We start from the raw sequence: 141,304 nt of genomic DNA on the forward strand, positions 1-141,304 counted from the left end.
CTCTAGTTGTGGTGTGCGGGCTGCAGTAGTTGTGACATGAAGTCTCTCTAGTCATGGCCTGTGGACTCCGGACTGTGCTGGCTCGGCAGTTGCGGAACTTAGGCTTAGCTGCTCTAACGCCATGTCGGATTTTAGTTCCCCAACCAGGGATCGAACCCTTGTCCCCTGCATTGCAGGTGGATTCTTAACCACTGGACCAGCAGGGAAGTCCCTAAAGCCTTTATTGAATTTGCTACAATATTGCTTCTGTCTTACCTTTTGGTTTCTCCATCAGGAGGCCTGGGATCCCAGCTCCCTGACCAGGGATCGAACCCGCACCCCCTGCGCTGAAAGGCGAAATCTTACCCACAGGACCGCCAGCAAAGCTTCTACACTTCAATTTTTTAAAGAAATTGTAAACGGTATTATAATAATTTTATTACTCATATGGTCATTACTAGTACCTAGACATACAATTGATTTTTGTGTGTTCATCTGTGATCTTATAAACTCACTTATTGGCTCCAGAAGTCCCTTTTGTAGCTTTCTTGGCTTTTTTTTTTTGGATAGACAATCACTTCTCTACAAACAGAGACAGGTTTAACCCTTCCTTTTTCATCTGCATGCCTTTTATTTCCACTTCTTGCCTTTGTTGCACTGACTGGAACGTTGGGCTCTATCCTGACAAACAGTGGTGAGAGCAGACATTCTTGCCGTGTTTGTCTTTAGACCCATTTTGTCATTGTTCAGTTGCTCAGTTGTGTCCGACTATGACCCCGTGGACTGCAGCACGCCAGGCTTCCCTGTCCTTCACCATCTCCCGGAGCTTGCTCAAACTCATGTCCATTGAGTCGGTGATGCCATCCAACCATCTCATCCTCTGTCATCCTCTTCTCCTCCTGCTTTCTATCTTTCCCAGCAACAGGGTCTTTTCCAGTGAGTCAGCTCTTCTCATCAGGTGGCCAAAGTTTTGAAGCTTCAGTAAATTAAATCCATTTACTGAGTTCTTAATTTCGGTAATTATACTTTTACTTCTAAGATTTCTAATTGGCTCTTTTAAAAAACTTCCTATATAATATTTTTATAATATAAAAATGATACGATATAAAATATTTATATATTTTATGCATCTGGTTTTCAGTTTTTAGACATAATTTTATGTGGTTTGAGTATTTTTTTGTTGTTGTTTAGTCGCTGAGTCATATCCGACTCTTTGCAACCCCATGGACTGTAGCCCATCAGGCTCCTCTGTCCATGGGATTCTCCAGGCAAGAACACTGCAGCGGGTTGTCATCTTGAGCTTATTAAGTGCAGTTGTTTTGGAGCCTCTGCAGGCCTCTCCTGTGATCTGTTTCTGCTGTTTCTTATGCATATTGCTGCATCCTGTGCCTGGCTACCTCTGAGGGTGTAGAGACTTGATAAATGGTTTGCAGAAATATTTTGAAGCCTGGGAGGATGATATCCCTCTGGGGGAAGATCAGTGTTCACTGCTATCAGTTACGTGGGCATGCTAGCAATCTGGGATCCCCTTAAAGTGATTTCAGGATTTGGGTGTCTCTGGGCCCCCAGGGGAAGCAGAACTGAGCTGCAGGGGCTCATCCTTATTCTCCTGATGCAGCCTTCGGGGTCCCCATCAGAAACGGGGGCTGCACATCCCTCCCTCCCGCGGTCCTGGACTCCCACGCCTCCCCCCAGCCTGGCTCATCCTCTCAGCCCCTTTCAGAATCAGTAAGTTCCCAGGGAAAAAGCAACCCAAGCCACCTCCTCTTTCTGAGCTTGTTTTCTTTCAGATCTTGAAGTCAAAATTCTCTGCTACCTTGTCAGCTCTCTAGGGCCCTCAGGTAGCTTTAAAAAATACATGTGGCCTACGGCTTCCAGCTGCTCTCACGGGCTGGGCAGGGGGTTGGGCGCAGTCTGATCGCTGGAGGTGCGTGGTGGGGTGTGCCTTTCAGACGGGTGAAACGAAGGCCTATTTGAATGCTTGCGGTACTGAGCCAGCAGAGGGGGAGACCCCCGATACGAGATTGAAGGGGGTGTTGTCACAGGCAACGGGGATGGGATCCTGAGACAGGACTCAGCGTGGACAGAGCCTGGCTGCTTCGTTTTGTGGAGGCTCGGGGCCGAGGTGGCGTGAGGACAACCATCCCGCCAGGACCCCTTGGCCTGCTCCCGGGGTGGAGGCAGGTGGCCCTACTTCCTGCAGACATCTCCCTCGGGGAGGAAGTAGTGTCTGTCCAGTATGGACCACGGCTCTTCTTCCTCGCTCAGGAAGCGCCCGTCGGCTGTGCCCCATGGCTCAGGGGCCGAGCAGGAGAGCAAGGGGGTACAGAGAAGCGGGCGGGACCCAGCACTGCTCAGCTTCTCCACCGTCGTCGCTGACAGCCTCCAGCCTATGAAGTCCTGCCAGAGAGCATCGTTTCCATGCCCAGACCCTACTGTCCCCCAGGACAGATTGATCTTGTCTCTCCTGTGCCCCTGGCCTGACCACAGCTCCCCGCTGCCCATGGGATCAAGTTTGAGACATCCAACTGGGCACCTGAGATCCTGAGGCCTCTGGAGCTACCACTGTACTCTCTCATGTTGGCACCCCTGTCGGCAGCTGGGGCTGGAGCTGACCCTGATGTGGGGGAAGGGACCACTGGGAGACAGAAGGCAGCTTTCCAGCAGAATCTTTATTCAAACGGTTATTCTGTCCCCTCCCCAGCACCAAGGCAGGGAGGGTGTGTGTGTGTGTGTGTGACAGTGTGCATGTGTGGGCATGAGGCTGCATCCTGGCCTGGCTCTCCTTGCCTGAAAACAGGGGCATGAAAGACCCTCCCCACAGCCTCTCCAAAGATCCTCAATGTGCCCCGAGGACGTGCCTGCAGCAGCAAAACAGTGACGTCAACCCAGTCCATCCCCCAACCTTCGCCTGGTCCTTTTGTCTGCTCTAGCCAGGGAGCTGGGTGGGGGTGCAGAGGGGGGCTTTGGGGAGGAGGAGGGTGTATGCTGAGAGTCTGGACCTTGGAGTGGGGCTCAAGTCGGGTGGGCTGGCAGGAGAGTTTGTCTAGCACCTGAGCCGGAAACTCCCGAGCAGAGCTGGACCCGGCCAGAGGGCTGCCACTGCTCTGGGCCAGTTGGGAATGATGCGATTGAAGACTGGGGGAAAGAGGCTCCAGCATGGCCCCCCCTTGTATTGGAGGCACAGAACCCTATTTGCCCAGAAAGCATGTCTGTCCCTGCTGGAGCACGGAGGCTGGTCCTCCTCCGTGAACCCGAGCGGGGCCCGGAAACCCACATACCAGCAGAGCCGCCCTCTGCCTGCGTCGTCCTCAGGCACGGGTGGGGACGGTGCTGAGTCCTGAGCAACTGTCGCTGACCCGCCCGCCACCCGCCAGTGCGCCCCTGGGCGACTCTGTCCACTTTCCCAGCTGGTTCTTGCCCTCTGAGAGGCGGTCATCATCTGCCCTCTCGATCTGTCCTTGGCTCTGGACCCTCTGAAGCTTTCTGGTGGGACCCTGTGTGACCGGCTGCTCCTAACGCCACCCTTGGCAGCTCCTCAGCTGAGACCCCCCAGGCCCTGGGGGTCCACCCTCCCTGACAACAGATGTGAGTGCAGCTGTCCCCGGGGACATGGTGGAACACGAAATTTCAGGACAGGGAAGAGTTGATGTGACACTCCTTTATTAAAACCTAAGGACATCTTTATAAAAACTACAGTATATAAAGACAAAAGCAGTGCAACAGCGGTCCGTGTAAAACACATTATTGTTATTACATTATATTTTATTATTATTAGGAATATTATTGGTTTTTGGTTTTCCCGGTTATCAGCTCTCAGAAAGACCCCATGCCTGTGCATGTGAAACGGGGGTTTACAGGAGAGAGACCAGTCTGTCTGTGCCCTTGTCTGGCTGGGGGCAAGGGGGTCCCGCCTGATCAGGGGGACTGGGCCCCTCACTCTCGCAGTCCCCTCTTAGTTACTGTCCATCACCTAGACTCTAACTGGTTAGCTGACCGTGACATAGCCCACTAGCTTTAACCCAGAAGATGGGGAAGAGACAGGAAGGAACTGAGGTGAGAACCCGAGGTGAGGTTCCAAGAAGAGATTCTCTCGGGGTCACCAGTTTGGGTCCAGTTGCGGCCACGCTGGATGCCCGCAGAGGCCACAGCATCTGCAACTTATGGTCACATGCGTGGTGACCCTCCAGGGGGTTCTCTGGCTTCGATGGGATCCTGCACATTTCAGAGAGCAGTTTAGGGCAATTCACAGGGCAGCTCACTGCACCAACCCAGGGGCGGCTGTTCACAGCGCCGTCTATAGAAATGGGGCCCCCTGGAGGTGGGCACTGCAGCAGCCCTGAATTTCCATCTGTCAAGGGCACATGGGCCAGGGCTTTGATGGGAAGATAGGAGTTTTAGGTACAGTGTAACCGATAGTCAAAGCCGCTGACTCACCAAGCATCTATCTAGCACCAACTATCTGGCGGCATCTTGGGCTGGAGGCTTGGAGGCGGGGCAAAGGGGGGGAAACAATGTCACCTCCAAGGTCACTTATTCTCCCTGTGGATTTGAGCATTCCTAACCATCAGGCACAGCACGTCATTTCACAGGGGGTCCCAGCCTCTCCCTCGCACACGGCGGGTTCCCCTGACTTCTCCATCTGCAGCCGGAACAGTTCCCAGAGGGGCGCTGGGTAAGTTTTTGTTGAACAGATGAATGAATGCATGTATGAGCAAAATGGATTTTCTAGAATCTTCTGTCTCACCTGATTGCTTAACTCAACTCTTGAGTTTTCAGGCCACGGGCCCCAAAGCTGCCTACAGTCACGTAAGTACCATCTGGCGCTGCATTTACACCCTCAGGAGGAGCTGGGGAGCTTGGAGTCAGCCACACGGCGTGGTGTGGATTTTCCAGAGGGGACAGGACATCACCCCAGCCTGGTGGTGAGTTCTGGGGCTGCAGGTGGCAGTGAGCAGGGCGTCATCCAGTCACTGGGTGGGTGGCTGCCCTGCTGACCTTTCAGAAGGCCACTGAGAACAGGCAGACACTACTCCCCCAAAGTTGCCGCAGAGAGGAGGGCCCACCCAGATGTCTCTGCAATGACACGGCTGCCCTCAACATTGAGAAGCAACGCCGCCAGCATCTCTGCTTGAGGCTGTAGCGTCAACTGGGGTCACTGCTGAATCTGCAAATTCACCTCTCAGGACCACCTAGGGCAAGACTCCTCCTACTGGTGGGGGCCAACCAGCCAAGCTGAAGAAATGAAAATAAACCAAAAAACAATTTTTAAAAGCCTGAGACTCTGGGAAACTTGTCTTCTTTCACGGCATGACCTCCAGTCGACACACTAAATGGGGTGTCAGAGGAGCCAGGAGACAGGGCTTGAGCAGGGATTGTGGTCTGGAGAGATAGCCAAGGGCTGGGACCCCAGCCTGGTGTGGGCAGGGTTCTGGGCATCTGCTGGGTGCGGGGAGATAGTGCCAGTTCTGGCCACACCCATAATCTCGGTGGAATGGCCTCAAGGGAGCCAGGAAGCTTTTCTTAAGAAGACTGCCAACCCCACACTTGGTCGTGTTTTCCCTGATACCCCCAGGTCCTTTCCAGCCCGGGGTCTGAACTTGCCTGAAGGTTTTGGATGAAGAAGGGAAATGCCACCACCCCAGGAACACTAGCTGCCTACCTGCTATTTCGCTATAAAGCATCAGAGAGACAGGCTCTACCTGCAGATTCATGTGTGTGTGCACGTGTGTGTGTGTGTGCATGTGTGTGTGTGTGTGTGTTTTTTCAGTTAAGGCCTGTTTCCTATAGGTCCCGGTCAGCATCAGATGTTGGGCTGGCATCTGGCAGTCCCGGGCCCTCCTGTATAGCAGGTTGCTCCTCGAGTTGTGGGGGGATCTCTGAGGTTCAGGCAAGGGCAAAGAGACCCACAGATGCTACCAGGTATTGGTTCTGCGTAGAGATTCCAAAACGCACAATTACACTGAACACAGACAAAAAGGAAAGCATAAAACTGCTTGTGATAACACACAGTTCCCAGTGGGAAAAAGTCCTTATGAATACAAGGGGTTAAGGACAGATTCCTCAGCGGATATATTGCCATTCTTCTTTCTCTTCTTTTTTGCTTTTCTTTCCATGGTATTATTATTATTGTTGTTGTTATTTTTGCAAAGTACGTGATAATAGCCAGAAGCTCACAGTAAAAAGTAAAAGTAGGCAGCTTGAAAAAACAGGTTTGGGAGTCACTAAAAAACACTAAGTCCGTAAATCTCTACTTGAACCTGTCACTACCCTGAGCATCATCTCAGGGGTCTTCTACTTACTGGCACATCTATGTGCCATGGTAGGATGGGACAGGTTTTTGCCAGGCCCTTCTCCTGGGGGCTTTGAGGACCTCTGGACACTGGGAGGGACTGAACCGCATGCCTGCCTTTCAGATGGGCATTCACACCACCCACACGGCCCTCACACCTCGATCACTCCAGCCATGGCCCCCACCCCACACACTGGACAGGTGAACCTCAGAGAGGTGAAGTGACTTGCCCAAGAGCGCCCAGTGGAGAAGGGGCAGGGCTGCGGGTCCCCACACTCTGTCCTCTGCATCCCAGGCTGTCCCGTTGCTATGCTAAGTCTGTGATGGTTTATGAGCTGCATGGTGAGGGGCCACCTGCTTACAACAGGGTGTTCTGATCCCTCACCGGCTGCAACCGTAAACACCCAAAGGGTCATCAGTCCCTCCTGGAGAGACCTCTGTGGGGCCAGGAGCAGCATCCTGCAAGTTCTCAGGCTGGGCGACACAATCAGGGGACCGTAGCCCTTGCTGGTCTCCGTGACCGTGGCCCTGGGCCCAGCGTTCATGGCAGGCAGGCAGGGCCACCAGCTCCCTCTTGGCAGAGGAAGGATCTCTGTGTGAACAGTTGCATGAGCTCCATCTGGAACTTCAGGAAGCTGGAGATGCAAGCCCCTTAAATACCTGGGCCAACTCCTTCCTTTTAGAGATGGGGCAACGGACAGTAGAGAAGGCACAGGACTTGCCCGAGGTCACCCTGATCTTCCTACAGAGCTGAAGTCAGACTCTGGGCCTGTGCCCGACCCCCTCTCCCAGGCTGGGGTTTCTCTGACCCCCAAAGTTCTGTCCATGGGATGCAGGCGTGGGCTGATCCAGCTGTGCCGAATGGCTGCTGAGCAACCCTCTGTGGCAACAGCTGCTCCGCTTGGACAAGTCCCTAGGGCAGGTCCCGGGATGACTCAGTATCCAGGGTGAAGGAAGCAGTGCTGATCCCTAAGCAAGACCCCATACAGAGATTCTCCAGCATGGCCTACGCCAAACGGTATCCCTGGGTTCTGGCAGCACTGTCTGAGGAGACCAGACTCAAGCCATAGGTCTGGGTCTTCCTCAGCTTGCCCTTGTGACCTTGGGCCAGCCACCTGACACATCTGAGTCTCAGTGTCCTAGTCCATGGAATGGGAGGAGTCCCTTCTCCATGGGGCTGATGAGCCAGGCTGGATGCGGAATGCTTGATGCCCTTAAAATGTCCTTCTGCTTTATCAGACGGTGGGTGTTGTCTGCCCAGCTTCAGGCGTCTCTCAGTGAACCACAGTGTCTGGGCTCTCACTTGCCTCTCTTCCCACCTTTCTTCTGCATCCCTGCCAACCTGACTTTCTTTTGGTTCCTTGAGATCATCAAGCCAATTGCTGCCTCGGGGTCTTTGCACTAGCTGTTCCCTCTACCTGGAAAGCTCTCCTATCCTCAGTGTCCATGCCGGCTCTTGCTTATCACTCAGGTCTGGGCTGAATCTGCTCAGCAAGGCCTTCCCAGACTGGTCTAACTTAACAGGACCCTCATGAACATGGTTTTGATTGAATTCTTGGCTTAGGGCTCACTGCTATTACTACCTTCCTATTCACTGGTCATTTCTTCGCTGTCCTCTCCCCCAGCTAGGACACCAGTACCACGAGGCTGCCTGCTCTCTGCCACATCTGATGGATAGAGGGTCCATTGGAGACACTGTGTCTAGCTGAGTAAAGGTACTTGAGCAGAGGAGCAGGGACCCACCCAGCTGGGTGCTGGGGGAGATTCTGGCATCGCTAATAGCAGTGGAATGAGGGTGTCTACACTGCCAGGGTGGCCTTCAGGGATTTATGTGATCATTTCGCAGATCATGCTCTTCTATGCGTGCGCCCAGGGGCAGTGGGGTAGATGGCGGTGGTGGTGAGCTCAGTGGACAGATATTATGAACATCCAGGTTTGCATGGAAGTCTTGCCTTAAATGGGAAGGGCTTCTAGAACTTTCCCTCCTCAGTTTCCAGAGTGCTCATCACTCTGTCCAGCAAAGATCTGTGTGTCTGTTTCTTCCCTCTGGGGGCAAGGAGGAGGCCTCTCTGACTCATCTCCTTTCCAGGTTGCTGCCCAGCAAGGGGCCTGGTATACAGTAGATGCTTAAACAGAATGTGCCGTAAGAGGGTCCTGGGGCAGCAGTGGTGGAAAGCTTGGGACAGTGGCCCACCCACCGAGAAGTCACTGGGGAGATGTTCCAGGGACTGTACTGGGGGCCCTGGGCTGGGGAGCTTTGACTTTGGGTTCTCAGACCTCTGAGGTCAAGCCGAGCACTGGTCTCCTCCTGGCTGTGAGACCCAGACCATTTCTGCAGGGCGTTCATCCTACTCACTTCCCAAGTGATGAGAGTGGGTGTGTGTGAAGATAGTCAATCTACTGCCTGCCCCGTAGATGGCCTGAGACGTGTCTCTCGTTATCACCGTCATGACCAGGAAAAACTTCCATTCGAACGCATCCCCACTGGCGTTTCTGCATCCCAACCACCCCAGGAGGGTGTGCCGCACAGCACACCCAGTGGGGCTGCACCCCACGCTTGCCAACTCCATCTGGCTCACAGCTGCCAGCAGGAGCTGGCCGGGACTCCCACCACCAGGGGACCCAGGCCCAACAGAGAACTTGGGGGACCCCGATAAAACCAATCGAACAAAAAGACACCCCTAATCATACACACGCACACACACTCACGCACACTCACATTCAAAATTCTGACACGGATAGGCCCACAGGCCACGACTGGAGGGAGCAAGGGGAAGGGAACCATGGCTGGGATGCACAGGCGTGAATCCTTCTGCTTGACCTGGCCTGAGCAGCCATGTCGGTCATCCTGAGTCCGCAATGGTGCCACCTTTCGGAAGCCACCAGCCCAAAGTGGGACTATTGCTCGCAGACCAGTGGCTCAGAAGCCCCTTCCTGCACCCTGGCCTCCCACCGATGCTCGCTCCTAGTCTTAGAAGTCCAAGGAAGGGGGTTCGGGCACAGGTAGCATTTTCTCCTCCACCACCGCCACGGCCGTCTTGGCTCTCCCTGGCGTCTTGAAGTTGTTCTTCTTGGAGGCTGAGCCAGGTGCTTTGGGTCTCACCTCCCCCATCCTGAGGCACGGCAAAAGGGTTTTCTAGGAAAGCAGAAGGGAACAAAATATCACATGGTGTCTGCCTCATGGGGACATTTCTGTCTGACCTCAGTGACAGGAGAAGACGGGTTTTTCTCTGCACACATGCCATCTTTGTCTCCTAGACTCTGAGGACTGTTTGACTTTAAGGCTGGAAGCAAGGAAAGCAAGTCTGCCATCACTATGGTTCCATACAGCACTACACCCTCTGAGTGAGTGAAGTTGCTCAGTCGTGTCCGACTCTTTGCGACCCCATGGACTGTAGCCTCCAGGCTCCTCTGTCCGTGGAATTTTCCTGGCAAGGATACTGGAGTAGGTTGCCATTGCCTTCTCCAGGGCATCTTCCCCATCTAGCAATTGAACCCAGGTCTCCCACACTGCAGGCAGACTCTTTACCATCTGAATCACCAGGGAAGCCTCTGGCCTAAGCAATAAGATAAGAAAAAAGCATAAACAGTCAAGAATGAAACAGAAAAATCCTAATTACCATTATCAGCAAATCATGTACATAAAAAACCCAAGAGAATCAACAAGCTAATTATTAGAACACAGGTGCAGATAAAAAGATACAACTTTCAGTCTGTAAGACATCAGATCAACTTACAAAAACCAACAGTGTTTTTCTGCCTCAGTGATTACCAGGGTTATTATAATGTCTTGGCTTACGACAGACCCAGTTAATACTTATAATTTTCAATACTGTCCCCCTTTCACCCTCAGAAGTACTCTACTTTGGATATTAAACCATATGGCCACCCTTGATATAACAAATAGAAGATATTAAGAACAGATCCCGATAATACCCATAATAAAAATAAAACACTATGAATCTTGGAATCACACCACTGAATATGACCATATCATACAAAGCCATGAAGAGGAAACCAGAACACTTCTGGCACATGGATGGGTCAACAGATCATGGGATAAGATCAGGAGTGTAAACATCAGCCCATGGGAGCACTTACAGCTTTGATCGGCAGAGTTGAATTGCCGTTGTCCTTTCTCTCATGGAGATCACCTCCAAATAAGGATAACGAGGAACAAAAACACAAACTCCGTCTGTGGCAGACACAGTAAACCCCCAGTCCTATATCCATGTATAGGAGCAATGACCCAGTCACAAATATTCACCTTCCCACACTCCCTTGCAGACAAGGGTTGTCACATGAGCCACTCTGGCCAATGCCATGTAAGCTGTAGGCTATCGGGAAGGCAACATGGATTCAGAGAAGAGCACAAGAATGAAAGACCTTCACTAATGTGGGCGGAGTGGGAAGGGAAGCAGGGAGAAAGCTGGTTCTGGTGACAGTTCCAGACGGTCTACCACCACACCACTATAAATGGGTTTCTGCTACGTGCATCTGATTGGACAGCAAGGAGATCAAACCAGTCCATCCTAAAGGAAATCAACCCTGAATATTCACTGGAAGGCCTGATACTGAAGCTGAAGCTCTATTACTTTGGCCACTTAATGTGAGAACTGACTCACTGGGAAAGAACCCGACGCTGGGGAAGACTGACAGCAGGAGGAGAAGAGGGCGACAGAGGATGAGATGGTTAGATAGCATCATCAACTCAATAGACATGAGTTTGAGCAAAATCCAGGAGATACTGAAGGACAGGGAAGCCTGGCGAGCTGCAGTTCATGGGGTCACAAAGTTTCGGATATGACTTAGCAAGTGAACAACAGATAAACCATTTTCAATCAAGCTCTAGTGTGTGTTCCAGGGTCAAGGGTGTGGAGCTGATGGAAGGGCTCTGACTGAGCCAGTAAAGCCCATGTTTCCAGAGTGAGTGATGCTCGGAAGGGCAGAGCCAACACCCCAGCATGCATTACTGGGCTCTGGGTGAGAAAGTCTGTGGAGTTGTCTCTTCTACTTCACAAAACCGAGCCAGGTCCCCCATCGCCTGCTTTATCTTTCTCCCTAGACTTCTCTCAATCCAGCACACCAGATATTTCACTTACTGGTCTAGCTCATCACTTGTCTCTCCCAACTAGATAATAAGCTACATGAGGGTCATGGCAGTGCCGTTCTGTGTTCATTTTTGTACTGCCAGGATCTGAAACAGTAACTGGCACACTTTGCTGAATGAATGAATGAATGAAGAAAGAATTTTAGGCCCAGATGAACCAGATTTTAAATATAAAGTCAGCAGAAAAACGTTTAAAACACATTTTTTAAAATTGTAGCTCACACGAGCCCTTCTTGCATAAATTAATAGAGGATACTCATAGGATTTCACAGGCTAGCAAGGTAATGCTCAAAATCCTTCAAGCTAGGCTTTGATAGTATGTGAACCAAGAACTTCCAGATGTACAAGCTGGGTTTAGAAAAGGTAGAAGAACCAAAGATCAAATTACCAAATTCCACTGGATCATAGAAAAAGCAAGGGAATTCCAGAAAAATATCTACTGCTTCATTGACTACGCCAAAGCCTTTGACTGTGTGGATCACAACAATCTGTGGAAAATTCTTAAAAATATGGGACCAGACCACCTTACTTGCCTCCTGAGAAACCTGTATGCAGGTCAAGAAGCGACAGTTAGAACTGAACATGGAACAACAAACTGGTTCAAAATGGGAAAGGGAGTAGGTTAAGGCTGTATATTGTCACCCTGCTTACATAACTTTGATGCAGAGTATATCAAGCAAAATGCCGGGCTGGACGAAGCTCAAACTGGAATCAAGACTGCTAAGAGAAATACCATTAACTTCAAATATGCAGATCACGCCACCCTAATGACAGAAAGGGAAGAGGAACTAAAGAGTCTCTTGATAAAGTTGAAAGAGGAGAGTGAAAAAGCTGGCTTGAAACTCAACATTCAAAAGATTAAGATCAAGGCATCCTGTCCCATCGCTTCATGGCAAATAGATGGGGAAACAATGGAAACAGTGACAGACTTTATTTTCTTGGGCTTCAAAATCATTGTGGATGGTGACTGCAGCCACGAAATTAAAAGATGCTTGCTCCTTGCAGGAAAAGCTATGACAAACATAGACAGCATGTTAAAAAAAAAAGCAGAGACATCACTTTGCCGACAAAGGTCTATATAGTCAAAGCTATGGTTTTTCCAGTAGTCATGTACGGATGTGAGAAAGAAAGTGAAGTTGCTCAGTCATGTCCTACTCTTTTCGACCCCATGGACTGTAACCTACCAGGCTCCTCTGTCCATGGCATTCTCCAGGCAAGAATATTAGAGCGGGTTGCCATTTCCTTCTCCAGGGGATCTCCCTGACCCAGGGACTGAACCTGGGTCTCCCACATTGCAGGTAGATTCTTTACCATCTGAGCCATCAGGGAAGCCTGATGTGAGGGTGGACCATAACGAAGGCTGAGCACTGAAGAACTGATGCTTTTGAACTGTGGTGCTGGAGAAGACTCTCAAGAGTCCCTCGGACTGCAAGGAGATCCAACCAGTCCATCCTAAAGGGAATCAACACTGAATATTCATTGGAAGGACTGATGCTGAAACTGAAGCTCCAATACATTGGCCACCTGATGTGAAGAACCCCTGATGCTGGGAAAGGTTGAGGGTAGGAGGAGAAGGGAGCGACAGAGGATGAGATGGTTGGATGGCATCACCGACTCAATGGACATGAGTTTGAGCAAGCTCCAGGAGATAATGAAGCACAGGGAAGCCTTGTGTGATGCAGTCCATGGGGTTGAAAAGAGCTGGACATGACTGAGTGACTGAATAACAATGCTTAGGATAACCAAGAGTAAGCAGAGTAACTCTGGCAAGAGGACTGGCAAGGACAATCTAATTAGCTGTAGGACCATGTCTGAAACTAATGTATTGTGACTGTTATAAAAAAAGAATAAAAGAGATAACAGAGAACTGATATAAACTATAGGAGGGAGGGTGGAGGTCAGGAGGAGGGAGGTAATATATGTAAACTGTCCTCTGTGTTTATAGCTAGAAGTCCAGAAAATCGTTTAGAGATGGAAATAATATTAGAGGTACAAAGGCAAATGGAAAAACTAATATAATCAGCTAAAATCATTTGATGGAAGAGGGAGAAGGAGAGGGGAAAGTAGAAATATTCTAATTTGGGCATCACTCATAGTAGGGAGAAAATAAACATTGTCTAAAGAAACAGAGGATTAAGGGTATCATATGACAGCATAATTATGAAGATAACTATGGGATGAAAAACACAGTCTTCCAAATTGTCAGAAGACATATACACAAAAAATAAAACAAAGAAAACAGAGAGCATATGGTGAAAATTGACAACCCCCACAAAAGCTATAAAAGCAGAAAGCATATCATAAAATGATGACAGAACTAAGACTAAATGTAGCTGCCATATTAGTAAATGTTAATGAGCCACACACACTTGCTAAGAAAAAAAGACTGAGGCTGGATTACGAACAAAATTCACTGCAGGTAGAGTGATTCGGAAAGGTTTCCTATAATAGGATGGGTAGATGATGAAAAGGTTTGGGAGATGGATGGTTGTGATGGTTGTACAACAGTGTGAATGTACTCAAAGCCTGTGAAAAGTACAGTGGTTAAAATGGTAAATTTTGTTGTGTGTTTTGCCATAATTACACAAAAAACAGTGGGCAGAAAGAAAGCAAATGCAAACCAAGAATGACCACTGGATTCCCAGAGCACCTTGGGCCCCTCTTGCTCTCTCACATCCACAGCCAGTCCATCAGTAAAGCCTGCATGTGCAGCCATCAACCTCGCCTTCCTGCCTCCTCTGTCGCTCCTGCCGTGGTCTCCTCACGAGTCCAGCCCTTCTGTCTTCCCTCCATACAGCAGCCAGAGGGATCCTGTGCAAATCTACGGCATGTCGTGTCATGGCGCTCCCTTGTTCAAAGCCTTCACTGGCTCCCATCTCACTCAGAGTAGAAGCCGAAGACTTTCTCCTCTGTCCTCTCTGGTAACGCCGCTCGTCTTCCCTCTTCTGTTCGCTCTGCTGCAGCCCTGACGGCTCATTCTACGTGTCAACCTGGCTGTGCCATGGGGTTGTTGCTGTTGTTCAGTTGCTTAGTTGGGTCTGACTCTTTGTGACCCCATGGACTGCAGCAAGTCAGGCTTCCCTGTCCTTCACTATCTCCCGGAGCTTGCTCAAATTCATGTCCATTGAGTAGGTGATGCCATCCAACCATCTCATCCTCTGTTGCCCCCTTCTCCTCCTGCCCTCAATCTTTGCCAGCATCAGGGTCTTTTCCAATGAGTTGGCTCTTCCCATCAGGTGGCCAAAGTACTGGAGCTTCAGTTTCAGCATCAGTCCTTCCAGTGAATTTTCAGGGTTGATTTTCTTTAGGATTGACTGGCTTGAACTCCTTGCTGTCCATGGGACTCTCAAGAGTCTTCTCCAGCACCACAGTTTGAAAGAATCAGTTCTTCAGTGCTCAGCCTTCTTTATGGTCCAACTCTCACATCAGTATATGACTACTGGAAAAACCATAGCTTTAACTGGGCTATCCCATCACTTCATGGCAAATAGATGGGGAAACAGTGGAAATAGTGGCCGACTTCATTTTGGAGGGGGGCTCCAAAATCACTGCAGATGGTTATTGCAGCCATGAAATTAAAAGACGCTTACTCCTTGGAAGGAAAGTTATGACCAATCTAGACAGCATATTAAAAAGCAGAGACATTACTTTGTCAACAAAGGTCCATCTTATCAAGGCTATCCTTTTTCCAGTAGTCATGTATGGATGTGAGAGTTGGACTATAAAGAAAGCTGAGTGCTGAAGAATTGATGCTTTTGAACTGTGGTGTTGGATAAGACTCTTGAGAGTCCCTCAGATTGCAAGGAGATCTAACCAGTTAATCCTAAAGGAGATCAGTCCTGGATGTTCATTGGAAGGACTGATGTTGAAGCTGAAACGCCAATCCCTCGGCCACCTGATGCGAAGAGCTGACTCATTGGAAAAGACCCTGATGCTGGGAGGGATTGGGGGCAGGAGGAGAAGGGGACAACAGAGGATGAGATGGTTGGATGGCATCACCAACTCGGTGGACATGGGTTTGGGTAAACTCTGGGAGTTGGTGATGGACAGGGAGGCCTGGCATGCTGTGGCTCATGGGGTCACAAAGAGTAGGACACGACTGAGCAACTGAACTGAACTGAACTATCTGGGCCATGGGGGTGGTGCCCAGATGTTGATCAAACACAGTTCTGTGTGTGTCTGTGAAGGTGTTTCTGGATGAACTTCCCCTTTGAATCCGTAGACTGAGTCAAGTGGATCACCCTCCACAAGGCAGGTAAGCCTCTTACAATCTACTGAAGGTCAAAGAACAGCCAGGGGAAGGGAGGGTTCCCTTTCTGCCTGCCCGTTTTTGAGCCGGTCATCAGTCTTTTCCTGCCATCAGACTTGGGACTGGCATTTGCATCACTGGCTCTTGTGGTTCTCAGGCCTTGCAGACTTGGACCATACTGGGCCATCAGCTCTGCTGGCTCTCCAGCTTGCCACCTACAGATCTTGGAACTTTTGCATCTCCAAATCTGCAGAAGCCAATTCCTTAGAGTAAATCTCTTTATATATATATCTCTATGTAGATCTTATATATTTTATCTATATTATAGAGATATCTGTTTATATAGAGCTATGTATCTATATCTAGATTTAAATATAGAAAACTACATCTGCATCTTCACTCTATCTATATCTATCCTGTTGGTTGCATTTCTCCAAGAACTTAGACCAATATAGCACCTGCACCAGCACTCTGCCATCTCTTCTCCCAGATAAACACATGGCTATTGAAGCTTTCAAATTGTGGTGTTGGAAAAGACTCTTGAGAGTCCCTTGGACTGCAAGGAGATCAAACCAGTCAATCGTAAGGGAAATCAATCCTGAATATTCATTGGAAGGGCTGTCGCTGAAGCTGAAGTTCCAGTACTTTGGCTATCTGATGCAAAGAACTGACTCATTGGAAAAGACTCTGATGCTGGGAAAGATTGAGGGCAAAAGGAGAAGGGGGCAGCAGAGGGTGAGATGGTTGGATGGCATCATCGACTCCATGGACATGAGTTTGAGTAAACTCCGGGAGTTGGTGATGGACGGGGAGGCCTGGTGTGCTGCAGTCCATGGGGTCACAAACAGTCAGATGCAACCTAGCGACCGAAAAATAATATTCCCTTATGTCCTTCAAGTCACCCATTACTGAGACCCTCTCTGACCACCCCATCAAAAGCTGGACTCCACAGTCAACTCCCTCCCTGTTCCCATGGGGTTTTCCTCCCTAACACTTATCACCATCTGACACTCCATGTATTTTATGGATGCATTTTAAATCGTCTTTAGGATTTTATATATATATATATATGTAGGACTTTTCAGTGGCTCCGGCCCACTACCCTACCTCCAGGACCAACGACACTTGGTACAGAGCAGGTACTCCATAAAGATAGAGGGGACAGACAAATAACAAAAGAAAGAGGGGGCCTACCCACTCAACTCTGTCCAACGAAGTCAGAAAACTCTGATGAGATGGGTGAGTTTCCAAGAAAATAGAAATTACCCAAAGAATCTCAGAAGAGAGAATCTAAACAAACCAATTGCCAAGAAGAAAGAAACTGTCCAATCGCAAAACCAAAGTTTAAAATGAGAGACATGCAAATGAAAGCCATAATGGGAAAGCATTCCACAGCATAGACCAAAGGAAACTTCCACATTCCTCCACTCAAGCAAGTCCAGCAAAGATCAGAGGTTGCGAGAGCACCACGTGTTTGCTAGTTGGGGGGTGGGGGCAGGGAGCCTTTGCTTTCCGTGCGGGTGGGAGGGACACCATCAGTTCACTTCTGGAAAGCAGCTCGGCACATACCAAAGTCACAGATGCACATGCCCTCTGAGCCAGTAATTCCACTTAGCCATCATCCAACAAACACGCCCACAAGGGCAAAATTCTTACAGGCTCATTTACTGCGGCAGTGTGGGTAAAAGTTGAAGATTAGGATCAAAGACTTGTCCATCATTCGAGAACTGGTTCAAAAACAAGGGCTTCCCATGCAAGGGAGACCAAAGCAGGACGATGGCGTCCGGCAGCCCCTGCTGGTGGCCTCTTCTGCCAGGCCTGGGCTGGGTGCTGGGGTGCAGACCTGCCGGGCATGGGCCCAGCCCTCCAGGACTCAGAGCTAGCGGGGAGCCACACTGGGACCCCCAGAACAAAAGCCACAGATCCATATCAAGTCAGTGCCGAGTGCCTGGGGGCGTGGCCCAGGTGGGGGCGTGGCCCGGGTGGGGCGTGGCCTGGGTGGGGCGTGGCCTGGGTGGGGGCGGGGACTCAGGGGAAAACTCACCGCGGGAAGCCCGGGAGGGCACTCCAGGAAAGGGAGCCGCCTTAGCAGGAGCCAAGCAGAGGGTCACAGCGGGTGACATGGGATCTTCCAGGCGGTGTGAGTCTGGGATCAGCCCATGCGTGACCCCAGGGCTCAGGGGCACAGACAACATCCTTCTTAATTCCAGGCAAGGCTGGCGTCAGGGCTGCCGTGTTGGGGGATTTCTCCTGGACTGGGCACTGTTCCAGCACTTTCCCCGCCTCATCTCACTTTGCTCTCCCAACAACCCTAGAAAGTGGGACTTTTACTTCCCCCATTTACAGATGAGGAAACCGAGACACAGGGAGGTATCACAATTTGCCCAGAGTCACCTATGCAGCTCTTTTGGAGCCAGGAGTCCAGCTTGCGCTGCCAGCTGCTGGGCTGCATGGTCACCCCTCCTGGACGGGCTGGGTACGGGAGGCTGGGCTGGGCAGCAGGTCTGAAGAGAGAGGTGTGGGGCCTGGGACCTGGGTGGGGATGAGGAGGGTCTCCAACTGGCGACTGCAAAGGTACTGGGGACAGAAGACGGAGCACCGGGCAATTTGAATAAAAATGAACACTTCCAGAAGGCTGAGATTCCGGAATAATAACGGCTCCGGGTAAATCCGGGTAAAAGCAGAGGAGTCAGATGTGCAACAGGACTAACTGCCAGGTGAGCTGCAGATAATGCGCCCTCAGCACTGATAACAGCTCCCCCGGAGACCAGGAGCCAGGAGCTGGGGACTGAAGTTTTCAGCTCAATTTCTAGTGGCTTCTCACAGTACCTTGAGAGGTTACCATACTCACACTGTTACCACATCTCAAAGAAGAGAACAGTGCAGGACCATTGCAGGGGTAAGACGGTAGTTCCCCACCCCCACCCCAGCGCAGTGCTCTTAGAAGCAAAAGGTGTGGTCATGGGGGGCTGCATGGAGGAGGTGTGCTCGTGGAATGATGATAGAAACTGAAACGCAAGCATGGAGAAAAGGCAACGTAAAACTACAGGGGGCTGCCCTCCACGCCCCTGAAATAAAGGGCTAAGATGACAAAGATGTGAGGAGGTGGGGCAGGAGGAACTCTAACCCAGGACCTGGGGAGGACAAAGAGGTTCAGCTGCTTTGGGAAACTGAGAGACCACACGTGCTGAGTCTGAACACATCCCTCGTCCCATGAGGCTGCATGTGCCCCTGTGTAGGCACAGCTCAGGCCCCCACAGAGGTCCCTGTCCTAATCCCCAGAAGCTGATTCGTGCTAAACTGGGTCAACCTGGAACCTGGGAATGTGGCCGTGTGATGGGGAGACTGGTTACCCAAGTGGGCTCAGGGTCATCCCAAGGGTCCTTGAAGAGGGGGGTGCAGGAGGGTCAGAGTCAGAGGAGGTGTGAGGATGGAAGCAGAGGTCACAGTGATGCCACCGGAGGAAGGGTCTATGAGCTGGGGAACATAGGCTGCCCCCGGGAACAGATTCTGCCTGGAGCCTCCAAGGGACAAGCTCTACCAATACCTAGACATCAGGTATTCATAAGGCTCCTTGGAAACCTCTGCCCATCAGAATTATAGGAGGATACATCTGTGCTGTTCTAAGCCACTAAGTCTATGGTCATTGTTTACAGCAGCCGTCAGACACTCCTAAGCACCCGGGAGAACTGTGTCTACCTCTTCGCCAGAGCATGTGGCCATGGATGTTCAGAGCAGCCTTATGGATAATCACCCCAAAGTGGAAACAACCCAGATGTCCTCAACAGGTAAAAGGATAAACAGAAGGTGGTATGCCCATATAGTGGAGTACTATACAGCAGTGAAAAAGAACAGACTCTTGATATGTGCAACATCATGGAGGAATTCATTTCATAGAAAAAAATGTGTGAGAGATGCTGACCCTAGGGTCCATACCATCCAATTCCAGCCCAGGGAGAGCCTATAGTTGGGCAAAATGATTTAGGGGCTGAGTGTCAGAGAAGTGGTATTCAGGGGTCAGGAGGAAGTCTTCTGCATGTTAGAATGTTCACCATCTCAGACTGAAGTTCACCAAACGGTACTGTTAAGATGGGCACTTCACGTACTTTAACTGGGAAAGAGTGAACAACCTCCAGAAATGAATTTCTGGTCTCAGCTTGCACAACCCAGTGATGGGGAGCTCACTACCCAGTGATCAGAGAGGCTCTGCTGTGAAGGAAGGCTGCCTGGGAAGAGGTTCCTCCTTTTCTGACTCCACGACCTGCCTCTGGCGCCAGCTCGGCCTCGGGATCCCTCCCTCTAGTCCTGCAGACACAGCCAGGCTCCACGACCCCCAGAGCGATCGGGCTTCTCTGCTTCAGGGCTTCCTTTCATCCTTCCCTGCTTCCGGCAAGAGCTGTCAGGAGCAAGGCAGGGCCCAGGCCCCGGGGGTCCCTGCAGACCCTTGGCGAGTGTCCGTGTGCACTCCCACCACCAGCCAGCAGCCCCCTGCCTCCAGGGGCTTCAGTTTACATTTCTGCTAAGTGAGGACTTTGCCAAGGTCACGGGAGGCAGAGTGTAAATAAGTACCACACACAGTGAGTGCTCAGGGCATGGCTGTCTTAAGTGGGGAGAAAAGGTATTCCCAAAGGGGGTTTAGAGACCCTCTAGGCCATTTTTATTTTGCCTTTAGCAAGACATCTTGTTGGTCCTTTAGACGGTGAAGATGGGCAGCTCTGGGTCACTGGGTCTCCCGGAAAAACGAGAGACCATCAAGCACGGGTCTTGTTTGTGGACAAATTAGAATGATTTGGGGTCTTACAAAGCACTGCTTCATTTTGAAGTATCTAACATGAAACCTCACTTCCTTCTCCAAAGGGAGAAGCCTGCTGCCACCCTGGGATCATAAGAGGCCTGGTGGATAGGGGTGGTGATGGCGTGTTTGGGGGAGCCTGCTGACTGTATCTCTGCATCAGGCACGGGGCATCATAGGAGCAACGGGCAGAGGGCGGAGCCTTGGGTCCTGGCATTTGAGGCCGGGTCCCCACAGCCCTTCCGCCAGACCCTGCTCCTGCAGGATCACCCCCCTTCAGGCCTCCTGGGTCCCTTCTGCCTTGGGACTGCTCCTCCCACACTTCCTTGCTGGCATCCCTGGTTCCTTTCCCCACACTCCATCCTCACTCCAGGTGACCTCCCGCCCCGGCATGATTCTGTGACAGGCCCCTCAGCCAAATCCAAGCTGGGATTCAGCCCGTGTTCCCCACCCCCGCTCCCCGCCCCAAGCTCCTCCCTGACTTGTCTGCCGCATCACCCCACTCCAGCATCACAGGCACCTCAGACTCCAGATGTCTGATCCCCGAAGCCAGGCCTGGGTCCCCATCTCAGGAAATCCCACCAGCATCACCCCAGTGGCTCAGGTCAGAGTCTGGGGCATGGTCTTTGGAGCCTCTCATTTCCCCACCACCCCCTCCCCAATCCACAGCCAGTTCTGTGGGCCGTCTGACCCCACCTCCTCTGCTCTGGCCACAGCCCAGTCTGTGAGCTAGTGCCGGCCTCTGCTGGACTCCCTGCCAGGGCCCCTGACCTCTCCTGGAGGGCTCCCCCCACCCCTGGATCAGGAAGCCTCCTCCTCACCATGGCCCTGCACCTCAGACCCCCCCCCCCGTGTCTCCCACCCCTCCCCTCCTGTGCTCCCCTTCTCTCTGCACACTCCCGCACCCTGATTTTGCTTCTGATGCATGAATACACTGCATCTGTCTGCTGCAGTGCCTTTGTACAGGCCACTCCCAGTGCCTGGAATATCCCCCGATCCCACCTCCATCTCCTCCAACCTCAGCAGCTCACTCCTTTCATCCTATGGGACTCAGCTGCCCAGAGAAGCAGGAGCCGGATCACAGAGGGCCATAGAGGCTGAGCCGAGGGCCTGTTCATATCCTGCAGGTCACGGGAGCCTCAGAAAGGCTTATGGCCGAGGAGGGCCGCCTGCGTGCCTCTGCAGACGTGGGGCTGGAGGCCGCTCTGGCAGGGGGCGTAGAGGAGGGGTCCGTGGGAAGCAGTGCCGAGTTCTGGGGGCATCATTGCTCAAGCCCTACACACACCCTCTCGCCCATCATTTCACCCTCCTGCCTTGTGGCATTTCGCAGGAAGCTCGGGGTCTTTAAACCTCTGCATCCTAAAGGTGAATTTTTAATGCTGCTTTGGTAAATATTTGATGCCGTTGCTTTCCCGGGCGCTCTGCATTCTACATTAAATGCCACAAAGTGCTCCGGACGCGGTCCTTTTCATCTGCGGCTCTGTCCACAGCGCTCCCTCCTCCCGCCCCACAAAAGGAAAGCCTCTCTCCTGCTATGAATTTTTCAAAGCGCTTTCCACGTCTCTTCTTGTCCCCATCCGCGTCTCCGTTAGCCAGGTAGAAGGTCGGGGAGGTTTTAAGTTGAAAGGCACCGCGGAAGCATTCTGTCCCTTCCCTCGACTGATATGGTGGGGACAGTAAGGCTTGGAGGGACGGGGCTGCCCAAGGTTAACCAGCAGTCAGCGGTGTGCTGGGGGGACGAGCCGCCGTGACTCCCAGCCCAGGGCTCTGCTCCGGGCCCTGGGATCCCCAGCAGGACTCAGACTGTCCTTGCTCTTGCCCAGTCCACTGGGCACAGAGGGGACTAGAGACCACGTGGTCCTGCCTGTGATGGGAGCGGGGAACAGGGACAGAAGTCCTCCAGGGGCTGGAGGAGAGCAACCCGAGTAAGGTTTTGAGGGTAGGTAGGAGCCCACGGGGAGCTGGGAAGGGAAGCCAGGGAGGCCAGGCTTGGGTGAGGGTCTCACGGGGTCTGAGACAGGGGTCTGTTTCATTCCGTGTCTGTAGCCTGGCCCGGGGCTCAGGGTTTGGTCCACTCTTTTGTAAATCCCTGGGAAACGAAGGTGCCTCCTCGGAGCGTTTGCACCTTACCCCAGGCTGTCCGTGGCTCCTGGCCCCTGGCCCTGGCGCCGCTCACACCTCTGTGCTCCCGCAGGCTGGGTGCTGACCTGCCTCGTTTCTGTCTTCCTTCACCCCTAGCTGCTCAGATGCCCTGGCCCCTCCTCCATGCCCCTTGCCCATGGCTCTTGGGTCAGGACCAAGGCGGCAGGAGGGGGCAGAGGGGGCAGAGATGAGTGTGCACACTACACACACATCTACACACACACACACACACACACACGCACACACACACACACAATACACACACACGCACACCACGCCCAAACCACACCCCTGCACTTCGCACGCACACATACCCACACACTATACGCTATGCATGTACCCGGCACACACACCCGCCTGGCAGCGGGGCCCTGGGCATAGCGGCACCACAGGACTAAGCCCCGGCTCTGGGTCAGGCTCCTAACAGGCACCCGCTCCGTCCTGTTGGTGCCCTGTTTTCACAGACAAGCAAACAGGCTTGGAGGAATGAGTGATTTACCCACGATCACAGGGCCCACGGATCTTGTTGGCCGGACCCAAAGCCCTCACTCACGCACCTCGCTGAGCTGCATCCTGGGCCCAGACAGACTGGGTCTAGTTTACTCTGGAAGTGCACTTTCAGGACTTTTTTCCCCCAAACCCTCCCTGAGGTATATTCGCCCCGAGGCTGAATACCTTGATCTTCCGGGCAGCACAAACGGGAGGGCCAGGATCGATTTCCGGCCCAGAAGCGGCCAGCGTTCCCTGCAGGCAGGACTGAACCCATGTCATCTTTCCACCCCCAGCACTCAGCGCCGGCCATGACCTAGTGCCGACCTTGGATAAAGCGCTGCTGGAATGAATCAGGGAGTTCAGGGTGTCTGCTGCAGACTCTCTCAGAGAAGGAAGGGCAGATGGAAGCGGAGGGTTTGCAAAGGGATGCCCGAGAGGTCTCCTCGGGGACTGAGAGCCAGATGTGTGGCCAGAGGCCCGGCCAGGCCCTCTGTCTTCTCGCCCCACCCACTCCCTTATTCTCTGCACCTGGAAGGACCAGGGTCTGGGAAGGGTGGATGAATCTCCCCCCAGAACCACCTTGTTTGTTATCCGGGCTACTGCTGCCAGGATGTCCCCGGGAATGCCAGGACCCTGCCTTCACCTAAGAAAACGTCTGCTTCTCCACAGTAAGGGGCACAGACCACTGGGGCAGGCAGACCCTCGGAGGTGCCAGCATCTGAGCTGTTACGTACAGCGGTGAGCTGGTAAACATTTAACGGCCAGTCCTGCAGGGGCAAGGAAGCCCTGATTTGTAGCATTTACTGCCCATTTCTATGGTGTAAACATAAACACCAACATGATGTTGCTGAGTGCGGAGCCCTGGAGGGGTGGGCGGTGGTCACCATCCTGCCTGCTTCCACCACATAGATAAGCAGACCTCAAGAGCATAGGAAGGAGCAGATGCAGCAAAACAATCGGGAAGTGAAGAGTTCGAGTATCTATTACCTTTGCGTTTAATATGATCTATTGAATTGGAAGTTTCTGTCGCTGAATTTTTACAGTGGCTGTGTTTAACAACAGGCTCCGGAAATGTCTCTAGGTTTAACTGCCAGTTCTGTTGGGCTTCCCTCGTGGCTCAGCTGGTAAAGAGCCCACCTGCAATGCGGGAGACCTGGGTTCGATCCCTGGGTTGGGAAGATGCCCTGGAGAAGGGAAAGGCTCCCCACTCCAGTATTCTGGCCTGGAGAATTCCATGGACCGTATAGTCCATGGGGTCACAAAGAGTTGGACACGACTGAGTGACTTTCACTTTCTGTTGAGGTGCCCCCCCCAACTCTTGGATATGTTTATGGGTTTGTTTTATATGTATCAGGAAAAATGTAACTTAAAAAAAAACTGAAGTATAGTTTTACTTATAAAGTATAGATCTACTGTTAGTGATGTTGTACTGATTTACTGTTAGTTAAGTTGTGTTGGTTTCTGGGGTATAGCAAAGTGTTTCAGTTATATGTATATAAACATATATAATGTTTTTCATATTCTTTTCCACTATGGCTTATTACAGGATATTGAATATAGCTCCCCGCGCTCTGCAGCAGGACCCTATTGCTTGTTTTATACATACTGGTGCGTATCTGCTAATCTCAGCTTCTAATTTACCCCTCCCCACACCTTTTCCTTTCGGTGACTGTAAGTTTGTTTTCTGTGTCTGTGAGTCCGCTTCTGTTTTGTAAATAAGTTCATTGTATCACGTTTTAGATTCCACATATAAGTGAAGAAAGTGGAAGTCACTCAGTCATGTCCGAATCTTCTTGACTCCATGGGCTATACGGTCCATGGAGTTCTCCAGGCCAGACTACTGAAGTGGGGAGCCTTTCCCTTCTCCAGGGGATCTTCCCGATCCAGGGATGGAACCCAGGTCTCCTGCACTGCAGACGGATTCTTTACCAGCTGAGCCATAAGGGAAGCCCAAGAATACTGGAGTGGGTAGCTTATCCCTTCTCCAGAGGATCTTTCCAACCCAGGAATCAAACTGAGGTCTGCTGCATTGCAGGTGAATTATTTATTAACTGAATTACCAGGGAAGGGATATCATGTGCCATTTGTCTTTGTCTGATACTTCACTTAGTATGATAAGACCCATCTCTCGGTCCATCCATGTTGCCGCAAATGGCACTATTTCATTCTTTTTTATTGCTACATAGCATTCCATTGTATATATGTACCACATTTTCTTTATCCATTCATTTGTTGATAGACACAGGTTGTTTCCATGTCTTGACTATTATAAATAATGCTGTTATGAACATTGGGGTGCATGTATCTTTTTAAATTAGAGTTTTAGTCTTTTCTGGATATATGCCCAGGAGCAGAATTGCTGGATTGTATGATAGTTCTAATTTTACATTTTTAAGGAACCTCCATACTGTACTCCAGAGTGGCTGCACCAATTTATATTCCCTCCCATCACATAGGAGAGTTTCCTGGGGAAAAAAGTAACCCTTAAACCAAAGATATGAGTGCTTAGAGCAAGTCTGGGTTTTCTTTAAAAAATGGCTTGATTTAAGATCAATTAAAAATGTAGTAAGTAAATAGTACAAGGGAGAGAGGTGCACAGGCAAGAGGAAAACCCAGGAGCTGAACTTTAGGAAACAAATGTTGTTGATGGAAATGGCTTCAATTATGTCCTATTTTGGGGTCACCGTAAAATATGTGGGCACCCCACAGGAGAGGAGGCTTCCTAGGTGGCCCTAGTGGTCAAGAATCCTCACAATGCAGGAGACGTAAGAGACATGGGTTTGATGCCTGGGTCAGGAAGATCCCCTGGAGAAGGGCATGGCAACCCACTCCAGTATTCTTGCCTGGAGAATCCTATGGATAGCAGCGGCTGGCAGGCTACAGTCCATAGGGTCTCACAGAGTCGGACATGACTGAAGTGACTTAGCACACACATACACCGCAGGAAACGAAATACAATTAATTAACAGATGAAAGGCAAGGTGTTCTGCCCCATTAATAAAATAATTTTTAAAAAGGCAAACCTCAGGCTGGAGTGGGGGCTGCATCCTCAGAAGCTGCGGGTGGGTGACAGTCTGTTTGGGAATGAGGCTGATGCTAATACAAAGAGCCATAAATCTGTCACACCCCTAGACTCAATAATCCGCTGGCCTGGAATCTATGCAGAGGACATACTTCAAAAAAGGGAAAACCATAGACACGTAAAAGAGTTTGTTGCCATTCCTAACTTGCCAGAGTATGTTCCTCCCCCTTGCAATGTTTTCGTCATAGTAAAAAAAAAAAATTTGTTAAGTTGTGTAAACGCCTTGCAGTGGGGAAATGGTTGATTTAATGCCAGCATGTGGAATCTGAACTACTGGGGAGCTGCTACAATGATATTTAGAAAAATTAAGTCAAACCCGCAGGGTAACAGCTAATTTAATGTTAGGTGAAGAAAATTAGAATGCAGAACTGTGAGTACAGTCATCCCCCCATAACTATGGAGGGGGGTACATCCCAAGACCCCTGTGGGTACTTGAAACCACAGAGAGAACCAAACCCTATGCAGACCATGTTTTCTTGTATACATATGTGCCTATGATAAAGTTTAATTTACAAACTAGGCACAATTTAAGGTTAACAATAACAACTAATATTAAAATAGAACAATTATAACAATACACTGTAATAAGTTATGTGAGTGTGGTCTCTCTCTAAGTATCTCATCGTACAAATTTAATGCCTTTTCCGTCTATAGTAAGCAGTTAGGAGGCCCTGTGGCTGTTACTTTTGCAGTTTGAGACATGACAGCAAAACTAGCAAAATTTCTTTTTTCTTTTTCACAATTTCCCGGGTAGAAGATTCATTCATATCATAGATCTTAGCAAGATCTTAGCTGTTTTTTTCTTTCCCTATTGAGAACTTCTGTCCTTTCACTCAAAGGAACCACGTACGGCTTCCCTTTGGCACAGCCAACCCACCAGCATCACTGTTGTTGCCCCGAGAGCCCATTATTAAGTACGTGAGGGTCACGTGAATGCGAGCCCTGTGATAATCGAGAGGGCTAAGTGACGGATGGGCGGAGCACCCCGCACAAAGGGGTTTCACATCCAGGGCGGGATGGCGTGAGATTTGATCACGCTATTCAGAATGGTGTGCAAATGGAAAGTTATGAATTGTTCATTTCTGGAATTTTCCAGTTAATGTTTTTTAAACCAAGGTTAACCACAGGCAACTGAAACTGGGTAAAGTGAAACTTTGGATAAGGGGGCCTACTGTACATCATTCTTGGAAGCGTGTAAAAGCACGTGCATAAGAAAGCAGAAAATGCAAAACACCTGTGTACATGTGTGGCGAAGGGGGTGGGATTCTGTGGCTTTTCTTCTCCACTTTCATCCTAGCACTAATAACACGCCAGTAATTACAATGAGCGTTTATGGAGGCTCCCGTCACAGGCCAGGCCCTGTTCTAATCCTCACAGTCACCCAGCAGGGTCAGTCTCCTGAGGCTCAGAGAACTGAGATAATTTGCCTGAGTTCCCCCACTGGCAAGTAGAGGCACGGTCTGAACCAGCTCTGACTCCAAGACCACGCAGCTGGGCTCTCTGCAAGGTTGCTGGCAGTGGCCGTGAGATTCTTGAGGCAACGTTTTCTATAAACCAGCCTGTGCTGCTTTGCTTCTGTGTAGCCAGGACCTCCTCGGATGGGGCAGGGTGCCTAGGGAAGGAGGCAGGTGGTGAGCAGTCAGGTGGAGGCGTGGGGGCCCCTGGCTGCTTCAGCCCCTCTTTGGGTCTCCAGAAAGATTCTGGGGCTGAAAGAGACCCTCACAATGGTGCAAGGGCAAGCAGGAAGACCCCAAAACCAAACCAAGCCAAACCAACCATGCAAACCGACCACGTGCATGCGGCAGCCTTGACGGAGCTGGTGCGGAACCCATATGGTTTCCAGTCGATACTGCGTCCAGGCCAGAGAGGGCTTGGTGGGCTGGTGCCTGGAGCCCCTGACCTCATACCCTCTGGGGGACCCTCGAGGTCCTGCTCCAGGGGTGGGTAAGGCCTGACTTACACAGGGAACCCATCATCGGGTTCAGCACGGGGCTGGGCACTTCGTGAGCACCATCTCAGGGTGCTGCTCCCACAGTGGGAGAGGTACCGGTGAGACCCCGCTTCCCAGTCCAGGGAAGCCCACTGCTCATGCACGAGCAGGGGACTTTGGAGTCAGCTAGACCTGGGCGTGAACGCCGGCTCAGGCGCTGTGCAGCTCTGGGCAAACTGCTGACTCTCTCTGAGCCTCAGTTTCCTCCTCTGTGCATGGAGCCCAGGGTGGCCAGCTTCGCTCACCGGTTCCTCAATAGATGGGAGCTGCTGTGGTTAACAGTAATGGCGCCATTCACTCATCCCATTTACCAGTGCCTGCTGTGTGTGCCCGGCTCCGGGCAGACAAAGATGCAGCCACTCAACACTTGGTTATTGAGCACCTCCTTCCGGGTGCTGGGGGCATGGCCAGGCACAGGGCAGACCAACCCCATCTCCCTCAGGATTCCTGACAGCAAAGGAGACAGCAGACAAGAAATCAGCTCAACAGAGGTGGTGAGCTCCACGTAGAAACCAAAAGAGAAAAGGGGGGAGGAGAGGGGGGTGGTGGGTGGGGTGGGGGGCTGTTGCTATTTATAAACCTTGGCCAGGGAAGGCGTCTTGGAGCAGGTGACATCCGAGCAGGTGTCGGGTGGAAGGAAAGGAGCGAGTCCCACGGGTGTCTGGGAGGAGAGCGCTTCAGGCAGAGGGAGCAGCAGGTGCAAAGGCCCTGGGGTGGGGGTGGACTTGGCCAGCTGAGGAGCCAGGAGGCCAATGTGGCTGGGGCAACTGGGAGAGGAGGGCAGAGTCACTGGGGAGACGGGTCTCAGGTCAAGCTGTGTGGCCAGTGGGAGGCTGCCGGATTCACACCCTAGTGAGAGAGGTGTCGGTGGGTGTTGAGTCATGTTTGAAAAGGATCTCTCTGCTGCTGCTGGGTGTTCGGGGCGGGTGGGAGGCAGAGGAGAGAAGCAGAGAGGTTGAGGAGGTGAGAAGACGGACTGGAACCGCTGGTCTGGGGAGAAGGACGTGGAGGGAGGGTTCTGGGCTCGAGCAGGTAAATGGTTGACGACAGGACATGTGAAGTGGGACAGGAGGGCGCGCTCCGGCTGGCTCCAAGATTCTGTCCCAAGGAGACGGCAGGAGGGGGCAGGGGTCCCCGGGTGTGCTTGTCCACCGTGTCTACTGAACATCCGGGTGAGCTGGAGTCAGGGGAGATGGGAGACGGGGGTGGAGACGGAGTCAGGGGTCTGGTGCAGCTGGACAAGACCAGAAACATGGAGCCGGTGGATTTCCCGGGGTGGTGAAGGTGGGGAGAAGGGGGTCAAAGAAGAGCCCTCTGGCATCTAAGGTTGGGGAGATGAGGACGGAGCAGTGAAGTGGACTGTGGTGCGGTCAATGAGGGCCTGGGAGCCACGAGACGCAGTGCCCAGGACCTGGGGCTCCCTGGGGCTCCCTGCTTTTCCTCAGCATTCTCCCTCCTCCGGCACACAGCCAAGCTGCTCTCTCTGCCCTTTCTCTACTTCCAGAAAACTCCTACTCATTCACTGAAACGCTTTCTCGTGCTGATTGCTCTCTGGTACTCGGCCGAGAGGGCTGTGGACCCTCGGGACAGCTGACTGCTATCTTCAACATCCTAGAAAGCCTGCCACACCCCGATGAGATGCTGGGGAGAGATGGAAAACATATGCACAGCCATTTCTATATGTCAGGCTCTTCCCATGTCTTGTTTAGGCAGATAGCACCCTAGCGAGGCTGATTTCAGCACCTGCTTTCCAGCTGAGGGCACTTTGGCTGAGTCACCTGCTGAAGTCCTCCAGCCATCAAGAAATGGGAGAGCAAGATTTGAACCCAGGTCTGTTAAGCCTCCAGGTCTGCCCCTCACCACGCTGCTTCCTGCCTACAAAGAACCAGCAGGCGGCTGGCTTTGGAGGGGTGAGCACTCCATCACCGGGGGACCCGTGTCTGGGCAGGGATGAGGAGGGGGTTCCGGAAACCCTCTCATCCTGGAGGCTGAGGGAGGCGGGGCACGAGCAGAGCAGTGCTCTGAGAGGGGAAGAGAAGCATCGCCGGGCGGGAGGTCAGAAGCCCCCAGGTGGCCCAAGACACGGAAGCAGGTCAAGGAGCAATGGACCACCGCCTCTCGAGGCACGACGAACACAGCCATTAAAGCAGCGCTTATGAAAACTTCTCAATAATGCAGGCAGCGCTCCGTGACATAAAGCTGAGCTAAAAACCCAAGACACACAGTCTTATGTGCGAAGGCAGCAACCATAAAAGTGAAACAAGGCACTGACGACCCGCGAGGGCTGGAGGGGAGAAGGGGCCGCGTTAGGTGGGGAGCCCATTGGCCTACTCCTCGCCTGCTCTCCATCGGGCAGGGGCGACTTTACGATGGAAAATTTGGCATGAAGAGAAAGGAAACTGTCACGGTGACTTGGTGGAGGGCTGAGGGAGAGGAAACAGCTTACACAGGGAAGTGATAACCAAGAGCAGAAAGAAGGGGCCTGGCTCCCTGCAGCCCTGCCTCCCCAGGCGTCTCATCACCCCTCCTCCCGATGACCCTGAGCCTTGGGGCGGGGGTGGGGGCGGGCGGGGAGGGGGCCAGACATGCGGGAACTGCCCAGGTCACAGGATTCAAGAGGGCAGCCGGGGATTCGAAATCTGGGTTGCCCGTGGCTTTCCCTCCAAACCACTTCATCCACCCGCTTCCCTTTTGCTCCAGTATCACAGTTTACTTGTTGGTATGAGTGGGGAAAATCCCCCAGCAGAGCCCCAGGTCTCTTTGGACATGGCCTGCTCCTTTCTTCTGGACCTCAGGGGCTCGAGTGTCTTGAGAACCCAGCTATTTCTTTCGAGGGTTGGGTTGGGGCTCTCTGCGCAGGGAAAGAGCAGAAAGAGAAGGCTGAGAACCCCAGAAGACTCTCTGGGGGGCATTTCTGGCCTCTTGTGGAATATTGTCAGTGAAGGGGGTTTCACCAGAAAAAGAATCTGCTTATCTGATTATTCTAACAGAGAAAAGATCTCTGAGATCCGCTGTGTGCCGGGACAGCTGCTTCCTTTGCGGGCTCTGCGGGCCTGACCCCTCACTGCAGCCTGTGAACATTCTGTCTTTCCTACTAGAATACCCTCCCTGCTGTGTTTTTATTTTTGCCTAACTCCTACTCATCCTTAAAGGCCATTTCGGCCATCACCTCCTCCGGGAAGCTCTCCCTGATGCCCAGGATGGGCAGGTGTCTCCTCTGGGCTCCCTCCAATCAGATCTGATCGCTCACTGCCACGGTCTGCATCTGAGTCAGTTTCACTGTGTGTCCAGGTGCCTGACCCAGGGCAGGAGTGCAGGCGATCAGCTCCTATCCCTGCCCCTCTCTGGACCAGAATTGGATGCCACACACCCCCTCTTCCTCCCTGTCCCTTCCCCTGCCCTCCGTCCTGCCCTGGCTGGACTCTGCCGCAAGGAGCCAGTTCCTGCCCAAGGCTCCAGGGGGATGTGGAGGCCCTCAGGCTCTGTATCCTGACTTCAGTCTGCTCCTCCCATCCAGCTCCCTGGACAAAGGGACCAGGCTGGAGACCTGGCCCTGACAGCCTGGAGCAGATGGCCTGGGTTCAAACACTGAGTCTGCGATGACCAGCTAGGTGACCCTGGACCAATTACCTAAACTCTCTGTGCCTTGGTTTTCTTGTCCTTAAGATGAGGATTCATCGAATAAGTATTTGAGAGCTAGGAGTGAGGCATGGAATCAGGCAGACAAAACCCTCACTCACTCTTACGTTCTAGCGGGGTTGGGGCAGGAACACGGGGCGCCCGACATGAATGCTGGAGCAGCGCCCGTCTACACCTGCGCTCCTTTTATTTTACATTCGCTCCCCAGAACCAGACCCGAGTGTTCCCTCTTAGCCCCCACCCCCACGCTGATTTTCTCCACGGAGAAGTCCGGTTCTCTGCCCTCCCCAGGGTAAGGAGGGACAGGCCACTGCTGAGGGGAGAGGGAGTGCTCCCTAGGAATAGCATCTGTGCTCCCTGCAGTCCTACTGTGTGCTGAGCTCTGGGTTGGGCCCTTCCGTGTGCCCGCCTTCACCTCTCGTCATCACTGTTCAGAGCATGTACGGAGACTCAGAGAGGGCCAGCAACGCATCCGAGGACACACAGCAAGTGAGGCCTCCGGGCTGGGCTTTCCGTCACCACCACCCCCCTCCCTCAGGTATCCCCCCATCCCAGTCATCGAGCCATGCTGATGAACAAACACCCTCCTGGACTTTCACCAACAGCCATGCGAACAGATGAAAACCGGGAGAGCTGGCAGAGGGTGGTTTCCCGTGTCAACCAGGCTGGGTAGGGGGAAGGCAGGGCCCAGCCAGGAAGGACGGGATCAGAGCGGACAGGGCTGGAGTGTCCTGACCCAGCTGGAAGCCCCGAGCACTGAAACTCCAGCCCGACTCTGAATCCACTGCCTTCTGAATCCCAGTCACGGAGGCCTCCTCGGTGTCTGATGTGACGCCAAGGAAAGAGGATATCTCGTCCTCTCCCTTTGTCTCCTAATTTTCTGGAATTTCTCGCTGTTGGCTGGTATCCCTGCAGAAACCACATACCAGAGACTCTGGTCGCAGAGCCGGGAAGAAAGCAATGGCTGCACTCTTCCCAGAGTGGGGGGCGGCTCTGGAGTTAGGCGAACTCCAAGGACCCCACAGGGGAGGCAAGGATGAGTTCTGCAACGGGCGGGATGGGTTCTAGGTGAGGGAGGGGGAGGCGGAAGGAGGCTCTGAGATCGACAGGGGTTGCGGCGGTTGGCTCATGACTGGACTTTGTTCTGGGAGACTTTGGACTAGAGAGACCCTGGCTGAGGTCCGTGGACTTACTAGTGTGGCTGCAGGTCACTTAGCCTCGCTGGGCCTGTGTTTGCTCATCTGTAAAAGGGGATGAAAAAGCTACACAGCTCAGTTCTCAGGGCGGAAGTTATCAGGGAAATAATGATAGGGGTGGGTCTAAACAGCAGGTGTCACCAAGGTTTCCAGGGCTCGACTTGCTCCCCTGTGTCTTAGAGAGAAGAGGGCAGAGCCTGAGGCTTTATAGAGAGTGAGGTAGGCTGGGGAGGGCCTTGGGGGCCAGAATACGAGCTGAAGCCCCTTACCTGGGGGGGATGGGGAGGTGAGATGAATCAGAGGGAACCAGGCAGGGACCGTGGGGCGGGGCTGGGATCCTGGAGGGCAGCCAGAACGTCATCGGGTCCCAAGACCTCACTGTGAGGTCAGGCTGCGACTGTCCCCATTTTACAGATGAGGAAAACGAGGCTCAGACAGGTCCAGAGGGGTCAAGGTGGGATTCAAAGCCAGGAGCGTCTGGCCGCGATCCCCAGTGACAAGGACTCACAGGAATACGGCGATACAGCAGCAGGGGGATAACACCGAAAAAAAAAACAGCGTGTCACGTGCACAAGGGAGAGGTGTGAGTCACCCGCTCGTGCCTGACTCTTGGCGACCCCGTGGACTGCAGCCCACCGGCCCCTCTGTTCATGGGATTCTCCAGGCGAGGGCACTGGAGTTCTGAGTGATGAGCAAATATCGGGGGCACCGTGTCACCACTTTTCAGAAGGAAATGAGGCAGGGGAGACTGAGCCTGCAGGGGATCTCAGCAGGAGACGTTGCAGCCTGAGGTTGTTATCTTGTAAATGAAGGGAAAGCTGGCTTCTTCCTGAAATGAACCGAAGGCAGCTGCCCTTGATCCCCTGGGAATGTCCCCAATCCCGATCCAGGCCAAAAGTTCCATAACTCAGGGGCCAGGGGGTCCCTGCTCTGGACAATGGTGATGAGAGGTGGCCTTGGTTGCCCCAAGGCCATCCTGAGAGGTGAAACAGACGGTGAGGATACGGCATTTCCGGTGAAGGAGATGGAGGCAGTGTGCGTCCGCCGGGACCTCAGAGGCACGTGATGCTCTGAGATGTGCAGCCCCTGATGCTCAGTCTCTGAAACTGCTTTTTAAGGGGCGACCTGGGGCCACTTCAGCCCGCGCACGGCTGGAGGACTTTCTGATGAAGAGGCTCCTCCCTGCTTCCGCAGAAGAGGCCACCCCTCTAGAGGCTCTGCGAGGCCCCAGCAGAGAGGCCACTGGCCCTGGGCTGGGGCCTGCTCAGTATCCCCTTTCCTGGCTGACCTGGGCAGGTCAACGAACTCCTTCTGGCTCCCCACCCCCCAGCTTCCGTATCTGAAAATGGGGCTCAACACCCCTACAAGACAAGTGGCGTGTGGCTGGCCCATTCGGGGTGAAGACTGCTTCTGCCCTCCCTGTCAATCCTGGCAGGGCAGGACCCATACCATGTTTATTTACCCAAATGTGAAATGACCTCGAGAATCACCAGCACTTGGGGATCAGGCACCAGGCTGAGTCCTGTACCAGGATCGGCCCGTTTACTTCTCAGGGTGATTACGACCCCTGCCTGGCATTTACATGGGGACACCGAGGCACTGGCCAGTGGAGCGGCCTGTCTGAGGTCGCAGAGCCCACATGTGGCACAGGTGGGCCTTGAATCCGAGCCATCTGACTCCTGCCCCAAGAGATGAGCTGCTTCCAGCAACGCCAACAGAGATGATGACACTAACATAATCTACTTACATAGGATGATGGCATTATGATTGACAGGTGCCAACCCCACTGATGGAGCCGGTGACGGGTGTCTGGGACGCAGTCAGCACTCAGCAGTGGCTACTTCCTTCTCTCTCCTGCCTCTGATCTGGTTCCCGTCTGTGTCTCTGTGTCCTGATCACCTGACACTGAGTCGATGCCTGCTAGCCATCTGCAGGAGGGTGGGGGGCAGCGTCCATGGCCTCCTCCGTGGGTTTCTGAGCATTCACTGAGCCCTGCCCCACACAGGACTCGGCTGGAGCGCCAAGGGTCAACTCAGTCCACTGCTGCATGTCCAGGCCCAGCCCTCCTCCCAGCCACTGGACCGGGCAGCCCCCTTGGGCCTCCCCTCCAGGGTGCCTACGATAAGCCTCCTGCCTCAGTCTCCCCTGGAGTTGTCCAGAGCTGGATCTTGACTCCAGAGTCCTCCATCCCCAAATAAGGGCCAGATCGGGCATGTGAGGCCCCCAGAAGAGGGATGCACCTCATGATGGAGACTCCGGGAACCAAAGAAGACCCCTTTCCTCCCCCGCCCCTCTTGCAAGAGGAAAACCCCTGGTCCTGCTTCCCGTGTGGGGAGAAGCTGGGCTGTGGGCCAGGAATGGAGGTGCCTCCAGGAGCTGGAGAAGCTGGGATCACCCATGTAGTACAGGACTGGGAAGGGGGAAGGGAGAGAGAGAGAGAGGCCATGAAGAGTTCTGGAGGTGAACGTCGAAAGAGAGAGAATGAGACAGACTGAGGGAGCAGCTGATGGGCTCCGTGCTTGAGGAGACGCGTCTCCGCGATGCCCCGGGGAAGCACTCACAACGGCTGCAACGTGGGTGTTTGGAAGACGCAGGTGACAATTCGGAGTAAAGCGGCACAGACTCGAGCTCTTGTTCCGGGAGAAACACTGATGACAGCACCCCGTCCCACTCTCCAGCCACCCCGGCCCCCAGGCTGACAGCAGCCGTGAGCACGCCACAGCCCTCCCCTGCCTGGCCCCCACTCACAAGGAGAGGCTCATTGACCTCGGCCAGCTCAGCCCCGCAGCCCGGCTGCGCCCTCCTGGCTGGGATGGCTGCTCTCAACTTGACCTTCGTTTGCCCCGCTTGCGTCTGCGTCCCCAGCTCCCACACAGAGTCAGGGAGGGAAGGGGCTGTTTGAGAACTTTAGCCAAACCGAGACAGGTCCACACTGGGAGGGGGCAGGGATTCCTGGCAGCCCAGAGGGCGGGGAGCCGCCGGCCAGCAGCAGGAGGGCAGGGGCTGGAGCCAGACTGCTCACCTGCCCGCCGCCCCCATCACGCGTTCATCCTGCTGACTGGGGACCTTGGGACGGGTGCCCGTGCCCTGGGCACTTAGCCCACGGGATCCTGGTGAGGAGGAAAGGAGGCGAACAGTGTGCAGAACACAGCAAGGCCTCAGTAGACGTTGCTGGAGCCAAGGGCGCCCACTCCTTGAACCAAGGAGGCCCCGCAACACGAAGGTCTGCCCCGCTCTCCAAGTCCATCCCTTCTCCCCTCGGCTGGCAAACCACCAGTCCAAGCAGAAAGCCCTGGTCCAAGGTCACACAGAGCGTGGAGGGCAGAACGGGAGGCGGGCAGCACCCTGGGGACCCCCTGCCCCCCATTAGGTCTTTGCAGGTTCCTGGCGCTTGTTCTCGAAGGAAGGCTCACGTAGTGATGGAAACTCCGTTCTGAGTCTGACTGTGTGACCCAGGAGAGTACACAGAGGCCCTGAGCTGCAAAATGGAACGTCTCCCCCTGCAGACAGCAGACCCTGTGGGCCGTGACCCCAGCCTCTCCTACAGTTGCCGTGAACTCAGACGTCACGGACCACCCCCCAAAGCTTGCACGCTCTTTCCCCTCCACAGCCGGTTGCCTCGAACCTTATCTGGATTGCACGGAACAGGGCCTGGCGCACAGGAGGCACGTGATGTGTACCATGTGGAAAGGAGTAGACCTTGGAGACAGGCAAGGGTTAGCAGCCAGGGAGGGACCGAGCACTGTCAGGACCAGAGGCAGCAACTCAGAAACGGACCAACGCGGCCCCTCACGGTCCCTCGTGCAGCGACGCCATCCCGGGTCCTGCGGAGCGTGTGTGCGTGCTAAGTCACTTCAGCCGCGCCCGACTCTCTGCGACCCTGTGGACTGTAGCCTGTCCGGGTCCTCTGTCCGTGGGACTCTCCAGGCAAGGATACTGGAGTGGGCTCCCCGCAGGCAGAGTGGCCTCTCCCCAGAAGGACGGGCTCACATTGTGGTCTTGTCAAGTTCACGGGGAGGGATGGAGGGATGGGGCAGAAGTACCTTCGTCTACACAGCAGATTCTCAGCTCTCAGAACACTTGGTTCCTGGGAATGACACTTTCCAGTGGTTCTCAAACTGTCATGCCTCAAACTGGAGGCATCACCTCCAGAGAGTTCTGATCAGGAGGCTCTGGCTGAGACCCAGGCATTGATTTTGACAAACACCCCAGGTGGGTCTGCAGTGAGAGACCCACATTTCAGGAAACCCCACCTCTGGGGTTGAGCCAACAGCTGTTTCATGGTCTGTGGCTTTGGGTGGGCTTGTGCGTCCCCTCCCCGCTCCTCAAAGTGAAGAGCGGCCCCTTCTCCACCCACCACCTCCACATCTCCGTGAGCCTGGCTCGGGTACCCTGCCCAGAAGACCCACCCAGCCCACATTTGTCCAACTGAGCTGAGCAAGCCTGCTTCTTTGTCTCCTGTGTGACAGATGGGGCAATTACTCGATCAATAAGCACAAGCTGATTTAAGTGTATCTTATTAATTATTTAAGTCATCCATTATTGAAAAGGTCACAATCTGTTAGCTACTTAAGCGATCATGAACTAGCTGGGCTGCGTCTCCGACAAAGAAGCGGCAACGGTTCACTGAGCACCTACTATGCGCCGGGCATTTTGTTTGATCCTCAGGATGACCCTGGGGTGGCGGGAGGTGGAGACGGGCAGTGTACGTCCTTACACTCTGCTCCTTCACAAGGATGGGCAGGTTAAGAGGGTGAAGGGGCTTGCCTAAAGTTACAGAGCTGGTAACTGGCAGACCTGGGGCTGGGTTGCCTGTCAAGCTCATGGACTTGGCAGGGATCACCGTGTTGTAGGTTTCTGCACCGGGATCTTCCGGGCTGACTCAGTCCTGTTATGTCCTGGGATGACATACCCCGCGCCCTGTATGCCCATGGCTGCAGCTCTGCCCCCGCAGAGTACCTGAGCCCCACACCTGACCCTGAGCTTGAGCATCTCTGCTCAGCCTGGATCCTCCAGGGGCTGCTGCCTGTCGTTGGTGCTGGCCGGCCACACAGTGGGGTCCTCTGCTCCAAAATGCACACGTCCCCTCCCCTTTCCCTCCAACCCTGCACTGCCCAGGGACCCCCAGGTTAGGTTATTCCCCATCCCCCACCAGACTGGAGATGAATAGATGTGAGAACTGCAGTGACCATGAACACGCTCCTGGGGCAGGATAATGGGGGGTCTGCTGGGGTAGCCACCCTATAAAGCCAACCGAGATCCCACGTCCCTTGCCGACTTTCTTCCCTTCCCCTGAGCCATCACTGAGCAGCCTGATTGCATCACCCTCAGATGCCTTTCTGTGACTCAGCATACATGCACGATGGAACTCAGTAATATGCTTATTTTCAAACTTGATGCTGGAAAAAAAGCTTCTCCCTCAGCCCCTAGCAGATCAATTTGTGTCCTCTGACCAGACTGTGAAAACTTGGAAAGCCATCCAATTTCCCCATTTGCCTGGGCAGCCAGGAAAGCCATCATCCAATTTCCCCTTTTGCCTTGGCAGCCAGGAAACTCGCAACTCCATTTCACGCTCAGCGCCAATAGCTCTCACACCAGAATCTGAGTAAAACAAACTTGCACGCTTTGGTCCTAAGCTCCATTTCAACCTTTCCAATATAGACACGTTATTACCAGAAGCCACTTCAAACTTTTCTTGGTGAATAAGCAAATAGTCCAGTAATCGACGAGCCAGACCCAGCAGCAATAACGATCTGGCATTTTCCAAGCTCGTCAAAGACAAGTGATGGTGGCCACTCACCAGGCGGACGAGCTCTGGAAGGTCATCAGTGGCGGGCTGTGGCTGTCTCTCCGCAGCATGTGTACAGCCTGGGGGGCTTGCGGCAGGGGGCCTGGGGGAGGCTGGGGCTGCGGGGCCGGCTGCCCTGGCCGGGGGGCCCGGGCAGGGTTCCCCCACCGCCGGGGGTCCTGTTTCATCCACCGTCCGTGGATGCCCCACCGCGCCAGGTAAACCTTGCAGATGTCGTAGTTCATCGCCGAGTAATACAAAAGATCCAGAACCAGCAGCATCAACACGAAGAAGCCGTAGATCCACACTCCCAGCAAGGCGGTGTAGTTGCTGCGGGCAAACAGAGAGAGGCTGAGAGATGCCGGGACCACCGCCCCGCGGGGGGCTGCAGCTAAGCCGCGGAGTCGATTAGAAGACGTGGTATGGAGGCTGCTTCGGGGGTCTCAGAGAGGGTGGTGGGCCCCTCTGGGGGGACAAGGAATCTTGGCTCCCTCTTCTCATGCCCACCCCCCACCACTTCCTCTCCTCCACCTGCCCTGCTGGCTGCCTCTCAGATCCCACTGCCCTGGGCCCTGTCCCACCCAAGCACCCCCTCCAAGACCCCACATCCTTGGGTAGAAACCCCGGTGGGGGAGCCCCACACTGTTAGAGCCTCTGGAAGGAATTCTCAGCTGGACATCTGGGGCTCTCATGGTGTGGGAGCCCCTACTTTCAGCCTCCTTCTCTCGCCCAATTTGGGTGCTACGCCCAGACTGGCCAGCTGTCTCCTGCAGGTGGCCCCCGCTTGCCCACCCTCCTAGCCCTTGCTGAAGCTGTTCCCACCACCTAGGAGGCTCTCAGCAGCCCCTCTCTCACCACCCCCTCCCTCTCCCTCCAGCTCTTCCCATCTTTCCGAGCCCAGGGCAAATGTAGGAAGTTCATTGTCTTAGGACGCACTGACCCAAGCTCCTCCCTCGAAGCATCCACCTGGGGCCACGGAGCACCCTGTTCGAAGTTCATGGAATCCAGCCAGGCATCCTCACCCCGGGGCCAGCTCCGTCCCAGCCTGCTCCATTGCAGCCCCCCACCCCCTCTCTCAGAAGCCCAGGAATCAGGGCGTGGGCTCAGCTGCCCTCACCCCACCCTATAGAGCAGACACCAGTCCATCTGCCCCACCGGCCACGTGCCTTTCCAGCCCACCCCGCGGCCGCTCCCTGACTCAGTGCTCCCCATCGGGCACTCCAGACTGCACAGCCAGGGGTCTCAGGGCCCCTGACATCAGTTCTCTTATTCTTCACCCGGCACTTCCATGCTGAGGTATAGTCTGTCCTCCAGAAGCAGAGATGATGGGGGTTCTGAGCCGTAGATGCCCCTCCGTGAAGGGGCGCTGGCTTCCTGCCACGGTGTCTCTACCCTCGAGGAGCTTTCGGGAACACTGGGCCTTCACAGGGGCTGTACCTTCTGCCCAGCCAACCCTTTCAATGCCCCCAGCCCCTTTCTTCCTCCCCTGCTTGACTCCAACCATGGCCTCTTGGAGATTGCCTCCCCCAGGAAGCCTCCCGGATACACTGCTCCTTCTACACAGCTGGGTCAGGCCTTCCCTCTGGCCTGAGTGCCCTTCAGACCCTCTCCCACCACCCGGGGCCATGCTAGGTGGGTCCACGTGTTTCCTCCCGCCCAGGCCAGGGTCTGAGTCTCCCCCGGGTGCCCAGGTGGTGGGGGAGGCTGCTTCCTGGCCTCACCATGGCAGCTGGGGTAGCTGAGCTCCAAACAGTGCCCACCCGGGACTGCGGCTGTTTAAAGGGACCGACTTATTAATCACTCAAATGCCTCCTCCATCTGCTGCCTGCTGCGGGCATCTGTGCAGGTGGGTGTGCGCAGGCGGGTGGCGGAGAGGAGGCACTCCCAGGAGGCAGAGCCGGCGTCCAGCCCCGCTGCCCCACATTCCACGGGGTGAGATGCACCCCGGCTCCCAGCAGACAGGCTCCCTGGGTGTCCTGAGTCCCCCACAGCAGGGCCCCCTAGATGCTGTCTGAAGCACGCTCCTGGAGCCCAGAGGCCCGGTTCTGGCCTCTTCTCGGCCTGGCTTTGCTGTGAGGCCTGAGAGGACATGGGTGTGTCTCTGGTTCTGGAGGAGGCGGAGTGGAGCTCCTCCCAGTCTCGGTTTCCAGATTCTGGATCTTTCCCTCTTGGTTCACCCGTGCTCAGCCTCGGCCTCTGCAGTGAGACGGGGGCTGCTCCCCTCCGAGTCCTCCAGCCCCTCCCCGGGCTGGGCCCCGGTGCTGACTTTCACTCACAAACACACACACACACATACACACACACACACACACACACACGCGCGCGCGTGCAAGCCCTCGGCCTGGAACGCCTTCCCTCCCCACACGTGGGGTGGGGGGCTCCTCGAGGGGAGGCGCTGCGTGTCCTGAGCACCGCGCGGGCAGCAGGTACCTGGGGCTTCCGGCCTGCTTGAGGAATGAGTAACCCCACAACTCTGCCTCAGAGCACCTTGCATCCCTCCCGTGGCCCCACCTCCAGCCGCCACCTCCCTGAGGCCTGCCGCTGTCCCAGGGGCTTGTTCTTGCTAAGGTGTGAATGGCTGAGCGGCAGTCTTCCCCACCACACCCCCTGCAGCCTGATTTCAAGGGGAAGGCAGCTCCACCTGCAGACATGTGGATGTGCATTGCTGCCAGGAAGCAGGGGCTGGCAGTGTGGTCCGGCAAGCTGAGACAGGAGTCCGCGTGGACGTGGGGAGGAACTGGCTCCAGCCCCTGGCACCCACGCTTTCCCCAGCACCCCTCTGCACCGTCCCCTGGAGCCCCCACAGGGTTGCTCGAAGTGCCAGGCTCTTCCTGGGTGGTTCCCATGGCAGCAGCCGCGGGGGCTGGGGGAGGGGGGTGGGGAGGGAGAGGCAGAGCCAGCTGTGGGCAGAGGCTGCCCCACAGAGAGGGAGTCCACGACGCCCGCGGGGGCTGGGAGCGGGACCACGGCTAGGCCTAAACCACCAGGGCTAGGAAACAGCAACAGCAATCAAAGCAGCAGCTGGTGGGCATCGCTCTAAACACGTTACACATCCTAGCCCGTCCGACCCTCACGGCGTACAAGGGAGGAACCCCTGCTGCCGTCATCCTCAGCCCAGAGATGCAAACGGAGGCTCAGAGGAATTAAAAGAGTGTCTGAGATCTCACAGCCATGAAGCGGCAGAGCCAGGATTTAAGCCCAGCCGTCCAGCTCCAGAGCACACATCCCTAACCACTGTACCACACTGCCTAAGTAAGGCAGGTGCCTCCCACGCTCTCTGGGCAGACAGGCTCCCCTCAGGCTTGTATCCATGCTGCTTCTCTGCCTGGAACTTGCCCCCTACCTCCTGTGCATGCAGCTGGCCCCACCTCCCTGTCTTCTTCCTGCAGCTATCACCTCCTTCAGGAAGTCTTCCTTGATGTCCTGTGTTAAGTCCAATCCCTCTCCTTGGGCCCCCCAGACCACTGGATTTGCCAGAACACACTCTGCTGTCTTTGCTGTCTTGTAGGACTATTTGCATCTCGAGATCAGATCTCCCTGAGGCTAAGGTCAGGGTCTAACTTATCTTTGTGTGCCCAGCGCTCAGCCTGGGGCTGCTTCAGACAGCCCTTATGCTGACACATCCTGAGCCCTCATAGCAAGCTGCGACAATGGCAGCCTTGATATTCATCAACCTCTTCACTAGATTTCACTTCTCTGTACATATTCTCTAGTGCGTGCATGCGTGCTAAGTCGCTTCACGCCTGTCGGTCTCTGAGACTCTATGGACTGTAGCCTGCCAGGCTCCCCTCTCCATGGGATTCTCCAGGTTGCCACGCTCTCCTCCAGGGGATCTTCCCAATCCAGGGCTCGAACCCTTGTCTCCGGCATCTCCTGCACTGGCTAAGGCAGGTTCTTTGCTACTAGCGCCACCTGGGAAGCCCATATTCTCTAGTAGTTAATAGTAATACTAGCAATCACCACGCCCTGTGTTTCTGAATCTTTGCAACAATACTGTGAGTTAGGAGACGGTCTCCCCATTTTACAGATGAGGAAATGAGGCCCAGAGAGGCAAAGTCATCGCCAAAGCCTGCACAGCTGGGGAGGGGCCGTGCTGGGATTTAGACACAGGGCCATGTGACCTCAGAGTGTGCGGAATTGGGGGGAAATCCCAAGGTCGAGTCTAAGACAGATGTCCAGGCAGGAATTCCCCGCATCCGCTTGGCCCACGCGTCCTGGCTCACCCTCCACCGGGAACTGAGGACAGGGTCCCACCTCCCCCGCAGCAGCATCCTGCATCTCAGCGTGTCAGCGCCATGGCACGCGCAGGCGCCGCTGGGCCACAGGCCTCCGCAGCCAGCTCAGTCTAACCGGCCCGGGGCGTTGGGGTGACAGCGCGGTCTCACAGCCCCCCTCCAGTCCAGAGAAAGGAGAGGGGCACGGGAAGGAGGTGCCACCTGTGCTGACTCCCTCTTACCTGCAAGGGAGGCCACCCTAGAGGTGGCAGCTGGCAGAGAAACCTGGGTCACAGACACTGTCCCCAGACAGCTCCCTGGCCTCTCCATGGTTGGCTGGCTGTGAGCATTCTGTTTTTTTTTAATTTAATTTAAAAATGCAATCTGGAAATTAATTTCATCCAGATGCAGGGGCCTTTGTTGAGCATGTGTGTGTGTGTGTGTGTGTGTGTGTGTTATAAAGGTCAGAAGATAAAACAGAGGCTGTTTTATGAGGCAAGATAAGAAGCCAGCCAAAACCATAGATACCAATTTTTCAGTATCTTTCAGGATATTTACTGATTCAAATTCTTTTGGTGCTTTTCAAACAATAAACCAAGCCTTCTCTGATGGAGAAATCTCGCTGAATACCTTCCCGGACAGGAGCAGGTATGTCAGCCAGCTGAGGCCAGGTGGTGGTCCCACCACCACCCATGGGCAGTCCCGGGTGAGGATGGAGGAGGTATGTGCCTGAGGCCATCGTGTCTGCATGGCTGGAGCACCTCTGGGTTTGGGGAAAGGAAAGCTTTTGGAGGAAAGAGGTTTCACTGCAGCCAAGGGAAAACTGACAACCCATCACTTCCCATGGTGAGGCCTTGAGGACTCTGCTGTCTTCTGAGAATTCCCGTTCCAGGCTCCCTCCTGTAGCGGCCCATCTGCCTCGTGAAGGAATACCCATGCGCTGCACAAGGACTCCAGTCCATGACCGGCTGCCAGAGGGACGACCTCTGCCCTCAGAGAGCACTGATCACTGACTGCACATGCCCCGTCCCACCCCACGCCCTGAACAGATGCTGCTGTTGCTTGCTCAGGGCCCTGCGTGGTCACTGCTGCTAGCGCCCTGCCCAGAACCTGGCATGGGAGGGTGTGCACACACTCCTGAACACCGGGGCCACTGCCCGAGTGGCTAGAAGTGGCATCTCCCTGACGTGGTGGGCTTGGCGAGGTTGCTTGCCTCGCTCTGCCTGCTTTTCTACCAGGCAGCCAGAACCAAAACAGACCGTTCTGTTCCTCCAAAAAAAACACAAGTAAATAAGTCATCAGAAGCACTCTCCTTTTGCCTGCCACCAGCCCCACCTCCCGGCTGATTCACTGGGTGGGGCGGGCGAGTGTCAGGTGGCCCTTGCATCTTCATAAAGCCCTAACGGGGGTCACAGCTGCACTGGTCCATCTAGATGGGTATTAACCTTCATCTGGCCTCTGGGCTGAGGTTCTGAGATGCTCACTCCCCAGCATCAGACAAGCCCTGGATTTCTAGAAGCACTCAGGGGTGGCAGAGCCCACTGGTGGAACAAGGGCCTGAGCATCCCTTGGCCTCAACTGTGGCTGCAACAGGTGACTTGACCAGCCTGGGCCCAGCCCCTTTTTCCTTCCTCTCAGAGTAGCTGTGAGGACTAACGAGGCAACACGGGTGTCCTGCCCAGAGGGATCAGAGCCCCAAAGGGCAGGACGGTCCTAAAGGCGGACTTTACCCGGCTCCCCTCACACCCTGGAGCACTTAGGACCTCTCGGCCAGGCAGGCCTGTCCCACCCCGTTCACCACTGACCTATCCTCCCACTCCCACTGGCCCATCTTCCAGCCGTCTCCTCTCTGACACAAGCTCTGGCTGGACAAAGGGCCCTGGGCCAGCTCCCTCGGCTCAGGCCTCCTCCCCAGGGTCCCTCGGCTCAGACAGCTAAGCAGGAGTCCTGCCAAGGCCTCTTCTCTGAGCTCTGATCAGCTGTCTACTGGGTGACCCCGGCCCCTTCCCTCTGTGGGGTCCCCGTCTTGTCCAGGTCACCATCATGGCTTCTGCCATGTCCTAGGTCCTTGTCCCCGCACCATCCATGAGTACAAACCCAGCCTGAAGCCCTCAGGGCCCCGTGCTTCCCTCAAGAGGAAGCCAAACACCACCCCCTCTGCCCCAGCCCAGGGGCCCCCCGCCCACCATGCCAGCCCCTGCTGCCCCTCTGCACTCTTCGCCTGGCATTTCATACTCAGGCTGCAGGGAACTCTGCCCAGAAACGCTCCTTCCTCTGGACTGTGTGACTCCCACCTCCTCCTACACTTTTGGATGCGGGAGACCAAGGACCACGCCTCCCTGTGAGGCCCAGGAGAGCTGAACACCCTGGCTGAGGAGTGCAGCCCAGCTCTTCTGGGCTTCTCTCCACATCTGTGGGAAGGGAGGTGACAGGAAGCTCGGTGGAGTGACGAGGAGGCATTCCTCCAGAGCGGTGCCCTCAACCAGAAGAGTCCCGCCCGCCTCCTGTGCTCCGCATTATCAGGAGACGCGGTTGGGGATCACAGCCCATCAGTGGGGAGGGGGTGCTCCCCGCCTCTAGTGAGTGGTGGCCAGTGTCTTACAATGCACAGTGACCCCCCAAAGGAGGATGAGGCCCATGTGTCCACAGGGTCGTGGCAGGGGTCCCTGCTCTGGGGCTCGCCATCGACGGAAGTCTCGGATTTACTAAAGCAACTCTAGATCCAGGTCGGCTCTAGGCTCCACCCCCACTGGCTGCCTCAGTCAGGCAAGCTATCCAGCCTCTCCACGCCTCACCTTCCTGCACGTCAAGGGGAATAAGGGTGGACTTCCAGGTGACTTCAGAAGGTTGACAAAGAGCCGGCCCCATGCTGCCTGCTCCAAAAATGCTTGCTGAGGTTCCAGAATAAAAACCAAGCTAAACGTTCTCAATGTGGCCATGCTTCCCCAGGAAAGGGCTTTGTTTTGTGGTTCGACACTTTATTATCTGCAGCCGGGACCCACCGTGCTGAGACAGTGGAGAATTCCGCGTGCATCCTGTGTGAACGTGCAGACCACAGAAACCTGTGGGTTCAAAACGAAGATCCCAGACGCCAGTCGTCAGGGCCTTGGAGAAGTCTGGCCACCCTGCCAAGCCTCTGTCTTCTGTCTGGCTTTCAGCCGGCAACTGCAACACTTTGGGGTCCTAACCTCAGTCCTGGCACCGCCCTCCTGGCTTAGGAAATTAGTCTTTGGTCTTATAAAAAGGCTTGGGTCAAGTTCCAGGCTTGATTCCAGCCCTCGTGACAGAAGAGGCTTGCTGAACTACTTCACATAGAATTATTCTAAGGTCTGAGCAGATGGCAAGATATTCAAGGGAAGCACCCATGCATCTGAGGAAGGCAGGCTGGGGAGCTGGCCTTGGTGGGAGGAGGAGAGATTTAGATGATAGTCAAGGAATTTGCATCTCCTGCCTGATCAGAGGAAAGAGGCAGCTTTCCCCAAGCGAGCATGGCGTGGTGGCAAAACATCCAAGCCCCAACATCAGAGACTGAGGCTCAGAACTTCCCCACCACCACCCCTCCCAGGGGTGATACTGATCCCCCAGTAGTCACTCAACAAACCCACTCTTTCCAAGTAGATTTTTTTTCTTACCATGAAAAAATATATCTACCCCAGGAGTCATCCTCAGCCTTATTGGGAAAATATCTGAAACATCCCCATTAAAGTCAGGAGGGAGATCAGACTGCCTGACAATGCTAAAGATGGTTTTAGAGGTACTAGCCAACATGATTGGACAAGAAAAAGGAGTGAGGCACAAAAATTGGAAAGAAGGAGATGAAATCATCACTATTTGCAAACGGCATAATTGGACATGTAAGAGGGTCAACTGAAAAAGTATTACAAATACAAATTTCAGTAAGGAGGCGGAGTAGAAAAATTTATATTTAGAAATCATTAGGTTTTAGCATTTAAACAACAGTTGGCCAGAAGATTTAGTAGAAGAAAGTGAAAGTGACTCAGTTGTGTCCCACTCTTTGTGGCCCCATGGACTATCCAGTCCATAGAATTCTCCCGGGCAGAATACTGGAGTGGGTAACTGTTCCCTTCTCCAGGGGGATTGAACTCAGTTCTCCTGCATTGCAGGCGGCTTCTTTACCAGCTGAGCTACCAGTAGAAAAAAAGACCTCGTTATAAAATAGCAGCATGAAAAGAAATAAATACAAATAAATGAAAAGATATGTACAATATCTATATGAAGAAAACTCTAAAATACTATGAAAGAAAAACTGAACAAATGGAAAGGCACCCTGTATTCTTGGAAAGGGATATGCAACATCATGAAAAGTCCATTCTCCTTGAATTAATCTATAAATCCAACACAATCTCCATAAAAAAATACTAACTAGATGTTTTTTTGGCAGAGAGACTAGAAAAGCTAATTATAAAGTTTATATGACAAAAAATCTGGGGGAATAGACTAAGAAGACATTAAAACATGTCAGAAGCAACAGAAGTTAACACAGTGAGGTACTAGCAAACATAAACAGACCAACGAAAGCCACCATAACCTACCCACTCACACTTAGTATACTGTAGTATACAATAAGTTGGCATTTCACGTCAGTGAGGAAAAGACGGACAATTCAATAATTCCCGTTGGGATAACTGTCTACCCATTTAGGAAAAAAGTAAAGCTAGATTCTTAATAAACATCCACATGAACTACTTGCATGCAAATTAAAAAAAAGAAATCTTACATCCAAATAAATTCCTGACAGATCAAAGACCTGAAGGCAAGAAGATAAACATACAAGAGTAAAAGAACACATGGGGGGATTTTTTTATGATCTCAGAGTAGGAAAAGCCTGTCTAGGTATGATATAAACCCCACCAGACATAAAAGACAAAAATGTGGGTACAATTTGACTGTATAATAATTAAAAACTAAGCATGAAGAAAAAAGCAGCACAAACTCAAAGACACACTGGGAAAACATTTGAAATGCATCCCATTTCCTTCATATATAAAGAGTTCCTACGAGTAAACAGGAAAAAGGCCGAAAATTAAATAGGTAAAGGCAGAGGACATAAACAGCTAGCTCACAGTGGCTCTTTAAAATGTGAAATATGCTCATTCGTAATAAGGTAAATAAGTAGGTACTGCTTGGATACCATATGCCTTTACTTAGCACATTCTCACTGCTTTTCTACCAGCAAACTGTTCCTTTCTCTCTCCATTCAGATCCCGTCCATCAGGGCCCTGGTCTCACGTGCTCTGATCACCTTAGGGAAAGGCGCTGCATGGGAATAATTTCTGAGTCAGGAACGTCAACCAATATTTGTTGAACAAATAATGAGTGAAAAAGGAACTTGGGTCTCGTGGGTTCCAGCTCTAAGCACAGAAAGTCTTCCACATTCTTGACCTCATTTCACTTTCCCATCAGTCCTGAGTGGTAGGTATCGTGTCATGTGCCCATTTCTCAGATGAGAAGGCTAAAGTCCAGAGGACAGAACAGCCCAGAAAACCTGTCACCTGAAGACTTGCATAAACTCCTGCCAGCCCACCCATCCTCACACTGATAACTCGACAGCTGGCTGGGAGGCTGGGTGTTCTGGCAGCACCCTGGCCTGACTGGGGCCCAAGGCAGCAGGACTGGGGCCCCAGCGTGGTACTTACTTGTGCATGTAGCCCTCGGAGCCGGCCGTGAGGTTCGCCTGCATCACCGCCTGGAACTCTGTCTCGTTGCAGCAGTATTTGAAAACCGTGTTGTTATGGTGACAGCAGAGGATGAAGGTTTTGTTGTCCGAGAGCCGGGGGCAGTGGAAGCCGAAGTGGTAGCGGCCTTTGTGGTCCGTGTACGGCTCACAGACCCGGAAATGCGCGGACAAGACTGGAAAACAGAGTCACCAGGCTTGGTGGGGGTCCCTCACCAGGCCCAGCTGGCCCAAGACACCCGTCAGTCCGTGAGGATCGTGGGCAGAGCCTGGTTGGCCTATTTTAGGGTCTTGCTGCCTCTTCCCTTGCCAGGAGGCCTCTGTGGCCCAGTGTGAGCCTCCCCTCTTCCAGGAAGCCTGCTCCTGTCATCCCCTGGGCTACCATCCTGCTTATACGAGTCACTCAGACCAGGCGCTCCTTGCAGGCAGGGCTAATCTTAGCCTCAAGGGATCCTCTCCAAGGCTTTAACATACAGCAGGAACCCAGTTAAGAAACAACACGAACTGAGCACCTACTATGTGCTTCACCAGTTCTATCAGATTTAATCCACTTGGCCATCTTAAGAGGCAGGTCTGGGATCCCACTTTACATAGGGAGAAACCGAGCCTCAGAGGCCTACAGTGACCTGTCTGAGCCGGTTAGAGGTGGCGGAGGGGGAATCCAATCCAGGCCTGCCTGGATCCAAGGTCCAGGACCCTCGCCACTCCTCCGTCACTGGGCAGACGTGGTGGTGGGCTCACCAGTCCAGGCTGGCCTGGGTGGTGAGTGACAGGTGTGCAAGAACCAGGTCCTGCTTGTGGAGAAAGCGGCATCCCCTTGTGTCTTAGTCTCAACTACACTGACGCCCTAGAACCAGAAGCCCCCAGGGGGCTGCCTCAGGGGCCCCAGCTCTTATCATAAATAATTCAGCCCCCTAGACCATTGAATTTAAACACAATTTCTACCTCTTTATCTTTCAACACGTAAAAGACCATCAAAGACTCCATCAACAATCGGTGGCAAAGCTTCCCTGGCCTCGGACCCTCATTCCCCTGACTCAAGGCCAGAGATCGGTGTTCAGCCCCTGGTGACGCCGTCTAAGCCCAGGACAGTATTTACTAGTCGTGCCGATGGTGATAAACAGGAGCGAAAGCGTGAACAAATATAACAATGGAAAAAAACCTGGAGCCCGCTGTCTCCAGCTTAATTAGTGTCTTCATAAAAGGGACTGCTGTATCTAATTTGTATCGCTCAAAAGGGGCTTCGTAGGCTGAATACATTTCTCCAACCACAAAGGCTCCGGTTCTGCAGAAGCGCCTCAGTTAGTTGAAAGCTCTGTCTCTGCTGAGAGGTTATTAGACTCCAGCCCACACAGCTCCTAGTGCCCGGGGCTGGCGTGGGGATCCCAGCGGGGCGGTGCTGGCCAGTGGGTGGGCGGGTCTCATGTACTGGGGCGCCGAGGCTGGCTTGGGCGGCTTCGTGAAATCCCGGGCCCCTTCCTCAAAGTACAGCATCCTCCTCTGTGGGGATGGGCAGGACCACTGCAAGAGAAGGGTCCCAACCTTTCAGGAGTCAGGGGAGCTCTCCAGAACCCCTTCTGAGCCTTAGAAAAAAAGAAGACCGTCTTAAGGACACAGAGGTCACTAAGGAAGCCTTAGGTGAATTCACCATCTCACTTGATCTCGTGCATTCCCGGGTACAGAGGAGAAAACGGAGGCTGAGCACATCGGTCTCGAGGTGTGGTCCCTGACCTACCACGTCCTTGTCCCCCAGGGGCTCGTTACAGACGCAGCGCCTCGAGCCCCGCATTCCGAGACAGAAAGCAGGGGGTGGGGAGGTGGGGGGAGTGACAGTCTGAGTCTTAGCGAGACCCGCAGGGGATGCAAAGAGACTTGGTTTGGGACCCACTGGCCTGGAGCAACAACCCACCAGAGGCTGGAGGCAAGGGGCGGAGGCAGGAGGTGAATCCTAGCCACTGTTCTGGGCCGAGTTCTGGTCAATGAAAAAGCCCCATCTCTGGGGGAGTCGGCTCACACTCAGCTTAGCTCACAGGGGCTGGGTGTGTCAGCAACTCCCGGTGGGGAGTCAGGAAGACCAGCTGGGGCCCTGAGGCTGGGCTGAGGGGCTGCAGCTGCAGGACCAGGGGAGGGAAGGCCCAGAACTGGGAAGGGGCCTTTGTGCCGAGTTTTGGAGGAGCGGGAAGTGCCGCCATGCAGGTGGGAAGGGGATACGGACAGGTCCCCAGAGGCTCACCCTGGCCACCCCTGGCGCCACCTGCTTTGACCATCTGACAGAGGCCAGAAGGCCACTGCTGCCTCCTGAGGAAGAATGAGGGAGCCCGAGATGCCCTGGGCCCCGAGCCGGGACACTGGTCTCACCCCTGGAACACGCAGGACCACCTGAGCCTCAGGGCCTCTCTGCACCTCCTTGCCCCTGGTGATGGAAGACCAGCGCCTCTCGGGGACTGGGGGCCCCAAGGAGCACCCATGAGCAGCACACAGGGCCCGCTTAGAGCAGGGAGGGGGTGAGCAACAGAGTGGGCGATAAAAGACCGTGCTTCTGGCCTCAGGCACGGGCGCAGCAGGGCCCTGGGGCCCAAGAGTGGAGGGACGGTGGTCAGGAGGCCTGCGCATCCTAAGTCACCAGGAAAACAGGCCCAAGCAGAGAGGGAACACCAAGGGGACAGCCACTCTCTCGGGGACTGGGGTCTCAAAGCCCCCAAGAGGGGACCATGATTCCCCCTGTTTGCAAAGTTCAGGGTATGCAGGGCCATCACTCAACAGCCAGGTGACTGGTTCTCTGACTGTGTGGCCTGGGGCTGGTCTCTTTCCTGGCCTGAGCCTCAGTTTCCTCTGTAAATGGGTGAGGAGTCCCTCTCCTCCAGGGGACAAGAAGAGCTAACACTCAGGAAAGCGGGGAAGGAGTTCTGTGCACGGTGGTCACCCCCAGACCCCGGGCCTTGGTCCAGCTTGGGCTCTGCCATCCCTGGGCCCTTCACGGCCTCCTTCTGAGCCACAATGGCCAGCAAAGGGGCAAGGGCCCCGAGGCAGCAGGCTGGCATCCACAACCCTGTCAGAGCAAGAGGCGAGCAGGGGTTATGTGCACACGTGCCTGAGAAAGAGAGACAGGGACAAGGACGAAGGGGGAGGGACAGGATGGGGAGAGGCGCACAGACAGAGGGAGAAACGCAGAGCCAGCAGGCGCCTTGCTGAGAGCAGGGCCAGCCCTGCCGGCAGGAGGCGGGTGCCCCTTCTCCAGGTGGCCAGCGTCCCCCTGCAGCAACCGAAGGGCACGGCTCATGTCCACCTTGGTGAGGGGGCGCGTGAGAGCCCCCCTGCTGGGATCGGGGAGGGGTGGGCCTCCGGAGACTGGTCGGGTGCTGGGAGCCAGGGACCTGGCATGATGCTGCCTGGGTTGGAATCCAGCCCCTACACCAGCTGTGCCATCTCAGGCTGGCCGGTCCCCTCTCCAAGCCTCAGTCTCCTCCTCTGCTCAATGGGGTGATTATGACATTGCCTGACTTTGACTTGTCAGACTTGGGACAGAACTCACTGCACATAAGGGCTTCTCCTAGGGCTTGATGGCAGCCAGCGATACCCCCACAGCATCCTCGAGAATCTTCCGGGGAGCGCCCCGAGACAGGCACACATGGGGCCTCGCGAACGTTAGCTCCTCATGAGGGTGACTTCCGTCAGCACCCATAACCCTGGCTGGGCTAGCAGTGACCCTGGGAAGGACCGGCCTGTCCCTGCCCCCGCCGCCCACCTTCCGCCAAGCATCCCGGGGGTCCTACCTGCGGAAATCAGCAACGAGAGGACGGCGAGCACGTTCAGGGGCTGCTGGCCACAACTGGTCATCGTTCGGCTTGCATCGATCTGTCGAGCTCTGCCTGTAGCAGGAAAGCCGGAGAGGCCAGCTGCAGGCCGTCCCGCCTGCGGAGCGGACCACTGGCTCTGCTGCCCGCGGCGGGGCGAGCAGGCGCGGGCGGAGACGCAAGTGTGCCGGGAGCAGGGGCCAGGACGCGGATGGTGGCAATGCCGCCATCCAATTTCCTTTCCGGAATGGATGAGTTCCCCAACCAGTCAGCTGTTGCCTCCCTTTCTTTTCACGGCAAAACCAGACTTCATCAAAGGGGTGCGGATGGCTCAGGTGGTGGAAATAACCAGCAGACTGAGGGTGGTGGGCAGGGGAATGAGAATGGGGGTGAGCGAGGGGACTAGGGGTGATCTCGTGCACCTGCAAGGGGCTGGCAGGACCCAGGTCTCCCTCCTGCGTCCTAACGGGGACTTCCCTTCACCGCCCCCGCTCTGACCCCCTCCCCGCCCCCGCCCTCCCCACTGCGAGCATGCATCCAGCCAGCACCTTCCAGGCATTAGGGACCCAGCAATGAGCCAAACACACTCCAGACGGGACGCATAGAAGTTGCTCTTGTCCCGGCTTGCGTTCCAGCAAGCAGAGCTGACAGGGCACAGACAAATGGATGAGGAGTCCAAAGGCTACGAGCCCCCTGGGGTCACACCCCAAACACCCAAAGCAGAGACTCAGACTGATACGTGTCCACCCACGTCCACAGCAGCACAGTTCACAATAGTGAAAGGAAGGGACAACCTGAGCACCCATCGGTGGGTGAGGGGCAGACGCCACGTGGCATGTACTGACCATGGAATATTACTCAGCCCTCAAAAGGGGGGAAACGCTGCCCCAGGCGACAACACGGATGAGCCTTGAGGACGTTCCACTCGGTGAAACAAACCAGAAGCAAAAACGACAAACACTGCAAGTGCATCTGCAAGGGGCCGGCAGGACCCAGGTCTCCCTGCTGTGTCCTCCTGGGGACTTCCCTTCACAGCCCCCGCCCTGACCCTGTCAAAAAAGACAAATACCGCGGTCCCTAAAGGAGTCAAGTTCATAGAGACAGGAAGTAGGATGGTGGGGTGGGGGTCTGGGGGAGGCGGAGAGAGTGTTCCTTGGGGACAGAGTTCCCATTTGGGACGATGACAGAGTTCTGGAGGCGGGTGGTGGGGGTGGAGGAAGTGTTGCAGCCCGAGGGAGCAGCAGGTGCAGAGGCCCTGAGGTGGGAGCCCCAGGGAGCCAGGGGAGGATGCGGGAGGGGCGGGTACCTGCAAGCCCCCTAAGGCAGGGCCTTGGCCCTCGTGGCTACTTTACATCAGACTGTTGAGGCCTCAGGATAAACCTGAGGGACAGGTTCCCTGACTATCATCACCCCCGTCGCTCCCCAGGGGTCTGAGAGCTCAAGCTGGGGAGGAGGCCCAAGCGTCCCCTGTGTAGTCGGCGTGGACTGCTAGAGCCCCGCCGGGGTTGTAGCTGCACGTGACTCGGGATGGGTTTGCTGAGCACCTACTATGTGCCAGGCTCTGGGCCAAGCGAGGTCCTCTGCCCTCACAGCTCTCCCGATCAGGGAGCGCTCAGGGACCCAGCATGGGTCCAGGGCAGCTCTGAATCTTGAGTGGAGGCAGGAAGCTACGGGGGGAGGGCGGGGAGGGAGCAACCCAGAGGCTGGACGTGTCAGACCGGGAGGGGGATCAGACTCTCCACCAAACACGGGGCGCTCCCTGGCAGGTCCCTGCCCCTGCTCTGCGGCCCCTCTTCGGGGGTCTCATCTGCAGCAGGGGCGGCAGGGAGGCACCAGCGGATCAGGGCGGCTCTGAAGTGTGGTGAGCCAGAATAGGAAGAGGGTGGCAGGGCCAAGAGCTGGAGCCGGAACGCCTTAACAGGGTGCTTACTCACGGTGACGTTGGCACCAGCCCCTGGGGAGGGCCCCCGCCCACCCCTCCACCCAGGCCTCTCTGCTCCCCCCACCACGAGCAGCCCGGCCCCCACGGGCATCCAGCTTCTTAATTGCTCTGAGTCTGGGCCTCCTCCAGGCCTCCCTCAGGGCACTCCTGGGAGGATGAAGGAGATTAAAGCATTTGAAAATGCTTAGGAAAGGATTTCGTACTGGGGAGATCTAAGGATCAGCCCTGGAAAAGGTCCTGTGAGGGGGTGGGGCGTGACAAGTCCTGAGCCCCCATTCTGCAGACAGGAAAGCCGAAGGTTCCCTGAGGGCCAAGACGGGCCTCCAGACTCTGGGCTCCTGTAGGGTGGGGCCACCCACATTTTGAACCGGGGCTGCAATCTGAGAGCTGGTGGGTTCACTGAACAAATGCTAGGGTGGGGGTCTGCCTCCGCCACGGGACCGGCCCTCCCTCCTGCTGCTCCTACTCCCTACAAAGCCCTGCACCTATGGAGGGGGCTGTCACTCACACCTGGGGTGCCCTCCTCTCTTTCCTGTGAGACCAAATCCTGCACGGCCTTAGAAGCTGGTCTAATGCCACCTCCTCCAGGAAGCCTGCCTCGATTCCATCAGCTGGAGGCAGCTTGTCCCTCCATTGAGGCTTATCATATTCCATCTCGTCTCCCATTAACGTGTTCATTCAATGATTTATCTATGTATTCTCTCGACATCCACTCACTGACTCCCCAACTCTGGGCCAAAGCCTGGGCTGGTTTCTAGGGACTCAGGGTGTGCTGGATGAGGGCGCCCATCAGTTCTACCTTATGGGACTGTTCCTCACGCCCTGTTCTATCAGACCGTCAAAGTCCCGGGTCAGGGGTTGGCATAGCCTGGGTGACAGCCCCCTGCCTGGCTGACTCCGGCTCTTGGCTTCTTGGGGGCACTGAAGCGATAGTGGCCTCAGGGCCCGCTGTGGGTGTGAGGGTCCCGCCCAGCACAGGGGATGTCCCCACCACGGGGATGCGCTGTGCCTGCCGCATCCATCCTGCCGTCCAACAGAGCGAGCCTGCCTGTGATCTGCTCAGCCCCCTCCCCCCATTCATGTCTCCAACCCCCCCCACATCCCCCCACGTGGCCGCCTAAGGATGAGTCAATGGGTGACGGACACCACAGCCCTGCTGGTGGGACAAGGGTTGGGGTGGGGGCTGCCCACCTCCACCTCCATCCTGGGCAGCTCCGGTGCCAGCACCGAAGGCTGAATTTGTGGTGGAAAGAAAACCCCACAGAGAGTCACTGGGAACTTACATAAAAACTCCATTTGTCACGACCTGAGACAGCAAAGCTCAAAGCCAGCCAGTGTCTCTTTTCCCGGCCGGGCCGGAACAGAGCGGCTTCGGAAACTCCATGGATGCCAGCCCCGTGGGGTTCCCACGAGAGGGCCAGCCCAGAGGGCATGCCGTCTGCTCACCCACATTCACCTCGGCCCCTCCCCGGAGCCTGCAGAGGGGGACCTGGGTGTGTCAGGCTGTCAGGTGCCAGCACGTGGGATCCCCCCCCACTGGTGACATTTGGGGGCAGCCCCCCAGCAGAGGCAGGAGTTGGGACTGAGAGTGAGCAGCCCCGCTCCCGCCCCGCAGGGCTGGCCCTGCTTCTGGGGCTGCGCCCTGGAGCTGGCTCAAACCAGCCAGCTTCTCCATGAAATTATGCTGGCTTTTTGCCACGTTTTCTCAGATGATCCCTAAGAGCCCGATCAAGCAGCTATCAAATGCCCATCTGGTAAAGGATACCAAGGCTCAGAGAGGTGAAGCGACTTGCCTGTGGTCACACAGCCGCCCTGCGGCTCCTCCAGGAAGCAAGCCCAGTCTGCAAGCAGGCAGTCCCTCCAGGCACTTAGGAGTTTCCAGGGCCTCCAGAAACCCCAACCCCCAGAAGGCACATCTACTACAGACATATTCAGTTTATCATGGTGGTTTAGTCGCTCAGTTGTGTCCGACTCTTGTGACCCCGTGAACTGTAGCCCGTCAGGCTCCTCTGTCCATGGGATTCTCCAGGCAAGGATACTGGAGTGGGCTACCATTTCCTTCTCCAGGGGATCTTCCAGACCCAGGGATCGAACCCGGGTCTCCTGCACTGCAGGCAGATTCTTTACCAACTGAGCTACGAGAGAAGCCCTAATTGATCGCCCCGGGTTCTATTCCTCTGAGAACCAGTAAACTGTCCACGGTGGGAGCTGGTGGCCGACGGTAAAAGCTCCCATCGCGGGGAGAATGTTCTGGGTGAGCGGGACTCCCTGAGTGGACAGCCTCCAGAAGCATGCATCAGGCGCGCATCGCCCCGTCTGCCCCTCGGGTCAGCTGGGGACTGCTGTTCCCAGATCCGAAGAGTATTTTTAAACACCGAATTTGGCAAGGCCTGAGAAGGAAGGAAGGAGGGCATGTGAAGAGAAACAGAGCCGGCGAAGATGAATTAAACCCCACCAGCAACAACAACAGATCGGTTCTCAAGTCAGCCAGGCCAGGCAGGGCTGGGACAGGGGCAGCGGTGGGGAGGGGCGCTGGGCCCTGGGCGCTGGGCAGGGGGCTGCTGCCCCAGAGCCCCGCCCCCCAGGACCCCATATGCCTGGCGGCCACTGGCCCAACACCTAGAGTTTCCTCATCCTCTCCCAGCTTCTCCCAGACCCCTGCTCAGCCTACCACGAGCTCCCCTGGGTGTGGCCAAGGGCATCAGTTCTTGCCTGGACCGGGTCAAGGGCAGGGCTCGGAGGGCGGACCTTGCACTTGGGCCACGCTGCCTGGCTCCACCTTTTGTAACCACACCCTGTGTGTCCTGGGACAAGTCTCCTTGGCCCTAAAGTGAGGATAAAAATAGCAGCTAATTCACAGAGTCCTTGGGATGATTGGACGAAGTGACGCATCCGAGGGCCTGGAAACGGGCTCTTTGGAGCTGAAAAGTGTCCGTGGGGAGCGCTGCTCCTCACCGGTTGCCAGCTGCCTCTGCCCCAGCCTCGCCCACCAGGCCGGGTCCTGCGGGCCCAGGGCCATCTTCCCAAAGTGCCCATATGACCACCTGCCCACCTCCTCGGGTTCAAGTCCATGCTCTGGGGCCTGGGTGGTCTGGCCCTTGCTGCCACTCTGGGGTTCAGCCCTCCAGGATCTGCATCTCCTCTGGGCCTTTGCACACTCTGTTCCCCGTGCTGGGGGACACCCTTCCGCTCTCCTGCAGGTGGGCAGCCTGGAACCGGCTTTCGAGGTTCAGCTGGGGGTGCCCATCTCTCAGTGAAGCTTCCCTCCCTCTAATTCTCTCACTCTCCCGGGTGGGCTCCAGAGGCTGGCATGGATGAGAGCATGCTGCCTGCTTGGTTTGTCCTGACTTGAGAGCAAACTGATTGGAGAAAAACAAGTGGCAGGTGGTGGGTGGGGAACCCAGACCCCTTGCCGAGGGGGCGCCTGGCCTCTATAGACCCGGCCACCTGAGCCCTGTATTTATTTCACAGCATCGAGGACGAAGAAGGGCCTGTGACTAGTTACACACCTGTCACCCAAACATGTCCCACCTAGACCCATCCCTGCAGGGCTGCAACTCTGCAGGGTGAGGACAGGTCCCACGCCAGCCTCCTGGGTGCCAGGCACAGGTGACAGAGTTATAAGAGTCAGGCCCTCTGCTCAGGCTGGCCCTTCCCGCCAGCTCACATGTCCACATCGGACCTACCACATGGTCAGGCTCAAACGCCACCTGGTCCAGGATGCCGCCTCGGCGGCTCACCCTCTCGACCCCTACTGTCCAGGGAACGGGTTCTCTTTTGCACGCCCAATGCAACAGGTCTCTGCTAGGGGCCAAACCCAGGGCTGGGTCGGGGTGGGGCTCAGCCACAGACAAGAAAGACCAGGTCTGGCTGCCGCAGGACGACACGGGGACTGTGGGGGACAGTCAGGAAGCAAGTGATCCCATGATGAGCTAGTAACTGAGCCTGGGTGTTCTTCTTATTATTAACAATAGTATGAGCTCTGTGAATTAATAATGAAACAAGGGCAGAGCCCTCTGGGGGCTCACGTAACAGTCCTGCAGGCAGAACAGGTGCCCACAAGATGGGTATCGGTACTAACCCTGGGCCGGGAGGCGAGGACTCTGACAAGCTCACTTACTTCTTGACGCCCTGAGGGCTGCTCCCCTGCCCTCCCTGGGGTGCGGATGGAGGGGCGGGCGGGGCAGAGCCAGGATTCAGAGCGCGCGCTCTGCAGTGCCCGGTCCCCGTGGGCAGGTGGGTGTGTCACGCTCCAGGCAGCACACATGTGCACACACACGGGCACAGGCGTGCCCCCTCCCCGCCACCACCCCCACACCGGGGACCGGCACACGCAGCATCAGCAGTGAGTTTACCCCCAGCAGTCCTCAAGTGTCCAGGCCCTTCCATGACCCTGAGTTTGTGAACCTTTGTGTTAAGGACAACGCCCACTTCGAGGTTATGAAATCTCAGTCCAAACGTGAAGCCCAGGAATAGATGCCGGTGTGAAGCAAGATCAGAGCGTGTCCTCCTGACCCTGGGGGCCTGTGGAGGGCAGGCGGGAAGCCAGGAAGCGGGCCGGACATGGGCCAGACAGTGACACGCTCGCGAGCAGCCGGACTCCGGGCTGCACAGCCAGCAGTCACGGCCACGGCCTGTGGAGGGTCCCCATCCCCATATTCTCAACCTCACGTGGGCCCTGAGGGCCACGCTGTGCCCACCTCAATGGCCTGCACCCCCTCCGTGAATCAGTCAAGCAGATAGGGCCTCCCAGCACCCCTGTGCCTAAAACCCACCCTCCCTTCAAAGTCAGAGAGCTGCCTTTCAAGATGCAAATCCCATTGCACCACCCCTGATTAAAACCTTCCAAGGAGGGCCTTCCCTGGGGTCCAGCGGTTAAGATTTCGCCTTTCCTGGTGGCTCAGCTGGTAAAGAATCCACCTGCAATGCGGGAGACCTGGGTTCAATCCCTGGGTTGGGAAGATCCCTTGGAGAAAGGAAAAGCTACCCACTCCAGTGTTCTGGCCCAGAGAATTCCATGATCTGTATAGTCCATGGGGTCGCAAAGAGTCGGACACGACTGAGCAACTTTCACTCACTCCCAATGCAGGGGCTGGGGTTTGATCCCTGGTCAGGGAACTAAATCCCACATGCTGCAACTGAGACCCAGCGCAGCTGAATAAAACACATACACACAGACACACACAAAACACAAAAAAACCTTCCAAGCGCCTCCCACAGCACTGGAGTAAAGGCCAGGTTCCTGCCAGGGCCCTGACCCCTCCCTGGCCAGGGGGCCCACCTTCCAGCCACCCCGGCTGCCTGGCAGCCCCTTCACCATGGCTCCCACCCCAAACTGTGCCCACCTCTCACCTGGCAGATTCAGATGCATCCCCCGGAACCTGTGTCCTCCAAGAGGGGTCCCCCCAACCCAGGGACGAGGTCGAGAACCCTGCTATGCGCTCACAGCCTGTCTACCTCTCCGCATACAGATGGTGGTTTATAGTTGCATGCTGGGTACAGTGGCTCTGTCTGAGTCATGCCTGTCTGCTCCCCTAGACTGCAAACTGTAAACTGGATAAGGGCTGGGACCCAGGACCGGCGGCATCATTTGCAGGGCCCAACGCGAAATGAAAAATGCAGAGAACCGTCTTCATTCAAGAATCACCAAGCATTTCTAAGACAGCCAAGGCAGAGCATTAAACCCAGTGTGGACCCTCTGAGCACGGACTGCACGCTGTGAAGCTGGTCCGGCTGACACCGCTCGGTCTTGTCACGATGTAGCATAGAGCCCGGCACACGGCCGCGTCAGTCGCTCGGTCGTGTCCGACTCTTTGTGACCCCATGGGCCGTAGCCCGCCAGGCTCCTCTGTCCATGGGATTCTCCAGGCAAGAATACTGGAATGGGTTGCCACCCCCTTTTCCAGAGAATTTTCCTGACCCAGGGTTCAAACCCAGGTCTCCTGTACTGCCTGCAGATGGAAAGGACCAGAATTGCTAGCAGGGCACCCAGCGCATCTTGTAAACCAGCAAATGCTTCATTAATGGCACATAAGTAGGCCCTTTATAAACACTTGTTGGACTGGTTCAATGAATGCAGATATTACCGTTTCTGTTTTTCAAACAAACTGAGCTCAGAGAGCCTAAGTGGCTTGCGGAGAATTGGAGGGTGGCAGGGCTGGGATTCGAACTCAGGTTTGTCTGAGTCCAAGCAGGGGCACACAGTGAGTGTCAGGGGAGATGGCACAGGTTTTGCAGTTGGTCTCCCCTGGCCTAGAATCTGAGTCCTGCCGTTAAGCAGCTGAGTCTTCTGGGCTTCCTCATCTGTACAATGGGAACCGTGACCGTGCCCCTCGCTGGGGTACTGAGAAAGACGGGAAGCCCCACAACTGCTAGCAGGGCACCCAGCACACCTAGTGAATTAGCAAACGCTCCGTAACCGGCTCTTTCTGGTGCTACCTTCTGTTAGAAGCTGATGGTCTAGGAACCCGAGAGGTTGCTGTGTGCCCTCAAGCAAAGCAAAGTGTGTCTGAAGTCTTCAAGACTAGTGCCCTTAGTTAGCACTGACTCCCTTCCAGCTTCCCAGGTGGCGCAGTGGTAAAGAATCCATCTGCCAACGCAGGAGACGCGGGTCCAACCCCTGAGTCGGGAAGATACCCTGGAGGAGGAAACGGCAACCCACTCCAAGGTGCTTCCTGCCTGGAAAATCCTACAGATAGAGGAGCCTGGCGGGCTGCAGTCTATGCGGTCGCAAAGAGCCGGACATGACTGAGTGACGGATGGCACGTGCATGACTTCCTTCCGCCTTGCCTGCTTGTTAATTGCTTCACTATGGGGCACAAGCTCCTGGGGTGGGGGTGTTCTGTGCCTCTCTACCCCCACAGAGGAGGCACTGCACACAGTAGGTGCTGAGTACATGTTTGCTGCCCAAAGAGCAGGAACTCTGTCAACACTCATGGACCTGAATGCCAGGTTGGCTGTATTGCAAAGAGCGCATTCCCATGGGAACAGGTGAGATGCAGTCCGGGGCCTGAGCGTGACTCTCCCTGAGACAGGAGGGCAACTTTCACTGCCGACACCACGAGTGACCTCGGGGGGTCAGCCCTGGGTGGATGCCACGCAGCCAAGCCAAGAACCCAACTCCAGAGTCTCGGGGAGCCCAGGTGGGACAGCGCAGACGCCTGGATCTACATTCCCTGACCCCACCCACCGTCCCCGTGTCAGGCAGGCTTGACAGTGCTTGCTCTACAAGGCCAGTTTAGGGTCAGCTCAGGGGGGGAGCGGCAAGCTCTGCGAGGCGCCCTGTGGGGTCTCAGCGCGGGCGTGACCACAGGACAGCGTGCAGGTCACCAGCAACTTGGCAACCACCTGCTCGCCAAGTCCCTCCCTCAAGAGAGCATTCTCGTTGATCCCTGGAAGGGCATCCTCCCCACCCTCACCAACCCGGCTGTGGGTTCAAGTTCTAAACCTGACTAGTTACCATCCCCTTCTTGGGCTCTCACCAGGTCCTCCAGGCAGGTCCCTCCCTTGAATGTTTGAGGCGGGCACTGCTGTGCTCCCATTCCACAGGTGGGGAAACCGAGGCCGAGCCAGGGGAGCGATCTATCCGAAGTCATGCAGCTGAGGCTGGGCCAGAAACCCGAGTTCCACGGGAGGCCTGGATGCTCTGCTCCCTGCTTGGGGCCACGGCCAAAGGCACATTGCTCCCCCCAGGTTAAGGGGAGGGCTTCGTCAAGAGCTCGGGAAGCCCTCTGCCTCTATCTGTTCTCTTGAGTTATTTGGCTACACCATGGAGATAAAACAACCAACCCCTGGAAATCCCAGCGGTATTTTTTCCCCCAGTGGAGAAACACAAAAATATCACATGAAGAATGAATCACTTAAAAGTGTCAGGCCAGGGAGAGGAAAGACAGACCCACAGACTGTCAGAGGGCGCCCCGATTTCTCTCCCCACCCTGGGGGCTCCTTTCCCGCTCCCTCTGTGGGAGGGGGCTCTGGCCCCAGGGGCCCTTCTTCACTGAGGAGAAGAGCCTCAGTTTCTCGTCTGTAAGTGGGGATAACATGCCCCCCTTGAAGGGCTGTTGGGAACGGCCAAGGAGGTGGTGGAGGCATCCATCCAGCGGCACTGGGCTAGGGACCACAGACACGGCGGCGGGCGGAACAGACCCATCCCGTCCCCCGTGGAGCCAACCACATTCCCCTGTGCAGAGACTCGGGGCCCCTGAGCACAGAGGCGGGCCCTGACCTGGTCTGGGTCGAGGCTGTGCCCAAGGAACACAAGACCGGTGAGGTTAGCAGGCTCGTCCGGACCGAGGGAGGTGAGCCTGGCAAGGGAGCACGCCAGCAGGGAGCTGGGCGTGTGCAAAGGCCAAGGGGTGGGACCGGGCTCACAGAGGGGCGGCTGCCGTGGGAGCAGGAGGCAGGGCCTTGTGAGCACTCCCAGCACACAGTAGGTGTGATGTACTCCTCGCACACAGTAGGTGTGATGGGATTCTGCGGGGGGGCCCATCCCCAAGGCTCATAAACCAGGGGTTTGGCCCTTTCAGGGGAGGAAGGGGCGGGAAGCAGGGATGAAGACTGAACCCGATGGGTGAGGGGAGGCAGGGAAGTGCTGGCCCACACTCATGGTGGGTCAGCAAACCATGGCCCTGGGGTCTGCCTACCCCGTCCTCTGCCTGGGCATGCCAGGCTGGCCAGCTGGGCGCATGCACAGGAAGAGACCATCAGGGGAGCTGGGTGTGAAGGACAGATGAGAAAGGGCACGAGGGCACCAGGGCCGGGGCCCCAAAGGCATCCGGCTTTGGGGAGGAGCTTAAAGGGGAGGTGGGGGGTTGGGGGAAGGGGCTGGAGCTGCCCTAGGTCAGAGCCTCCTGCTTCTTCCCCCACCCTGAATTCCCTGCCATCCCGGCTTCCTCGCTGGTCCATAAAGCACGAGCCTGTCTGGGCGTTTGGCCCTCTATTCACCCGCCCGCTGGGCTAGGCTCTTGACACAGAGACACCAAAGCACAGAGATGGTCTGCAACTTGCCTGAGGTCACACAGCCTGCAGGCAGAGGACCCGAGCTGACGGTCTGCGACCAGCTTCTGTGCACCCCACGTGGGGCGCCTAGCCTCTCTGCCCAGAGCCTGCCCTGCCCCGACCTGCCCCACACAGCCTTCTGGGACTGAGAGTCACTCCATGGCCTGGCCTGGCTCTTCCCGTCGGCGAGGCGCTTGTCCAGGGCAGGGACCCTGGCTCATGGCTGGGCTCAGGGGGGTTTGCTCCGAAGGAAGTCATATCTGTGCACGGCGTGGGTCTGGGAACACCCAGGAGCCCTGTCCCTTGCAGCCCCGGCCTTCCGTACTTCCAACCACGATCAAGCCTACACCCCAATAAATGAGAGCGACTGGTTGGGCCTTGTTCAGGCCAAGGAGCATGGCTGCCGGCCTGTGTGGCCAGGAGCTCCCTTCTGGGGCGGGAGGAGACTGGGCAGCTGGAGAGAGCCTCAGCCCTGCCTCAGTGGCGGGGGTCCAGCTCAGGCCCAGGTCCTGGCGTGCTGCCTGGGACTGTCCCCAGGGCCAGGCTCAGGTCTCCTTACCTTTCTGTCTACATAACACCCCACAAAGAGTCCCATTTTACAGGTGAGCAAACTGAGGCTGGTCCTCATGAGGTCTCACTGCTCGGAAGCAGCTGAACCGGGGCTGCAGAGGCGCATCTGGGCTAACATACCACACGGTGAGAGAGACTGTCAAGGTCTTGGCCAGATGCTGGCCAGTGATGTCACTTCTGGAGGCTGTCCTCCGTGCCGGGCACTGCCCCGGCGAGATGCACTGGTGAATGCATTCAGCCTGCTGCGCTCTGGGAAAGGACCCCCAGACATGCAGAGCCTGTGGAGGGGTATGTCCACCTGCCTCCACGGCTAGGCTGGCTTCCCGCCTACCCCCTTCCACACACACCCCCACCCCACCCCAGTGCGTCCGCAGCTGGCAGCAAGAGCCCTGTCTGCCAGGGAGAGCTGCCTGCATCGGCTGCTGTTGGAAACACATCATGTGACCTTGACATAGTCAAAGGGCCCGCGGGCCTCTTCAGCCGGGTCTGCCCTGCTCCGGGCACCGGCGCCACACCCAGGGCACTTTGGGTCTCGTCCCACCGCCCCGTCTGTAGCTGGCGTTTCTGTCGTGACTGGTGCCACAGTGGCCTTTAAAGCCAGGCCGCAACGGAGGCCGGTTCCCTCTCCCTCCCTCCCATCGCGGGACCCCGCCTGTCCTGAGTGTGGCCGGAGATAAACCTTCCTTGTGCCCTGGAGTCACAGGTGCCCTGCTTACAGCAGACAGCACGCCGGGTCCAGACGGGCCTGGGTGCCCCTCATCCAGTCGCCGTCCAGGGGGACAGTGGCAGCCCAGGGTGACCGGTGCTGTGAGGATGAAGCCAGGGGACTGTGGGAGCCCAGAAGTGCCCGAGCCAGCCCGACGGGTGGGCGGGTGGGCGTTAATTTAATCCTCACAATCAGGAGGTGCTGAGTTTACCCTCAGTTTACAGATGAGGAAACCAAGGCACAGAGAGTTTAAGTGACTCACCCTGGGTCACCCAGCTAGCTGGGGGGAAGCTGAAACCCAACTCACACCAGAGCGTCCGGCTGTGGGGACGGGTAAGAGAGGAGGCGGAGAGGCTCACACACATGGGAGAGAGGGTCCGTTCAGCGCAATAAACACAGGACTGGGTGGGGGGAGCAGCCACCCCGGAACACGGCTTCCCCTGACTCTGGTCTGAGCTGCAGCACTGCAGCGGAGGACCAGATGGCAGGGATCCGGCCTTGGGCTCTGCCGCAGCTCGGCTGCGTGACCCTGAGCCGGTGCCTTCACCTCTCTGAGCTGGGCTGCCTCAGCCAGATGCTGGGCGCCTGTCATACGTCATCGTATGAAAGTACGGTGGCATCGTGGCATTTACCCCGGGTGACGACCCCACACAGCAGGAGCTCATTCGCGCCTCTTTAAAAGAGGCTGTAATCACAGCACACGCCGGTCTGCCTGGTGGGCTGGCAGGGGTCCCTGGAGGGAGCAGGACCCCACAGCAAGCTCAGGGCAGCCTCCTGCACATGGCGGGTCCTCGGAGACCCTGCGATGAGCAGTACTAACGCCCCCACCCCGGGCTCAGCGAAGGCCCTGCTGGCCGCGGGTGCGAGGTGCGAGAACCTTCTCGGCCGCCCAGTGTACGGGATGGAAACCCTGGAGAGAGTCCAGCTGGAGGGACGGGAGAAGGATTGCAGGATGTCCAAACACCGAACAGCAGCCTGCAGCCGCTCAAACGAACGTCACGGGGCGTTCTAGCAACCCTGGGCCGAGGGAGGAACTTCCGTCCCCGTCACACCCTGCACGGTCGAAAGGACTATGAAAAATGTGCTGTTGAAGAATGCCGACAGCTGTGACAGGGGCCCAGAGGGGAGTGGGGGTGATGGGGGTGGCCCCAGGGGGCGTGGGGCTCCTCTTCCAGCTGTCATGCTGGCTGGCGGGGTCAAGGGTGTTTATCCCTGCTGCCGGGATGTTCCGATTCCCGTAAGGATGTGCCTCTGTGTGATTCCCCCTCCTCCTGGGGGAGTCCCAGACACTCTGCCCCTTCAGGACTTTCCCGGTCATGAATCTGGGTAACTCGGCCTCCCTGTCCGTAAACTGGGGACACTGGTCACGACCGATTCTCCTAAGCTCAGCAATGTGGCCCCAAAGCCGGTGTGTCCATGTGATGTAACCCAGGCTCAGAACCCCACCGCCACCTCCTCCGCCTCCTCGGACAGATAGCCCAGCCTCAGTAAGGGGTGTCCTGCACCTCCCCACCCCTCCCAGGTCACGGGAAGGTGACGGGTGAAGAGGGTGCTGGGTGTGAGGCACCCTCGATCATCCTCAGAGTGACGGCAGGTGACTGGGTGGGTGGCGGCAGGGTGTCCACCCCGGCGGGCAGATGACACCCATCGGACGTTGGGGTCCTAGCGCAGGCGTCGGGGGAGGGGGAGGCAGCCCAGCCCCCACGAGGCGCCCTTGGCACCCTGATTTCCTGCGAGCAGGCTCCCCCACCCCAAGGAAGACTGACATGCTCACTTGGCGAGGACTTAGTGTTACTAAGGGCAGACCCCAGTGTAGAACCCAGACAGGGAACCGGCCAAGCCGGGTGAGCCAGCTGGGGGCCTGGGGTACCCTGGGGTATGCTGCATCTGGGGAGAGGTGTCTGGGTCAAGGGCATAGCACGTGGTGGGGAAGAGCCAGAGTTCATCAGCTCAGGACTGTGCAGAAGCCAGGGACCCCTCGGACCCTTGGTCTCCTCTTCTGTCTGATGAGGACGGTGTTCAGAGTGGGACGAGGTGGATGCAAACGGCCGTGAGGGACCCTGCAGGTGGCTGGACCAGTGCGGCCTGGAGTGCGGGCCTGGGAGCTGGTTAGAAATGCTGGCTGCGGGCCCCCTTGGGACCTGGTGGACTAGAACCAGGGTGGGGACAAAGAATTTGTATTTTACCAGCTTTCTGAGGGATTCTGATGCATGCTCAAGTATGAGAACCTCTGGGCTGGGTCACAGGAGGGGAAATTTTTCTGTGAGGGGCCAGGCTATAGATATTAAGGGCTCTGTGGGTCAGGAGGTCTCATCACAATGACTCAACACTGCCATCAGAGCAAGAAAGCCCTAGACAATATGGGCTGCACGGTGGAGGCCGTGTGCCAAGAAAACTTTATTAACAAAACCGGGCAGCCCAGCTTTCGCACCCCCGCACTGGAGCCCCAGTTCCCAAAGCACAGCCCACAGCCCAGCGTGGCAGCATCTCCCGGGAGCTGGCAGGGCCCCACAGCTGCATCCTGGGCTGCGTGCTAGCCTGTCCACACACAGGGAGCAGGAGGCCGTTCCCCAGGCAGCTACAGGCCCCGCGGGTTCCTTCTGGGCCTGATGAGGGGGGCTGGGAAGTGCAGGGCTGGCTGGGAGAGGGGCTGCTGGGAGAGTCTAGCAAACCACGGCACCAACACGGCTAATTGGAAGCAGCTGCCGTTGCAACGAGAGACTTGTCAGCTGTGATTAAGCGAAGTTGCCTTCAGGCCAATCAACTTCAAAATTATGCAAATAGGGCCGCAGCAGAGACCACAGGGGTGGTGCGGAGCCGGCTCCCCCACCCAGCCCGGCCGGCCGGGAAGGGCCCCCCCATCCACGCGTCTCCCCTGAAGTGGCTTCACTTCTGGGGGTTAACGAGCCTCCCTCCCACACTCTTTGTAAATTGGCACCAAAGCTGCTGAGCGGAGCCGGAGGTGAACCTGCAGCCAGCCGCCCAGAGCCAGGCCAGGCCCAGAGCCCTCTCTCCAAAGCTTGGCTGCCCCCACTGGCCTGGGAGGTCACCAGCCTGGCTGGCCACGCTGGCCCTCAGTGACCCAGGCAGGGTCTGAGGCTGCAGGCCAGCAGGGCTCTCTGGTGGCCACGGTTGAGCGCAGAGATAAAAGAGGACGCTCCCAAAGGTGGCAGGAGGTGGCTTTAGGCTACCCGCCCTATCGCTGCTAACACTTGCTCACCCCTACCAGCTCTCCTGGGCCCTGACCTGAACTGACAGTGACCTCCTGCTCATCTCCACTCCTGGGCCCCCCGGCACCCCACATGTGTTGCACCCCGAACTCAACTCCTCAGCCATCCCATCTCCCAGAAGATCAAGTGATCAGTCATCAGGCGGGGGGCGGGAGGGAAGACCCCGCTCATGCACACCCCTTCAGATGCATTCCCTGAGTTCTCATCCTGGTCTCCGAGGGTGGCAGCGTCATGTCTCTTCGGAGACGGGAGGGGAGGCCAGCTCTTAGGCCTGAGGTCATCATGTCCAGGTGCCAGCAGGTGTCTGGGTAGCGTCTGGCTTCTGGAATCAGACCAGGCCCTCTGAGCCATTGCATTGGCATTTATCTCTTCCTGTCTGCTCTCACACCTTCCCAGCCTAGAGGCACCTCCCCAGCAAAGCCAGGACCAGCCAGCAGTCCTCTGTTTAAACCTGTCCACCCCCGACTCGTGATCCATTCTGAGTTTGCACTCTGGAAATAAAAGAATTCATAATAAATGTGTCTGCAGGCGTTCAGAGTGGCCGGAGCCCCCCTGACATCCCCTAGGTTGGCTCTGACCCTGGGGCCTTGACACCGAAGATGCTTAAGAAGGACCTGGAGAGCAAGGGGTGGAGTACAGACCCCGGCTGGATGAAGACCCCACCCTCAGGCTGACAGCGACCTGCACCCCCAGGGGAGGTCCCTGCTCCACTGGGCAGAGCCTGGGGCCAGGATGAGCCTTCCTCCCAGGGGTCCTCCAGGGGCTGAACACAACTCCTGGACCCTTCGTGGCAGGCTTCCTCCTTTTCAAAACCAAGCATTGTTTACAGTGCAGAAAAAAAAATTGCAAAATTTTATAGCATACGTTGACATCTAGGTAAACAGTGTTATGGAGGTCTAATTAGTGCGCTGCGGTGGGGAAAACGCTGGCTCCGAAACTTCTGGGGAATGGAGAGGTAACATCAAAAAGCATTGATGAGAGAGCCGTCGACAGGAAACCGGATCTGAACTGGGGCGTGAGGACGGGACTTCCCGGGGAGGCGGGTGCCGGGCCCACGCCTGGCAGAGGGCAGCCAGGGAGAGGCTGGAGAGGTGGGGGGGGAGGGGGGGACACGGTTACCCTGTGACCCTGGACACGCCCCTCTGCCTCTCTGGGCCTCTCCCCATAAAGTGGGGTGCTAACCCCCAGCCTCACATGGGCAGGTGAGATTACACGAGACAGGATATGTGACACCCACCCGAGCTGGGCGCTCAGGACGTGGGTGCGGACAGAACCCAAACAAGAGTTAAGCTGTGTCTCAGGGCTGGCCCTCCACACGTGGAAACGAGAGGAGAGACGATTCTCGAGGACTTACTCTGTGCTGTCCGGCCCCCGTGACGGACAGTTGACAAAGACCCTCTCCTTTTAATGTTTTTTTAAAGGGCACTACTGCTCACAGTCTGCAGGTGAGGAAACTAAGACTCAGAGAGGTTGTGTCACCTGCCCAAGATCACACAGCAGCAGAGCTACTGGGACTTGGGTCCAAGTTGGTCTTGTTTCCAGGTCAAGGTTCTTCCTTGCCTTGGACTTTGGCTCTTGGTCTTGGTATTTGGGGAGGAAACAGCGGGTGGAGGAGGGAGTTGCCACACCCTCAAACAGAACCACTGGGTATTTCCCCCTGTCCCAGCGCCTGGGGGAAAAGAGAAGAGACCATGCTCTGGGGACTGGAGTCAGCTGGCCCCATTTCCCACTGGGCTGGAGCCCTCCCCAGCCCTCCACACTCAGGACTTCCCAGGGAGCCAGCCCCTGGTTGCACTCCCCCAGAACTCAGCGCACCGCCACCCCTGGGCACAGACTGGAAAGTGGGGAGGCGGGACCTGCCCTCCTGCCTCTGCACAGCACCGCTTGCCTGCTCTGGTCTGGCCCCACACCGACCCGTGGGCACTTGGCCCCAGCGGTGAAAGACCCCGTCCGGGAGCTGTGTCTGCAGAAAGGAAAGCACCCGTGGTGGGGGAAGCCCTCGGTGTCTCAGACCTGCTCCTGGCCCCAGGGATGGAAAGGGGACATCCGGGTCTTGGGGTCACAGCTCGGGTTCCAACCCCACCTCCACCACCGACAAACACAGACCATGAGCGGGTCACTTCATTCAAAGCCTCTGTTCCTTCCTGTCTCCCTCCCTCCCCTCCATCCATCACTCAGGCAGGAAACCTGCCAGTTGTCAATCCCAGCTCTAGACCCTGAGGATATAGGAGTGAGGAGAGAGACACAGCTGGCCCTTGGCATGGAGACGCCTTGTCTGCCTGTCCCGTGCATCCGTGTGGGTCCCCTGCAGACTGCTGGCTCCCCAAGGCTGCCGCCAGGGAGGATGCCCCTCTGAGACCCCTGCTGCCCAGCCCAGCAGTGGGCACGGAGGAGGTGGCGGCAGTGGGGCGTGGGGGTAGGAGTGGGCCTCGGCCGTGACGGAACAGGCAGCGAGGGGGTGAGAGGCCCTGGCCACGGCCTCGGACAGTCCACAAATAAACTCCAGCTCGTCGCTCTTCCCCACTGAGAGAGAAAATAGCTTTCACACTATATTTTCTGATTTTTTTTTCACTTCACTGCTTCTAAATCGATCCAGAACAGATTGTCCAATTGTCTGAATTTCAGGAGAAAAGCCTCCTAATCTTCCCCAGACTTCTGCCAGGCCCCGACCCCCTCCCCCGAAGACCCCACTCCTCGGCCAGACCCCAGCGGGACATCCAGGGGCTGCCTGGGCTTGCCTGCTAGCCTGAGAACCTGCAGGAGATGGACGGCGGCCCCCCCAGGATAGGTGGGCGTGCACCCCCAGAAGGGCACTTGTGCCCGGACCCACTGGACAGAAAGACTTTGTTTTTGCAGGAAGGATGGAACTTACCCCACACTGTGGGACCACATGGGAGCCTGGGGGCCCGGGGTGGAACTGGAGGCTGCCACCTGCCTCCTCCAATCAGGAAAGGACTCTGGGTGCTGGGTGAGCCACACACCATAAGCAGCTATGCAGGACTGTCATGATTCCCGTTGACAATGGCAGTGGGGCAAACAGGTGTCATCGAGTGTGCCTACAGGATCGACTGGTCAGGACTGTGGGGGCAGGGAGACTGGGCCAGAGCACGTCCAGACTCCATGCTGTGATGGATTGACTAGCCATGTCTGCCCTGGGTGCAGCAGTGGCCGGTAGGGGTACTCAAACCACATATCTGCCATCCCGAGTCTATAAAGTCCAAACTCCTTAACTAGCCAGTGTCCTTGGAGACCAAGCCACTGCCAACTTCTATGGCCTCGCCTCGACAACTTTCCAAAAATACCACGGGACAGCCACGTTGTCCAGACGTTTCCCAAACTTCTTCCTCTGAGCTCCGTATGCACTGTTCCCTCTTCCTCAAGATCCCCCGACCCCTTGCTCAGCCGCCTGGCCAGCTCATCCTCCATTTCCTTGGGTGCCACCTCCTCTGGTGAGGCCTCCTTGATGTTTGGCCCTTTTCCCCCAGGCAGAGTCGCTACCCTGCCCTCTGGTCTCACCCCCATCAGGGCAGTCCCTTGTGCAGGACTTGGACGCGGGCAGAACAGTCTTTCTGGGAACCCGGAGTCCCAGCAGGACGAGCCCCGAGTGCAGGCTTGGGAGTGAATAGTCACACGACACACATCAGGTAGATGCTTGGCCGCTCCTGGCTGACAACCGGCCCCTCCAGAGAAGGACCCAGGGGCAGCAGAAACCAGGCTCCAGGCGTTAAGGACCCACTGGCCTCGAGCTCCGGAGGGTGCAGACCCTGACCGGCTCCTGCCAGGTCCCACCCGTCCCCAAGGACTTGCTCCCCCATGTCTCTCTGCCAAAGAGAAGGAATGCAAATAACAGTGACAAATGGGTGGGTCCTGTGGAGGCCTCCCTCCTGGAGCGCTTTGCCTCCGTGACCCTCTTTCAGACACACTGCAGGAGGGTCTGCTGTGGACCCCGCTCTGCAGAGGAGGAAACTGAGGCAGAGAGGATGGAGGTGGCAGGGCAAGGCCACCCAGATATAAGGGGGCACACAGGAGCGTGGTGACCCACACCTCCAGGCCAGCACCTCTCCTGACCACAGAGGGTACCCTGCCTTCTCTCCATCCCCCATGGGAAGATCTGAATCCTGGCTTCCCTACTTAGCAGCTGGGGAAGCCACAGCCCTTCTCTGAGCCTCAGGTGAGAATGGCGATCCATCCTTGTTTGGGTGTGTAACAAGAATTGAATCAGGTAGTATTTGCAAAGCACTCAGGACAGGGCTAGGCAAAGTTGGGGGACCTCCCAGCAGGTCACGGCTCCAGGGCCCAGAGTCTTGGGCCCAGCACCCCATCTATGGGGCCATTCTGTGGCCTCAGCAGGTTGGCGATGCCCTCCCCCTTCACTCTTTTCCAGAACCCATGTCTGGTGCCCTCTTTGGAAGGAATCAGATGGTCCACAGGCTGGTGGTCCACACTGCGTGCACCATGCCTCCCCCAGCTTCAGAACCTTCCTGCAACCTTTTGTCCACTGTGTGGAGTCCAAACACCTCCTCTGACTTGCCACGCACCTTCACAAACCACACACTATGCTCAACGTGTGATCTTCGTGCATCACCACGCCCCCAAAGGAAACAGCATTCCCCCATGTTATGGAGGAGGAGACAGAGGTTCTGGGAAGCAGCAGGACTTCCCTGCCATAAAGAGGAGGAAGCCACAGTCTAAACACAGCTCTGTCCAGCTCCCAAACCAAACTGTCAGGGACACCAAGCAACCTGGGTCTTCAGATTTGGCCCCTCACCCCCGGTTCCTGGAAGGTGAACAAATGTTCATGCAGAGAAGAGAGATCATATCCAGCTATAAAACTCATTCTATCCCATCACTCATAGCCCTCAAAGAGAAGACTGCCCCAGTCCTTGCGCCCCTTCCCAAGCTTCCCCGATCTTACGCTTTCAATGTTTCCTGACAGCCATCATTCACTCCTTCATTCTTTCATTTACCCACTCATCCATCCACCTGTCCATCCATCCACCCACTGATCCATCTATCCATCCATCCACCCATTCATTCATCCCTCCACCCATCCATCCATCTACCCATCGATCCATCTATCCACCCATCCATCTATCCATTCATTCATCCATCCACCTTTTCTGGTGGCTCAGATGGGAAAGAATCTGCCGGCAATGCTGGAGACTAGGGTTTGATCTCTGGGTTGGGAAGATCCCCTGGAGAAGGAAATGCCTACCCACTCCAGTATTCTTGCCTGGAGAATTCCATCAAGAGAAGCTACAGTCCATAGGGTTGCAAAGACTTTGACACAACTGAGCGACTAACAAACACATCCATCCAGAAGTACATCCCTTTGTTCACAGACCCACCCAGAGCATGCCTGAGCTAGAAGCTGTCTACACAGCTAAGTCAGGAACAAGCTGGTCTCCACCCTTCACGGACAGAGAGAAAGTCCACTGCTTCTGTGCTCTCTGGGTGTTCCTGTTATTAAACGTAGTGGTGGTGACAATGATAACAGCATTATTTACTCAGTACTTATTATGTACTCGGCTCTGTACCGGACATGTTCCTTGAATCAACTCTTCTCATTCTTTGCCAGAACTTTGCTAGGTGAGGGCTTCTCCGCTTTTAGAGGAAGCTCGGAGAGGTTTTATAACTTGCCTAAGGTCACATAGCTATTCGGGCTTGAAACTGGGATTCAAATCTTGACGGCCCCTTCCAGAGCTTGGGGATCATAAATAATAGCTATCAGTGTAATTGATCCAGGAGCCTGGAATGTCACAGGCCTCACCTTGAATCCTCAAAACCACCCTTGTAAGGTATTATTAGGACTATCCTCAACATTATCAAGCTTATTTTTAAAATGAGGACACTGAGGCCCAGAGAGGGGAATAAGCAGTCCAGCACTGGCTGCAGGGAGGGGATGTGAACCCAGGCAGCTGAGCCCCAGAGCTGGCTATCTCGTCACCCTGCTCTGCGGTTGCCATGGCACCGGGCAGGCAGCAGCGCAGTCTAAGGGGCCACTAGATTCACTTCTTCACTGAACAACCACAGTCTTGGAATGCCCTGCCCTGGGGGTTCCCGGATGATCAGGTTTGGGTCCCTCCCAGCTGCTTCATCGAAAGACTGGAGCAGTGCTCACAGAGTAACAGGTAATAAAGTGAGATTACAGAGAGCTGGCGTCTCTTTGAATACACACGATGCGCAAAGCTGCAAATCTATCTTATCTGATTCATGCAACAACCCATTTCACAGATGAGGAAACTGAGGCTCACAAGCTATATAACCTGCCCAGGGTCATAGAGTTAGGAACAAGCAGAGGGGGGACTGGTCCACGGTGGCGCCCCAAGTGCAGCCTCGGCGATCCAGGCTGCTCCCCTGGGATTGGAGTCAGGAGCTTCCCTGCAGATCTGCCTGTCACCCTAACAATGGGCCTCAGCTCAGAGGCCCTGCTTATTCCCCAAAGGCCTCAAGGTCTCAGAGATCAGATTCCGAGCAGTGGCAGCTAGATGATGCCAAGTTCCCCATCTGCTCCCAGAAAAATCTAAACAACAGGGCCCTTTAGAGGCAAGCCCATGGGAGGGTGTGTTAGGCTCCTCCTGAGCTGAAGGCTGAACTCCACTGACTGGGCCTCTTTGGCCAGGCCTCTGGGGCTCAGTGATGATCCCAGGCTTTCCACAAACAGGCAGGGAGAGGCTCCATCTTCCCATTTTCTGGATGTACAGACTGAGGCTCAGAGTCCCTAGGTCTGGCATGGACATCCTGTCCTAAAGCCAAGCCTGGGCTGGAGCCGAGGAGGAGGAGCAGAAAGAGGATCTTGTAGACTTTGGTATTAGTAATTCTGTTATTCTTTGACTTAATGTTTAGAATGTCCATTTAGCAGGGTACGATATGTTCTGCTGGCCCCACAGAGCCCATCTAACCCAGAACCTCAGGTTTCAGAGCTCGGACTCTCTGCTATTGCTTCTCCTCTCTGGCCTCTGTTCTCCTTAGGGAAAAGGAACCTAGGAAGTTGGCCCTGGGGTTGTCTGAGGGTGCTGGAATATAATGGACAAAAAAGGGCTTTGTAATAAAGGAATCTGCAAACATTAAAATCCAATGATCCAAAGATGTCTGAGACCCATTTTAAGACTTTCTTCAGGCGCTCCTCTGCCTCCTGAATGCCCTCGGCCCCCTTGTGCTGGCACACTCCTATCCACCCTTTAAGACCCAGGCCAAAAGTTACCGCCACCAGGAAGCCCTCCCTGACCCCTCAGGTATAGTGGGACCTCATAGGTGTCTGTTGTTTTTTTTTATTTCTGTTCTTCTGCCTCCAAAAGACACACCACAAAACCCATCAGGGCAAGGTCCTGTTTTAACCATCTCTTGTTCCCTGGGTCTGGGACTGTGTCTGGCACAGGGTAGGTGTCCTGGAAAGGTGGAATGAGCCAGAGCTTAAATGCGTATTCTGTTAGTCTATAAACCCAGCTGTGCGTGGACGGTTCTCCTGACAAAGACGAGGAGCCTGAAGTGAAAGCAAATCACCATCATTTCAGGAACCCGCTCAGGGAGCCGTGGAAGAAATTCTTGAGCTGGATTATGGAAGGAATTTGCCTTTATTTTTAATTTGTGCCGATATCTAAGAAAGCGGCACTTTCTTTTCAACCCATCATGCGCCGGGGAGCTTCCAATCTGGCACAGGAGACAAACTTTCCCCATTTCCCGATGCAAATCTCGCAGCCTCGGCAAAGCGGCCGTCTCCGCCCTCCGCCGGGCATTTCTCAGATGCTTGCCAGCAAGGAATAATCAGATTATGTAGCTGGGTTTTAAAAGATCACGGTTTGTCTCATTTTCCAGGGAAGTGTGAACAAAAAAAAAAAATTCTTTTCTTCCTCCCAGGGCTCTGTTAAAAGCTTCCAGAACTTACTTAATTCAGTGTTAAATGGGTGTAATTTGGGAAACTCATGCATTATTTCTTAATTTCTTGAAGGCGAGTTTGCACTCATCTGCTGGGGTAGGTGTGCATGTGGACAGATGGGCAGTGATGGGAGTGTGTGTCCCAGACTGGTGAGGAAAGGGGGCAGCCGGCCCACAACACGCCAAGGGAACGCTCCATTCATGGCTGGTGGCTGGAAACATGGAACGGGAGGCATCTGCATTTCATCTCACGGCTTCTGCTTCTCCGCTTGCATGGCCAGGGAGGGCGAGATTCTGAGGCCTTTCCCTGATGGGAGAGCCTCAGGGTTTTGGGGGCAAATTTCACGTCTGCACCCCCCTCTCCCACGCCAAGCAGAGGCCTCAGATGCCCCTGAACGATGCCAACAGGGCCAGTATCATATCGTGAACATCCTTGACCTTCCAGGATGCCCAATTCACTGCGACCTTGAGCACGCCGCCAGTCTGCCCTGGGTCCCAGGGTCCCCACTTAGATGGGTAAGTGGACAAGCTTCGAGCTCCCTATCGGGCCCTAAAGCAGCAGCTTCTTAGGGCTTCCTGACATCACAGTACAACACACGGGCCTCGGAGATGCTGGGGTCCCTGACTTTATCTGCCCCTCCCCCAGCTGTAGGATGCAGAGGGTAGGGGCTCCCACGCCCCAGCCTCTGCCCGTGACTTTCCCCACCGCAACCCTCATGAAACCCATTAGGCAGGTGCTAAGTCGCTGCACTGTTGAACAAGAAAACCCAGGCTCAGACCACAAGAGCTTTGCCGGGGAGTGGTCACATCAGGACGTCCAGAGAAGACCCTCTGGAAAATGTTCAACCTGCTCGCAGCTAAGGGGGAAAGGAAAGAGCAGCTCGTCACATGTGGGCCAGGCTGGGGTACGGTGGGGTGCACCGGCAGGTCCAAGGGTGCTGGGACAGCCATGGTCTCAGCTCAGAGAGGTATTTGTTCATACAGTCAGTGGTCAAACAGATCCTGCGCCCCGGGTCACATCTCGGGGCAGGTTTGAGAGGGCTTGGCTGCTTCTTTACCTTCCTAGGGAGTCAGACACTGCAGAAGGCGGTCAAGGAATGTGTGTGCTGGAGGGAAGAGGGAAGGGAGGGAGAAAAAAGGGGGAGAAGGAGGAAGGAGAGGGTGAGGCCTCTCCCCTGCCAGCAAGCCCTGTGCAGGGTGAGGCTGACACCAACAGAGTGGGTAGCACCTGGCATCCCCCCGGGAGACTGTGGCCAGGGTGGGCAGGGCCTCTGGTCACCCTCCCCACTTTCACTGGCTCCAGATAGTCAGGACCCCAGCTGCCAGGAGAGTGTTTAGGAACCAAAGACCCACAGTGCTCAAGAGTTGAGTACTGCTTCAGCAACTTGTAGAAAGAGTGACTGGGCTGGGGAAAAAACCACTCTGGGAGAGCTGGAGGTGGGCTCTGAGTTCATCCTAAGATTGATATGAATCTGTTGTGTGACTCAGCCGGAGAGAAGCTGAAGCAAGAGGTTGCATTAATAGAGGTAGAACATCCCCAAGGAGGGAGGTGATCATTTTCCGCTGAGCCTAAGACGGGCCACACTCTGGATCAGTCCAGAAGAGAGTGAGCAGGACAACGACTAGGAGGACATGAGACTCAGCAAAGTGTCTGAAGAATCACCAGGGTCACCGTCGGGCCCACGCTGAGCTCCAGGTGGTAGAGCATAGTGGCTAGGGGCGTGAGAGTAGCTGGATTACTTTTAACCTCCCTGAGCCTGTTTTTCTCAGCAGTACAACTGAATTAACAATGGGTTGCTCACAGGGTTGGTGTGCAGAATTAAACGGGCTCAGTGCCTGCCCCTCACAGGGCCTAGTGCAGAGTGGGCCTCTGAGCTTTCACGGTCAAGGGCAATCCCATTGCCGTTCAGGCAAATCCTTCCACTCGTGACAATGAAGTCGTCTGTCACAGATGCGGGCAGTTGGAGCTGCCTGATCCGGTGGCCACTTGATACTTTCCCCTCCAAGCAGCAGCCAAGGGCCAGGACAGGAAGCGGTCCTCTCCCACCACGCTGGCCAGAATAGGAGAGAGGCTGGCAAGGTGGGGGCGGATTGTCCTAGAGAGCTGGAAAGCAGACTCTCCTTGTTCTTCCAAATCTCCCTCTGCCCACCCCAATCACAGGCTCCACCCACAGGCCGTGGACCAGTCCATGAACCTGACCATCCCTCCCTCCTCCCTGCGCCAGTCCGGCTATCTAACCCACACCCAGGATGGGCGGTGGCGGCGGTGACCTGCTCTCCCGTCCTAGCCCTGCTCCGACTGCACCACCTCCCCCTGCGCCCTAGTCCTGCAGCCCCCTCCGCGCCCCCCGCCACGCCCCACCTCCGAGCGCCGCACACCTGTCCACAGGATGCCTCCTTCCCTGCTGTGTGTCCACATCTGTGCCCCTGGAGGGGCTCTGCCAGGAAAATACCACTGCTCCTCTCTTCTGGCTGATTCATGCCTGCCTGCCTTCCGGACCAGGCTCCCCCAGCCCTGAAGCCACCGCAGGGTCTCTGGGCAGATTCTCCCCACTTGCATCCCCCCTACTCAGCCTCCCCTCCCCACTGGCCTGTCGGGGACTGGTTTCCTTAAGAGCTGCCAAGGGCAGAGCTGCTGCCCTCCAGCAGCAGACGTGGGGGCTCGCGGAGTTCGGCTGAAGAAGAGGAGTGAGGGAAGGAACGAATATACAGTCAGAGGAATGGCTGGATGACATCCTCAGCTTCCTTGGGACCTTGCTCTCTCTCACTCACAAAGGTCTGAGCAGCGCTGGCCCTGCCCCCACTCAGCCTGTCCAGTCCAGCTGCCCCCGATAAGCTCCAGGCTGCTGGCCTGGGAGAGGCGGGGTGGGACACACACATGCACACACACAAACACCCCACGTGGCTCAGAGCCAGTCTCCCCTCTTCCAGCTTCCCCCACCAGTCCAACACCTCCCAGGGGCCTGAGAATTCAGTGTGATGGTGGAGAATTCAGTGTGATGGTGACAGAAAAGAAACGCAGGAACCCCTCCCTGGGGCTTTCAGCTCGAGCCTGGCCACAGCGAAATTCCCAGCCACCTCCTGCCCCACACTCAGCCAGCCTGGATGGGCACAGACCACAGCCTCTCTGGGGGAGACGGATTCGTGCTCAGGGACGTGTTCCGCCCTGAGTGGACACCGGTCTAGGGGGTGGTGGGGGACAGATCCCAATCCCGGGCAACATTGACCAGCACGGCTACGGTCCTGGCTGACCCCAAGGACCAGGGCTGGGCTGCCGGCTTCCCGCCACCTTCAGCCCACCTGGCAGGTGAGGGAACAGGGGGTGACGGAGGAGCTCCCTTTAGCCTGATCTGAACGCAACTTGCTGGCTCAACCGGATTTCCACAGCAGCCCAGAGGGAAATCCGCGGGACGCCGGTGACTATAAAGACACACTGGGGTCCAGGCCCTCATTCCTCACTAGGAAATAGGCCCAAGCAGGACAGGCACCTGCCCAGGGTCACACAGTCAGAACTCACAGAGGTTCCTTGGTGCGACCTCGCAGCAACCTTCAGAGGTGGGCATGGTGCCCGTGCCACTTTACAAGATGGGGAAACAGGGGCTCAGGGGGCTCAAGCGCCCCGCTCAAGGTCACACAGCTGTGGGGAGAGAGGGTTGGGGGCCGCGGGGGCAAAGCACTTTTCACTCTTCCCATCCCGGCCTGGGCTTGTCTGGGCAGGAGCAGCAGTCACTAAGACAAGGGATCCGAGAGGTCAGGAGAGGCACAGGAGACAGAAGGCACGCTGGCAGATTATATAAGTCGCCTTCCCAGCCCCACTGCCCCAGGGGTGCCGCCGGAAACCCGCTCAGGGCACCAGACCCGGGAGGTCGGGGCCTGGCCCACCAGCCAGCATCGGCTCTCTCTAAAGAGATGACAGTTGGAGGCGCCAGGACACACTGGCTTTTCTTCCTCCTTTCTGGTTTCCTCTGGCTGAGTAACAAATACTAACACAGATAATGATAATAATAATTAGAATAAATATAACCTGAAGACGCTCGGGGTCTCGTTGCCATGGCAACCGTTGGCGCTAAGGCGTTTCGGAGGCCGCCGCCAGGCCACCCGGCCCCCGGGCGCGGAATCAATATTGATTCAGCCCCAGGAGGCGGCCGCGGCTCCACTGGGACCACGCGGCGGGTGGCGAGCGAGGGACACGCACTTGGAGAGGCCTTCGTGACTGCCCACGCCGCCCAGCCGGGACCCTCGGAACCGGTCGGGTCCCCAGCCTGACTCCGGAACCCTGCCCGGCGCGCACGGGGCTCCGGGTTCGCCCCGTTCCCGTACTGGTCCTCGGACGCCGGTCCCCGCCTCGGACGCGAAAGCCGGTCCCAGCGGCCGCGTCCCTGCCTGGTGCGCCGGGACCGCTCCTCGGACCCGGCCCAGGTCCTCTCCAAGGTTCAGCGACCCCGACCTTGGAGAGCCCTGGCGCAGACCCCAATGCAGAGGCGCCGGCTCCCCGACGCGACTCCCGCCCCCAGACTCTTCCCCGGGCGTCCCCGGCCCCTTTCCACAGCATCCCCGACCCCACGATGCTCCGAACTTGCCTCTCCCAGGGCGCCCACCTCTCCCCGCCCGCCTCGGGCGCCCGCATCCCCTTCTCGCGGAGCCAGGGAGCCGACGATCCGCGCCCCCCGCCCCAACTCGCCGGGACCCTCCTCCTCCAGGAGCTCCGCCCCAACCCCTCTCCCCAGCTGCGCTCGGACCCCCGGCCCGGCGCGCCCCTCCCCCGCGCGGCCCCAGCCCGGCCCGCCCCCGAGGCGCCGCTCACCTCCTGCCCGCCGCCCGCTCGCTGTTCGCTGCGCCGCGGGGAGTCGGCGCCCGCGGGGCTGAGCCGCCTGCCGGGGCGCGGGGACGCCCACGCCCCCGCGGTGGCCCCGCCGCCGCCGCAACAGTTGTCCCGGCGCCGGGGGGCTCCGGGGCCAGCGCCGGGAAGGCGGCCGCTCTTACGCGCGCGGGGCGCGGGCGCGGGCTCGGGCTGGGGCTCCGGCTCGCGGACCGGCCGCCGGCCGCATGCCCCGCCGGCCGCCCCGCCGCGCCCGCCCGCCCGCCGGCTACTGGGCGGCCCGCGCCGCCCGCCCGCCCGCCGGCCCGGAGCCCCGCGCCGCGCCCGCCGCCGCCGCCGCGCTCATGCTCGCCGGCCCTGCGCTCGCCGCCGCCGCCGCCGCCGTGCCCACTTCACTCTTTGCCGCTCGCCGCTCGCCCTCTGCTGCCCCCTCTCCCCGCTCGCGGCGCCCCGCGCTCCCTCCGTAGCGCCCGTGGCTCCCTTCTCTCTCTCTCTCCCCCCCTGTTTTTCCTTTCGCAATCTCTCTTCCTCCCCTCGCTCGCCCTCTCCCCGTTCGCGTGTCTCTGCGTCTTTTCCCTTCGGCGACCTCCTCTCGTTTGCGCTTCCCCCTTTCTCACTGTTTCCTCCCCGCCTCCCCTCCCCTCCTTTCTGCCGTCCCCTTACCGCTCTCCTCCCTCTTGCTTCCCTTCTGTTCCTTTCCTTTCCTCCGTCCTCCTCTCGGCACCCCTTCTCGTCTCCCCAGCCCCACCACACTCACCTGCCTCCTTCCCGGCCGCTCCTCAGCCCTCGGGCCGGCGCAGCTGTTGTAGGGGCGCGGGCGAAGGGCACGCCAGCCCCGCTCCGGCCACCTGGCTGCAGGCCGGGCGGCCCCTCCAGCCTCCCCTCCTCCGGCGGCCGGCCGCTGGAGGGCCCCACCTGCCGCGCGCCTCCCGCTGCGGGTGCTGAGCCAGACATCCCTTCCAGGCGGCCCCTCCTCCGGAGGCGCTCAGGGCCGGGGTCAGGCTGAGGTGGCCCCTGGCAGGGTCAGACTTGGGCCGGAGACTCCTTCTCCGCAGACCAGATCTGGCCAGTTTCCAATGAGAAAACCCCGACTTCCTTGGGCCTCCGTGAGGACGGAGTGGGCTCCCCGCCCCTGTTCCAAACCCCCCTTCTCTCCACTTCTCCTCCCCAGCAGCCACCCCGTCCCCTGTTTCACCCCTCACCTGCAGGACCTCCCCAGGCCAGACCGAGCCAACCTCACTGAGATTCAGTTTCCCCACCTCTCCCCGGCCCAGTGACCTCTGGGGGTAAAAGATGGTTGTATAGGGGACATTGCAGCCTTCCAGGGCCGGGCAGAGGGAATGGCAGTGAGGATGGCTCCTGATCGGCGGATCAGGAAGGGAGAGTGGCTTTGAGTGCCCCGGGAGGCAGGTGGACCTCAGCCCTGCAAACCGCACGTCCGCGGTGTCACCGGCTCTGGCTGCATTTTTACAGACATTGATTGCAGCTCTCCAGAAACCAGGCTGAGCCCGCCACACAACTTATTTGGCTTATTCCTCACCAGAGTGCTGGGTCTTGGCTTCCTTATTTTACAAGTGAGGCAGTTGAGGCTCAGAGAGGTTAGGGCAACTGCCCTGAGCCACACAGCTGCAAAAGGACAGGACCAGGGTTCCAGCCTAGATTCCCCACCACCACCACCCACCCCTGACTTCCAAGCCCAGATTCCACACCTTTGACAGCTTCCTTTCCTAAGCAGGCCACAGCATCATCTCCTTCACGAAACGTTTTAAAGATTAGATGAGGTGGGATATTTGACACACTTTGCACAGCTTCTGTAAACCCTCCCAAGGAGGACCATGATTACCCCATGGGATGATGGAGACCAAGGAGCAAAGAGGTTACAGAACAGGCCGAGGGCCCAGTGCTGGACTGGAGGTGGGGGGACCTAGGTTGAGAGGTGACTGTTCCCTGGGCTGGGCTGGGCTGCCCTCCGTGTGCGTCCAGGGCCCTGCACCTTCCTTTCCCTATAGTCAGGCTCCCTAACAAAGCCACTTCATGTACCTGAGCCTCAGTTCCCTCACCAACGAAATGGGAATCGTTCTACCCCTGCAAAGAGTCATCATGGGGATTAAATGAGAGGCTGCATCAAATAGGAGACAGTCCTGTTGATTATCCTAAATAAGTGAGTGCCGTGATCGACACCAGTGGCCCTTCTGTCCTTCCAGAAAATGGCAGAGTGGACAGGAAAATGCGTGGGGTTTGGAACTGGTCAGACTTGGAGTTGACTCTCAGTTTGACTGTTTACCAACTGTGTGCCCACAGGCAAGGTCACTTCTCCCAACTCCTGGGCACTGGTTTCCTGAGGCTTTGACAGCTAATATCCCTGAACCTGGTGGCTTAAAACAGCATATCTTTATATTCTCTTACAGTTCTGGAGGCCGGAAATCCCCAAATCAGTGTCACTGGCTGAAGTGTGGGCTGCCCCGCTGGGAGGTTCTCGGGGAGAATTCTTCCACTTCCTGGTGGCTGCCGGCACCCTTGGCTTGTGGCCCTATCAAACCAAGCATCTTCCCGCCTGTCCCTGCCCCATCCCCATGTGGGTCTCCGTGTGGCTGCTCCTTTGTGTCAGAGTGCCCACCCCTGCTCCCCTGTGATTGCACTTAGGGCCCACAGATAATCCAGGATAAGCTCCCATCTCAAGATCCTGACCTTAATCGCATCTCTGAAGCCCCTTTTTTCCCACCCTATATAAGGTAAGGTCCTCAGGTTCCGGAGATTCTTCGCAGGCTATCTTTGGGGGGTGGGGGGAGTATTTTCAGCCTCTCACATGCTGTGCATCCATGGAAGCAGGACAGGGCAGACTTCTGGGATCTCTGGAGGAATCGAGTGAGACCAGTAAGAATACTGGCCTATATGGACCCATTCAACAAATATTTGTGTATTTCCACTCTGGGCGGGGCTGGGGGAGACAGGAAGGCGGCTGGGCTTTGCCGGCAATGACCCCCGACCCCGCTACCGGCATTTCTGAGCACCTACTGTGAGTGGAGTTGGGCGGGTGCTCCACTCCTCGCCTGCCTTTAATCCCGGCCCTATTTACTATTTCTCTGTCTTCGGGAGGCCTGCTCCCCCGCAAACGCTGCTCACCCGGGCGGGCGGCCTGGCGGATGACTCACGCTCCTCGCTCTCCACCGAGAGAGCAGCCTTTTCAAAGGGCTGGCTGGGGAGGGAGCTAAATTTAAAGCCAGGCTTCCCGAGAAGATCACCTGCCACGTCAAAATTGCTGCTGTTTAATTAGAAGTGGGGGGTGGGGGCGGCCGAGGTCCAGGCCCAGTGAGCCCCTCTGGGAAGGGGGGAGGGAGACACACGGAGTCTGAGTCCCTGGGGTGGGTGGGGGTGGGGGGAGGAGGCGCGACCAGCCGGCAGGCTGGCTCTGCCGTCATCCCGCACCTCCCTAGGAAACAGCCCCCCGCAGTCCCAAGGACCCTGGAGTCCTTCCGCCTCCCTCCTCCTCCTCAGACTCCAACTCAAGATCGAAGGCTTCTAAGCCTCCACTTCCCAAATTCCAGACGTAAGGAACTGGAGCTCCCCCTGCCCAAGTCATCCGGCCAAGCTGGGGTCCGAACTGCGGGCCTGGCTTGGGGGCCGCTTGGTCCCTCAAGGAAGTGGATGGAGGTGGTGGGCAAGGCGCTCAGCTCTTTGAGCCTGTTTCCTTCTCAATCCAAGGAGGCTGCAGTCCCCAGGCTGCGGTCTGCCTAACTGGAAGGCACTAACTACAGCCCGTCTCCCTGCGAGGAGAGGAGGCCCCGGGAGGAGCCTACCCTTGGCAGTCTCCCGCCGCCCCGCCCTGCTCCTTGGAGGCACCAGGGCTGTGTCCCTGCCGGCCTTATGCCCTTGCTGCTCTCCCAGCCGGCTCTGGGAGTCACGGGTGGTGGCAGTCCCAGCCTCCTTGTGGCTGCAGGGCGGGGTCGGTGGACGGCTGGGCATCCCAGGGATGAGGAACACCGCTTCTGGAACGGGGTGCTGAGCTGGGGGCCCCCGGAGGCCTGGGCACTGCTCACAGCCTCAGTCTGCTCTTCTGTAAGATGTTGTGAGCTTTGATTTTTCCAGGCCAGGCACATAGTAGGTGCTCAGGATGTCTAAGCCACTCCCATTGTTGTTCAGTCGCTAAGTCGTGTCTGACTCTTTGTGACCCCAGGGACTGCAGCACGCCAGGCTTCCCTGTCCTTCACCATCTCCTGGAGTTTGCTCAGACTCATGTCCATGGAGCTGGTGATGCCATTCAACCATCTCATCCTCTGTTGCCCAGTTCTCCTCCTGCCCTCAATCGTTCCCAGTATCAGGGTCTTTTCCTAGACCCCGCCATAACTGCCACGGCTGAATGTTCTTCTCGAGACTTGCGAGAACAGTCAGTCATGTGGTTCAGAGGCCTTCCTAAGGCCAGACACGCTGTACTGATGCCAACTTGTGCCAGGAGAGGGGCTATAAACTTGCTGGGGCCTCCCCCATGCCTCCCTCCCGGGCCACAGGGACACAGTTTCTTCTCTGGCCCCAGCAGGAGGTCTGACAGAACCATTGACAGCCCTCCTAGCCAAGAGGAAACAGGGCTTCTGTTTGCTTTGAAAAGGTACTTGGCAGACCCAGTTCCAAGAGGGCCTCACCCTTCCCCAGGGTGTTACTCCGCTAAAGCCAAAGGGGATTTGCAGATGTAATTAATGTTATTAATCAGCTGATTAAGAAGATCAGGAGATAAGGAGATTGTCTGGTGCGCCTAAGCCAGTCACAGGAGCTCTTTAAAAGTAGGGCTCTTTAAAGAGTCGAGTTTTCTCTGCTGTCAGCATAAGAGGACATCAAAGAGGGGGAGACCGTGAGACGCTGAGATGGAGGGGTCTCGGCAGGGAGGTGAGAGCAGCCCCCAGCCAACGCCCAGGATGAAGCGGGGGCCTCAGTCCTGCAGTCTCCAGGAACTGCATTCTGCCAGCACCCTGAGGAGCCTGGAGTCTCTCCAGACCCTCCCCAAAGAGCTCAGCTGGGCTGAGGCCTCGATTTCCAGCTCTTGAGACCCTAAGCAGAGAATTCCCTGAGTCCACCCTGACTCTGCTCCCACGGAACTGTGAGATCATACAGGGGTGCAGTTTTAAGCTGCTAAATTTTTTTACACAACCAGAGAAGCCAATTGACCCAGCAACCACTTGTGCCGAAATTCCTTAATTTCTAGGGCATAAAGATCTTTACCTCCTTCTTGATTAACAGGTAAAGAGGTAAAGACTCCCACCCAAACCCTCGGGGCCCTCACCCCCAGCCCACCCTTGGAGGTATCAGCTTGTGTGAACGAGACAGAATCCATCCGCGTGTCTGTGCAGGGTTCAGTTCTGCTGCAGCTGGCGGCTCTCGCGGCCTCGCTGTGTCTCACCAGCCTCTCAGACCCAATGTGCAAATGACGAGAATTAATGTGATGCAAATTGGTAAGTTGAGCCAAGCGCTGAACTGGAGGCCCAATTTCCACAGAGCCCAGCACTCCCCATGGGCAGCCCCTGAATAATAATAGCAACAGTGATCATCAAGATAATTGGCGTACGCAGGGTCTCTCAGTCCTGTGTCCTCCACACTCATTTATACCTCAAAAAACCGCAGGAGTGGGACAGGGAGCACCCTCATCTCGGAGAGGTAGGGAAGGGGCCCGGGGAGGTCATGTAATAGACCTGAGGTCACATAGCTCATGAGAGGCCGTCCTGGGACAGAAATCTGAGGTCTCCAACTCTTTCTACTGCCCTGCAGCCCCTTCTCAGAAGCCTCTGTCTAGGGGGTGGGGGTGGGGGCTTTGTTCTAAAGATTCACTTCAGTTCAGTCGCTCAGACGTGTCCAACTCTTTTCGACCCCATGGACTGCAGCACACCAGGCCTCCCTGTCCATCACCAACTCCCGGAGTTTATTCAAACTCATGTCCGTTGAGTCAGTGATGCCATCCAACCATCTCATCCTCTGTCTTCCCCTTCTCCTGCCCTCAATCTTTCCCAGCATCAGGGTCTTTTCCAGTGAGTCAGTTCTTGGCATCAGGTGGCCAAAGGATTGGAGTTTCAGCTTCAACATCAGTCCTTCCAGTGAATATTCAGGACTGATTTCCTTCAGGAAATCAAGGGCTCCCCCAGCTGACCCTGGCTCTTCAGGATGGACTGGTTGGATCTCCTTGCTGTCCAAGGGACTCTCAAGAGTCTTCTCCAACATCACAGTTCAAAACCATCAATTCTTTGGCACTCAGCTTTCTTTATAGTCCAGCTCTCACATCCATACATGACTACTGGAAAAACCATAGCCTTGACTAGATGGACCTTAGTTGGCAAAGTAATGTCTCTGCTTTTTAATATGCTGGCTAGGTTGGTCATAACTTTTCTTCCAAGGAGCAAAGATTAGTTACTTTAAATCCCCCAGGGCGGGACAAGGCAGCTTAGACGTGATAGATTTTGTAGCAGTAGAGCCCTGGGTGAGGCACCTAACCTCTCTGGAACGAGGATCTACCTTTTCTCCCACCTTCTGGGGGCTCTGTGGGCCCCGCTGTCGCGCGGGTGGTCTCCTTGGATCCTCATGACCACCCCAGGACTTGCTTCTAGTCATCCCTTTTGACAGATAGGCCCAGGGAGGTTAAGAGGGTCACGCAGCTAGGAAACAGTACAGCTGGGATCTGAGCCTGGGTCTCTCCCTGCCCTGTCCCTGCCTTGACCTCGATGCAAGGAGGAGCAGAGTAGAGGGCCCCGGGCTGGGAGCACATCCTGGCTCTGCTTCCCCAGGCCTCAGTTTCCCCACCTGCGCTGTTCTTGCTGCCGGTCAGGCCGCTCGGGCTCAGGGAGGGTGAGGCAGGTCAGTCCAGGGCTGGCTTCTTGCACTTGGGTCCAGCTGTTGGAAGGCAGGTTGTCCAGGGTTTGACAGCTCAGGCACCGCGGCCAGGCTCGGAATTCCAAACTTCTTTGATTCTGCTGAGCGGTCTCTCCCGATGTTATAAATGATCTGGCCCCACCTCACAGAGGGACCTTTGTTATTGCAAAATCTCGTGTTTCCACAGAGCCCAGGGAAAAGAAGGAGCCTTTGGTGCTGGGTTCCAGCCTCTGTCTGCACTCTGCTCTGGTGAGGCTCCCCGCCGTGGGGATGCTGGTCCCAGCTTGGCCGCAGAGCGGAGCCCATGGCCCTGGCCAGGTAGCCCCCGCCTGTCTGGCCGCCTGCCAGCCATGGCCTGTTCATTGGTCAACATCTGTGAGGAATCAGTACCTCTGAACGGCTGCTCCGGGGCTTGGTGGAGAGTAGGAAGGTTGGGGGCAGTGCCTTCAGCCACGGACTGGGGCAGCCCGCAGCCCCTGTCCAAGGGCTCCCCGAACTGACCCTGGCTCTTTTGGAAGAGGGGAATGGAAAGGAGACTCCGCTTTCAGAGCCTGGATTCATGCACCTTATGCCAGGCCTGGGGCTTTGCAAACATTTTCTCATGTGTTCCACCAGCCCCCCCACAAAGCAAGGCACTATTATTTTTGCCTCATTTCAACTGAGGGTAGGATGGATCAGAGAGGTTAAGTACCTTGCCCAGGGCCACACAGCAGGTGAGTGGCAGCTACTGCCTGCCCTGTATTAGATTTCCAAGTTCAGAACGCTTTGTACTATTTGCATTACTTTCTTGATCAGAGAAAATGTGGCCCCATTTTGGTGTCCAGGAGATAGATGCCTTTGTCTCAGCCCTCCTAGACCCAGAGCATGTGACTGCAGCCAGGCCCTCTGCAGTCAGCCTTGCTCACATATTGCTCTAAGGCCTTCCCAGAGCACCATGTCTGGTTTTGGAGCCCAGCCAAAGAGGATATGGGCTGCTTTCCACCCCCAGAGCATCATGGGAATATCCGGGGGTGCTGCCTGCAAAGATGGAGCCTCAGAACAATGGCCTGCTGGAGCAAGCTTCCAAGGTCAGCAGCATGAGCCCAAATTGCAGATGAAGAAACTGAGGCTCAGAAAGACCCAGTGACTTGCCCAAGGTCCCCAGCACTTGAAGCCTTCTTCCCGCCTTAACGTCCTATTTTCATGTGAAAATTACAAAACAAGCCCCCAGCTTTGGAGTCAGACTGTTTTGTCTGCCTTGTCTGAAGTCACTTTCCCTCTCTGAGCCTCAGGATCCTCATCTTTGAAATGGGACAACAATTTCTACTCCTCAGGGACTCAAATGGCCGACTGAGGCCAAATTATTAGGTGTCTGGCACACCGTAGGGCCTCTATTTGGCTCTCCTTGCCTCTACCCCGCTAGTAGCTAGAACCTATAGTCTGGTATTTACTGATCATTATAACAGACATGAGGCCTTCAGCACCTATTGTGTGTGACTCACTACACTGGGTGCTTTGGGTCTTCAGCATTCTAAAAATAAGCACAACCAGTGGCTTTGAGCCGCGTGCTGGGTGCTGTTCTGTGCATCTGACAAGCCTCATACAGCCTAAAGTGATGTGGACTGAAATCAGGCCCATCTCACAGACCCATAAACTGAAATCGGAAAGTAACTTACCCAAGGTTCCTGAAACCCAGGCCTGCCTGATCCCAGAGCCCAGTTCTCAAAGTCAGACCAGAACCTCTGGTCAGAGAAGCTGAGGTCTCCTCCACCCATAAAGGATGAGGGGATCCCCGAGAAGCCTAGGGAAGGAGAGAGGACACAGGGTCCTCATCAGATGCCGCGGGGAGTGGGGCTGGATGTAGGTGCGTGGCAGCTGCAGCTTGCAGGCTCCCGGTACCTCCCCAGAGGTGGAGTCCACAGGACTGATGCTCCACACACACCCTTGGCCAAGGCCCCACCCTGGGACCCGGAACTTGGCAGTTAGAGCAGGATGCAATCAGTGCCATGGACACTGGGACCCATCTGTGTGGTCACTCTGCCCTTGACCATGCAGGCTCACCCCTTTGCCAGTCACCAGGTGTCTTGGCTTCATCGGGCAGGGCCCCGGGAACTCTCCGCTTCCAGCCCCTGAGCTGCTCCTCCTGGTATTCACTGGCACTGCCAGCCCCAGCCTGTCTGTCTCCTGCCTGGACGTGTGCAATAGCCAGCAGTCGCCCTGACTCGGTTCCCCCACGTAGTGGATCATCCTCCAGTGGGAGCCAAAGAGATCCACGTGGAACTCAGACCTGACGGCAGCACCCTCCTGCTTAAAGCCCTTTGCTGGCTCCCTCCTTCCTTCCGGATGAAGTCTGAGGTCACTTGCCAGCGAGCTGCATCTCCTGACTCAAGGTCACCCTAGGCTGGCGCTATCCTCCTCTTTTCCTGAATCGACAGTGCTCTCAGGCCTCCTGTTTCCTCTTCCTGGACTTTCCCTCTCGGCTTCTCTTCATCTTGAGGACCCAGGTCATCTGTCGGCTCTTCCTGAAAGCCTCCTCTGAGCCGGGTGGATCCCTGTGTCCATCACAGCTCTGGTCACACTGAGCTACTGTCTGTCACCACCGGGAGCTCCCTGCGGGCTGGCCTGTGTCTGACCTGCTCCAGGACGCCCACACTGTCCACCACCGGGCCCAGCCTGGAACATCCTTGGTATGAGAAGTCGCATAAGTGGTTCTCACAGGCCCAACCCAGGAGCCAGGAGCGGTTGACGCCCCTCCCAGCGCCCGCCGGGACACCCGGTGCACAACCTGGCCTCCTCTGCAACTTGGCACCGATATTTTATTAATAAGCACATTTGGCACTTGCCTTGCACCTTTCATCCTCCACCCTCCGAGCGCCTCCCCAACTTTAATTAATTCTCCCCACACCCCAAATAAGCTGCTCTTCCCACGGCAGATAATGATGTGTGAAGTTCCTTTCCGTAAAGGTGCCGTGATTCATTTCAGAGTGTAATTAGAACCCTCTCTTCCCTGTCTCCTAGGCGCTTCCCAGTTCTGCTCCTCCCTCCCTGGGGCCGGCAGGTGGACTCAAAACCTTCAGTATGGAGTGCTTATTTATTATTGTTATGATAAAGCCATGCAAGAGCTTGCTGTCTCAACAGCTTAGATGTGTCATAAGAAAAAAAATGACAGGATAATTTTTGCAGAGGTGAGAGGCAACCAGAGGGGCGGTGGGTGGAGCAGAGCACATTGGAGCCTGATTTGTGCAAGCAGGCTGGTGAGCTGGTATTGGGGAGGACCCTGAGAAATCAGTTCTAGGCCATTCTCCTTCCTCCAGGAAGACTCCCCTGGTAAGTCTACACAGATTGGCCTTTTCTGCATCACTCTGGCCTTTAGAGCAGAGACTCATGTTCTGATAGGTGATTGTTCTGTGTAGGTTTGCCCTTCCCAATGACAGTGAGAGTCCTTGTGGAGGACTCATGGTTCCTTATCTTTGCATCCTGAGAATGAACAGAGGACTGGGCACTCAGTGACTAGTACTTGTGATTGTGTGGGGGAATGTGGGAATGGGTGAAAAGCTGGTGGGTGGATGGATGGATGAATGGAGAGATCAATAGATGGGTATATAACAGGTAGGTGGGTGGATGGGTGGATAGATGATTGATGGATGGACCAGTGGGTAGGTGGGTGGATGGACAGATAGATGATGGATGGATGGGTGGGTAGGTGGGTGGATGACGGGTGAACAGGCTCATGGAAAGATGAATATGCAGGAAGATGTTAGGTTAGATGGTGAGTTTCATGGAGAAATGAATGAGGAAGGGGTTGATGGATAGATGGATGAGAGAATGATGGATGGATGAGGGATAGATGTGCAGCTAGATGGGTTAACATGTGATGATAGGTGGGCGTGTCTTTGGATGGACAATAGCAACAGTAATAATTTTCTACCCAGAGCTCATTTTTGTTGAGGGTCCAGGCACTCTTCCAAGTATCTGTTCCAAGTATATTCATTAAGTAATTTAATGCTGGTAACCATCATTAGAGGATTGGGAGATGAGGGATGCCTGAGCGTGTGTGTTGGTGGGCACACAGATGGGCAGGTGCCTGACTGGTGTGTGTTTGTGACGGACAACTGGGCAGGTGCTTGGTTAAGTGGATGGGGTGCTGGCTGGGCGGGGAGATGAGGCAGAGGGAGTAGTGGACAAGAGGTCAAGGTTAAAGGGAAGAGCCTGGATATTTTGTTTCCACCTCATTCCCTCCACACCCGCCTTGGGAACCTGGCATCATCCTTGGCTGCTGTCTCACCCCTTACCCCGCCAAATCTCGGAACTCCAGCTGTCTACACCCCTGACAGCCCTGGCTGGATTTGGCCCTTCATCCCCTCAAGCTGTCCTGGGCCCTCCTGTGTCCCCGCCACGTGGCAGCCAAGAGGACCTCACTAAAACACAGCCCCAAGTCCCCCTCGGGTCCCCAGTGCCCGTGGACACCCAGCCTTTCACAGCCGGCGCCTGCAGACTCTCTGAAGGGCCCTGGTTTCATCCCCACAGGTGCCTTCAGGCTTCTGGACCCACTGTTCATGCAGTGCCCCTTTTGGAAGGCCAGACCACTGTCCGCCTCGGGGCCCAGGGAAATCTCTTTTCTCCAGGGTCTCCCGTCCCTGCCTGCCCATCTTCAAGGCAGCACAGAGGTTTCCAGCTGGGCTTAGAGGTCCCTGTGGGAGGTGACCCCCAGCTTCACCGGGGCCGGCCTCCTTGTGTGTAAGACCAGGATGCTCCCCTGTGGGGTTGTCACCAGGATTGATGAGGTGTGGCCGTACTCACTATGCCAAGCTGACCGAACTGTGCTCACAAACAATCAGCTACAGTTATTATTAATAAAGTGTCTGCCTTCCCCCACCAGACAGTACATATTTCTCAAAAATAAGATTGGGGCTGGTGCACGGACTAATCAACTCATTCAGCAAATATTGCTGGAGCTTCTCCTGTGTGCCAGGTGCTGTCCTGATTCTAAGATGATACATTGGTGGCTACGGGCATCCTGGGCCTCGGGGCCTTGACACCTGCTGGGGAGTGATGACCAGTGGCGGAATCGTGTGCCCACTAAACGAGAGCGAACAGGACCAGTGAAAGGGCCTTGTGGCTGGGTTCCCACCTGGCCGCTCGCCCTGGCCTGTTCTCAGGACCAGAAGCGGCCCTCGCCTTCCAGATCAGAGCAGGCCCTCTGTCTGCGTGTCTGAATCTGAGTCACTTCTCTCTCGGGGACAACAGGGTGACCTTGCTTGTGGGCCCCGAGCAGCTAAGAATAGCCTGGAAACCCGAGCCGCCTGCTGCCCTCGCACTCCATGTGTGTGCAGGGTGGGGGGCCCGTCCTGTCCCCCCCATGGTGAGGCCAGCTGCTGCTGGCCTCCTCGGGGCACGGCCGAGCCTTGCCAGCTGCTGGGAGGAGAGGAGCAAGAGGGAGGGGGGAGTTTCCATCTCCAGAAGTGCCAGGCCAGCACATGGCTGCATCCCTGGGGGTCCGCCTGGAGCCCGGGAAGGCGTTTGAATCCCGGCTTGGCCACTTACTCGTGGGCGACCTTCAGCACCGGTCCTCTGGTCACTGTTTCCCAGGTGAGGATACTGTCACGCCTTGCTTCAGGGTGTGGAGCTGCCTCAAGTCCCCACCCCGACCTGCACCTGCGCGTGGACTTGGAGGATGGAGGCCCTTGTCCCAGGCCCCGCCTCCACCGTACAGCTTTGCTGAGAGCGCACTCCTGCCTTGGCTTCCCCTGAGTCCGTGTGAATAGGTAGGAGCCTCCAGCAGCTCAGAGCCTTGCTCTGGAGCCTGATAGCCTGGGGCAAACCCCAGCCACTCACAGGCTGTGTGACCTCAGACCACTCACCTGAGCTCTCCCAGCCCGTTTTCCCTACCATGAGATGGGGGTAATGGCCCATCTTACTTGCCCATCTGTCTCCCCCCAAAGCACACATTCAGACATCTCTCATCTCCCGATTCAGCATGCAGTCTCCTCTAACAATGGTTACAAGCATTAAGTTGGTGTGTGTGTGTGTGTGTGTGTGTGTGCGTGCGTGCGCTAAGTCATTTCAGTCATGTCCGACTCTTTGTGATCCTATGGACTGTAGCCCGCCAGACTCCTCTGTCCACGGGATTCTCCAGGCAAGAGTACTGGAGTCGGCTGCCATGCCTTTACATTAGTTAACAAATATACTTGGAACAGATGCTTGGAAGAGTGCCTGGAACCTCAATAAAAATTAGCTCTGGATAGAATATTATGACTCTTGCTATTGTCCATCCAAAGACTCACCCACCCATCATCATATGCCTCAGTGCTGTGGAAGGAGATATGCATGCAAAGTGACACATAGTAGGTACTTATGAAGCACATAGTAGGTGCTTGGTGTTGGTGTCAAGCTTCTCTGTGGGAAGAGCTGGGCGTGGTGACTGGCACAGAAATGACCTCTGGAGACCAAGCTGTGAAGGAGACGAAATGGACGCGCTGCTTGTGTTTCTGGCGGTGATTGCGGGGCGGGTGGGGGGGGTGGTGCCTGGGACTGGCGGGGAGAGCATTTGAGCAGGTTTGGATGGAGGAACAGCCTCAACTCTCAGAGACGAAAGAGAGAGAATAGGCTGTCCCCTCAGGTAGAGAGCTCCCCATCCTGAGGGGCAATCAAGTATAGTCTGGTTCCCAGAGATGTTGCAACAACAACTCACATATACATGGGCAGTATCTGCCCTGGGGTTCCAGGACACGGGGATTTATCTGGATCTGGGGGCCAGAAAAGACGGACTGTGTAGCCCGGGCGGGGAAGGTGCCGCTGCCCTGGAGGTTCCAGTGGTAGCTCTCCGGGCTGCCACCTCCCGCCCTGGTGCTGCACCGTCCCGACCTGCCGGCAGAGGCACAGACGGCTTCCTCCTCCCGCGGACACGTCAGCGGTGAGGGCACAGGTGTCTTCCCGCCCCCACCGTGTCCTTGCCCTACAGGTCGGGGCGTTTTCCCAAAGCAGCTGACCCGTGCGCTCCTGCACCTCCTCCAGACAATATCGATACCCGGTGGCCTCAGGGGTATTTTACACAATCAGTACAGTAAGGGCCAGCTTCTGCACTAAGGTCTCAGCTTAAAACCCTCCCACCGTGGCCTGGAATAAGAATTCATTCGTTCAACAGGGGTCCCACGGTGACTGCTGCCAACCAGGGACTGCTCCACCTGGAGAGATGTCAGGGAGCGGGTGGTTCTTGGTTGTATTTATAACTATGCCACTTCCTCCCGCTCTCGTCCCTCTGTGGGCCGTCAGGTCCCAAGTCTGGGCCTAAATCTCTCCTGAGCGCCAGACCTGCATCCGCAGGTGCTCGGGCCCCAGGTCTGCGGGCAGGTCCGAGGTGGGACTCTGTCCTGCTGCCCCAAACCCGCCCACTTCTGTGGCCCTGGCCTCCGTCCTGCCCTCCAATCGGACGCCCATCCCAGGCTCTCAGGACGGGAACCTCTGAACCATCGCTGGAGTCTGTCCGCTTCCGGCCACAAGGACCCTGCGGAAACGCCACAGGCACTGTCGCCTGGACAACCGACAAGGGGAGCAGCTGCCTGGGGTCAGCCCCTCCCCACCCCCCGACCCCGCCGCCCGGCGTCACAGACCCGTGTCCATCCGGCACTCGCGATGGACAAGCAAAGCTGAAGTTCTCGGTAGCGTGTCAATGGGGTTATCAGACAGGCAGCTGCCCCAGACGGAGAAGATGAGCAGGGACCCTTCTCCAGGCCTCGGGCTCCCCAGGCAGACCAGAGCAGACGGAGCCTGGAAGGACAAGGAGCTCCTGTCCTCCTTCAAGTCCCCAGCGGGGAGGGGGCTGCAGCCCCCACCTCCAGCCTGGCGGGACCAGTCGGAGGGTCTGTCCCGCATCTCTGGAGCCTCGGTGCCCGGGGGTTCCCCTCCAGGAGAGAGGGTGGAGCTGGACATGGTGGTCCCCCCATGGCTGTCCTGGTGAAGGTGCCTGTCTTGAGTCCTGTGGACCAGCCACGGGGCCCAGAGCCCGCCTAGGAGAACAAGGGACTCCAACAGAGAGGCTTCTAGGCGTGGACATCAGAGAGGCAGGAGCTGGAGTGGGGAGCCGCTGCAGCCCAGAGCCTGTGATTGCGTTTGGGAAGCTTCCGTGGCGGAGGTGCCTCGCTGGTGTACGGAGGGCCAAGGAGGGCAGACGCGCGGCAGCTGGGCTGGCGTTGCGTTAGGGGCCCAATGAGCCAGCGGTTCGGCTGACTCACTTCCTCGCTCCAGGAGAAACACCCAGAGCCCTGACTCTCTGGGGCTCCCCGCCCCTCTCTCCCTCCGCAAGCGGAGCGGCCCTGGTCCCTGGCCCAGACCGTGAAGCCACGTAGCCAGGCTGGTGGGGCTCGCTGCCCCGCCCATCGGGGTGGGATGTGTGGGGCCCCGGGCTTTCTCCTGCCTGGGCCTGAGTCTCAGGGGATCCAGAGGTGCCTGTGCTGACCCGCAGACACGTGAACTCACTGTGGAGATTTCTAGATGGTGGGCTGGGCTTGGGCAGGGTCCCTGTCCAGCCTGGAGACTGGCCCCTGGTGTCTCAGGCAGGGGATCGAGTGAGGCAGAGCGGGAGGAGGATCTGAGCCTCTGGAAGCATCCCTTGCTTATGGAGAAATCCCTGTTGGTGGCGACCAGGTGGTCCCCCACCCCCACGCCCTCTGCCTCCCAACAGGTGTGTAGCAGGTGCGTGCCCACCTGGCCCTATTGAGAACTCGGCAGAGCCAATCAGCGATAACCACAATCAGGCTCACGCCCTCCACAGCCCCATGGCCCCCAGAGCAAAGCTGGCTCACGGCACCTTCCCCGCCAGGCACTGGTCCTGGGACCACACAGGAACGCTGCTCACCTCCATCAAATCCTTCCTGAGATGTCAGCTCTCCAGTAAGGCCTCAGGGGTCGCACTGCCCGTCCCCCCATTAAGATGCCCTTTCTCAGTCTGGTTTCTGGTTTCTGCCCCCCGCCGTGGCCGAAGCACCTCCTGATTGTCTGTGTGGTTTGTCCCTTTGCTTCGTTGTTACACGTGCCCCTTTCATCTGGCGGTCCCACTGCCCAGCAGCTGAACTCAGGATCTGCTCACCTTCCACTGTTCCCCCCAGAGCCCAGCACACAGTAGGCCCTCAGCAAAAATCTGCTGAACAAACAAACCAACCAGGATTCTGCGGAGACATCCCGCAGAAGACGGGCAGGTATCTAGGCCGGCTGCTCTCAACCACGCAACTGTTTTTTAAATATTTTTGTTTCATTTATCAGAAATCAAGGTGGTGTCAAGCGCAGTAATACATCTAAATTGGTTGATTAAAGCGCAAGGAAGAAAATGGTACTTTGTGGCAATTAAACAGAAGCCACGGGAAGATTTAGAAATATTGTGATCCCTGGTGCGGTTTTTGCAAATGGGGTTTCTATTCATAGCGAGGCCGTCATCATCTTATTTCATTATTTCTGGGGGCTTTCTTCACTGCTCTTCCCCTGGGTTTCTTGATATTGTTATATAAAGTGATTTCAATCATGGAAATCACACACTGTTTGTTCTTGCCGGTTTGGGAGCCAGGCCTGTCGTGCAGAGAGCCGGCCTGGGGGTCTTGATGCGGATGTTGCAGCTCCTCTTGCAACAGGCGGGGGTCAGAGGCTGAGTCCTGGGCCAGGGGCACACGAGGTAACCAACTCGCCTCTGAGGCTCCCTTGCCCCACCCTTCCCTGACTCCAGCAAGCCCACTCCTGCCTCAGGGCCTTTGCACTGGCCTGTCCTGCTTCCTGGACATTTCTGCTGTCCCCAGATGTCTCCAAGGCTGGCTTCCTCCTTCCTGCCTGCCTTGGTGGAAATGGCAGTTTTGAGAGGAGGCCTCTTTAAAGGACCCCTCACCTCCCGAAGCTCCCCACTTGCCTTCTCAGCTTCTTTTTCCCCGGGATATTTATTACTATCTGCTGTATGATATATGCACTCACTTAATTGTAAGCGGTAAACAGACTCAAGCGTTCTTTAGGTGGGTGGGGGCTCAGGTCTGTGGGCTGAGGGAGAGGGAGGGGCAGAGACCTCTCCAAGTTTCTGGGTTGAGGAGTGGGATGTGGGATGGGGGATGGATGGGGAACCGAGGCCATGCTTCCCTGAGCAGCGGCTGCCCATGTGGCCCCTCCTCTGGCTGGCCTGTCCCCAGGGCCCACCTGGCACTCAGCCTGGCCCCCCGAACCCTGTGGCTGACCCCGATCACCCGTAGCAACCTTTGGGTGCCCTTGGATTGTTGTTATACTTTGAGCTGTTATTGTTGTTCTTCAGTCACTAGGTTGTGTTTGACTCTCTGTGACCCCATGAGCTGCAGCACGCCAGGCTTCCCTGTCCTTCACCACCTCCCCAAGTCTGCTCAGACTCATGCCTACTGAGTCCGTGATGCCATCCAACCATCTCATCCTCTGTCGCCCCTTCTCCTGCCCACAGTCTTTCCCAGCGCCAGGGTCTTTTCCAGTACATTGAACTGAAATGAAAGTGAAAGTGAAATTCACTCAGTCATGTCCCACGCTTTGTGACCCCATGGACTATACAGTCCTTAGAATTCTCCAGGCCATAACACTGGAGTGGATAGCCTTTCCCTTCTCCAGGGGATCTTCCCAACCCAGGGATCGAACCCAGGTCTCCCGCATTGCAGGTGGATTCTTTACCAGCTGACCCACCCGGGATGCCCACCTTGAACTGTGTCCCTCCAAGATTTACATATTGACATCCCAACCCTCAGTGCCCAGACCGTGGCACTTTTTTTGGGAACTAGGATTGTTGCAGATGTGAGTAAGTTCAGACGAGGTCGTAGTGGAGTCAGGTGAGCCCTGGTCTGGCATGATCGGTGCCCTTATAGAAAGGGGACATTTGGAGACAGACCCGTGGCGAGAAGGCCACGTGAAGATGAGGGCAGACATGGGAGGCTATGGCTACAAGCCAGTGGACACCAAAGACGGCCAGAAACCTGCAGAAGCTGGGACAGGGGCTCATCAGAGATCACTCCTCAGAGCCTCGGAGGCAACCGGCCCTGCCTGCACCTCAAGCTCTGATCCTGGCCTCCAGATTGTGAGCGCGTGAATGTCTGTTGCATTGAGTTCCCGATCTGGGATGCTTCGCTACAGCTGCCCCAGGACGCCGGAGGCACTGCCAAGCTCAAGCTGCCCGGCCCCCGACCCTCCCTCGGCGGCCCCCTTGCAGCCCCGCCCCGTCTGGAACTGTCTGTCTGGGAGCGACGCCCTCACTCATCAAGCAAAGAGGCAGCTCTTTGGAAAATTAGGATAATAATACCCACCTCCCACGGCTGTCACGAGCCTTCAGGAAAACACAGCGGCAACACACCTGGTTCGTAGTAAGGTTCAGTCCTTGGTGGCGGCTGTGCAGCAGTTATTTTTATTATTGTTGTTATTAATAGTATGATTGTCATTGGCTGTCAGCCGCAGGATCTGAGCTAGTGTGGGGGGGATCAGAGAGCCGGGCAGTGGGTCCTCTGCCCACCACCCTGTGGAGGGGAGTAGGCCGCCTGTAGGGCACAGCCGATGTGCGTTCACGCATTCAGCCCTTGTTGCAGGCTCTGTGTCCAGACGTGTCTACACTGCCCGGGAGGGAGGTGCATCAGTGGTGGGTGAAATGCCACAGGACCTGGGCTCTGATGATAGGATCCAGGTGGGCTGCGGGGGCCCAGGGGGCACTTGATCCAGCTTGGACAGGGTGGTAGATGCAGGGAAGGCTTCACAGCATAAGTGACTTTTTGAAAAGGGCAACAAAGGAAGGGACTCTGCGTATCCAGACTCCCAGCTCCCACGTCCGTGTGCTGTGTGGCCTTGGGCTGGCCGCTCACCTCTGGGCTTCCATCTCCCTGCATGAAAAGCAAGCGCCCACCCCCTAGAAGAGCTTGGAGTAATCACGCCTGCCAAGTCTCATGGTTGTTGGTGGTGTTTAGTTGCTCGGTCGTGTCCAACTCTTTTTTGATCCCATGGACTGTAGCCCACCCGGCTCCTCTGTCCATGGGATTCTCCAGGCAAGAACACTGGAGTGGGTTGCCATTTCCTTCTCCAGGGGATCTTCCCTACCCAGGGATTGAACCCGCGTCTCCTGCTTGGCAGGAGGCTTCTTTACCACTGAGCCACCTAGGGAAGCCCTGAGTCTCATGGAACCCAGGCCCTGTTCTCCAAAGCCAACCCAGGTAAGGACCCATATCTCCCTGGAGGCGCCTGAGCACGGCAGGCTCACGGCTGACATTTCGGCCAGTTCTGAGAGCCGCGTGCCTGTGGATAAGAAAAGAAACCTCCGGACAAACATCTAAAGCCTTTCACGACCCCCTGCCCCCTTGTTCCAGTTGAGGAGAAAACAAAGAGCCGAACCTATCTTGCTGAAGACCCGCACCCTGCCGGGCTGAGCCCGAACCATCCAATAAGTTCCCGGTTCTTTTATTCCATTTCAGCTCTGCGGCTGGCCACCTGCCTGTCCTTTTGAGCACTGAAATAGAGCGATAAATGGGAATGCCAGAGCTGGGCAAATGTCACAGTTTCTGAGAGTCGCCCCTCGCCTGCCACCTGGGATTTTGTTTTCCCTGATGGAAGATAGTACCCTTAGCGACGCGGACTCTTTCTCTGCAGGCAGATTGAAGGCATCTTGTAAACAGGAGCCAGACACAGAGAAGGAACTCCGGTTTGCTGAGCACCTGTTCCACTCAGAGAGCTGCCTTCTGCCCTATGCGTGTGGTTTCTCTTTTCCCCGTCCCTGTTTTACAGATGTGAACTTTGGGGCTAGACACTGAGAGATGAGAGAGCCCGCTCGGGAGGGGAGCTGGGAGGGAAAGTCAGGGACCCTGACTGTCAAGCTTGCTGGGGACCAAGACCCAGAGTAAGATTTCAGGGCTGAGCAACTTCAGGAGGACGGCCAGGCTGGCGGTGAGGGTGGAGGCGGTGGGGAGGAGGGGTCTAGGGACGTGTGATCAAGAGATCACTGGGCGCTGGCTAAAAATGGCAAGCAAGCCTTTATCCAAGTTTGCTGCGATAGGGGAGAGAGATTGAGCTCAATCTGTGGATCCGGCAAGGATTGCTGGGGCAGATTTAGAGCCAAGAAGTGAAGTGAGGGGGTCAGCGGTCGGAAAGTTACCAAGAAGAGCTTGGTTAGATCTCAAGGGTAGGGGAATTCTTGCTAAATTGTTCCAAAAGGGTTGTACCTAAAGGTCAAGGACTCAGATACCAAGGGATGGGAGAACGAGGCTATGAGGGGGGTGAGTATGCTTCCAGAAGTGGCTTAGCAGGCTTCTTAGCTGAAACTGGGCTTGGCAGCTCAAGGTCAAGGAGAAGAGGGCTCAGGAAGCCCAACGGAAGTTTGGTTCAGGAATGAGGCTGCCACGTGGGAGGGGGGAGACCCTCAGGAGAAGGAGGCCTCCCTGGGGACTTGGCAGGGCTTGGAGACGCCCCAGGATGTGTGAGGGGATGGCCAATGTCCGGGACCAGGAGGAAGGCGGCTGGGACTGTGCTTTGACCCTCTGACTCAGTCCTCCATCTACCAGGTGGGGCTCCTGGTGCGTCCTGAGAACACCCAGGGGCCGCAGCTGCACCCGAAAGGGGTGTGACAACCGTGAGCCCTCCTCTGGATCCGGCGCCCCAGAGCCTGGGGTTTGCACACAGAGCTGCCACCCAGAGGCCCACCGCCTCCAGTGCGGTTTGGGGAGAAGATTCCAGCTGGGACAAAGACACTTGTTCTTTGCTACCGCAGCTCCCGGGCCTGCAGGGCCGCCTTGTTAGGCTGTTTACAGCTGGCCGCTGGCTGGGACCATAAGCGGTGAGGAATTCGGGTCTGGGGCCAGCAGGGCTTGTCATTCTGCAAGGATGTGCGCTCTCTGGGTAGTTCTGGGGGCTGCAGTGATGGGCTGAGCCCCTGGCACCTATGGGGGCACAGGCAGAAGCACGTAGGGGCCAGATCACCCCCGAGGAGCCCTGCCAACCGCCCTTGTGGCTCAGCTCTGGGACAGCTGACGGCTTCGGGATTAACTTGAGCTCTGCCAGCAGATGCAGCGAGGTCAGCTCCGTCACTCGGAGCGATGGTGGGCCCCAAATGGGAGGGGAGAATGGGAGCCAAGAGAATCTGGCTCTTGGCTGCGTGTCCCCATGTGTGGTGACGTGTGCTGGCTCACTGCCCACTCCCAGAGCGAGTGCGTTCTTCCCCGGCAGTGACCGTGCCTGAGTCACCCTCGGATCGGTCCGACAATTCCCGAGCAGCTGCGGAGCCAGGCAGGGGTGGGGCACCGTGGCGCCAAGATAAATAGGTCCCGAGTTCTGTGTCCTTGAGCTCCTTCCAGGAGTGGGCCCCTGGCCGGCATGGACGACCTGATATAAAGCAGTCGGCCATGTCACCGTCCCTGAAGGCAGCTTGTGGGGAGTCTAGAACCTTCCCTGATCATTTTAAAGGCTATTGTAGCACGTGGAAAGCTGATGGGCTCTGGAAGGAGTCAGGCCCAAACCCATGTCCTGCTCAGCCTCCGGCTGGCTGTGTCATCATGGACAAGTCAGTCTCTCCCGCCTCGGTTTCCCCATTGGAGGCAGAAGTCTTGTTGTTGCTGAGGGGGTAGGTGTTGCTGTTTTTATAGGAGTCACTGGGGTCATGGTCCATAAATTTTGGAATGATGATGCTATGGAATGACCCATGCTATGGGCTGAATGGTGTCCCCTCCCAAATGAGTATGTTTAAGTCCTAACCCCCAGTACTTCAGGGAGTGACTGTATTTGGAGAGAGGGCCTTTGAAGAGGGGATTAAGCTAACACGAGGTCATTAGAGTGGCCCCCTTCCCACAGGACTGGTGTCCTTATAAGGAGATGAATAGACACATGCAGAGGGGTGATCATGTGAAGACACAGGGAGAGAGAAGCTCGAAAGAGACCTACTCTGAAACGTCAATCTTGAACTTCAGGCCTCCAGGATTGAGAGGAAATAAAAGTCTGCTGTTTAGGCCACCAGCAAATGAATGCAGCCAGCACTGATGTCAGAGGAGTAAAATGAGAATCAGAGCCTCTCGGGCTTGAATCCATCCGCATCCTGCCGCTACCTGCGTGGGATGTCGGTGGAGCCTCCGGGTCCCTCGGGGCCGACCTGAGTTGGTCCTTGCAGCTCTCAGAGCACCTCAAATGCTTTTCTCAAAGGCAACGCCTTCCACTGTTCCCGACGGGGGCAAAGCCAGAGTTTGTCACAGCCAGTCCCCAGCTTCCGCCTCCGGGGACCATCCGTGGGAAGCCCTGGTTACAAAGATGCTCACTGGGGTTATCACGGTAGCAGATGGTTCAGAGAAGCAAAGTGAGCGGTGTGGGTCCACCCAGTAGAGTCTAAATTCATTTGAACTCAGCCTATCTGGAAATTACAGAGGGAAACGAGAAGAGGGAGCTGATGGGTTTCGAATGGCTGTCTGATTATCCAGTTTATTTTTCTTATCATCCTAAGTAAGATAGATGTTTTTTAATCCCATTTTGTGAGGCTAAAAAGCATGCCCAGGGCCATGTGGCCGCTGGGAGTGGAGGGCGGGTGTTCAAAGGAGCAGAGGAAGTGAGGCTAGCCCAGGATGGTGGCGGGAGGGGACGCGCCCTGGGGGCACCCTGCTGGGTTGGGGACAGGGATCCGAGAGGAGGCCTTCTCTCTCACACTCGACTTCTATGCGCCTGTTCTATTCGTCACAGAAAGGAAGGAAAAGTCTGATCGCGGGGTCCTGGTCCACGGCCCCTCCCGGGGGAGCCCCTGGCACCTGCTGGAGTCTGGCAGCAGGCACTGTGCCTCTCTCTGTCCCTCCCGGCCCCTGGCACAGGCCCTGCATGGCAGGTAACCCTGATAGCAGACGCGCTCTGCGCCCCCGCCTTGTGTCCACTACCTGCGGTACGCGCTGTGATCCAGCCCGTTTCACAGGTAGAGAGACCGAGGCCCAGGGAGGCTGAGTGGCTTGCCCGAGATAAATACCTGGAGGTGGACACCAGGACTCACCCACGGCACTTTGGCCCCCATGGTGGTGTACGTGATCACTGGGCCACCTTGCCCCTCAGCATGCGTGTTGAGTGACCTGCTAGCCGAGGGGCCCAGGGGTCTGGGGCCCATCCCTTTGCCTGGCCCAGCTCCCTTCCTCTGTTGTAAAACAGGCTCCCTCCCCGCCATGAGGTTCCTAGGCAGCTGCAGGAGAGGCAGGGGAGGGCCAGCCTGAACTGGTCAGTCCTGGGCCCCATTTCTAGATGTGTGGACCTCCGGGAGCACAAGGAGGTCTCCACCCTGGAGCCTGACTCAGAGCCGGCATCCCGTGAGCAGATGATGAGTGACGCACAGAACCGAATCCCAGGATCGGCCTCTCTCCCTGGGCCTCCTGGCCCTCCTTGGCCCCGGGCAGTTGCCTTCAGGAGCCTCTGGTCTGCATGTCAGCGAGCCCAGGGCCTGAGAAGGAGCGGGCACAGGCCTGCATCCAGGATCTGAGGCCCCTCCGCCCAGCACAGCCCTCTGAAAGCGCCGGCCCGCAGGATCGGACGCAGCCCAGCTGTAACGAGGGTTCCCTGCGGAGCGGGTTGGCAGCAGTGTCTGGACGCCACCCAGCATCCTCCCAGGGTGCCCTGGAATCCTGCTCGGCTCCCCGTCTGACGCTGATTGAGTCAGTGCTCGCGCCCGCCGGCAGCTCTGGGCCGGCCCACAGATAGAGGATCGGAAGAGGAGGAACGGTTGAGTGTCCTGGGGGGACCCTGGCTCAGAAGCCTCCTTGGTTGGATGGGCCTGACTCACTGCTCCCTTTCACAGATGTGGAGACTGAGGCCCAGAGAAGGATGGCAGTGCTCCCGCAGGCCCTGCCCCCGCCCTGACCACCCCTCCAGCAGCTGCCCCACTCGTTTGAGATCACAGAGGTGGGGCCACCCGCACCCCCTCTCCTGCGCGCGGACAGGCCTGGTGTAAGGAAAGAGGAATTGGGTGGGGCCCCTCGGTCTTGGGTGTGGGCTCAGAGGGTCATTGGACTCCTCTCCAGGCAGCGGGGCGGGGCAAGGGGAGCTTCCCATGGGGAACCAATCCCCCGAGGTGCAGCCGCTGTCCCCTGACCCCCTGAGGTTCTGGCTTCCTGGACTCCAGGATGGAGGGGCCCCATTTCATGGAGAGCTGGCTCCCCACCAGCCCACTCACTCAGCTGACACTTGGGGAACACTTTCCTGTCCAGGAAGCAGTGTCTGCCTTCAAGATATTGCTCGAGAGAGGTGGTCTCCAGGCTAGGTGGCCGATGCTGAGATGGGGGAGCATGGGGTGTCAAGAGAGCCCGGGGTGGGGGCATTGGAGGGGATGCACATCCAAGCCAGTCTGGCCCTGGGCATAGGTCCCAAAGGCAGCCACCGCTTTGTGGCCAGGGTTGAACTCCAGGCAAGCCAGGGGGTCTGCCTGGAAGAAGGGGTCTAGCTATAATTTGCACAAAAGCACTGGTGTGTGCCAGTCGTTGCTGGAGGAACATGGGTGAAGTTCTGCCCAGTGTCCCCTGGGGTCCTCTGGGGATATAGATTTGCAGACAAGAGGCAGCTGGAGGTGAGCCAGGAGCGGGGCAGTGCTAGGAGCTGTGTGACGAAGGGGCTCATTCTTGGGGCCAATTAGACCTTGAAGAAAGGTGCATCCTGGGAGCTGAGGCAGAGGACGGGCATTGCCCAAGGAACCACGAGCTCTGGGACCCTTGGGGAGGGTCCCTGAAGACGGCTGCTCCCATCTGAAGACTCTCCCTGCCCTTCTTCTGGCCCTATTGTGAGCCCGGTCACTGAGGGGTAAGAACCACACCCAGCAATGGGGGAAGAGGGGGGACAGAGGAGAAAGTGACCACGTCCCAGCCCCTAAGACCACGATGAGCTGGGCTGGGCCAGGCGGAAGCTTTAAATTCATTGAGACCCTGAACTTTTAATGTTAGACTAGACTGGACTTTGTATTACCCCAAAGTGCCTGGAAAAACTAGAGGAAATACCCTTAGTGATCATGCCAGGATGGAAAGAGTCTGCCAGGTAGGAGTGAGGGGCTGGGGGAAGAATGAAGCTTGTCCCACCCCCAGGTCCCCAACCCTTGCTGAGTCCGTCATGGGCGTGTCTATTGCTGAGGGGTAAAGAGCCATCAGCCAGTTGAGTGGGGTTTGGGGAGCAGACCCTTGGGAAGGGGACGGGTTCCCCTGGGAGGGGGTCAGAGGGAATGGAGTCCTGTGCAGGGGGCACGTGGACTCGTGGGCAGAGCCTGGAGAAAGGCTGCAGTCACCAAAGACCCAGCCCCCGTCCATGCGCTTGTTACCAAACTGACGAATCTGTGGTCCTAGCTGGTCCATGTCAGGGCTGGGACTCCAACCAGCCATCACCTCGGACTGCGTACCAAGTGTCTTTCCCAGCATCACTCACACCAGAATTAATGCTGTTCCCCTCCCCGCACTGACAGGGAGACAGACCCGGCTCCACGGGACCCACGGGCCACAGCCAGCCCCCAGGGCGCCTCCTCTGTAGCTGAGAATGACCCGCAGCTGGGGTGGGCGGGCAGAGCCCCTCTGGGCCAGGGCAGCTGTCAGTAACAGCCCAGCCTCCCGTTGTTCCTTGGGCTGGTAGTTGGAGATAATTGGATGCAGGCTGGGGTGCCTCCAGGATGGATGGCACAGTGTCGGGGCAGCTGGGGCCACATCCGCCCACAGCAGGGAGATGGGGTGGTTTGTGCAACGGGTCTGGGCCTTTTCAGCCCATAGGTACATTTGTCATCTGCTTCCAGCCTGATTAATTCCTCCTTGCCTTGGAGGGACCTGGAGGCCCAGGGAGCAGCTGGGGCCTTTTTCAATCTGTCTGGGTGGAGTATGCAAGATGGGCGGGCGTCAGAAAGGGGGATGTGCGCAGGGACACGGGGAATGCTGGGCGCGGGGACAGTCTCCTTCCTCCTCTTCAGGAGGAACTTTGGGGACCGATCAGCTAACATGAGAGTCTACCTCGGGCTGCCTTGCACAGATCTGGTTCAAGTTACTCCCCAGGCAAAGTTCCAATGTCCACCTGTGCTGGGGCAGTGGCCAGCGGGGCATTCAGGCGTCTCGAGGGCTCAGCCAACCCTGGGGTGCAGTTCATTGTGGGGTGTGCCCAGCAGCCTCTGCTGGCTTCATCCTCAGTGCCTTGTCCGAGATCATATAAAATGTTAAGGGGCAGAGGGAGGCTGGAGTGCAGATTCAAGTCTGCCAAGGCCAGAGATCCCTCACATAGTCATTCAAGAAACATTCATGGAGCACCAAACACATGTCAGGTACAGGGCTAGTCAGCTCTTTGGGGGAGCTTGCAGTCTCTCAAGGGGACACAATAGTGTGTGACTACAAACAGGAGTGGGGAGTCCCCCCTGAGTACAGGACATTTGAGCTGAGACCCCAAGGGCGTGGAGGAATCAACTGGCCACATGGAAGGTGGGGAAGAGTCTTCTCAGCCTGGGAAACAGCTTGTGCAAAGGCCCTGAGGCAGGACCTCAGGATGTAGCTGAGGCAATGAAGGACTCTCAGGGTGGCCCCAGCCAAGAGGATGGGTGCTGGTGGTCAAGGGTTGGGCCGGAACCTGCAGGACCTTATTGGCTCTGCTAAGATGGTTGTTCTCTACCTGACAACAAGCAGAGAGCTTGAACGTTTTATGTGCAGTGATGTCGTTAGGCCTGAGGGCTCTCCAGCCGGACACTGGGGACTCTCTGGCCACCAGCCCTGCTCTCCTGGCAACCCAGGCCCCGTCATCATGAAAGCGCTCCGGGCGTTTCTCCTGCAATATCCAAACCAGATGCTTCAGGCACAGGCTGTGTTTCTGACCCGCTGATGCCTCGGATGTTGGGGACCAACTTGGCATTGTTTGGTGGCCAGAAACCGACCGCAAAGCCCCTAGTGAGGGCAGCAGCATGCCCGTGGCCTTGCGGGACGGCCCTGGGGGAGCGGCCGGCTGATCCATGGGTGGATCTGCCTGTGTTCTCAGCCACCAGGCAGCTCTTGCTTCCTGGTCCCTTTCCTGGCTGGGCTCGGGTCTGTGATTCTGAGAAGCCCCAGGTATGCTTCCTAGAAAGTATCTCCCCTGCCGGCAAACAAGCCCTCGATGGTCACCCCTTGCTGAAAGCTCTGCCCCCTCACGGTGGGGACAGAGGACCTGACATGACCTGTTGGGGAAGTGACCCATCAGTTAAGGGGAGTGGCTGAGCCTCAGAGAAGCAAGGAACTGGGAGCTGGGGGCACAGCGAGAGATGGATGAGGCAGACTGTCCTCATGGTGCCCACATCTGGGCAGTGGCCAGGGAGATTGATGCAGGGACAGCCCACCCAGCATGAAGTCAGATCAGGGAGGCATCCTAGGGAAAGAATGACTCCTTTTCTGGGAGGGGTGGGGAGGCTCAGGCAGGCTCCCTGGAGGAGGCAGCCTTGCAGTTTTGAGGGGTAATAGGAGTCCATTGGGTGGCCAGGGCCTGGAGGAGGCAGTGGGCGGTGATTGGGAGTTTACCCTGGAGCCAGAAACTGCTGGAGCTTCTGGAAAGAATGAAATTACAGCCCCTGAGACCCCAGTCCAATTCCCTCAGGCTGCATGACCTGGGGTACCCCCTCCTCTGACTTCACCTCCCAACTCTGCCCGCACACCTGTCCACAGCGCCTCAGAAAGTCTCCATCTGAGACCCAGAGGAGTTTCCCGTAGCTGTGCCTGCCTGGCCAGCACTTCTGTGAGCATCCTCTGTCCTATGGCCCCTGCCCTGGGGGGACCTCGGCTCCACTGCACAGAGGGGGCCCGGACGGTCAGAGGTGAGTGGTAACTTGCTGCGCCAGCTCTTCCCTGTGTGATCAGGAGAGAGGAGTGGGCCGTCGGGGAGGGCCTGGCAGGGTGGGAGCGTGAGGGTGGGGCGCATGCACCAGGTATCAGGCTGTTGGTCTAAAACTGGCCCGGAAGGAGAGGCTCAGAGGAGCCATGTCTTAACCGGTGGTGGTGGTTTTATCTCTTTTCTTCCTCCAGGCTGCTGCAAGCATGCGCTCCCCGGGTCCTCCCATCGCCAGGGAGAGGCCTGCCGCTGGTACACACCCCCTCTGACCTGATAAAGGGAGCATGTGGCCTGGACAGGAGTGGGTAAAGGCTGGGCACAGCTGGCAGCCCGGGGATTGCCTTGGGAATAACCTTAGGACTCGTCCAGTGACCCAGTTAGAGCGGGGCCCAGGCACGCCAGCTGCCAGGGGAGCAGATGGACTGGGGCCTGGGGGACCTCGGAAGGCTCAGCCTCGCCACGCCGCACGCCCACCGGGGCCAGTGCAGTCGGCTCCAGGCGCCTTTGGACCCAGGAGACCCTCATCTCACCACAGATCTTTGTTAGACAAATTCACATTTCTTTAGTGAATTCATTCCCTCCGTGGCCTGCAATCATCTCAGTTCTGGACAATGCTGGGGACATAGAGCTCCCAGCTGATGAAGGAGGTGATGGTTGTTTAGTCGCTTCAGTCGTGTCCAACTCTTTGTGACCCCATGGGCTGTAGCCCGCCAGGTTCCTCTGTCCATGGGATTCTCCAGGCAAGAATACTGGAGTGGGTTGCCATTTCCTTCTCCAGGGGATCTTTCTGACCCAGGGATCGAACCTGTGTCTCCTGCATTGCAGGCAATTTCTTTACCTCCATCAGGGAAACCTGAGGGAAGTAGACAAGGACATAAACGGTGTCCACAAGGGCACAAGTGACGTCCATGGGGGTTCAGGACTATAACAGGGTGCATAGGGGAGAGATTTAGACATCCAGAGAGGAGCCTGTCGGAGCCTAGTGTTGGTGAGTGTGTGCCTGGCATCTCAGAGGAGCAATCTGCATTCATTAGGAGCTCCTCCTCCCCCTCTGATAAATCACCATGACCTCCTCTCTCTCAATCCATCTTCTGCCATCTCTGCTGCCTTCAGCTGAGTTGAGGCCAACATCGCCTCTTGCCTACCCTCCTTCCTGATCTCCCAGCAAAGAGCAAAGTGAGATAAAATGCCCAGAGCGTCTGTTTAAAGGCATGAGAGAGCTACAGAGGCAACCAGAACCAAAGAGGCCAAATCCAGAGAGGAGGGAAACTCATTAACGCAAAGCCAAAGAGTTCACTCTGATTTTCCCCAGAGACGTCTTCCAATTTGCAGGCAGCTGTTCTGAGGGGCCAAGGAGCCAAGCTTAAAAAAAAAAAAAAGACAAAAAGTGGCAGCTAATCAGAGCTCTTAGAAAACTCTTGGGATTGGGGAGATGAAACTTGGAGTTGAGGGCTGTCAGGGCACCCAGAACCTGACGATCTAAATTCCAGGAGAGGAGAAGCACAGAGAAATGAGTCCAGAATTCTCTCCATCTACTCTTCCAAAAAGGTACTGTATCCTAAGCAGAATGAGCCTGGCAGAAAGCGGCTGCTAAGAGACTGAAAATCTTTTTTTTTTTTTTTAATTTATTTATTTATTTTTTTTCAGTGGGTTTTGTCATACATTGATATGAATCAGCCATAGAGTTACACGAATTCTCCATCCTGGTCCCCCATCCCGCCTCCCTCTCCACCCGATTCCTCTGGATCTTTCCAGCCCAACAGGCCCGAGCACTTGACTCATGCCTCCCACCTGGGCTGGTGATCTGTTTCACCACAGATAATATACATGCTATTCTTTCGAAACTTCCCACCCTCACCTTCTCCCACAGAGTTCAAAAGTCTGTTCTGTACTTCTGCGTCTCTTCTTCTGCCCTGCATATAGGGCCATCGTTACCATCTTTCTAAATTCCGTATATATGTGTTAGTATACTGTAATGTTCTTTATCTTTCTGGCTCACCTCACTCTGTATAATGGGCTCCAGTTTCATCCATCTCATTAGAACTGATTCAAATGAATTCTTTTTAACGGCTGAGTAATATTCCATGGTGTATACGTACCACAGCTTCCTTATCCATTCATCTGCTGATGGGCATCTAGGTTGCTTCCATGTCCTGGCTATTATAAACAGTGCTGCGATGAACATTGGGGTGCACGTGAAGAGACTGAAAATCTAAGCAGAACTTTCAACAGATTTATGATCATGAAAAGAAAAAAAATCGGAGTTCGGCGCCCACCGAGGAGGCGCACAGTTGGAGGCGGCTGTGTCCTGGAGTGCAGGTGCGTGCATGCATGCTCAGTTTAGTGGCTTCAGTCATGGCTGGCTCTCTGCAACCCTACAGATTATAGCCCACCAGGCTCCTCTGTCCCTGGAACTCTCCAGGCCCGCACACTGGAGTGGGTTGCCATGCCCTCTTCCCGGGGCTCCTCCTGACCCAGGGATCAAACACTCGTCTCCCGCACTGCAGGTGGAGTCTTCACTCTGAGCCACCAGCGAAGCCCAGGAATAAGGGTAAGTCGGAGATAAAGACGGCCTGAGAAAGTCTAACACTCGGCAGAGAATCAGCTCTGCTTGGCTTAATGTTTCCTCCTTATAATCTAAACGCCTCCAGAAGCTAAAGTCAACTCTCTCAAGAGGATTATAACATTATACAGAGGCTCTACAAATTTATACACAGTGTTCAACATTCATTTAAAAGTTTCCGGGTATACCAGTAGCAGGAACAAGAGAGGGGAGAAAACAGACAAAATACTGACCCACTGGTGATGCAAACCCTGGAGTTATCAGACACAGATATAAATATTATTGTAATTATTGTAAAAATTGGTGACAAGATGGACAATTTCAGTCAAAAAAACAGGATGTACCAAAAAAAAAAAGCAAATGGAAACTTTAGATCTGAAAAACATAATAACTGAAAACAAGAATTCAGTCAATGGCGTTGAGAGCACAGTGGACTAGGCAGAATAGAGAATTAATTAACTGGAAGATGAATGAATGAGAAAAATCTGCATTACCTACAGTGCAGGGTGACAAAAGAAGGACCAATACAGAAAAGATGATAAAAGACGCAGGAATCAGTTGAAAGAGCAGGAAAAGAAAAGTGTTAGTTACTTAGTCATGTCCAACTCTTTGTGACCTTATGGACTGTATCCCGCCAGGCTTCTCTGTCTGTGGAATTCTCCAGGCAAGAATACTGGGGTGGGTTGCCATTTCTTCCTCCAGGGCATCTTCCTGATCCAAGGAATGAACCCTGGTCTCCTGCATTGCAGGCAGATTCTTTATCATTTGAGCCACCAGGGAAGCCCATAAAAGATCTGACATACATATAATTGGAATCCCAGAAGAGGGAAGAAGTGGATTAGAAACAATACTTGACAAGATAATTTCCAAGACTTTTCCAAATCTGATGAATAGCCTCAAGCCAAGATTCAAGATGCTTAAAGGGCCCCTGAGTCACCCCTAACACACTCTCACAGAACGAAAGACAAGGAGAGAGTCTCACAAGCAGTCAGAGAGAAAAGACACAAGACCTTCAGTAGAACTACGATAAGACCGACATGACTTCTCAACCAAACGACGCGATCGAGGAGATGCTGGAACAGTATCTTTAATTAAAGTGCCGAAAGGAAGGAAATGCCAAATGAGAATCACACACCTTATGAAAATACCTTTCAAAAAATAGAAGTGAAAAAGGGATTCCCTGGTGTCCAGTGGTTTAAAATACAACTTCCGATGCAGGGGACCCTGATGTGAATTCTGGCCAAGGATCTAGGATCCCACATGCCTCGGGGAAGCTGGGCCTGCGCAGCACAGCTGCTGAGCCCAGAGGCCTCAACCAGAGAGCCCGCATGCCGCAACTCAGAGACGCCCGGGTGCCACGCCTAAGGCCCGGCTCAGCCAGGAGTAAATGAATGAATGAATGAGCGAGTGAATAGCTTTTAAAATGTATACAGTGGAAACGAATAATATTCCTTAAAAAATAAAAGTGAAATAAAGATCCTTTCAGCAAAGTACGGCTCAGAGAATTCATTCCCGGTAGACTTTTGAGAAAAGAAATACTATAAAAGAAGTTTTTCAAGGAGAGGAAAATTGATCTCAGGCAGACACATAACGATATAGGCAGAAATGAGCTAATGAAGCATAAATGTGGGTACAACAGAACAATAAGAAAAATATACAGAAGGAGCAAACAAAGTTAAAATGCTCCAAGGTCCTTGCCTTTTTGCATTTTTTTGGAAGCGGTAAATATAGTCACTAAAATTAGTTTATAACAAGTCAAAGCTACATGGTATAATCTCTAGAGTAATCGATAAAAGAACAAAGAAAGGGTAACTAACAAGTTAATGGAAAGGATAGAATTAAATAATAAAAAACTTTTGATTTTTCTAAGATTAAGTCAGTGAAGGGACATAGAACAGGTGGGATAAATAGAAATTAAAAACTTTTCATATACGATAAAGATCATCTCACTTAAATTGGTTTAATTTTAATCCAACCATATGCTGCTTGGATGAGATATCTTGAATAAAAGGATTTGTATGATAGGCTGCAAGCAAAGAAATAGAAAGAGATCATGCAAACTCTAGCCAGAAGTGAGTGGGTTTTGCTATAGTACATGCGTGCATGCTAAGTCGCTTCAGTCACTTCCAGCTCTTTGCAACTCTGTGGACTGGAGCCCGCCAGGCTCCTCTAGTTCATGGGCTTCTCCAGGCAAGAACACTGGGGTGGATTGCCGTGCCCTCCTCCAGGGGATCTTCCTGACCCAGGGGTGGAACCCACGCCTCTTAGGTCTTCTGCACTGGCAGGCAGGTTCTTTATCACTAGTATCACCTGCCAAAGTAGACTTTAAGACAAAAATCATAAATAGAGATAAAGATGGACAATCAACCAGAAAGACAAACACTATTCTAAATGTGCATGCTGTTCATAATAGAGGCTCAAAATAAATACAGCAAAGAATGGACAGAACCAACAGAGGAGAAGCAGCAGTTACATGGGAGAGCGATTCATTTCTCTCAGCAACTGACAGAATGAGCAGACAAAAGCTTACTCATGATATAGGAAATTTAGAGAGCACAATCAATACTCCTGGTTGAAATGACAGAAAGAGAATTGTGTAAACATTTATGTTTACCACACAATTCATATTTTTATCAAGTGCACCTGGTAGATTTACCATAATAGCTTACGTGTCAGACCATAAAACAGGTTTCAGTAAATCTCAATTAATTAAAATCATATGTTCCTTGACTATAGTGGGATTTTACTGAAATCAAAAACAAAAAAACAACTAGAATATCCCCACCATTTATCATTAGTTAAATCCACTTCTAAATTCAGTGAGCTGAACAAGAAATCACAATGAAAATGAGAAAATACTTTGAAATGGACAATAATTAAAATTAATCATCAAAATAAGGGATGTCTCTGTAGCAGTGCTTATAGGAAAACTGAGAGTCCCAAAACGTGTATTTCAGGGGGAAAAAAGACTGAAAAGAAGTTGTTTAAATAAATATCTAAAGAGACAGGAAAAACAACAGCAACAAAGTGAACTCAAAAAAAATGAAAGGGAAAGAAACAAAAGAAAGAGAGAGAGATCTTAAATAATAAAATGGAAAATAAGCATAATAGTGAAAATTCACAAAGTATTACGTTCGTTTTCCAAATACATAATAAAATTGCAAAATCCCTAATGTGACTGATCAAAATCACAGAAAGAAATATCAAGAATAAAAAGCTGATATCTCTACAGGGCTTACCAGCTCTAAAAAAAAAAAAAGTATTGTGAACACCTCTTTCAAGCAGTAAATTTAAAATTTCAGTTGAGATGGATAAACTCCTGGAAGAAATAAAACCAACCAGGGAAAGTAAAAATTTTGAATAATCCTATATCTATTAAAGAATTTGATCTATGATCTAAAGCTTTCCCACAAGGAAATCTCCAGGACCACACGGCTTCAGTGATGAAAGCTTCCAAACAAGTAAGGAAGAAATAACACCAATCACGTAGACACTGGGCACAGAATAGAAAAAGTGGGAATGGTTCCCTACTTATTTTAGAGAGAAAGCAGGGCTTCCATACTTAAATCTGAGAAGAACTTTACAAGGAAGAAGGAAGAATGTGTTTTTTAAAGGCAGACACACCAAGATGTTTGCCCTGTCTTCTTACAACGAGATTGACCCTCTTCTCACTCCCTCTGTACCTAGAAGGAGTCTGGTGACCTCCTTGACCAAAGGAAAGCTGCAGGAGTTACGTTAGGTGAGGTCCCAAGCTTGGTCTACAAAGGATGAAAGCGCCTCTCTGCTTCTTTCGCTTCCTCTCTCCCTCTCCCCTTCTTGGAACATTTGTTCTTGGACTCAGGCCACCACGCTGTGAGGGAGCTCAATCCAGCGCCTCATCAACAGTCAGCACGAATTGACTGAAACTTTACATGGATTCCTGTCCCCAGCCTCCAAAGCTTCCAGCTGAGGCCCCAGACCCTGAAGAGCAGAGACAAGCTCCCTGCTGTGCCCTCGGCGGAATTCCTGACCCACAGAACCCAGGAGAGACAAGGTTAGTGTTTTAACCAGGATTTGGGGTGCAAGTTTTTATGCAACAATATGCAACTCACACGAAAGAAAAGACTCAATGTCCAAAAAAATGAAGGATGCAAAAATCTTAAATAGAATATTGGCAAAATAGAATCCGACTATTTTCGGATTTTTTTCCTAACTATTTTCAGAGACACAAAGAGCAATATGTTATGATCAAGTTGAGTTTACTGCAGGCTGAAAAAGTGACTTGATTTTGACAGTCAATCTGTAAAATTCATCACATTAGAAGAATAGGAGACATAACCGTACGTTTATTTCAATGAAGGTAGAGGACTTCCCTGGTGGTCCAGTGGTTAATTGCAACAACTATTCATGATTTTTAAAAATATTTAGCAATCTAGGAAGAGAAGGAAATTTCTCTAATCTGATAGAAGATACCTAGAGATACCTTCAGCAAACAACATTCTTAACGATGAGAGATTAAAAACATCCCCCACTGAGGTCAGGAATGAGGACAAGGCTACCCATTGTCACTATATGTATTCGACATTAGGCTAGTACAATAAAACAAGAAAAAGGATAAGAACTGGGAAAAAGCTGTCAGTATATACTGATGACATTATTGGTTATGACAGAGAACCCAAAAGAATGTACAGATAATCAATTAGAACTAATAAATTTTGCAAGTTTGCTGTATATAAGGTCAATATGCCCAAATCAACTGTGTTTCTCTATAACTTTCACAAATAACTAGAAAATGACATTTTAAGAAATCATTTATAACATCAAAAACACAAAGCAAGCACCCAAATCTAACAAAAGAAGAGTAAGACATTCGCATGGAAAAACCAGAACATTATTGAGCAAAATCAAATAAGACCTTTAGAAAGGTGGAGAGAGAAGCTGTGTTCATGGATAAGAAGACTCAATATCGTAACGAGTTGAAATTGACCCAAATTTATCTGTACATTGAATGCTACCCCAATCTAAATCCCAACAGGCTTGTATGTGTGTTTGGGGGTAGAGATTGACAAGTTGATCCTAATATTTATGCAGAAAATAAAAGGATCAATAATATTCAAAACAATCTCAAGAAAGAAGAACAAAATTGGAACTCACAGAACTGAATTTAAGACCTATCAAGCTAGACACAAACATGCATGTGAGCGCAGTGTACAAAAGCAAGGAGGCATGCAGGCCATGAAAAGGGGTGTCTCGTGGGGGTAGGAGTGTCAGTATGACCACCTGAAGGAAACAGGCTCGGAAAGTGACAGGGGTGGGGGCAGATCTGGGTAGAATGGAAAGAGGACCCATGGTTTGCAGGCATCTGACTGAACTCTGCAAAGACTCTCTCTGAATTCTCATTGCAGCTCTGCAAAGCATGTGTTACTACCCCATTTTGCAGACAAATAAACTGAGGCTCAGAGAAATGAAACCTGTTGCCCTAAATCACTTAGGACTGTGATTCAAACATAGACCCAGCTTGATAGCCTGTGCTTCCAGTAACACAAACTGGCCTGGGCCGGAGAAAAGAAACCTCTAGAGTGGGGAGGGGGAGGGCACAGCCCGCTGCATGTCCTGGGAAAGCAGGACCCCCAGCACGCATCTCCAGGGCAGGGCCGTCCCTGTCTTCCTCTCCTGGTAGGCCTGCAGCTGGATCACGCACAGCCCAGATGTTCTCTGCTTCCATACAGCACTGCTTCTGGGGTGGCCTGGGAGGGGCGAGGGGCAGGGGGTTAATGGCACAGCCCCACCTTAAGAGCTGACGAACGGATCGACTCTGCACTCTTTAAGCTGAAACTTGGCCGGTGCTCAAAGAAGCAAAATAAAAATTATTCTCAGCAAATTGGATGCATTCTTCACTCATCCAGTCGAATCCAATCATGCCAGGAGAAAGCAGACCCAAATGTCAGCTCCAAACAACTTTCTCTCCTTCTGTGCCCAGGGTCACACGGGGCCCTGCAAGGAACGCCACCAGAGAGCCTGGGGAGTAAAAAGAGCAGCTGCTGGTCTGGGAACGAGGGAAGGCTTAACTCCGGAACCCCAGCCTGCACTGGGAACTGGAGGCAGCAGCTGGATGGCTGGGTTGACCCCATCCTCACTCTTCAGGCCTCACTTTTCCTCTTCTGTGAAATGGGACCGTCGCTCACCTCACGGGACTACAGATCAGGGAGGTGGAAGAAGGTTCCAGGTGCCCAGCACATAGCAGACGCGCAGGAAATAGAGCCCCGGCCCTCAAAGCTGATGGGACTGGAGGGGTCGTGGACCAGAAGCCGCTTGCTCGAGTCGCACGTGGGACCCTGAGTCCTCCTGTGCCCTCGGACCCATTCACTGCTGGGCTCAGGGGTGCAAGCCGGGGACCTCTGAACCTTGTAACTGCTCGGGGACCCAAGGGGGCCCAGCGTCGCACAGGCCCTGAGGAGAGCCTCTGGGCCGTTTAGTAAACGTCTGGCCTGGCGGCAGCCTGGGCTTGAAAGTGTTCTGCTCTGCGGGGAAAAGGAGCTGGCATCGGGAGCGGGAGCACAGTCATCTGTATGTCCCGGACCCCAGGAGTAGATCCAGCGCTGGCGGGAGGGCCACACTGCTCCCCAGAGTCAGAGGCCCCCTCAGGGACTGAGAGGGCCTCTGGCTTCCTGATCCCAAGCAAGCAAGAGCAAGTCTCCCTGGTCCCCACACCTAGGGAGCTGTGTGGCCTTGGGCAAGTGTCTCAACCCGTCTGATCCTCAGGGTCGTCAGCAGTGAAATAGAAATCAATGCCATGTGTTCCGCATAGAATAGGGAGAGTATTCCAGGAGGTGCTATGTGTGAACTGCTTCAAACAAGGCCTGGTGCCCGCAAATGTGTTTGCTGCTGTTATTATTGTGGTTGTCGTTGCTGTCGTCATTGTGATTTCCTGGCAGAGTGTAGGGAGGAGGTGTAGGGGGAGCGCAAAGACTCAGAGGAGTGGGGCTTCGGGGCAGAGGGATCCAGCTGCCAGGTGGCCCCGTGTGTCACTCCCTCTCAAGCCTCTTGGAGCAGGGGCCCAGGATGATTTCAGGGCAGGAGAAACACAGGGACGGCTGGGCTGCAGGGGACATGTGGCTCTCATCCATCCACTCAGGCCCCTGGGGGCCTCCCGGGCCAGGCAGCGAGGGACGCCGGGGTGGGCAGCACAGAGACAGAGACGAGGAGAGGTGACAGTCAGCTGTGACATCCTGCACCCACGGGGCGGGTAGTTAGAGTCGCTGGGTTACCTGAGAGGCTGTGGGAAATGGTGGTGAGCTCCCCGTCACCAGAGGTGTGCAAGTCTCAGTGCTGGGACTACCGGGTCAGGAATGCCCTGCTCCTGAGAGGCAAGGTTGGTGGTTGGTACCAAGGATGAGCCCACAGGCATCCCGAGAGCAGCGGCCCCCTTCCTGCAGGGCTGCTGTGGGCACCGCGTTTGTTCTTGGTTGCAGAGCCCCGGGCAGGGTGCTGGCATGGAGGGAGCCAGGTAGGATTCCCGTCACACAGGCCTGAGGACCAGTGTGGATGGCTCTTAACTCACAGCCAGGGAGCTCTCTCTCCATCATGGGGGCTGGGAGTGGGGAGTGGCGGACGCTCTCTCAGCAGCATTAAGTCTTGTTCCCCGGATCTCAATTATCGTTTCTAGACCACAGGGTGGCTTTATGGAGTGGAAAAAATCCATTAAGGTTTTTTAAAGCAAAGCTCAAGACATAATCACCTCATTGTCAGGGGCCCTAGTGGTTAAGAGTCGCGCTCCTTCCCTCCCCGTCGGCCGCCGCCTGGCTCAGGTGGGGGCTGTCGGGGGGCAGGGGTCGCGGGGCCGTGGCCGGTGAGCCCTGGCCACACCACGCAGTGACTTCCCGGGCTGCCCTTTCCCCAGCTTTCAGCCACAGTCGGGTCTGGTCGCTCCTGGCTCATCCATCCCCCCTTACATTTAAAAAAAGTCCAAGCCTAACCTCATTCTTGTGCCTACAGCCCCCAGCGGCTCCCACCGCCCTCCCAGTACTGTCTGGACCTTCCTTGATATGGATCAGATACCCGCGGGCCGGTGCCAGCGTGATTCCCACCGTGGTAGCCACGTGTTCCGGAAACACACTCACTCAGAAGGACAATGAGGACGGCGGAGTGCAGTTTATCACACCCGCGGGCCCGAGGCAGAGTCTCCTCTTAGCCGAGGACCCCGACCAGTTTTTGTGAAAACCTTAAGTACCCCAGGTGTACATGCCCAAACCCACCTCCCCAAGCTCCCTGAAACTAGTCTGAACAAAGGAAAAGAAAGATACAATCAAAGTTAACCCGTGATTCATATGCCTTAAGCCTAGGTAGTTAACAGTGGACAATTATCAATAGGCCTGTGGTCATACCCCAGGAAACACAATAGAATTTATGATTCTATTCGGTTACACAGATAATTAGGGTATTCTCTTAGGCAAGGAGAGTCTAGGTTCGAGCCCTGGGGCTCTTCCATCTGGGGGACCTGGTTTTCCAGTTGGTGTGTCGTCTCCATAGATACTGGGCGTACAGCTCAGAGTCCACAGTCCGGCCCAAGACGGAGTCCTGCTTTCAAGAGGGAGCCTGTTCTGTCTCTTTCCCCCTCCACCACAGCCCTCCCTGGGGCAGCCTTCCTGAGCCCTAGCCTTGACCTCCCCCAACTCCAGGCTTCTCTTCTGTAAACGGTATAAAGCAACAGCTGCCCAGAGCGAGTTGCTGAGAAAATCATCAAACCCCGCAGAGGGAGACTCCAGCTTGGTTCCAGGTAGAAGCCAGATACCGGCGATGGTTCGCGTACCTCCTCCTGCCCCCCACCCTCAACCCCCGATCCTCCTGCAGCTCAGCCCAGCGGGGCCCTGGCCGTTGGGCCTCCTTCTCAGCCTGCCTGGCTTACAAGGCTCCGGTCAGGGTGTGCCCTTTCCCAGGAAGCCCTCCCTGATTACCCAGAGTCAGCCCTGGGCTTCCCCATCACAGAGTGGACAGAGCTCGTGACAGTGAGCAGAGGAGGGCCCCTCAAGGGCGAGGCCTGGACCTGGGTCCCAGCGCTCGACACAGGCCCGCACACAGAGGGGTGTCCTTGGAGGCTGGTTGATCTGGGGTGCCCTCTGGAAGCTTCTGACTCAGCTCTGCACACATCCAAACCCTCCGGGGGCTGGTCCCCTCTCTCCTGCCTCAGGTCGTGGCTCAGGCTCCTCCCCTCTCCCTGCCCTTTTTCCTGCAGACGTTCTCTCTGGGCTTCAGTTCAGTTCAGTCGCTCAGTCATGTACGACTCTTTGCGACCCCACAGACCGCAGCACGCCAGGCCTCCCTGTCCATCACCAGTTCCCAGTGTCTACTCAAACTCATGTCCATTGGATCAGTGATGCCATCCAGCCATCTCATCCTCTGCCATCCCCTTCTCCTCCTGCCCTAATCTTTCCCGGCATCAGGGTCTTTTCTAATGAGTCAGCTCTTTGCATCATGTGGCCAAAGTATTGGAGCTTCAGCATCAGTCCTTCCGATGAATATTCCTTTAGGATAGACTGGTTTGATCTCCTTGCAGTCCAAGGGACTCTCAAGAGTCTTCTCCCACACCACAGTTCAAAAGCATCAATTCTTTGGCCCTCAGCTTTCTTTATGGTCCAACTCTCACACCCATACATGACTCCTAGAAATATCATAGCTTTGACTAGATGGACCTTTGTTGGCAAAGTAAAATCTCTGCTTTTTAATATGCTGTCTAGGTTTACTGATCAAAGCTGCCTCCTCTCTGAAGCCTCCTGACTTCCCCTGTGTTCAGAGTCACCCTTCCTTCTCTTCGCCCCCTGGCTCAGTTCTGAGCAAAAGTGTCTGCACATGGGGGCGTATTGTTCTGGAGGAAGGGAGCTGAAAGCCGGGACACCCCGCACAGCCCGTCTGAGGACCCTCGGCTTGTCGCTGGCAGACTCAGAGGCAAGGACTGGCTCAAGGTCACCCAGGGAGGCGCGGGGGAGCTGGGATGTGCCCTTGGCCCAGCCCAGCCCAGCCCTGCGGCTTCTCCCACTGCGTGTCCTCCCAGGCCACCGCCCTCTCCAGGATGGTGCCCTGGGCGCAGTGGGGGAGAGCAGCCCTGAGCCCACCCGCGGGAGAGATAAAGAGCAGCTGCCTTGAATTAATGGGGAGGGAACCCGCGTCCCCGCTAATCGCCCTAATTCCAGTGTTTACAAACTGCCGGTGTCCGCGGGCTCCAGTCTGGCTCGCGGGGAAGAATGTTAAACCCCTGGTTTCCAGGAGGTTCCTTCTGGGGTGGCTTCTCTGCGGGGTTGGTGTGAAGTGGGCAGAAGGGTGAGGACTGTCCACCGCGTGGACAGCACGGGGGAACCATCCAGGAGTTTCTAGAAGCCTGGAGCCAGCAGAGGGCTGGGCTAGAGGAACAGCCAGGAGGTCAGAGTGGCTGGATCCCAGATGGGGGTGGAAGCGGGGCTCTGGATTGCGGAGGGTTCCTGAGATGAGGAGAGGGCCCCAGGGGCACACGGCAGAGACCGGGGTAGCCTCGGCGTTTATCCTGACTGCACTGGCAGACCGCAGAAGGGCTTAGAGAAGGGACGTGATGCCAACAGTATTTTACAGAGAGAGTCTGTGAGCGTCCCTGGTGGATCAGAGAGTAAAGAAATTGCCCACAATGCAGGAGACCTGGGTTCAATTCCTGGGTCAGGAAGATCCCCTGGAGGAGGGAATGGCAGTCCCCTCCAGTATGCTTGCCTGGAGAATCCCATGGACCAAGGCACCTAGTGGGCCCCTGTCCACGGGGTCACAAAGAGTTGGACAGTACTGAGCAACCAATGCTTTGCCTTCACTAAATGGGCCGTGTGAGAAGCCCTGGGAAGGGGGGTGCTCCACAGGGAGATGACTAAGGAGGTGGGGGCCCAGGAAGCAGGTGAGAGCTGAGTGGCCGCAGGGAGCAACTTGGCCAGAGCAGCGGGCCCCTCAGGATCCGCCTTGAAGTTCGGGCTGGAGGACCCTTCTTGGTTCGGATGCTGGGGGTCGAGGCTCCCGAGGAGATGGGGGAGGGGCGATCAGGGAACAGCTGACATTTGTTCATCGTGACACCTGCCAGGGGAGACCCCTCAGCTGAGCCTGCTGGGGGTGCCAAGGAGGTCAGACATCAGTTCTGGGGAAGGCTTGCTCACCTCCTGAATCTCAGAGTCCCCCCCGGGACCCCTCCCAGCTGCCCGGCCAAGCGGCAGCTGACCAGGGGTCTCACCATAGCACTCCACACTTAACTGGTGCTCAGCCAATCGTCCTCTCAGAATCTTGCCCTGGCCTTTGGGGGGCTCAACATCCTCCCCCACCCCATTTCTTAGATGAGGGCTCTGGGGACCAGCAGGAGATAGGACCTGCCCAAGTCCCAGACTTGTGCGTGTTGGTGACCCAGTCATGCCTCCCCTGTCCTGTTTTCTGATCTAAGGGGCTGGGGTGCTCGCCCCCACCCACCTTTGCCCCTAGCCCCGTGGCGGAGGTTAGCCAAAGCCTCCCAAAGGTCTGGACCCCGAGCCCTGCATCCTCCTCCCCGGTCTGTGTCCATGCGTCCCCCCTTGGCCAGCCCCCACCCTGGTTTCACCCCCACTGTGCGCAGAGAGTGCCCACCAGCACAAGTCCGCTCTGAGGTCTCCCTGAGCTCCAGACCCACTCTCCCAGCTGCCCCGACAGCAGCCTTGATGGCCAACGTGTGCACCTTTGCATCCACAGAAACACCGGGGAAGCCTCTTCCCATCCTCTGGGCCCCTGAGCCAGACATCCCCTCACGACATCCTCCCCAGAGAGAAGAGCTGCTTTCCTATGTCTCACAGCCAGCAGATGGCAAAGCCAGGTCTCAAAGCGGCATCCTGACTGCCAGGCCAGAGCCTCTCAGGACACCCTGGAGCTCTGGCCGGGCGCCTGGGCTCCGAGTTCAGCCCACTCCTGTGCCCCAGCAGCTAAGGGCTCTCCCTGCCCTGGTTTCCCCGTCTGCCGAGGGACACGTGGTCTTTGTCTCTGTGAACTCACATCTGCACGTGTGAGGATCCAAGGGTCGTGTGCATGCACAGGCGTGGTCTGTCGCAGACCGAACACTTGCAGGGGTTTCTCGTGGCTCCTCCGTCCCGGGGCTCAGACTCTCAGAGCAGCGGAGACACAGCTGAACGGAGCTCCCTGCAGACGCCCCGGGAGTGTCTGGGTGGGTCTGGCCTTGTGCACCTGTGTGTGTGTGTGTGTGTTTTCTACTTGTGGTGCCTCCTGTTGTCAGAGCCACGGGGTGATACCCTCATTTGTCTGGAGCCTGGGCCGGGCAGGTAGTGACGAGGATGTAGCGGTTCCTGAGCGCTGTCACCCACCTTCCCTCCGCTGGGGACAGGACCTCGGCTGCCCTGGGAGGGAAGCAGCCTGGGAGGAGGCCAGGGCAGCACTTCCCCAGGCCGGAGCAGGGGCTCCTTCCAGCTCAGCTGAAGGCTATGTGACCTTGCTGTGACCTATGCCCTGTCCTGTGACCCGTGCAGAGTCGCACTTGGCTCGGAGCAGATGTTGGGATCCTGGAGCCAGAGGGTGGACTCCTTGGCCTGGGCGTCCCTGGGCTCCCCGGGTTCGGACGGCTCCCGGCACTCAAGTCCCCCAGGCGGGCAACCTGCCCTCAGCTTTGGGGAGCAGGGGCGAGTGGGGACGGGACCCTGGTCTTGTGTACATGGCTGGCACTGAGCATAATCCCAACTAAGCCTCAGTTGCTCAGCGAAGGCGATATCTCCAGCCGGTGCCACTCAGCTGGTCCACACGGAGAGCCCTCCCTGGGGAGAAACCGGGAAGGAAAGCCACAGGCCACCGAGGGGGTGCAGACCCCACGCTCGCCGGTAAGCATCGTGCCCTGAGGGCTCCAAGGGCAGGCGCGTGTGTGCACAGTGGACGTGTGTGGTGAGTGTGCATGGACACACAGGGGAATGTGGGTATGGCGGGCCTGGGGGAGCAGGCAGTTGGGGCTTCCCTCCCAGGCCAGCCAAGGTCCTGTCCCCAGGGGAGGGAAGGGGGCTAACAGCGCCCAGGAACTGCTCCATCGTCATTATTACCTGCCCGACCCGGACTCCAGACGTATGAGGGTGTCACCCAGTGGCCCCAACAACAGCAGGTGTGTTCTCATACAGGGAGGCCGAGGCAGGAGGGGCATGTTGAAAGGTGTGTAGGAGTTGCCCGGAGGAACTAGGGAGGGAGCAGCGTAGACAAGGCTCGAGGGGGACCGCGGGAAGTCTGGGTGTGCCGAGGGGAGGGTTGAGGCTTGGACACAGGATCGTCTTTGGGGAGGGGGCTGCAGAGTCAGTGGGAGAGGGCGTGGGGGAAGCAGGTCAGACAGGCCCTCGCAGGAGGGTGGGCTTTAGCCCTGGGGGTGACAGGAGCCAGGGAAGGGTTTCCAGCAGGACAAAAGGACCTGCGCCCATCTGGGTCTTGGGAAGTTCCTTCCAGCCCGGTCAGGAGGCCTGGTGGCATTTTCATCAGAGAACTTGACCAGTCTTTCCAAGAAGAACAGAGAGAGATGGAGACAGGAGGGGGAGAGATCCAGAGGATGTTGAGAAAGCGGCTGGGAAAAAACGCAGGCCCGCTTGTGCTGGTCTTCTGCCTGCAAAACCAGGAAGGGCCAGTGAGGTGACAAGAAAGCCGGCCTCTCCCCCACAGCGCTCATGAAAGTGTTCCTGATGGAAAGCAGGACTGAAAAAGGAGGAATTCAAACATACTCAATCCCTCCCTTTGCTGGGATCAGCTGCCAGGAGTGTAATGATTTTCATTAATACCATCAGCTTTCCTCAAACTTGATTATAATTACTCTCCAGCCCACGTTCCCCTCTGAGGAGTGATGCTGAGTGGAATGTACATTAATCAAATCAACTGATCACATCCGAATGCTGATGGCCTGAACTTGGAGCCCATGGCCAATGGGAGAGGCCAGGAGGGGCTGGCTGGGCACTCTCCCTCCCTGGGGCGGTACATCCATATGGATGGCAGAATTAATGAATGCTAATGTGGCCGTGATGAGCTGCCTCCCTGCAGTCCCGGGCCTCCCAATCTCAGGCTCTGTTCTCATTTATCACCTGTGGGGCCTGGCACAACAGCTCCTGGTAGCAGAAATAGCTTGTGTTTTCAGACAAGCAAGAGCTGTGGCTCAGAGAAGTCAAGTGACTTCCTGGAGGTCACACAGCATGTTGAAAGTCAGTTTTAAACCAGAGTTCAGTGATCCTTAGCCCCGCTTCTTTTTCCTCTGTAGCCTGATTGTTCCCTGGGTCTGGAGGGTAATTATAATCAAGTTTGAGGAAAGCTGATGGTATTAATGAAAATCATTACACTCCTGGCACTAGCGGTGAAGAACCCGTCTGCCAATGCAGGAGACGAAAGAGACCCGGGTTTGATCCCTGGGTCGGGAAGATCCCCTGGAGGAGGGCATGGCAACCAGCTCCAGTATTCTTGCCTGGAGAATCCCAGAGGAGCCTGGTGGGCTGCAGTCCATGGGGTCACAGATAGCCAGACACGACTGAGCCCACACACCAGCCCACACCCCCCGGCCTGGCTCCCCTGGAGCTGCCCGAGAGCGGGTGAACTACGGGAGCCTGAGACATGCCTGGGTGACAGAGAACCGGGTTCCCGATTAAGCCAGGCAGAAAAGCAATGCCTTACTATTTACTTTAGAGGAAAGAAACAGAAGCATCGTAAATCCCCTTGGCAGGAAAAATAGCCAAGACGCCCTGTTAGGGCAGCACCCTGGGCTCTGGGACCCTGCCCTCCCCGCCCAGGGCTGCTCCGCGCAGAAAAGGTGCAGGGCGGGGACTTCCCTGGCTGGCCAGCGGTTGGGACTCCTCACTTTCACTGCAAGGGGCTCGGGTTCGATCCCTGGTCAGGGAACTGGGATCCTGCATGCCAAAAAAAATTTTTTATTAAAAATAAAAAGAAACTGTGCAGGGGTAAGGATGACCACCTCATGGGGGAAGGGACCCGTCGTCGGCTCCCCTGCGGGCGGGACAGCATAGACTAGAGAGGTGAGAGGAGAGCAAACCTCAGCCAGAGGGGAGAGGAAGTCTGGGCCTCCCCGGCATGGCCCCGAGAAGCCCGAGTGCAGAGGCTTGAACTGGTCCGAGGGCGATAGACAGGGAACCCACTGGGACAAGGGGTGCCCTTCCAGTCTCTTCTCTCTTGTTAGGGAGTTGCTGGTGACCGTGACCTCTGACACCATGCCCCCAACCCAGGGCCAGAGTCCCAGGATCGGTTCTGCCTGGGTGCTGAGCGATGTGAGGGAAGAAAGGCAGGAGAGAGCCGTGGGTTTGTTCAGAGCCCTGGAGATCGGTTAACTGGAACAGCCTAGCAGCTGGGTTAAGGACCGCACCGGCTCCGCGGGAGATCGAGCTGGGGTTCTGGAAGAACCTTCAGCAAAATGAGATCCAGCCACAGAACAAAGCGACAAGAGAGACGGAAGTGAGAAAGGGAGGTGGGCATCTGATCGAGAGCTTCATGAGCGTCTGAGAGCAGCTCCCGGGAGAGGGCGGGGACGAGGAATGGAAAGCGGAGTTTAAGAAATAATGATGGAAGGGGTGCCGCCTGCGAGCCGCAGCGAGACCCACATTTCCAGGTCAAATGTGCCGATGAGAGCGGAGCGGGTGGAAAAACACCCACGCCTGGTGCAATTCAGAATGGCAACAAGAAGAGACAAAACCCTGCCAGCGCCCTCTGGGAGAAAGCAGCCCAGCCTGGGGGTGACAGCCAGCCCCAGGTTAGAGTTCTCCCCACCGAGCAGAAAAGCGGGGGGACAGCAGAGTCAGAGGTGCAAAGTCTGGTAGGCAGAGGTTTTGAACAGAGCCCTGCGCCAGCTGAACCGTCAGCAGGATGAAGGCGGACCAGAGACTTCCGTGGATGAGGAGCAGGCCTCTGGGGCCGCCATGCCCGGCACGCACACCTGAGGATGGGCTGTGTGCGCACACGAATCCAGACAAGCGGGCGGTGTGGACGGGCGCTGGGGCTGCCCAGGCCGTGGGAGCCGCAGAGAACCTGAGCAAGGCACCAGGTCCTCGTGGCGCTCAGTGCCTGGCAGGCTGTCCTCCCAGGGGTGCATTCTCAGGAGTGGGAATCACACCTGCAAGTCTGCAGGTCCAATCATGCTTCACGGCTCCTTGGGGGATAGCGTTTACATCGTGCTAACTTCATAAACCTTCTTTATTAATTCCCGACTCTAGGCTTGGTCTACTGACAAAGCACAGATGGACGGTTATTGTTTGTTCTATCCTCCCCGGCCAGCTGAGCGGCCACTGGGGGAGGGTGGGAGCCAGACAGGAAACGCAGGACCCAGGAGAAAAATGCAGGGGTGGCCAAGAACTGCCCGGGGTCATTGGGTAGAGCGCATCTGGCGGAGGGGAATCCCAGAATGGACTTGCAGGGGGTCCTGTGGGGGGGCACTGAAAGCTAGGAGTGGGTGGCAAGAAGGAGCCAGCAGGAGAACCCACTTTCCACCCAGGGAACAGCCAGTGCAGGGCTAGAATTGAGGAACTGTGAGGGGCCAGTGATGCTGGGCTGGGGTGTCACGGAGGGTGGGGAGAGACATGGAAGGGGAGAGACCCCAGAGCTGGATCATATCGCTCGAGTCTGGGCTTGGCTGTAGGTGGAGCTGTGTGGGTCGGGAGCTTTAAGGAGGAGAGAGTCCTGACCCAACAAGCTCCTCGGCTGCTGGCTTGATGGCAATGAAACAGACAGAGGAAGCCAGACTCCAGAAGTGATGAGGGGTGCAGGATAGAGTCTGCGGTCCACGTGGTCAACCCCAGAGTCAATGGAGCCAATTCTGAGAGGCAATCCCCCCTCCCATCAGAGGTGGAGAGGCAGGAGCGGGGAGCGTGGGCGAAGGAGGCTGCAATTCCGAGCAGGAGCCACAGCAGATATTGTGCGAAGTCGATAAGAAAGAGGTGGAAGTGTATTGTTTAAAGTGATAAAGGGAAGCCGAGAACAGCCGTTGGCTCAGGGGAGAGGGTCTGCGCGGGATGGGGATGGGAGTGGAGGCGGCTTTTACTCTTCCTTCTACACGTTCCCATAAGGTCTGCATGTGCATTAGCCATGATCATGGGCATATGTAACATTTTAATTAAAAAGGTGGGGGGGTGGGGAGAAATGAAGACGGGACGGGCCCTGCTTCCAGAGTGAGAGGCCAATGTAACGTCAGGGGTGGAGACAGGAGTCAGGGCAGAGGCTGTGCCGAGAAGCGTGATGGGGGGCCAGGGAGCCCTCCAGGAGGTTGCACTGAGGCAGAGCCTGAAGGTGGAGTGGGGGGTGGGCAGCCCTGGGTGGGGGGCTTCCCTGATAGCTCAGCTGGTAAAGAATCTGCCTGCAATGTGGGATTCCCGGCCTAGGAAGATCTCCCGGAGCAGGGATAGGCCACCCACTCCAGTATTCTGGCCTGGAGAATCCCATGGACTGTATAGGTCATGGGGTCGCAAAAAGTCAAACACGACTTTCACTTTCACTTTTTCACCTGGGTGGAGGTGGGATGGCCAATCAGGGGAAAGGGACAGAGGGAAGAGAACCCTTCTGCAGCAAGGGTGAGCACCGAGGCCTGACGGGACCAAGGATGTGGTGGTCCAGCTGGGAAGCAGGTATGAGGCCGTGGAGGCTGTGGGTGGGCCAGTGAAGTGGTTGCACCCGAGGCTACAACTTCTCTCTGGGCTCTCTGACAGCGATGACTCAGAATAACATCATTTTCATCATTCAGAATAACATCCCAACAACAGCTCATGCTTCTGGTGGACAGGTGGGTGCCACGCCCCGAGAGGAGCATTCCAGAGGGACTATTTCATTCACTCCCCACCAAAAAAAAGTCCTGCATAATTTCACCCATTTTACAGATGAGAAAACTGAGGCTCAGAGAGGTGACTTAGCTCACCCAGAGTTGGAGAGCTGGTAAACGGCAGAGCTGGGATTTGAACCTGGGGAACCCAAGTGCCAGTTCTCCACTACCGCGCCTTGCCGGGGACAGGCCCATCCCCTGTGGCTCCCTAAACAGCAGCTGACTGTCTCCTGACGGCACAAGCAGCAGGTGAAGGCCGAGATGCAAGTTCTGCTCCTGCAACGAGGCCCTCTGGTCCTGGACCAGTGCATCCTGAAGCTCCCCCAGAGTCTGAAATTCAATTCGATTATAAATGCATTAAAAAATCATCAGAACCCAGAAGGCTTCTGGCTGCAGGAAGGCGGCATCAGGGAGCAGAGGCAGAAATTGAGTCTATCGGCCCCTGTGGGGCTGCCTGCGGCTCTTTGAGGAAGTGGTTCCGAAGTGCTCACTGAGGCAAAACGGCTCCAGCTTGTCGGGAAATAATGGACGCTAAACCCTGGGTTCTTAGGATGGCCCAGAGGCGCCCCTGCTGCCTGGAGCAGGCGAGGCTTCCATCCTTCCAAGCGCAGAAAACCAAATATTTGCCAGCTCCACATGCAAACGAGCTTTCCTTGCAGCTGTCGGTAAAGAATCTGCCTGCCAACGCAGGAGACCCGGGTTTGATCCCTGGGTTGGGAAGACCCCCTGGAGAAGGAAATGGCAACCCACTCCAGTATCCTTGCCTGGAAAATCTCATGGACAGGGGAGCCTGGTGGGCTGCAGTCCATGGGGTCGCAAAGAGCCGGGCACGACTGAGCAACTCACACTTGCTTACATGCAGACACCACGCAGGGCGTGCCTTGGGTGGACACAGTGCAGGACAGAGTCCACGGCCAGCATCTTCGCCTCCTTGGCCTCTGCTGTGTGAGCTTTGGCAAGTCACTCTGTCTGCCCCAGCCTCAACCCCTCACTGTATAATGGGATGACACAGGATACCCGCTTCCCAGGGCTCGCAACCCCCACTTATTGGGGAATCCTGGCCGCGGCAGGTGAGCTGAGACCATCCCACGCCCAGGTCTCTGCCCCTGCAGTTCCTTCTCCCAGGGATGCTGTTCGCGGACTTCCGCGGGCCCCTCCAGCAGGACTCAGCAAGGGCGCCCCTGGCCTTCCGTCCCGTGAGGCCACTGACCTCCCCTGGTCCTCATGCACGTCTGGCCAGGCCCTGTAGCCAAGGGGACCCGGAAGGGCCAAGCCCCCACACCCGGCAGCCCTGACCTAGAAGTGGAAGGAAGTGCGGAGGTCACACGGGGAGGGTCAGTTCCTACTCCTGGCTGCGCCTTGAGGAAGGAGTGGGACTTTAACAGAGGCCAAGGAGGAGGGAAGGGCCTGGCAAAGCAGAGAGGTGTCTGATTGTACAGAGAACTCCGGGCCAGGTTGTAACCTGGCGTGACTGCAGCTTGGGGAGGATGATAACGCGTGAGCAGGGCTACAGACTGGGAGTGGTGGGACCGGAAGGAATCCCGCGGTGGTGCAGGCTCTGAAGAGCTCAGAGTCCGACGGGAGTAAGCGGGGAGATGGGGGCGCCTCCGGGGTCTGCTCCTCTGGGGTCCAGCTCCCGCCTGGGACTGCCACTCCAATCATCTAGGGCTCGGTGCCAGTCACCCAGAGGTCCTCAGCCCAGCGTCTGCACTCCTCCCGGTCAATGCTGCCGGGTGGGTCTGTAGGCTCTGAAGTGTAGGGAGCAAAATTTTCCAGCCCAAGGTGTGTCTCTTTGGCAAGAGGATTAATTCGGGCTGATTGTTTTTAAGACACAGAAAGCTCAAGGAAGATTTTCTTTTGACCTCCTCTCAGCTGCCGGAAGAGTTTAGAGAAAGGGCCAGTTCCCAGAATAGAGCTTCCCCGGCGGTGTCTTCAAAGAACCCCAGACAGATGTGGCGGGGGCGGCGGGGGTGGCGGGACACCGGAGGGCGAGGCTTAGGCCTCAGAGTCCACCGGGCTCCCACTGTCTCTGCAAGGCCCTCAGACCTTTGTTTTCCAAACATTTGCTTTTCCATCTTCATGTGAACTGCCTTCCTCCCCTTTGAAGTCCCAAACCATCACCGCCAACATTCTCCTTTGTCTTTAGCTGCGGATGGCACTTAAGGTGAGAGTTTCAACCATTTGGGAAAGGAGGGGGGGTCTCTCCCATGTACTGTGTGCCTGAGAGGTCAGTCGTTTCAGTCATGTCTCACTCTTTGCAACCCCGTGGACTGTAGCCCACCAGGCTCCTCTCTTCGTGGGATTCTCCAGGCAAGAATATTGGAGTGGTTGCCATGCCCTCCTGCAGGGGATCTTCCGGACACAGGGATCAAACCAGCGTCTCCTGCTTTCCAGATAGATTCTTTACCACTGAACCACTGGGAAAGACCCTCTCCCATGTACACATGTTATTAAACTGCTTGATTTTCTCCTGTTGATCTGTCTCATGTTGGTTTAATTCTTAGACCAGCCAGAAGAACCTAGAAAGGTAGAAGGAAACTTCTTCCTTCCCGACAGAAGCAAGGCAGGCTTGAATCCTAGCCCCTCCCTGGCGTTTATGGGTCCCAGGGTCTTGGCAAGCTGCTTGGTTGCTATGCATCTCTTTGCTCAGCTTCTGATGGATGCGATGACATCAGCTGACTGAGGGGACAGAGAGTGTGAACGAGCCTGGGTAGGGGCTCCGAGGGGGGCACTGAGGGTCCAGAGCAGAGAATAGCGGGCGCAAAGGCTCGGCGCCGTGGGTTTGCCTCACTGGAGGGCAGCAGGCCTTGCCGGGACTGGAGCTGCTGGGCAGGAGAGGTCAGAACGGGTTGGGCTGTATCTGAAGGGGCTGGGGAGGGTCATGGGAAGCTGATCAGCTGGAGAGCAAAGGACAAAATGTACCTCCCAAAAAGAAGACATAGCCTGAAATGTGGGGGGTGGGCTGGAGGGGCTTTGAGGCTTACACTTGGCAATGGAGACCAAAGGCACCAAAGAGGAAATGCATAATGTCTCAGAATCATGGCCATCAAAGCACGTCTTTCAGGCACTGGCTAAGAACCAGGGTCTGTCCATGAAGTCAAATGTGATAACTTTACCATGTAACAGCTGAGGCACAGAGAGGTTAAGTAACTCACACAAGATCACACAGCCCAGGTGGTGCACGTTCACGTGCATCCTCCCAACCACCAGCCATCCATCTAGGAGAGCCCACCGACCCATCAGACACCAGCGCAAAGCGTATCTTAGCCCCAGAGCCACCCTAGGCTCCACAGATCACTGTTAGCCACTGTCATGATATTTGCCTTTTGATACTGTCCATGGGGTTCTCCAAGCAAGAATCCCTTGGACTGCAAGGAAGTCAAACCAGTCACTTCTAAAAGAAATCAACCCTGAATATTCATTGGAAGGACTGATGCTGAAGCTAAAGCTCCAACATTTTGGCCACCTGATGTGAAGAGCTGACTCATTGGAAAAGATTGCGATGCTGGGAAAGATTGAAGGCAGGAGGAGAAGGGGACGACAGAGGATGAGATGGTTGGATGGCATCACTGACTCAATAGGCATGAAAGTCTGAAAGTGAAAGTGAAGTTGCTCAATCGTGTCCAACTCTTTGCGACCCCATGGACTGTAGCCCATGAATCAGAGCAAATTCTGGGAGACAGTGAAGGACAGGGGAGCCTGGCGAGCTGCAGTCCATGGGGTCATAGTCAGACAGGACTGAGCGACCGAACAACAATATGATATTTGCACAGCGCTTGCTTTAGAGCTTGCCACGCATCTTCACCTGTGTCGGTTCATAAGGCCCAACCAACAGTAGCCCCGTACAATCATGTCAGCTCTGGTTTTCAGATGTCAGGGGACTGGCCCCAGCTCACATGGTGAGCAAGGGTTACATCCGAGCCTCACTCCTGCCCAGGTTGGCGGATCCCACCTGGCGACATCGTGGCCCCTCTTCATGGTCATCACCATTCGCTGAGCCCCTGCTGTGCAGATGGCCCTTCTGCCACCTTCTCCTCCCCCTCGGTCATCCGTCCCAACCACTCCAGGGCACATGCATTTCAAGCCTGGCTTTACAGATGAAGCTCAGAGGGCTGGAGTCCCTTGCCCAGGGCCCCACAGCTTGCAAGTGGGGACGTCAGCTTGATGGAGTCAGGCTGCAAAGCCTGAACACTCGCCTCTGCACCCCGACGAGCTGGGGCCCATAAATCGACCGATGCCTGGGCTGGCGCCTTTGCAGCCGCCCCTGCCTCCCCCCAGCAGTGCCCACCCCGTTCCTTGATTCTGGATGGCAGAGCCTGGGGAAGCGTGTCTTAAAAGGGCAGAGGGTTTCCCAGTGAAGCAGCCAGATGACATGCACACTCTTCTTGGGAGCAGAACTACATTAGCGAGGAGGCCTGAGGAGCCCTAATTGTTTTCTAGTCTTTCATCATTTATGAGCTGCTTTCTCTGCAGACCTCGGCAGAAGCTAATTGGCAGGCGGGTGCGGGAGTCTGGGAGGCGCACAGCGTCCTGTCAAGTGACTCATCTTCGAGAGATCACATGGCTCGGGAGCTGCGTTTAGAGGACAGTTTGGCTCCTGGACGCGGACCTCCCAGTGCTTGCGGCAAGACGAGGGCTGGGGCGAGAAGGGATTTCTGGGACACTCCTAACCGGGAAGCAAGCAGGGTTCAACCTGGGGGTTGTTGGCCTGGTCTAGAGGACTACGGGTGTTTACCCCAACAGTGACATTTGGGGTTCAGTACAGGCTGGGATGCACTGGGACGGCAGGACTCCTGGGTTTTCACAACACAGTGTAACCCAAATGGATCCCACGGCCCCACGTGGCCCAGTCTCTGTGAGGAATCATGTGCGTGCTAAGTTGCTTCAGTCATGTCCGACTCTTTGTGACGCCATGGACTGTAGCCCACCAGGCTCCTCTGTCCATGAGGATTCTCCAGGCAACAATACTGGACTGGGTTGCCACGCCCTCCTCCAGGGGATCTTCCAGACCCAGGGATCGAACTGTGTCTCTTAAACGTCTCCTGCAATGGTAGGCAGGTTCTGTACCACCTGCGAAGCCCCAGTGAAGACTCACATTCTACCCCAAATCGTCTTATCTTTTCCCACCCTTGCAGCTCTTCTGTGTCTGCTCCCACCTGGGCCGCCAGTTCACTGTTCTGCTTCCTGCCTCAGCCTGTCTCACAGTTTTCTCTCCACCTGCCCATGATCAGAAGCCTCTAGAATACAGGAAAGCACAGGAACTGCCTGGTGGTCCAGTTCTTCCCTCCTTGTCTTTCTCAACTTACTTTCCCAGTCCCATGGCTCAGAGACCCAGAAGTCTCCCTCTAGACTTTCACCTGGGAGCTGAGAGGTGGAGCAGATGAGCGGAGACAGACGGCCTTCTCTCTAGCTGGGAGGACGAGGCGGAAGTTTCCCCACGTCACGGCAGCGTGGCTATATTGGGGCAGTAATGCTCCATCGGCCACTGTCCCCTCCTCAAGGACTTCTGTCTTGTGGAGAAAGACACGAGTCCTCCAAGGGGGCCCCTGTCACCAGTGCCTTCCTGGAAGACCACACAGGTCCAGTGTGGAAGAGGGAGGAAGTCAGGATGGCTTCATGGAGGAGGTGATGTTTGGATTGGGAATAGATATTTACCAAGAAGACAAGTGCCTTTGGCACAAAGGGAACAGCACGGGCTCAGGCTGGTGATGCCAGGTGCCAACGGGTGGCGGGGGATGGTGCAGTGGCGCTTAGCGGCAGCCTGAATGCCACCCTAAGAGGCGAGAGGAGGGCAGAGTGTTCCTGGCAGAGGGAACAGCATGTGCAAAGGCCTTGGAGTGGGAAAGGTCCTGGGGTGCTTGGGTCCCTGGGGACCTGTGTGCCAGCAGGGCCTGCTGCTCCAGCTGACATTCCCACGGCATGGGCAGAGTGGGCTGCTTCCGTTCCACAGCTAAAGATGTAATGGCTTGGCCAGATCCCCGATGGTCAGGGGATCTGGCGGGGTCCATGCCCACAGGGCCTGCCAACCTCGTGTCTCCGAGCCCCCTCCCAGCCCCCAGCAGCTCAGGATTGCTGTCCATCCGGGTGGCCCAGGAATCGGGCTCACCCAGCCCTGACTGCCTTGCGTGTTCAGCAAATACTAGGCAGCCTCTGGTGCAAGCTCTGTTCCGGGCCTGACACCTGCCGAGAAACCCAGGCAGGCCCTTCCCCCACTCTGGGCCTCATCTGCCGCACAGGGATGACCAAATGGAGCATTCTGGGAGCAAGCGCCCGGCCAGGGCCTGACCTGTGTGGTGACCGCACCTGCTGGAGGAGTCATGAGTGAGCACCCTCTTTGGCCAGCCTGCTTCCAGCGCTCCTCTGTGCGGACGTTCACGCCCGCCTCTGTTACACACTGCATCTGACTTTGGCCGTGTCCCCGGCCCCTCGGAGCTAGAGTCCCACCTAGAGGATGACCGATTGGTGCCCCAGTGCAGGGCTGCGGACTGTCGCCTGGAGCGACAAGATCTCAGAGACGTCTGACGGGAGGACGGGGCTCGGGAGAGGCCGAGGCCTCAGGGACCCAGACGTGCAGGTTCCAGGCACTACGTGCCCCCTGCCAAGCTGATCAGATGAGCAAGAGTGAGGACAGGATCCCGAGCCTCTGTAAGGGGGCGGCAGGAGAAAAAAATCAACTCGATTTGGCGGCTTTTGATTTTGAGACAGAGAAACAGAAAATACCCGGCTCATGCTAGAATACATTTAATACATTTGCATTGCTAAGGAGGACACTTTAGCTTCATTTCAGGCCACTCCAGGCTGAGAGAAGGATGGAGGAAAAAGCGGGAGGGAAACACAGGGTCTGGAGAGAGAAAAAGATGGGGGAGGGGGATACAGGACTGACCCACACAGGGGAGGCCGCGGGCCCCGAGGTGCTCCCGGAGACCCCATGGGGACTGCTGTGGGCCCCCCAGGCTGGCGGCTCCGAGAATCCAGCTCTATGCCAGGGTGGCTTGGTGGGAGCCGGCCCAGAGCAGGTTAAGGTGTGCTCCTTGGGAGGACGAGAGGCGGAGGAAAGCAGGGCCTGAGCCCACTGGGCCCCTCCTCAAGCTGTGAGGCCAGGATTTGGGATTGGAGGGAGGGAGGACCAGGAGCCTCCAGGTCCAGGGCAGGGTGGGTTTCTAGAACTGATGGCCCTGTCAGGGGTGGGGGGCGGGAGGGGCTGTCTATCTGTGTCCCCCCTGTGAGCAGGAGGCTCCAGTTGTGGGGGCCCCCTCCCACATCCCCCTTCCATCTCTGCAATCAGAGGAAGCCCTAGAAAAGATTTCATATGGAAACCTGCCCAAAGACGACTCAAAGCTACAAGGCTATAGGCTCCCCGCCACCCCCAACCCCACCCTCCAGGTTGCCCTGAATACGGGCCAAGGTCGCCCAGGATTGGAGGAGGTCCTCTAAGAGGTGGGCCTGGAAAGACCGCCAGCACTTCCCGGGGAGCCCGCAGGTGCCCGGCGCTGTGCTAGGAGCTTCAAGCAAATTCACTCGTGCCATCTCCTGAGGACCCCATTTGCAGACTGGGAAACAGCCTCACAGCAGTGACGCCCTCTCCAGGGTCTTGAGATTGACAGGTGACAGGGCTGGGGTCTGAACTCTGAGCTCTGGCTCCAGAAACCCCAGGGAAGGTGCCCTGGGAACACACGAGGCTCCCAATGACCGACCACACTTTCTGAAGCAGAACAAGGAGAAGGGTGGAGGAAACGAAACACATTCTTGCCGCCTTCTCGCCAGGAGGGGATTGACAGTTAATTCCTGTTTTCCCTAAACTGGCTTCCATATTACTCCTCTTATGTGTTCAATCACGCATTTTTTAAAATGTGGACTCCAGTCTCTCTGCTGAGTTAGAGATGACGGTGAACTGACCTGGGACTCCCTCGTGGTCGAGCGTGGGGTCTCCCTCACTTCCCAGGGGCCAAGAGGGCCTCTCAGGCCCGCACCCTCACTGTTCGCTCCTATGGGAGAGCAGGTGGGCCCTTCTCTGTAGGTGACGTCTGTGGTCACTGGGTCTCTATTTCCCTCCAGAGTCTGAGCCATAGGCCAGAGATGATCCACCTCCCCACCAGTGCTCCCTAGGACCCTTTGTTCCCCTCATCCCGGTGCACCCCCCACCCCCAGACACCCCTCCTCTGGGCACATTTTCACAGCCATCTTCTCCCTTGATTCTCCCTGTCCTCCTGGAAGATTGGCCCAAGCAAGCATCAACAGCCCATTTTACAGATAGATAAATGGGAGCTTTTGGTGCCAAATAATTGATGCTTTCAAACTGTGGTGTTGGAGAAGACTCTTGAGAGTCCCTTGGACTGCAAGGAGATCAAACCAGTCAGTCCTAAAGAAAACCAACCCTGAATATTCATTGGAAGGATTGATGCTAAAGCTGAAGCTTCAATACTGTGTCCACATGATGAGAAGAGCCGACTCATTGGAAAAGACTGATGTTGGGAAAGACCGAAGGCAGGAGGAGAAGGGGGTGACAGAGGATGAGATGGTTGGATGGCATCACCGACTCGATGGACATGAGTTTGAGCAACCTCCAGGAGATAGTGAAGGACAGGGAAGCCTGACAGGCTGCAGTCCACGGGGTTGGAAAGAGAAACAGCTTAGCAACTGAACAACAACAACTCCGAGTATGCCAAGGTAGCACAGCTACGGCCCGGAACCGTCCTTAAGTCCAGGCGACCCCAGAACCGTCCTTAAGTCCAGGCCCTCTGTCTCCTGGTCCACTCTGCCTGGGGGCGGGCGGGGGGAAGAGACGCCTCGAACAGACCTTTAGTGTTCTCTCGCTGCGCAGGGTCTGGACATCTTCAGTGAGCAGGGCATATTTGACTTGGAAAAATAAGCTCTCTCCCCTTGGGTGTTTCGAACTGCTGGTATTTAAATGCCTTCATAGCCTCAAGGCACTGGGATTGTGTATTCTATCTTTCGCAAATAAATGTGAACTGGAGTGTTTGCGAGTGACCTTTAAGCCATGGTCCTCCTCACTCCCCCTGCCTGCCTGCTGGGTAATCCTCGGAGCCCCCGTGTCCCCAGGCTCTGCCACCGTGGATGACTAAAGAGCAGGACAATTATAATCCAAGTAATGAGATCAGAGGTTCCCGGTTACTATTTAATTTAGAGCTGGTGCCAAGGAGCTTAAGCAAGTTCTCAGGAAGGAACTCAGAAGCTGCAGACTTGCCTCTGAAAGGGCCCTGGGGCAGCACCCTCTTCGGAGTCTAGGCCTGGGGAGGCTCAGAAATGGCAGCAGGGCCAGCTGGACTCTGTCTCCTGCTCTCCTGGCCCTCAGGCCGTGGCCCGGGCAGTGCCCCCTCCCCAGATGCCCTCCGTCCCCAGCTCTGCCCGCTGAGATCCCTTCACGGACCTCCTCCTCTTGCGGACACGCTGCTGTCCCCTCAGTGACCAGTGATTCATAAGTGCTCCCTGTCTCTGCACCATTCCTCTCCCTGGACAACCCCCTGGCTGGAAGCAATTCTTTTAACCTGGGTGTTGATTCCCCGACTTGACCCTGAACTTGACCTTGCCTCAGTGATATTTGCATCATCAGGGACTTGTGGTCCAGGGATAATCAATCACCTTCCGACCTTAGGGAGCACCCAGGCTGGAATGGGGCATTGTGGGAATAAAACAGAGAGAGGGTGGGAAGTGTGTGTGGACGCTGGGAACCGGGCCCCGCATCCCCATCTCTGCCCCCCTCCACCCTAGGACCTTGCAGTGCCTGGAGGAAGAGTAGGTGGAGTCCATGCCCTCACCCTACCAACCTGGGGGCTCTGGAGATGGATGATGGCAAGTGCTGAGGGTGGAGACCTTCCCCGACCTGAAGTGGTTTGGCCTCCTGCTCGTTCACCACAACCCAGGGGAGACCAGGCCCCAAACTCAGAACATGGAGCAGATGCAAAATGATTACAGCCTGGAGCCGAGTGCCCCTGATGGCATCCCAGACCAGCCAGACCCAGCCAAGGTTAGCTAAGCCCCAGACCTGGAGCAAGAAAAACACATTTGGTTGCTGTAAGCCACTAAGATTTGGGGGACTCTTTGTTACAGAGCATCATCGCAGCACAAGCTGACCAATACAGCAGAGACTTGTCTGGAGTGGGGAAAACACCGAGACAGATGCAACCCTGAGGGGCAGCTTTAGTCGGGATGAAATGACGAAGGACACCCCGCAGGCAGATTTTGCCCTTGGCATAGAAGCTGGAGGGAGGCTGAGCAGAGGTGGGCACCAGCCAGGAGCTCGGTCCTCGGGTGTGTGAGCCGAGATCTGACTCCAACAGCAAGCTTGTCAGTGTGGCCGGCAGGCACCTCGGGTTGTAGCAGAAGCGTCTCTGCTTCAGGCCCGCGTCCCTCTCTGTGTTAAAGTATGCACACAGATGCACTGTTTACTGAGTTGCATCTTTTTCCAGAACTTTATTCTTTGCAGTAAAGCCGAGTGGTTGGATGTGTAAGACTGTCTGTGAGGCACGTGGCCCCAGCCTGGCATTTGGTCACTGACACACGAGGTCGTTGTTGCTAAAGCAGGAACATGCTTGGTTTCAGGCCTTCGCTATGACACTCCCTATGATCTTGTCGTGGGTCTGCAGATAGCTACCACCTCCCATGCCCCAAGCCTCCCGGGCATCACAGAGGCATCTCTGGGGGACAGGCCGGCTTCAGAGGCTCTGGAGGACAGAGGCTGGGCGTCCAATGCACACGTGATATGCGTGCTAAGTTGCTTCGGTCGTGTCCGACTCTGCGACTCTATGAACTGTAGACCACCAAGCTCTTCTGTCTAGGATTCTCCCAGGTGAAAATACTGGAGTGGGTTGCCATTTCCTTCTCCACGGGATCTTCCCAACCCAGGGATCGAACTTGCATCTTTTATGCATTGTGAGGCTGACTCTTCACCACTAGCACCACCGAGACCAGAGCCAAATGAGCCAGAACTTGGAATGGAGGTGAAGTTCCGACGTGAAGTTCAGTGCCTTAACCGCGGATTTCAGGGCCTCGCATGTTCCCACAACTGCACCCACCCCTCTGGAATGTGGACCCAAGTGTCCTGGACCCAAACCCACCAGCCTGCCCTGGGAGCCGGAACCCTGCGGGCTGGGCAGCACGGGGTGTTAGGGAGGACAGAGGGGTAGTCACGGGAGTTGGCACCGTGGCTCCAGCCAGACTGGGTTGGTGAGAGCATCAGAGCCAGAGGGGCCGTGCCTTTGTGCGTGCACGCTCTCGTGTGTGTGTAAGACTGTTGCACACCTACTGTGCGCCAGGCTCTGCGCTGGCGAGTGCTGGCCCTCGGGGCATAGTGTCTAGTACAGAAGAAATGGCCCTGGGGTCAGAGCCTTACCCCTCCCCTGAAGGCTGCCCCAGGCTCTGTGTCACACTTCCCACCCCAGCGACTCCTACAACAGCCCCCCAGCTTAGGCAGCATCTCCTACTTCGATGGGGGAGCGGACGGAGGTGTAGCGGGCCGAGCTTTGCCAAGGTTCACACCGATAGGGAGCAGCAGCATCGAGCAAGCCCGAGCCAGAGTCCCAGCCCGGTGGTGACAAGACCCAGGTGCTGGTCCCAGTGACTCAGGCCGCACGGAAGGGCTGGGAGTCGTCCAGAGGCTGGGGGAGGCGTGCTGGGTTTACTGGGTCGGTGAGGAGGCGAACGGCCCCTGAGCAGGGCCAGGATGAGGAGCCGCAGCTCCTGGGAGGTGACGCTGAGGGACCATGCAGGCGGGGAGGACCGCAAGTGGGTGGGCGCGGACTCTGGGCACGGAGGATGCTTGGGTATTCGCAGGAAGGTTGTGCCCAGTTCGAGACCGGAATTTGCCCAGCGTTTTCCCACTGATCATCACAGAGCACCTCCCTCTGCAGACTGGCCTGACCCTTCTTCCTGCAGCCACATGCCTGGGCCACTCGCCCGACAGCCCCCCGCGCTCCAGCCGAGCCAGCACAGCTGCAGGAGTTGGCCATGACAGGAGCCAGCTCACAGGCCACGAAAAATCATCGCGAAAAACCCCACTCCCCAGGTGAGTCCCCGCAGTGTGCCCAAGAAAGGCCCTGGCAGCTCTCGCCAGGGTCTGGCTCGTCCCCCAGACCCCAGCACCTACCCTCCTCTGATGAGCGGGGCGGACAAGACGATCAGCATGACGCCCCCACCCCAGTCCGTCTCCGTGCTATCCCCATCCCAGGCCTGTTAGGAGATTGTGTTAGCACCGATCACCTCGCCTTTAGGTAAATATCCTGCCCCGTGATTATGCATAGAAACCCATCTAAGCTGAAAGGCAGGTTTGCCAGCCCCTCCGAGCCCCGGGTACGGAAGTGCGGGGCTCAGGACCCATCCAGTCCAGTTCAAGGCCCAAAGTAGCGTCTTCTACTGAAAGGTCTGTTTCTGTAAACCGTGCAGAATGACACAGAATCAGGGGTGCCCCAGGAAAGCATGTGTCCTTGGGACATCGCCCCATCTTCCTAGAGGACCCTCCCCCGTGTTTTCAGCAGGCCGGCTACCCGCTTCCCATCAGTGGCAGGAATGTGGTCCTCTGTCCTTGGGCCCACTCCCGGGAGCAGGAAGGGGAACCTTTCTTCTCCGAAGCTTCCAGTCCCGTTGGCAACCCTGTGCGGTGCTTGCCTTCAAAACTTTCCAGCCTGTGCTTCCGCAAACCCATTAACCTGCAGTCGGCTTCCAATTAAACCCCCAGGACTCTGACATTTCCTCGCTGGCAGGGCGCCTTCAGAGCTGCAAAGGGCAGGCTGCTGCCCACCCAGCTGGGGGTGTGGAAAGGGAAGGG

General features: G+C 55.9%; 1 protein-coding gene across 2 annotated transcripts; it reads right to left on the reverse strand.

Annotated features, from left to right (window-relative positions):
• Nucleotides 1-3,625: 3,625 nt before the first annotated feature.
• Nucleotides 3,626-81,469, reverse strand: SHISAL1 (shisa like 1). Of its 2 annotated transcripts, none has more exons than XM_065945168.1 (5): nt 81,351-81,469; nt 52,434-52,529; nt 48,623-48,836; nt 38,764-39,081; nt 3,626-9,407 (listed from the first exon to the last, which is right to left on the reverse strand). In XM_065945168.1, coding segments are annotated over exons 2-5 (597 nt in total). In that variant the 5' UTR covers nt 52,498-52,529; nt 81,351-81,469; the 3' UTR covers nt 3,626-9,406. The 2 variants fall into 2 exon arrangements, with proteins under 2 accessions (XP_065801240.1, XP_065801232.1); XM_065945160.1 differs by lacking the exon at nt 81,351-81,469 and adding an exon at nt 80,579-80,824.
• Between the last annotated feature and the right edge of the window lie 59,835 nt (nt 81,470-141,304).

The sequence above is a fragment of the Muntiacus reevesi genome, chromosome 1 (assembly GCF_963930625.1).
Source record: "Muntiacus reevesi chromosome 1, mMunRee1.1, whole genome shotgun sequence".
Classification (NCBI taxonomy): domain Eukaryota; kingdom Metazoa; phylum Chordata; class Mammalia; order Artiodactyla; family Cervidae; genus Muntiacus; species Muntiacus reevesi.

Bases quoted from the DNA above. Each gene is read 5' to 3' on its own strand.
- SHISAL1 (XM_065945168.1), bottom strand. From the start codon at position 52,497: ATGACCAGTTGTGGCCAGCAGCCCCTGAACGTGCTCGCCGTCCTCTCG. The intron at 48,837-52,433 runs GTAGGACCCCCG...TCTGTTTTCCAG, and splicing joins CTCGTTGCTGATTTCCGCAG to TCTTGTCCGCGCATTTCCGG. The intron at 39,082-48,622 runs GTAAGTACCACG...GTTTGCCCGCAG, and splicing joins TCCGAGGGCTACATGCACAA to CAACTACACCGCCTTGCTGG.